The 144,179-nt window shown below is 39.5% G+C and overlaps 9 protein-coding genes and 1 non-coding gene across 22 annotated transcripts; 3 read left to right on the top strand and 7 right to left on the bottom strand.

Annotated features, from left to right (window-relative positions):
- Positions 1–8,369: 8,369 nt before the first annotated feature.
- LOC107769185 (uncharacterized) lies at positions 8,370–16,054 on the bottom strand. 2 transcript variants are annotated; one of them, XM_016588383.2, is made up of 4 exons: positions 15,898–16,054; positions 15,684–15,809; positions 15,326–15,610; positions 8,370–8,654 (listed from the first exon to the last, which is right to left on the bottom strand). In XM_016588383.2, the coding sequence occupies exons 2-4, from the start codon at positions 15,728–15,730 to the stop codon at positions 8,594–8,596; spliced, it is 393 nt and encodes a 130-aa protein (XP_016443869.1). In that variant the 5' UTR covers positions 15,731–15,809; positions 15,898–16,054; the 3' UTR covers positions 8,370–8,593. The 2 variants fall into 2 exon arrangements, with proteins under 2 accessions (XP_016443869.1, XP_016443868.1); XM_016588382.2 differs by having other exon boundaries at positions 15,694–15,809.
- A 62,111-nt stretch (positions 16,055–78,165) lies between these two features.
- LOC107769190 (uncharacterized) lies at positions 78,166–79,627 on the bottom strand. 2 transcript variants are annotated; one of them, XM_016588392.2, is made up of 4 exons: positions 79,488–79,627; positions 79,231–79,355; positions 78,547–78,837; positions 78,166–78,420 (listed from the first exon to the last, which is right to left on the bottom strand). In XM_016588392.2, the coding sequence occupies exons 1-4, from the start codon at positions 79,503–79,505 to the stop codon at positions 78,372–78,374; spliced, it is 483 nt and encodes a 160-aa protein (XP_016443878.1). In that variant the 5' UTR covers positions 79,506–79,627; the 3' UTR covers positions 78,166–78,371. The 2 variants fall into 2 exon arrangements, with proteins under 2 accessions (XP_016443878.1, XP_016443879.1); XM_016588393.2 differs by having other exon boundaries at positions 78,547–78,831.
- A 13,471-nt stretch (positions 79,628–93,098) lies between these two features.
- On the top strand, positions 93,099–99,838 carry LOC107769183 (sucrose nonfermenting 4-like protein). Of its 8 annotated transcripts, none has more exons than XR_001644345.2 (14): positions 93,099–93,422; positions 93,547–93,634; positions 94,435–94,617; positions 94,778–94,912; positions 95,013–95,072; positions 96,405–96,494; positions 97,305–97,442; positions 97,727–97,868; positions 97,976–98,152; positions 98,231–98,315; positions 98,408–98,477; positions 98,959–99,055; positions 99,137–99,252; positions 99,470–99,838. XR_001644345.2 is itself a non-coding variant. In XM_016588378.2 (14 exons), the coding sequence occupies exons 1-13, from the start codon at positions 93,355–93,357 to the stop codon at positions 99,226–99,228; spliced, it is 1,302 nt and encodes a 433-aa protein (XP_016443864.1). In that variant the 5' UTR covers positions 93,099–93,354; the 3' UTR covers positions 99,229–99,252; positions 99,470–99,838. The 8 variants fall into 8 exon arrangements, 7 of the variants coding, with proteins under 7 accessions (XP_016443864.1, XP_016443860.1, XP_016443861.1 ...); XM_016588378.2 differs by having other exon boundaries at positions 97,976–98,050; positions 98,231–98,294; XM_016588374.2 differs by having other exon boundaries at positions 98,231–98,294.
- Positions 99,779–101,608, bottom strand: LOC107769182 (pentatricopeptide repeat-containing protein At5g61800-like). Its single transcript, XM_016588373.2, has one exon. The coding sequence runs from the start codon at positions 101,566–101,568 to the stop codon at positions 99,784–99,786; it is 1,785 nt and encodes a 594-aa protein (XP_016443859.2). The 5' UTR covers positions 101,569–101,608; the 3' UTR covers positions 99,779–99,783.
- Positions 101,527–101,608, bottom strand: TRNAS-AGA (transfer RNA serine (anticodon AGA)). The gene has a single exon. It is a non-coding gene; the product is annotated as a tRNA-Ser (tRNA).
- Positions 101,609–104,435: 2,827 nt separating this feature from the next.
- On the bottom strand, positions 104,436–113,478 carry LOC107769181 (calcium-dependent mitochondrial ATP-magnesium/phosphate carrier protein 2-like). 4 transcript variants are annotated; one of them, XR_012708552.1, is made up of 8 exons: positions 112,606–113,478; positions 109,978–110,763; positions 109,800–109,890; positions 108,996–109,090; positions 105,694–105,738; positions 105,526–105,606; positions 105,357–105,425; positions 104,436–105,281 (listed from the first exon to the last, which is right to left on the bottom strand). XR_012708552.1 is itself a non-coding variant. In XM_016588369.2 (4 exons), exons 1-4 carry the CDS (start codon positions 112,943–112,945, stop codon positions 109,492–109,494), a joined length of 1,410 nt encoding a protein of 469 aa, XP_016443855.2. In that variant the 5' UTR covers positions 112,946–113,471; the 3' UTR covers positions 109,119–109,491. The 4 variants fall into 4 exon arrangements, 1 of the variants encoding a protein (XP_016443855.2); XR_012708550.1 differs by having other exon boundaries at positions 109,061–109,090; XR_012708551.1 differs by having other exon boundaries at positions 105,526–105,738.
- Positions 113,479–115,110: 1,632 nt separating this feature from the next.
- Positions 115,111–117,638, bottom strand: LOC107769189 (uncharacterized). The gene is made up of 4 exons (XM_016588391.2): positions 117,373–117,638; positions 116,570–116,828; positions 116,290–116,484; positions 115,111–115,877 (listed from the first exon to the last, which is right to left on the bottom strand). Exons 1-4 carry the CDS (start codon positions 117,462–117,464, stop codon positions 115,482–115,484), a joined length of 942 nt encoding a protein of 313 aa, XP_016443877.1. The 5' UTR covers positions 117,465–117,638; the 3' UTR covers positions 115,111–115,481.
- A 1,965-nt stretch (positions 117,639–119,603) lies between these two features.
- LOC107769180 (succinate dehydrogenase assembly factor 2, mitochondrial) lies at positions 119,604–124,292 on the top strand. Its single transcript, XM_075251461.1, has 5 exons — positions 119,604–119,820; positions 119,896–120,000; positions 120,097–120,223; positions 123,766–123,834; positions 123,923–124,292. Exons 1-5 carry the CDS (start codon positions 119,714–119,716, stop codon positions 124,067–124,069), a joined length of 555 nt encoding a protein of 184 aa, XP_075107562.1. The 5' UTR covers positions 119,604–119,713; the 3' UTR covers positions 124,070–124,292.
- Positions 124,293–124,663: 371 nt separating this feature from the next.
- Positions 124,664–126,176, top strand: LOC107805597 (uncharacterized protein At4g14100). The gene is made up of 2 exons (XM_016629663.2): positions 124,664–125,266; positions 125,882–126,176. The coding sequence occupies exons 1-2, from the start codon at positions 124,780–124,782 to the stop codon at positions 126,070–126,072; spliced, it is 678 nt and encodes a 225-aa protein (XP_016485149.1). The 5' UTR covers positions 124,664–124,779; the 3' UTR covers positions 126,073–126,176.
- A 533-nt stretch (positions 126,177–126,709) lies between these two features.
- LOC107805602 (uncharacterized) lies at positions 126,710–129,349 on the bottom strand. Its single transcript, XM_016629669.2, has 4 exons — positions 128,878–129,349; positions 128,471–128,532; positions 127,309–127,426; positions 126,710–127,007 (listed from the first exon to the last, which is right to left on the bottom strand). The coding sequence occupies exons 1-4, from the start codon at positions 129,105–129,107 to the stop codon at positions 126,929–126,931; spliced, it is 489 nt and encodes a 162-aa protein (XP_016485155.1). The 5' UTR covers positions 129,108–129,349; the 3' UTR covers positions 126,710–126,928.
- Positions 129,350–144,179: the final 14,830 nt, after the last annotated feature.

Raw genomic sequence — 144,179 nt, 5'->3', positions numbered from 1 at the left:
TTAACAATGAAGTTTTTGGTTTTGTTCTATAGAAGACTGAACATTGAGAAATAAGTAATACTCCGTTACTTACACTTGGAACTACATAGGTGGTCCAAGTTCTTTGCTTAAATCCCAGTTAAGTAATTGCTTTTGAGAATCCTAATATAAAAACACGTTTCTTTTTAAATTGCACAAACCCTTTTTAATGTATGTTTTTATGATCATAAATTATTTTCTTAATAATGGATTACTAATAAATAACCTTGGAATTGTTGTTATGGTTGCGCAAGCACTTGTCTTGTTATTTGAAATATAGGCATCTAAATTTATGCATTGTTCATTGTTGTTCTTATTTTCTTCTTCTTCTATTTGTCCATATAATAAATTGGCATTGTTAATTACATAGTAGCTCATATACTATCCAAAGGGGCGCCATAAACGATTATAAGCATCACAGACACACACATAGGTGGTTACAGAATGCCACACATTGAAACTAAAGTATGGATGGCAAGTCAGGATTTTTGGTAAAACTTTATCAAATAGTTATTAGAAAATGAAATATCAAAAGAAAACAAAGAAAGCTTTACCTGCCTAATATAATCAAACCAATTACTACAACCTGAATGACAATAGAATATTACGTTTCTTTCTTATTACAAAAGGAAGAATTCAAATGGAAACTTAGAATGTTAAATATGTCTATGTATATATATCTAAGGAAATTTTTTCCAGGAGCCAAAGAAGGTGAACAGAGAGAGAGAGGAGCCTTGTATACAGCATAAACACCACAAGAAAGGAGAAAAAAATATAAGGAGAAATGGAAAATGAAATAAGAGGAGAAGTTCGAAAGACTACCATTTTAACCAAATAAACCATATCCAATGATATATTAATGTTTCTTATGAATCCCATAAATAATCCACCACAATTTAGCAATTTTTTTTGTAGTGTTCATCGATCATATAAGATAATTTTTACAGTGTCAATACATATACATAATTCCTGTTTGAGTGTTGGTGCGATTTCATTCCTTCGTTCCATGCATGCGTGATAACTACTACTATTAGGGATCGAGCTAGAATCTGAAATATTGGATGCCTACCTTTGAGGGCTATTGAAATTATCTACCATCTTTTTTTCATTCTCATCACTGCTTGGCGAGGGCGGACGGGCGTGGCTCCCATGGACGACAAGATGCGGGAAGCGAGGCCTAGATGGTTCAGTTACGTGCGGAGGAGAAGCCTAAATGCCCCAAGATGTGAGCGGTTGGCTTTGGCAGGTATGAGAAGAGGTAGAGGGCGGCCTAAGAAGTATTGGGGCGAGGTGATCAGGTAGGACGTGGCGCGACTTCAGATTTCCGAGGGCATGTCTCTTGATAGGAAGATTTGGAGGTCGAGCATTAGGGTTGAAGGTTTGGGGGTAGTCGGACATTTTTCTACTTTGTACCGACTAGTCTGATAGTGTTTTGTTTAGGACTTTTAGCGGCTTATGTTGTGTTCATATATACCATTTTCCATTTTTCATAGTATTGTATTATTGCTCTTCCATCTATTTGTTGTCTCTTACAATGCTGATATTATATTTTTGGTTTCTGTTATGGATTTATTGTCTCTTTTCGTTTTCTAGAGCCGAAGGTCTTCCGAAAACAACCTCTCTTCCCCTTCGGGTAGGGGTAAGATCTGTGTACACTCTACCCTCCCAAACCCCACTAGTGAGATGTTATTAAACTGTATTTGTAAAATAATTCTAGAGAAGATAAAATAATAGAAATGTAAAAGAAACAGGATTTAATCTGAGCCCACTGAATTCACAGTGTTTCCTTAAGGAATTTAATCCCCTCCTAGTACCCAAGGTTGTGGATTATTTCCTTCCAGAATAGAACGAATTACACACTAGTGTAGCGGTACTTCAAACTCCAGTATTTCAGCAAATACAAAGATCGATAGCAAATCACACTTAGTGTTGCTTTCTTTGTAGTTAAAACAATACAGAAGAAAGGAGGAGAACTCAGAAATTCATATGAAAAATCTGAGAGAATGGAATCCCAAGCCCAAGAAGATCGGTAGCAAATCACACTTAATGTTGCTTTCTTTGTAATTAAAACAATACAGAAGAAAGGAGGAGAACTCAGAAATTCGTATGAAAAATCTGAGAGAATGGAATCCCGAGCCCGAGCCGAGCGAGCGACGACGACGACAGCGCGAGCCTTGCCTTCTTCTTAACTCTTTAAGAGCTAGAAGAAGAGCAATTGTATATATACTCATCAAAATATTTTTCTCTTCCAATATGAGACAATGTCCCTTTGTCAAGTAGGGAAACTCAAATATTTTTAATTTTTCTTCATTTTCCATTCATCTCTTTTAAGCTACATTTAAACTTAAAAAACCCAACATGAGATTCTACTGTATAGTTGTTATTGTTCACTGCTTGGCGCTGGGAAGAACCAGCCAAGAACTAGCTTGATTTATATATACAGCTAGGCCTATTGCAATAATTGACTTCAATTCGTCTAATACTCCGTGATCTAATTTACGTGACATCACAATGGATTACTTTATCTAGTAACTACTTTAATTTAATGACCACATAAAACAAATCACCCCTACGTTTCCCCATTATATTTGTTTTTATTTTTTTTATCCGGTGACTGCATTAGAGTCTGATATACTAAATTCAGGTTCGGATCGAGAAGTCTAATATTGAGAGTAAATTAATACTCTATAACAAAAGCGATTTTATACCCTAGGCCGGAACCTGTGACATTTAATTACGGATGAAGAAGTACGTTGTTTACTCGAAAAATGGATAGAGTTGAATTTGTACGTAGTTCTAAGGATATGTGATATAGCATGATACAAATCGTAGGAATAAATAGAAATATCAAATAAGGATTGCAAAAGAATGCAAAAATAAACAAGGTTGGAGAGAAGATGATTTTTAGGATTAAGCACAATGAATCAACCGATGAAGCTTAGAAGAATAATCCTTGGATATAGGAAAATATGGTGCTTGAATTACAATGTAAGTAAAAAAAACTGTCCTCTACAGAAATGTAGCCATCCTCTTTATAGTGGAAGATTCTACTTTAGATATAATTAAAAATACATAGTGGAGACTCCATGATAAATCAGCTTTTCCCTTATTCCCGCCGAGGTTTCTCTCCCTTAGTGTGTTTGCAACGGCTCTTATTTGTGGGCTCGAGCTCGATCGGCCTCGGTGCCGGTCGGTAGTGCTTCTAGAGATTCGGACTCGGTCCCGGTTGGCCTCTGTCCCTTAAGCTCGAAATCATCTCATCATAGTTCGATCCGGACCCGAGCTCGATGATGACTTCGAACTCGGTGTTTGACCTATACCTGGAATCCGAAGCTTGTTAGTACCATCTTCGGAACCCATCTCGATATTACAAAGTCTTTCTTCGATTCATTATGTTTCGACCTTGATCAATCGTACGAAGGCCGAAATCTATTTCGACCGTATACATATGTATTTATTTATCACTCTACCACAATCCTCGTTGGGCCCAATTATATTTGTTAGTTCTATATAAAGCTTAATTAATGCTATGCCCAACTTATTACGGGGAAAACGTGAAGTAAATCCATAAGGTGCTTATTCATCAACTGAAGAGTCAAACAATATGTTCTTAAATTTTCTTTTCCACTCAAAATCGTACTGTCTTAATTATCTACTACTTCTCCGTAAGTGAATTATACATATGCTAGACTAGATTAAAGAAGTTGGCCACTACCTTGTGTACAAGTCAATATCTATATTGGGCCTGGAATCCACTGATTTATACGTTTCTTGCATACGTATGTGCCACCATCTAAGAGCGCATATTTATTGTTACACCATTTTTGATCATATTCTCGATTCTGGACCACTTCTGATATTTTATACTCCTAGTCATATTCGAGTTTAGAAGTAAATTTGGATTTTTTTGGTCTATGCGACTATATTGTAGCAAACGTCTAAGCTAAGCTAAGCTGGATGCGCAATCAGGAGAGGGGGAAAATATAGAACGAAATTAGTGCGATATATACTTTCATGGATGGAAAGGTAAATGAAGGACAAATGTAAACGAATCAAGTACTCTATGGGTAAATTTGAAGGAAAAAAAAAGATTTGCAAAAATTACAAAGAGAAAAAGAGGATTTACAAATATTTTTTTGGGGTTACTAGTATTGTTCCAAATTGTTAACATTTCGTACTAAAGAAAGAAATTACGCAAAATAAATCAAGACCCCCTGAACTTTATTCAGTATATATTTGAACTTTACATTGGCCTAGTTGCCCAACTTGATAATTTGATAGCTTCGACTGCCCTGGATAAAAGTGCTTTGTAAACTGCCAACAAATTATCAGGATTAATTTCACTTATGGTCATTGAACTATCTTTCAATTTTACTAAAGTTATTAAACTATTTTTTGTCACTTAAAAGTAACTAAACTTTATCACTGTAACTTAAAAATCATTTTGCCTCAAACCCCTACCATAAATATGACATGGCATAAAATTTAATAAGAAAAATTCAAAAATAAATACCACATAAGCTTAAATGGGTCATACCCACTTTAGATCCATGTCTCCCTTAATATGATTTGACCCAAAACCCAAATGGGTTTCAATAGGTAAAAAAATGCACATCGAATAGCTCTTGCCAGTGTCAATCACATCCCTCTTTATATAATGCACATTCATAATTATTCTACATTAGTTTAAAATGATTATCATATATTACCAAGTTTTTGCCTTTTTTGTTACATAATGCACATTCATAATTATTCTATACTAAAATAATCTATGCTAGAATTTTTTTTTTTATTTGTATGCCCTATCTGAGTCATTTTATAATTCTACTGAAGCTAAAATACCGTTGTATCCAAAAAGGCAAAATAACCTGCTTAGTAAACAACACATGCAATTAAAGTGCATAATAAAACTTGTCAATAGACATGCAATTACAGACGGCCTATAGCAACTGTTTAGACAAAAGGACACAACATAATGTGTCATTAAGACTGTATCTGTATGATCAAAACCCAAAAAATAATTACAAGACCTAATTTTTCTTAAATTCCCTAGACTTCTTTTTTAGTTTTACTAGAGTTATAAAATGATTCGGATAGGGCATACAAACAAAATAAGAATTTTCTAGCATTAATTATTTTAGTATAGAATAATTATGAATGTGCATTATGTAACAGAAAAGACAAAAACTTTATAATATAGGATAATTATTTTAAACCAATGTAGAATAATTATGAATGTGCATTATCTAAACAGGGATGAGGTTGACACTTGCAGAGCTATTCTATGTGCTTTTTTTTTTACCTGTTGAAACCCATTTGGGTTTTCAGTCAAATCATATTAACGGAAACATGGATCTAAAGTGGATATGACCCATTTAAACTTATGTGGCATTTATTTTTAAAATTTTCTTATTAAATTTTATGTCATGTCATATTTATAGTAGGGGTTTGAGGCAAAATAATTTTTAAGTTATAATGATAAAGTTTAGTTACTTTTAAGTGACAAAAAATAGTTGAATGACTTTAGTAAAATTGAAAAATAGTTCAATGACCATCAGCGAAATTAACCCCAAATTTTCACCCACTCAAAATCAACTTTGTAAACTGAACTCTTCAAGAAATTGCAGAATATATCTTTAATTTGTCCAATATAGTCCTTAGCCATCCCCGTAACTGTCATCTATCCCTATGCAACCAATAACTATATTTCTTCAAGTCTGGTTTCAATCGCTGCTTGTTTTACAAAACAAGGAGAACTTCGTTCTTCGTACAATAACGCGAAGAGCCAATTACGAGAAGTATATAATCGAAGGATCCGGGTTAGAGTCAAATTCAATAAACTCACACATATATATATTCCATTAATTAAATTTGAATACCGTACCCTAGCTTATGTATAAGTGTCAGTTGTCAAAAGTAGGGATTAGCTAGGGAATAAATTCCTTATTTTAAAGATATTGGATTGGCCTCTTGAGTGTCATGAAAAGGTGAAAGGTTCGTTATATCAAGTATTTGTTTCATGCAGCTGAAAATCTGAAAAAGAAGCTCCAACTTTTATGGGATTGCCAACTATGAGACGAATCTATCTGTCTATCTAATTTTGAGGCAAGATATTATCTACAACCTTGTGATTCAATAAAATCTGAAAAAGTTAAAAACCCAACTTTTCCCCTCCATTATCACATTCCGAAAATGGAAAATAAGAAGAGGTGGAGAAAAAAAGAACCTTTTTATTTGTTGATGGAAGAATGATAAGAAAAACACTACCGCCTGTGTCGCAAAAAGAAATCTGCAATTAGCTGCGGTTTAAAATACAACCATTTTCCGGCGGTTTTGGACAATCACGGGGTGTAACCGCCGCTAATTAAGACAAATTAATTGTGGCGGTTCTAGTGGCAGTTTGTTTTGTGGCGATTTTGTGCAACTAGAGGCTTCCAAAAGATCAAATTTTTTGTCATTGTTTTATTTTAATGGTGGTCGAAAAATGTTTTAGAGGTGACCTGCTGAAATTTCAAAAAATAAAATAATAAATAAATGTAAGTCGCTTGTTGTACCAGCGACCTGCTGGAAAAAAAAAATTAATGCAGGTCGACCTGTTGGAATATCAAAATAATATTTCTTGAATAGTCTAAATGACACTTATACCTGTGTCACTTTATCATGTTGATCTCAAACTTATCATTTTGCTAATTGAACACTTACGCTCGTTCAAATCGTGTATAATAAGCGCTTATGACAGGAAATTACCAGTGCGTGTAATACAATCTCCTACACGTAGGACGCCACATCATTATTAGTGCCACATAGAAAAATAAACTATTGAAAAATAGGACTAGCCACCCTACACAAATACCGAACCCATATAAAATAGATGCAGTAGGTTCTTTCTTCTTTCGTTTATTAGGAACCATACCCATCCGATTTCACAAAAAAATAATTCTAAATCTGAATATACCCAGAAGCTTCAAGCGAGCTTTAATGGCGTCTCTGCTTGTCCCTCCGGTTTTGATCCTTAAACACAAATGTTTTATCGCATTTTCAAGCCTAAATTTCAATACCCAGCTGAGTTTTAGTACTAGGTAAGAAACAACTTGAGGTTTCAAACCACTAGATTCGTTATTCACAAGACCAGCAATGGAATTTCAAAAATTCTCAACAAACAAGCCTTTGAATCTCCTCTCCAAAATTCGAATAAAGATCCAAATAGCGAAACACAACAACAATAACCAAAATAGATCCGTTCGTCAACCTAAAGAGTCGTCGAAATCAGTGACGCTACTACCACGGCTAGGACACTGGGGCAGCGTCGTAGGAAGAACGAAACTCGTTGGAACCTTAATCAGTTGGGTTTTGATTAAATAGAAAAAGAAATAAAAATGTAAAAGATTCTTTTGTTAAAAAAATAGAGAAAAATAGTATATTTCTGCCATATTTTGTAATTTTGAAGGCTCATCCATTCTATACAATAGTGTGAAGAGGAAAAGAGGGAGGGAGAAAGAGGGATTGGGGACGAAAAGAAAGATGGGAGAAACTGAGCAAGAGAAGAAAATTGGGGGGCAGAGGATGGTAACTTCGATTAACTTATTAACTTTACTTTTTTTCTAGTTTAATTCATTCTTAATCTTTTTTTAGTTTAATTTATTTTTATAGTTTAATTCATTCTTAAATTTTTTTTTAGTTTAATTTATTTTTAATCAAAATCACTAGTATCACTCTTGCACATAATTTGTACACCCCAATCTATATCAATGTCATATAAGCTCTTTACACGCTTACACATAATTTGTCCACGCTTACACATAATTTGTATACCCCAATCTATGTCAATGCCATATAAGCTGCTTACACATAATTTATCCACCTCATCTATGTCAATGCCATATGTCAATGCCATATAAGCTCGGTCAATGGTAAGAAAAATTTAAAAAATTAATTTTGAACGAATGTATCAATTGACAAAATGATAAATTTATCGGCATGACAAAGCGGCACAAGTACATTCAAGCTATTATGCCTTTCTAAAATGTTCTTCTCTGCACGCTTCTTCCTTTAAGATCTAATCTCAAAGCAACCAAGAACCGTATTAGCATGGAGTTGAATTTTCAAGTCTGGTTTGAGTCGCTGAACTTCGTACAAAGCCGCGAGAAGTACAATTAAATCAGATAAGTATCCCATTAAATTTCAATGCTTTAGCTTATAAGAGTGTCAATTATCAAACAACACGGAGACTAGCGGGAATTGATTCCTTATTCTACAAATGTATTTGATTGACCTCCCACCCAGGGATGACACAGGCAGGAAATAAGAGTTAGGCACACTGTGACACTGCAGAGGCAACATTCATGCTATGGTTTAAAAAAGAAAGATCCATTTTTATTTAAAGCAAATATGTACAACATTCCTGAAAGGTAGAATATATTTGTTTTTCCCTCAAAAGTTTTATTTATGCAACTCTCTCTTCAAAAAGAGAGGAAAAACGTCGCCCCCATCTTCGACTCTCGAGTCTCGATATGAAAATCTCGCATCACAGGCTGGCGGATGCAACATCTACTTGAATCCAAAATGCATAAATAGCTCAGTGCAATTTTGGCTTCGGATTCACTCCCACAGATCTCAGCGTCTCAGAGTGAGGTTCCCTACCAATGGCACCAACAAAATCAGGAAATTAAAGCACATTTCACGCTATGTAACTGTTGAGGTTTTATTTTTAAGATGTAATATTCTTAAAATGAGGATGAATGGAAAATGGAGGGAAAATGAAATTTTGAGTAAAATTTTAAGTTTCCCCCTCTTAACAATGAGACATTGTCCCATATTGGAAGTGGAAGACATTTTTGGTGGGTATATATATAATTGCTCTTCTTGTAGCTCTTAAAGAGTTAAGAAGAAAGCAAGCCTCGCGCCGTCGTCGTCGCTCGCTCGCTCGCTCGGCTACGGCTACGGCTACGGCTTCGGCTTCGGCTTCGGCTTCGGCTTCGGCTTCGGCTTCGGCTTCGGATGATCGATCGATTGATTAATTTTTTGGACCAAATTTATTTGTTAATAGTAAATATTAACGTTGTAACGGATATTTTCCAATCCGTGTATTGATAATTTGGCAGCCGGATAATGGTCTTCCCACCATGAAGTGCTTGCTCCACAAACATGTAATGCTTGCTCCACCATGAAGGGTGGACGTTTGGTCTTGCACTCCTTCTTGGCTGCTATATATATGAGCAGCAAATGTTGAAGAAAGATACTCAACTAAACATACAATTCGCTCAACAAATTGGCTATACATTGCACTCCTTCCTCTCAGAACTTCCATACGTTTTTCTGAGTATATACTCCTTCGTTCTGCATTGTTTTTTAACTTCAAACAAAGCAACTGTACGTGTGATTTGCTACCGAACTTTGTGTTCGCCGAAACACTGGGGTTTGTAGTACCGCTACACCAGTGTGTTATTCGTTCTATCCTGGGAGGAAATAATCCATTACCTTGGGTACTAGGAGGGGATTAAATTCCTTAAGGAAACACTGTGAATTCAGTGGGCTCGAATTTATTATTATTGTTTCATTACGTTAACTTATATTTTGCAGAATTAATATTTACAAATACAGCAATATTGACCGGGAATAACAATCTTAAGGAAATTAATATTTATTTCTGTACTTGTGTTATTCTTATTATTCTGCAAACTAAAACCTTTGTGGTTTGTGTACTCCCGTTTTGGAGAGTTAAGCCTTCGTGGCGTTTTGTTGGATATTAAAATCTACGTGATTTTTACTCCAATTTGAAAACGTGTATTAAACGTTTGTTTGTGTCATTCTTTTACAGAAAAGATGATGACTGAAAACGAAAACCAAGCTGTTCCGATGGCGACTGCCAACGCAACGACAAGCCGAACACCGGCGTTGGCACCGGCAGAAAAACCCGAAAAATTTTCCGGGATTGATTTCAAACGCTGACAGCAGAAGATGTTCTTCTACTTAACTACGTTATGTCTACAGAAGTTCATCAAGGAAGATGTTCCTGATCTGCCGGATAAAACTCCAGATAATGAACGCTTTCTCGTGATTGAAGCGTGGAAGCATTCTGATTTTTTATGCAAGAATTATATTCTTAGCGGACTGGATGATAATCTGTATAATGTATACAGTAGCATGGAGACATCCAAAGAATTGTGGAATGCGTTTGAAAAGAAATATAAGACTGAAGATGCCGGGATGAAGAAATTCGTTGCCGCAAAATTTCTGGACTATAAAATGATAGATAGCAAGTCTGTTATTACTCAAGTCCAGGAATTGCAAGTGATTATTCATGATCTACTTGCTGAAGGTCTTGTAATCAACGAAGCATTCCAAGTAGCAGCAATGATTGAGAAGTTGCCTCCGTTGTGAAAGGACTTCAAAAATTATTTGAAACACAAACGAAAGGAAATGTCCCTTGAAGATCTCATTGTTCGGTTGAGAATCGAAGAGGACAATAAAGCTGCTGAAAGGAGAGGCCGTGGAAATTCAACAATAATGGGAGCAAATATTGTTGAAGCTAACAAAAAGAGGAAGAAGGCTTCTGGTCCGAAATACAACCCAAGCAAGAAGCGGTTCAGTGGAAACTGCTACAACTGTGGGAAAACCGGACACAAATCTACGGAGTGTCGTGCTCCGAAGAAAGACAAGAAAAGGGGTCAAGCAAACATGGTAGTAAACCATGATGATGTTGATAACTTGTGTGCCATGCTCTCTGAATGTAACTTGGTGGGAAATCCTAAACTGTGGTGGTTTGATTCAGGAGCCACTCGCCATGTTTGTGCAGTTAGAGAGGCTTTTGCTACCTATGCTCTTGCTGAACCCGGAGAGACAATTTATATGGGAAATGCTTCAACAGCAAAAGTTGAAGGATATGGGAAGGTATTTCTAAAAATGACTTCTGGCAAGGTCATGACTTTGAACAATGTCCTTCATGTTCCCGAAATGAGAAAGAATTTAGTCTCTACTGGACTTCTTGTTAAGCACGGTTTTAAGTGCGTTTTTGTATCCAACAAGGTTGTAATTAGTAATAATGGAATATTTGTGGGAAAATGTTACCTCACCGAGGGCCTTTTCAATCTAAATGTAATGGTTGTTGAAAATAATAATAATATTTCAGCTTCTTCTTACTTACTTGAGTCAAATGATTTATGGCATGTACGTTTGGGTCATGTCAATTATAAAACCTTGCGGAAAATGATTAACTTGGAAGTACTGCCCAAGTTTGAATGCAAAAAATTAAAATGTCAAATATGTGTGGAATGTAAGTATGTTAAACATCCTTATAAGTCAGTTGAAAGGAATTCAAATCCTTTAGACTTAATTCACACAGATATTTGTGACATGAAGTCAATACCATCTCGCGGTGGAAAGAAGTATTTCATAACTTTTATTGACGATGGTACTCGATATTGCTATGTTTACTTAATGAATAGTAAAGATGAAGCAATAGACGCATTCAGGCAATACAAAAATGAAGTTGAAACGCAACTTAACAAGAAAGTAAAAATGATAAGAAGTGATAGGGGTGGTGAATATGAATCTCCTTTTGAAGAAATATGTTTAGAATATGGAATTATTCATCAAACAACAGCCCCTTACACGCCCCAATCTAATGGGATTGCGGAAAGAAAGAATCGCACATTAAAGGAGATGATGAATGCGTTGTTGATAAGTTCTGGTTTGCCACAGAACTTGTGGGGGAAGTCATTCTTACGGCTAATCGAATATTAAATCGAGTGCCCCATAGCAAAACACAATCCATTCCTTATGAACAATGGAAAGGAAGGAAGCCCAACTTGAATTATTTTAAAGTGTGGGGGTGTTTGGCAAAAGTGCAAGTTCCTAAACCCAAAAGGGTAAAGATAGGACCGAAAACCGTTGATTGTGTTTTCATAGGATATGCGACAAATAGTAAAGCATATCGATTTCTGGTTCATAAATCAGAAAATCCCGACATTCATAATAATACGGTTATAGAATCAGATAATGCTGAGTTTTTTGAAAATATATATCCGTATAAAAAAGGAATGTTAGTCGTTTGGTGAAGGATCTAAACGACCTCGGGAAGAAACAAAAGAAAGTACATGTAATCAGGAGAATCCAAGACGTAGTAAACGTCAAAGAACGTCTACTTCATTTGGACCAGATTTTGTGACTTTCTTATTGGAGAATGAGCCTCAAACATTTAAAGAAGCTATGACTTCTTCGGAATCATTGTTTTGGAAAGAGGCAGTCAATAGTGAAATAGAATCCATATTGAACAACCATACATGAGAATTGATTGATCTTCCTCCTGGAAATAAACCTTTGGGTTCTAAATGGATTTTTAAGAGAAAAATCAAAGATGATGGCACTATTGATAAATTCAAGGCAAGGCTCGTAGTCAAAGGGTATAGACAACGAGAAGGTCTAGACTACTTTGATACATACTCTCCAGTTACAAGAATTACGTCCATACGGATGTTAGTAGCATTAGCTGCAGTGTATGGTCTTGAAATTCATCAAATGGATGTTAAGACGGCCTTCTTAAATGGAGAGTTGGAGGAAGAAATTTACATGGAACAACCTGAAGGGTTTGTGGTTCCAGGTAAAGAAAAGAAGGTATGTAGACTTGTTAAGTCTCTTTACGGACTAAAACAAGCACCCAAACAATGGCATGCGAAATTTGACCAAACAATGTTGTCAAATGGTTTTAAGATAAATGAATGTGATAAATGCGTGTACATTAAAAATGTTCCAAATCACATAGTCATTGTTTGCCTATATGTGAATGATATGTTGATAATGAGTAATGACATTGCCAACATAAATGCTACTAAGCGTATGCTCAATAGCAAGTTTGATATGAAAGACTTGGAGTTGCTGATTTAATTCTGGGAATTAAGATCAATAAGACTCCTCAAGGTCTGGCATTGTCACAATCTCATTATATTAAGACAGTACTTGAAAAATTCAAGCACTTGGGCTTTAAAGTTGCAAAGACTCCAATTGACGTGAATCTTGCATTAGCAAAGAACAAAGGCCAAAGCATATCACAATTGGATTATGCTCGTGTATTGGGATGCTTAATGTATATCATGAATTGTACACGACCAGACATAGCTTGTGCTATAAGTAAACTGAGTCGATATACGAGCAATCCAGGCCAATCTCATTGGATGGCAATGAAACGAGTTTTGGGATATTTAGAACATACCCAGAACTTTGAATTGCACTACAGTAATTTCCCTGCGGTGATTGAGGGATACTGTGATGCAAATTGGATCACCGGTTCAACTGATTCTAAGTCCACGAGTGGATATGTATTCACTATTGGTGGAGGAGCGGTATCTTGGAAGTCGTCCAAACAAACATGTATTGCCCGCTCTACAATGGAGGCTGAATTCATAGCCTTAGATAAAGCCGGTGAAGAAGCTGAATGGCTCCGGAATTTCTTGGAAGACATTCCATTTTGGCCCAAACCGTTGGCACCAATATGCATACATTGTGATAGTCAAGCGGCAATTGGAAGGGCTGGGAGCGTCATGTATAACGGTAAATCTCGTCATATACGACGAAGACATAAAACCGTTAGGCAATTACTCTCTAGAGGAATTATCACAATTGACTATGTAAAGTCAAGTGATAATGTGTCGGATCCACTTACAAAAGGCCTAACTAGAGAGGTAGTTGAGAAATCATCAAGGGGAATAGGGCTATGGCCGAGAACAAGTCATTGTGGCGGTAACTCTACCTAGAAGACTGGAGATCCCAAGATCTAGGTTCAAAGAGATCAAACAAAGTCATTAATGACGGTTCAACATTGTCAAATAAAATTTTAGTCCATTCTCGTGATGAGACAATGTTCAGTACCAAGGATAAAGCATTAAGGCTTTTTAATGATTTCTAAATTTGATACGGGGTATATCAAATAGTGTATCTACAGGATGACACGTTTAGGAATTACCTATTTAAGTGTGAAGTGTGAGCCGCTTCAAGGAGAACTTTGTAAGGCCAGTTCTCTACGCACTTATGAAACCAGGCGGTGTTCATGGCTGAAACGAACACAACAATGAGAACCAAAGACGGTTAAGGGTTGATTGTGTGACTTATGGTTGTCTAGGTATACACCAAAGATCGACGGTTCAAAGATATCAAATCTACCGATTGACCGAGTATATCCGACATAAGTTTACTACGGAAAGTTCAAAGGGAAACCTACTTATCCAGATGCAATTAATCCTTGCTTGTAAATCACACAGTTTTTCATGCATACTTCCGTGATATAGCCATTCCCCATTCATGTGGGGGATTGTTGAGGTATTTTTAAGATGTAATATTCTTAAAATGAGGGTGAATGGGAAATGGAGGAAAAATGAAATTTTGAGTAAAATTTTAAGTTTCCCCTCTTAACAATGAGACATTGTCCCATATTGGAAGTGGAAGACATTTTTGGTGGGTATATATATAATTGCTCTTCTTGTAGCTCTTAAAGAGTTAAGAAGAAAGCAAGCCTCGCGCCGTCGTCGTCGCTCGCTCGCTCGGCTTCGGCTTCGGCTTCGGCTTCGGCTTCGGCTTCGGCTTCGGCTTCGGCTTCGGATTCGGATTTGGTCAAATGATCGATTGATTGATTAATTTTTTGGACCAAATTTATTTGTTAATAGTAAATATTAACGTAAGATTATCCGTATTTGTAACGGATATTTTTCAATTCGTGTATTGATAATTTGGCAGCCGGATAATGGTCTTCCCACCATGAAGTGCTTGCTCCACAAACATGTAATGCTTGCTCCACCATGAAGGGTGGACGTTTGGTCTTGCACTCCTTCTTGGCTGCTATATATATGAACAGCAAATGTTGAAGAAAGATACTCAACTAAACATACAATTCGCTCAACAAATTGGCTATACATTGCACTCCTTCCTCTCAGAACTTCCATACGTTTTTCTGAGTATATACTCCTTCGTTCTGCATTGTTTTTTAACTTCAAACAAAGCAACTGTACGTGTGATTTGCTACCGAACTTTGTGTTCGCCGAAACACTGGGGTTTGTAGTACCGCTACACCAGTGTGTTATTCGTTCTATCCTGGGAGGAAATAATCCATTACCTTGGGTACTAGGAGGGGATTAAATTCCTTAAGGAAACACTGTGAATTCAGTGGGCTCGAATTTATTATTATTGTTTCATTACGTTAACTTATATTTTGCAGAATTAATATTTACAAATACAGCAATATTGACCGGGAATAACAGTAACCCAATTGCAAGAATATAGAAAAATATAGCAAAGTATTTGCTATAAACTATTGAAGTACCTAGGTAGAACATCCCCGCGCATAGGATCTGGCATGACAGATTGATTATCAAAATCCTGAACATGAGCCACCTTTCTGAAAAAAGATTTTTTTATGAATCTGTCGGAATCATTCAGCACATTGTCCGGTTCTGCTACCTCTGGTACAGTTTCCCTCCTTGATTTCTTCACAGATACATTAGGCGAACGCTTCAGCTGATGCGTGGCTGTGTGTACCCCAAAACCCACAGACATTGCTATTAGTCCCAGCGCCACATACACAGGAAAGAACTCTCCTTTCAGTCCCCTGTTTCAAATTAATTAAACATCAAGTTATTATTACACTAACTTCTAACGACAAAGGTGCTAATTATACTTACAAATATTCACCTTGGCTTAGCGTCTGGATGCTCAGCAGTAGTGGCATATGACCTCAGTTTGGTAAATTTAGATGTTGCAAATGTAGGATTTCCGCTAATACGAGTAGCCATAGATTTAAACAAACTCTGCAAGGGTTCAATAAAGATTGACAAGAGATCATGTCTATGTAACACACAATACGAACAATCAAATTTAACTCGAGAGTGGACTTACCGAAGACCTGAATGCCATGATATGCAAGATTGCAAAAACAAATGAAAAGCTATAGAAATAGCAGTGAGGGGGCGTTTGTGAAAGAGTCTGGTTCAACTTAGTGCGCACTAAGTTATGACTTATGACTACTATATATTTGCCGGAGACATCGATATATGGGATACAAACGGATAGGCATGCAGAAATATAAAGGACACTCGTCAAGAGCTAACAAGTCCACTTTGCGCTAGCGGTGACTCATGGAAATTAAATAGTACATGTGGTATTTTCCTAATCTCTTCCGGCTACTTCCGTATATTAAATTGTTGGAAGCGTTTTAACCGACTCCGAAAGAGCAATTTTTTTGAGACGAATTTGTTCAAGGTGTTGTAGATAGATAGTTTTTTTAATTAAATGTATACATATAAATTATTTTGTTTGTATGTTTATTCCTCTGATCGAAAAAATCTATGTATAGGAGCATTCAATGTTCCACGGAGAACACAAAAGTTTATAGATCCAAAGTTAGCCAACTTGAATGCAACAAAGATCCCAGCTACATCTAATTAATTTGGAAAAGAAGGTACACATTATTATGTGTATGCAAGGAAGCAATAACCTTTTTTTCTTTTTAAAAGGAAAAGTGTTATAAAAATAATTATAATGTGGATGTTCATTTATTATTTCGCTATAGATAATTTTTTTGAAGAAGATTACCTATTTGATACTCTATTGAAGTTTATCTACAAGTAACTGATGTATGCAGGTTGCAAGCAACTCAATGAAATGATTTGCGGCAGCTTCTTATTAAACAGACAGGTTGCAAGCAGCTCATGCAGATAGCTTACAAGCAGCTCAAGAATAGCCTCGCAGTTGCTACCTTTCTTCTATAAATAGAGGGATTTTCAGTTCATTATGTACATCAGTTTGAAGTTGAATAATATATCAGTTTCTCTCTATACTTGTCTTTACTTTACAATCTTTATTTTATAACACGTTATCAGCACAAGACTCTGGCATCTTGACTATTTTATTTGAATTTAATTTCTTGTGCATGAAGCAACTCATAGCCACAGAGAAGGCGAGAAAAACATTGGCTACTGTCAGTTAGTATCATTTCTTTATACTCACTCATGTTTCCTACTAGCTAAGTTTATAATCCGCATAATAACATATGTGCACATAAGATGATCGTTAGGTAACCATCTTGACATTTGTACTGTAATTATCACACGTGATCTTGAACAACTTGTAAATTTTAATGTACCGTAATTTGTATACTTGTATGTTCTGTTTTACACTAACATGATTTTGAATTAAGGTTCTAATTTTACTCACGAAGAGTAATATCGTAGAGGGGATTATAAAGTGGATAATATTGTTAGATCCGCTTAAACTCCAACAGAGTTTGCAAAAAATATACAACCACCAGAAGTGGTTATGTTTTGTATATCTCATTGTAACTAAATTTTGTTAACCACCAGAAGTGGTATATGCCTATAACCACCAGAAGTGATAATTTAGGTTGGCTATGGTTACAATAAAGATAATTTAGAGAAGAAAAAAAAATTCTCTATATTACATGCATACCTCGATTTGCTCCTGAAGTAGCAAGTATATTAGAAGAGGTTCGAAGCCATCACAATTTGATATGGTTAATGCACGTTCAGATAATTATATTCGATTTCCTGAAGGATGAGAATTTTTGATAAATATTAATCCATTCCCTCAAGTGAATGTGATAATATTAATAAAGTCGTAAATATAAACGTGCTCTTGATGTAAATTTATTACAATTCACCTCCAGAAGAGTTAATGTAAAGACCCGATCGGTCATTTTGCTTTCTAGAACCCCATTCCCCTAAATAAAACTCTCCATATGTGCTTGTACTGTTTTGAGACTTGCGGGGGTGGCTAGTTCGAGATTTGGAAGGGTTCGGGTTGAAATCGGAATGCTTGGTTCCTTAAGGTTGGCTAAAGAGGCTAAGTTTGACTTCGGTCAACGTTTTGAGTAGACGACCTCGGAATCGGGATTTGACGGTTCCAATAGGTTTGTATGATGATTTTGGATTTGGGAGTATGTTCGGATCGGATTTTGGATGACCCGAGAACATTTCAGTGCCTAACAGTGAAAGTTGGTTCTTTGAAGGTTTTTTAAGTTCTTTAAATTTGGTTTGAAGTAGGTTTTGGTGTTATCGGGTCCAAATAGAATTTCGAGACCGGGAATAGTTTCGTAATGTCATTTAAGACTTGCACGCAAAATTTGGTATTATTCCGAGTAGTTTAAGTACGTTTCGTCGCGTTGGGAGTAAATTGAAGAACTTGAAGTTCATATTTTGATTCAATTGGTGTCACGCCCCAACCTCGGGAGGCGCGACCAGCGCTCAGCCGAGTGAACCCGGCCAAGCAAGCCTGTTAGATACTTTCTACCCAACTCACCCATGATCAAGAAAAGATATGATTTTATTAATTAGATGGAAGGAAGTTCATACATACAACATTAAATCGTTTCTTTAGCTATTCAACCTTTTAGTCTCAAAATATATAGATTCTTATAGTTTGAGTGGAACAAGTGATCAAACACAACATATACTTGTTTGGCATTCCCAACACCCATATACAACCCACATAGCGTCTACGGAGCCTTTAAAGATACAAAAGAGAGTCAAGATGATGTCGGCAACAAGGCCTCGGCTATACCTCAAAAGTGACCACAATATAAACGAAAGGTATAATACATGACCCCAGAATGAAATGGGGCTCACCGAATCCGCTGAGAAGAGGATGCAGCACTATCTGTGATCAACACTGTCTGCTATGTAATCACCTGGATCCATTTAAAGATGCAGCGCCCCCGGCAAAAGGGACGTTAGTACCGTCGAATTGCACTAGTATGTAAATCTAAACACCAACTCAATAGAATGAATAATAATACAAGAGGAACAGTCAAGAATTCAATAAGGCTTCAAATAATATTAAAACAACAAGTTAAGGATCATATACGTTTTCAAGTCAATTTTCATATTATTAGGTTGGGTGATCTTTAGCACCAATATTCCATAATTCACAATACCTCTGTATTCTTACACGGAGTCCGATCTCGGCTCGATTGGCTAGGCCATCTCATTTGAGACATTATCACAATTTCATTATAATTTCCAGCATAGTACCACCATGTGTGCGGCATGGCATCCGATAACGGCCCGATCGGCTAGGCCATCTCATTTGAGACATTACCACAGTTTTATCCACAATACCACCGTGTTCTTACACGGAGTTCGATCTCGACTTGATCGGCTAGGCCATCTCATTTGAGACATTACCTTATTCAGTCAATCATCTCACATCATACTTCTTAACAATTACAAAGTCATTTTTGGCCCTTGGCCGTATTTCATAGTTCCAGTTCCCTTTTCCACGTTCAAATATTATTATCCTTATCAACATCAATAGGGCTTCCCATTCAAGACATTAATTTACATATGAGCAATTTAGGAAATCTTAGGCACAAAGAGACCTTTCATACAATTTGGCATAACGACCTTTATTTTAATCTTGACATGAAGTCTTAACATTCCTAATACATATTCCACATTTAACATATTCTCAAATGGCAAGATGGCATGATGAAGCATTTAGCATAAACATTGAACAAACATCCTTCAACACAACCACATTAGGAAAGGCCAATTCAATAATGATCAAGGAGTTACTCCAATTACATGAACATCGTGGGATTCGATTCTAAGAAGAATGGGGTTTAGCCAACATACCTCAATTGAGCTTCTCAAACTCTAAAATGACCCGTAATTCTTAGCAACTTCAATCTATTTAGAAATATAACAATTTGGACCAAAATTAAGAAGATGAACATGGTTTTAGCTCATTTGAGCATATTAACAAATACTAGGTATGCATCAATATTTTAAGGCCCTTTTTGTGGAAGATTCCATCATTCCCCAACCCATTCTCTATCATTTTTAGCTCACAGTCTTCCCACATACTACAAGGATACATGCATGCAGGGTAAGCACTCCCATCCCCATAAATTACCTTACTAATGGCCCATTTTAGTTACATTTTGAAATTAAGAGTTTGGGTGATAGAATCTTACCTCTTAAGAAGAAGACCTAGGTGCCTCTCTTGATAATCTTCAAGATTTTAAGTGAGAATTGAAGAGCAATGTGATGAAGATCACTTCTCCCTCTAGGACCCTCTCTCTTACTCTAAAAATATCGGAAAATATGATCAAAATGGTCTATGGGGTGTGTTTTAACGGAATTGGGTCGGGTTTAAAACCCCCAAAAATGAAGCTCCAGAACGGGTTCTGCGGTCGCATATGCGACCGCATAATTGTTATGCGGTCCGCGAAATGACCACAAAACTGGATGCCAAAATTGGAAAAAAAGCTGACCTAGTCTGCGGTCACTATGAGGCCTGCAGACCTGTTCTGCGATCGCATAATGCACCGCAGAATGGTTCTGTGGTCGCATAGTGCACCGCAGAACCTCCCTCCGAAAAATCCCTAGGCGGGATATGCGACAAGAATGTGGCCCGCAAAACGGTTATGCGGTCGCATAATGGCTGCGAAATTGGGCATAAAAAATACCCTAGAAATCTGCCCCACTCTCCGACCAGTCTGCGGTCCGTAGAGTGGTTCTGTGGCAGCAAAATGGGCCACAAAAATGTGTACTTCTGCCCAACATTTTTCTTCAACTCCCCAACGCACTGTTCAATCCAAAAAGTCCGAACCGTGGCTCGCAAGCTTGCCGCTAAGAATTTCTACTAATATAACCTCTACGCCTACTTTGGCATCACGAAAATCAGGTTTTTAGGAAAAATTTTACGGGGCCTTACATCCTCCCACACTTAAGATCATTCATCATCGAATGAGGATCATGGTCCATTATTAGCACGTTGTGCAACTCAATTATCATATCCGACACCAGCAACCCCAAATTTAACTAACTCCCTAAATTTCCAAAAATTTTGCCAGAGTTCCCTTTGTAACTAGGCCTGTCCACCTGCCAGAGAGCCCCAGAAACACATCTTACAAACATATGCACAACTCAACGACGTAACAAACTCATAACAATACCAACCGTGGTCTCATAAGCAACACATAATCAAAAGGAGCACCTTTACATTAATTGAACAAGTGATACTAAATTCATAGGCAACAAGTTCATAAAAAGAAAGGATTACACAACTATTCAAACAAGGATACTTCTTCTTCATTTCTTCCTCGGCCTCCCACGTGACCTCTTCAACCTGCTGGTTTCGCCATAATACTTTCACGGAGGCAATTTCTTTATTCCTCAACTTTCGGACTTGCCTATCAAGAATGGAAACCGAAATTTCTTCATATGACAATTCTTCATTAACCTCAATGGTCTCAACCGGCACAATAGCTGACGTATCTCTGACTACCTTCTTCAATATGGATACATGGAATACCGGGTGCACTAATGACATCTCGGGTGGTACCTCAAGCTTGTACTCCACCTGGCCAATTCTCTGAATGATTTTGTACGGCCGGACATACCTCAGACTCAATTTCCCCTTTTTCCCAAACCGCATAATACCCTTCATGGGGGAAACCTTCAAGAATACCCAATCATCTAAGTCTCTATGACAAACATCCGAATAGGATTTTTGATGACTCTGAGCAGTTTTCAACCGCTCCTTTATGATCTTAACTTTTTTCATAGCCTGATGTACAAGGTCTGGCCCTGTCAACTCTGCTTCCCCAATCTCGAACCACCCAATGGGATATCTACATCTCCTACCATACAATGCCTCAAATGGTGCCATCTGAATACTCGCATGAAAGCTGTTGTTATAAGCAACCTCTATGAGTGGCAAATGATCATCCCAGCTATCCTTGAAATCAAGAACACAAGCACGCAACATGTCCTCAAGCGTCTGAATAGTCCGCTTTGCTTGCCCGTTGGTCTGTGGATGGAAGGCTGTAATAAGATTTACCTGAGTACCAAAACCTTGCTAGAATTTCTTCCAAAAACTAGCCGTGAACTGAGCCCCTCGATCGGAAATGATAGAAACTGGAGTGCCATATAGCCTGACTATTTCCTTGATATATAACTGAGCATACTGTTCCGCTGTGTCTGTAGATTTAACTGGCAAGAAATGAGCTGATTTCGTGAGTCGGTCCACAATCACCCAAATTGAGTCAAACTTGCGCGGAGTGCGAGGTAATCCTGCCACAAAGTCCATATTAATCATTTCCCACTTCTATATTAGAATTTCTATGTTTTGTGCCAACCCACCAGGCCGTTGATGTTCGGCCTTCACTTGCTGACAATTCGGACACCTTGCCACAAAGTCCGCCTCATTCCTTTTCATGTCTTTCTACCAATAGACTTCATTGAGGCCATGATACATCTTTGTAGAACCTGGATGCATGGAATACCTAGAAGCGTGAGCTTCAGTCATGATTCTTTCCCGAAGACCATCTACATTCGGAACACATAGTCGCCCTTGGTACCTTAGTGCACTATCATCCATGCCAAGAGCAAAAGCCATAGTCTTATGTTTTTGAATCCCCTCCTTCAATTGCACCAAAGATGGATCGTTGTATTGCTTCTCTTTAACTTCCACAACAATCGATGATTCGGCCCCATTTTGCACAGTTACCCTTCCTTCACTAGAGTCCGCAAGACGAACTCCCAAACTAGCCAATCGATGGACTTCCTTGGCCAATGGCCTTTGATATACCTCCAAGTGTGCTAAACCACCCATAGATTTCCAGCTAAGAGCATCCGCTACAATATTGGCTTTCCCCGGGTGATATAGAATATCGATGTTGTAATCCTTGAGCAACTCAAGCCATCTTCTCTGCCTCAGATTCAGTTCCTTTTGTTTGAAAATATATTAAAGACTCTTGTGGTCCGTGAATACCTCCACATGGACCCCATACAAATAGTGACACCAAATTTTCAATACAAAAACCACCGCCGTAAGTTCTAAGTCATGTGTTGGATAATTCTTCTCATGATTCTTGAGTTGCCTAGAATCATATGCTATAACTTTGTCGTGTTGCATTAACACACACCCAAGCCCAATTCTTGAAGCATCACAATATATCACAAATTCATCTGTACCCTCTGGTAAGGTCAACACCGGCGCCGTAGTCAATTTTGATTTCAACTCCTGAGAGCTCCTTTCACAAGCATCAGACCATTGGAACTTAACTGCTTTCTGAGTCAATTTAGTCAACGGAGAGGCAAAAGTAGAGAACCCCTTCACAAACTTCCTGTAATACCCTGCTAAGCCCAAGAAACTGCGAATCTCGGTAGGCGTTGTAGGTCTAGGCCAATTCTTTACTGCTGAAATATTTTGAGGATCAACCTTGATTCCTTCTCTAGAGATAACATGACCCAAGAATGTGACAGATTCGAGCCAAAATTCACACTTTGAAAACTTCGCATATAATTGGTGCTGATGAAGAATCTGCAACACTGCCCTGAGATGATCGGCATGGTCCTCCCGACCTCGTGAATACACAAGAATATCGTCAATGAACACTATCACAAAGGAGTCGAGGAAAGGCTTGAAATCCCGATTCATAAGGTCCATGAAAGCTGCTGGGGGCATTTGTTAGCCCAAAGGACATCATCACAAATTCAAAATGCCCATAGCGGGTCCTAAAAGCTATTTTCGGAATATCCTGCTCCTTGATCTTCAGTTGGTGATACCCAGATCGTAAATCAATTTTGGAGAAGTATCTAGCACCTTGTAACTGTTCAAACAAATCATCTATTCTTGGTAGTGGGTATTTGTTTTTGATTGTGACTTTGTTAAGCTGCCGGTAGTCAATACACATCCTCAGTGACCCATCTTTCTTTCTCACAAAGAGGACCTGTACGCCCCATGGTGAAACACTCGGTCGGATGAAACCCTTTTCTAACAAATCCTTCAATTGTTCCTTTAGTTCCTTCAATTCTGTTGGTGCCATCCTGTATGGCAGAATAGATATAGGCTGCGTGCCTGGCATCACATCAATCCCAAAATCAATCTCCCTGTCTGGCGGAATCCCAGGGAGTTTATCAGGAAATTCATTCACAACTAGCACAGACTCGAGTGTAGGCGCCTCAGTGTCGGTGTCCGTAACCCAAACCAAATGATAGATACACCCCTTGTTAATCATCTTCGTAGCCTTAGGGTAAGAAATAAACCTGCCCTTCAGTACCACATTATCCCCCTTCCACTCAACAACTGGCTCGTTAGGAAATTCAAACCTCACAGTTCTAGTTCGGCAGTCCAGCTTAGCAAAACATGAATAAAGCCAATCCATTCCTATAATTACATCAAAATCAACCATCCCCAATTCAATGAGATCGGCCACGGTGTACCGACCACGCACCGTTATAACACAACCCATATAAATTCGTGCGGCCACAATAGACTCGCCAACTGGAGTAGATACAGAGAATGGCTCAGGAAGCTGTTCTAGTTCTATCCCAAATTCTATAGCAACAAAAGGGGTAACATAGGACAAGGTGGAATTGGGATCAATAAGAGCATATACATCATGAGTTTGGACAGTCAATATACATGTGACGACATATGGAGAAGCCTTTGCACTATGGCGACCACTCATAGCATAGAATCGGATGGGGTCCTCCTGAACTCTGCGCACCACCCCTAGCTACACCATGCCCTGCTGGTGCTAGAGGGCCTCGAGCTGGAGGGGGTGCTGAAGATATAGAAGCTACAGAACTGGATGGCTGTGCCGTGCCCTTGCCCGCACCCTGGCGGGATGAACGATAGTCCCTATGAATATGACCCTTTAATCCATACCCATAACATAGAGTTAAGTCCATATAGAAGATCCCCGAGTGCATCTTCCCACACCTGGGGCATGGGGGCCTCCGCTGCTGCGGGAATCTCCCTCCTGATCAACCCTGATTGTAGGGTCCCATGCTGCCCTGATTGGGCCTGAAGTGACTCCCCTGCTGCTGACTGTGCCCTGCTAGCGGTGCACTGGCCGACGACTGAGCCTAAGACTGGGATGGCCCTGATGACCCTCCCCTGAAAGCTGATCTTCCTCCACCAAATGACTCCCCAAAGTTGCCCGCGGATCGGGCCTTGTTGGTACCCTTTCGCTCCCTCCTGTTCTTCAACTTGCGGTCCTCTGTAGCTTGAGCAAATGCTACCATTTTCCCATAGTTCATATCTGAATTCAAGGCAGCTATAGCGGCCTCATTGATAACCAAGGGGCTAAGGCCTTGCACAAACTGGCGCACTCTAGCCTCCATAGTAGAAAATATTAGAATGGAATATTTTGACAGGCGCGCGAACTCCATGTGATACTCTCACACACTGCTACTCCCTTGCTTGAGATATTCTCAAACTCTGCGGCACGGTCTGCCCTAGTCTCGGCAGGCAAGAAATGGTCTACAAAGGCATTCGCAAACTCACTCCATCTCGCTGGAGGGCTCCCCTCCTCCTGAGAGTCCTCCCACAGCTCAAACCAAGAATATGCCACCCCTTTCAGGCGGTAGGCGGCCAACTCCACTCCCTCCGTCTCAGTAGCGCGCATAACCCGAAGAGTCTTATGCATCTCATCAATGAAGTCCTGTGGGTCCTCCTCGGGATTAGCACCCGTGAACATCGGAGGATCCAACTGAAGAAACCTGCTCACCCTAGAACCACTAGAATCCCCTTGTTGGCTAGATGAAGTGGGTGCAACATTTGATCTCTAGGCTTGAGAAGCCACTATTTGTGTTAGCATCTGAATAGCTACCCTAAGATCCCCATCAGAAATACCAGAACCGGAAGTTGGGGCTGGAGGTGGACTCGGAATATCGGTTGAAGGAACCACTGCGCCCTCATTAGGTGCAGGAACTGGTGTGGCCTGAACAAGTGTAGTAGAATCATGTAGTGTAGCAGTCGGGGGATTATCCTCACCCCTCGGGTATTCACCTGCCTATCCAAGTAAAGGGTCAAGTGCCACTCCTAAGGTGTCATTGGCTCCTTTGCCAGTTCTTGCTCTCTTATTAGGTGCCATATACTAAAAGTTAAAGGAATGCATGAGTTAGAGGAGGAACAATTGCATAATTAGTTTCATCGCACGATCCAGAATATCAAAGAAGGGTATTATTCTTAAATGTCCAAGTAGCCTCCAACTTATAGATGTGGTCGACAACACACCGATAAGAAGGACTCTACTGGACACGGCTCCAAGACATCCTAGGACACTTTACAACCTTAGGCTCTGATACCAATTTTGTCACGCCCCAACCTCAGGAGGCGCGACCGGCGCTCAATCGAGTGAACCCAGCCGAGCAAGCCTATTAGATACTTTCTACCCAACTCACCCATGATCAAGAAAAGACATGATTTCATTAATTAGACGGAAGGAAGTTCATATATACAACATTAAACCGTTTCATTAGCTATTCAGCCTTTTAGTCTCAAAATTCACAAATTCTTGTAGTCTGAGTGGAACAAGTGATCAAACACAACATATACTTGTTTAACATTCCCAACACCTATATACAACCCACATAGCATCTACGGAGCCTCTAAATATATAAAAGAGAGTCAAGATGGTGTCGGAAATAAGGTCCCGGCTATACCTCAAAAGTGACCACAATATAAACGAAAGGTACAATACATGACCCAGAATGAAATGGGGCTCACCGAGTCCGCTGAGAAGAGGATGTGGCACTATATGTGATCAACAATGTCTGCTATGTAACCACCTGCATCCATTTAAAGATGCAGTATCCCCGGCAAAAAGGGACGTTAGTACCGTCGAATAGCACTAGTATGTAAAGCTAAACACCAACTCAATAGAATGAATAATAATACAAGAGGAACAGTTAAAAATTCAATAAAGCTTCAAATAATATTAAAATAACAAGTTAAGGATCAAATACGTTTTCAAGTCAATTTTCATATTATTAGGTTGGGTGATCTTTAGCACCAATATTTCACAATTCACAATACCTCCGTATTCTTACACGGAGTCCGATCTCGGCCCGATCGACTAGGCCATCTGTCACGACCCAAAATCTAACTAGTCGTGATGACACCTAACCCAACCCGCTAGGTAAGCCAACTTTTAACTGTTCAATTCCAATAACAATTATTAAAGCAATTTAAGTAAATAAAGATCTTAATCTTATACATTTCCCAAGAATTGGTAGTACAAATCAAGAGCTTCTAAGAATAGAATTTACAAAGGTGATATGAAGTAAATACATCTTCTGTTTGAAAAGTACATAAATAGAGTTTTTATAATCTAAGGCTACCATGAACAAGAGGTAGCTACCATAAGAACGTAGGTACATCTTCAAATCCGGAAACTATCGAGCACAGCAACAACAACAGCCAACATCTGCACGCAATGTGCAGAAGTGTAGTATCAGTACAACCGACCCCATGTACTGAGTAAGTAACAAACCTAACCTTAGGTTGAAAGTAGTGACGAGCTTTTACCAAGGTCGGGTCCAAAACTAATAGTCCACAACAGTCCATAACAACGTAAACAAGTAAGATCAGAAGTAACTCAACAATCAAATGCTCAGCAAAAACATGATTTCTGAAAATAGTTCTGCCTTTCAAGTACATCAATGAAAACCCAAATCGTTTACCGAAGTTGCCAAAAATATGAATAAGTTTGAAAACAATTATTTTCCCAAAATCCTTTCAATAATAAATGAGATGTTTCATTTTCTTTTCAGATAACCCGTGTAAAACAAATGCATCACTATGCCCATCTGTCAGCATGTATGAGAATCATGAATGATGTGATACTGTATAGCATGAGGAAGATACATCTCTATGCCGGTATGTCATGTGTGCATGTCAATGCGATGCAACTCAGTGATAAAAATAATATGCATACTCTCAGAGTATCATTTCACCCAGCCCTCCCAATCACTCAATCCTCCAAGTCACTCAGTCCTCACAGTCACTTAGTCCTCACAGTCACTCATGCCTCACAGTCACTCAATCCTCCCAATCACTCGGCACTCGCGCTCGGCACTCGCACTCAGTAGTACCTGCGCTCACTGGGGGTGTGTACAGACTCCGGAGGGGCTCCTTCAGCCCAAACGCTATAATCTGTAAGGCACTCGGCCTATATTAAACATGTTGCGGCGTGCAGCCCGATTTCATAAATGTCCTAACAAATCAGGCCCTCGACCTCACTCAGCCATCAATCTCTCCAGTCTCTCGAGCTCACAATGTCATGAAAATAGACCGAAAATGATGATATGATGTATCAATAAATAACAACAGAGACTGAGATATGATATGCAATGAAATGAATATGACTAACTATGAATTTTCACTTTAAAACAAATAATTCATAGCAACATGACCTCTGTGGGTCCCTATAATACTGGCACATAGCCTCAACATGATTTTTAATATGTTTCTCAGCTCAATTTCTTTAACACATAAAACTGCATGGAAAATGCCAAGATTATTTGACTACAAAATTCTATGAAATAATTACGTCACAATTTCTATGGTGTACGCCCACACGCCCGTCACCTAGCATGTGCGTCACCTCCAAACAATTCAATTAATACGTATATTCAGGGTTCATACCCTCAGCTCCAAGATTATAAGAGTTACTTACCTCGAATAAGCTGAATCCAATATGGAGCAAGCTAAACAATGCTCCAGAAATTCCATTATGCGCGTAACAACTTCCGAACGGCTCGAATCTAGTCACAATTAATTTGATTCAGTCCACAAAATTTATAGGATTTAATTCCATATCAAAATACCAATATTTTTCACAAAAATTCGAAATTACGTCCCAAAAATCAACCATCGGGCCCATGTCTCAGAATCCGATGAAACTCACAAAATACGACAACCCATCCAATTACAAGTTCAACCATACTAATTTCACTCAAATCCGACTCCGAATCAGTATTCAAAACTCGAAAAATTCGTTTTGTGACATTAAGAAATTTCCTTCTATTTCTCTTGAAGATTCGATAATCTTACACCAAAAATGAAGAATAATTCATGAAATAATACTGCAAGGGAGTCAAGAACACATACCCCAAGTTGTGTGGAAATATTACACTCCAAAATCGCCCAAACCGAGCTCCAAAATGAGAAAAATCTCGGAAACCCTTGTTTTTAACACTGCCCAGGCATTTCTGCACTTGCGGTGCCTGGGCTCACACCTGCGCATCCTCTTTTGCGGAAAAATTGCGTGCCTGCGGACACAACCAACCTTCCAAAACCTCACATCTGCGGTGCCCTTCTCGCATCTGTGGGATCGCAGATGCGTATTACCCTTCGCACCGACGGCCTCGTAGATGCGGGCAAATTTCTCGCACCTACGAGCACTGCCCAGTTCCACTCTTGGCCGCTTCTGCGACTGATTGCGCGCACATGCGGCTTCGCACCTGCGATCAAAAGCTTCGCAGGTGCGATCACACCAGTAGGCAGCAGTTCCAACATTTTCTTAAGTCCGAATTTGATCCGTTAACCATCCGAAACTCACCCGAGGCCCCCGGGACCTCAACCAAATATACCAACAATTCCAATAACATAATACGGACCTATTTGAGGCCTCAAATCACATCAAACAACATCAAAATGATGAATCATACCCTATTTCAAAATCTATGAACTTTCAAACTTCAACTTCCACAACCGATGCCGAAACTATCAAATTACGTCCGATTGACCTTAAATTTTGCATACAAGTCACATTTCACATTACGGACCTATCCCAATTTCCAAATTCGGATTCCAACCCCGATATCAAAAAGTCAACCCCGGGTCAAACTTTCCAAAAATTCAACTTTTTCCATTTCAAGCCTAATTCCACTACGAACCTCCGAATAACTTTCCGGACATGTTCCTAATTCAAAATCAACATACGGAGCTACTGGAACCATCAGAATTCGAATCTGAGGTTGTTTACACATATATCAATATCTGGTCGACTTTTCCAACTTAAGCTTTCCATTTAAGAGACTAAGTGTCTCGTTTCACTCTACATTCTTTCTGGACCCGTACTAACTAACCCGATAAGTCATACAACAGTTATAAAATACAAATTGAGCAGTAAATGGGGAAACGGGGCTGTGATATTCAAAACGACCGACTGAGTCATTACATTCTCCCCCACTTAGACATACGTTCGTCCTCGAACGTGCCAAGAGTTGTTCTTAACCTTCAAATCTCTAATCCACCTCATCAGGCACATACCCGGGGGTGAACCCACGTCACCCTCTTCTATATAGGCTTGACAACACAATACAACTGAAAATCATTGATTTAACCTTAGCTCATAAACCTTGGAATTTAATTTCCAACCTTAAGAGTTTCTTTCAAGACACGAATCTTACATTTACACACTGTATGAGTCTGAACAAGCTGTATCTAGCCATAACCATAACCATAACCACGGACATAATCACTTATCATATTACACAACTCGCATGCTTGTAGCACCATTTCTGATCACAGTAACTATTCCAAAACCAACCAAATACTAGTATTAAACCCATATCGAACCAAACCTCATCCCAAAACCTTCGTACATTGTTGATAATAAAAGAAATATGCGAAATTTCATGACCACTTACCAGATCCACAAGCCATGGAGCTCTCTCGCCCCAACCAGAACCATAATCCTCTCCTAAGTTGACTTTCAATATTATCCTTCCGAACATACCGTAATCAAACCTGATAGTACCCATTCTAGGTCCAATGACCTTATATTACTAAATTCAACTATTCCACAGACATGCCGTACCAATATAACTCAGAGCCATAACTCGTGCCATCCATGCACCAATACGTAACAATTCAATGTACTCAGTAATGGAAAATGATTCAAATGAGAGAACTGCCCTGCCAGATTAATAAGTACCGCCACACAGAAATGCTAAAAATCCAGCACACATCGTAGAACCATCACACGACTCTAACACAAGGTTTATACCTTAACATAACTCTGCTGCAATGCGCGACCCCATCCAAACGCGGGTCCACATTATCTACCTCGAGTCACCCTGCTCAAAATCAATAGCGACGGAGAGGCAAATGACAAAAATGCCACACAAAACCTGAAAGAACATAACCATTACGCAATCGATCATGCAATACCCAAATACTCATCTCGCTTGAATTTCGCCATGAGGCCCCCAATAGAACCGCACCATCTGTGCACATAACCAATGAATCACAACTCCTCATAGCATAAAGGATTAACTCACAGATCATTTCAGAACACGAATAAGTTTAACATCAACTGAATGGCACATCCCTCAACAATAGCAGTATGGAGCCAACCATTCTAGCTCGGTGTAGAATACACATCTTAATTGGGCCTATCAATAGACCCCCAAATCAACTCTGGTCACCCACAAATAGACAAATAACCCTCCAAAAGTCCACAACAACTGAATCATAATACATACTATCATCTAGCTAGCTTCGTCCACGACTTCACAGTCCACCGCTATGAAACAATTTGCTCCTGACAACTCCCTGTCTCCAAATCCCTAGGACACGCGAATCACCATTTCTGGTCCCATCTCCACCGCCCGAATGTCTAGCACATTTCTCACACATGATCAATCCATGAGGAATATTTCTCCCATTCTTTCGTGCCACATAGTAGCGTCTTAAAATTAGCAATCGATCAACCAGGAGAGTACCGCAATACCTATGAAATACCCATAATTCAAAACATAGTGCGTCCTTTTGAAATGTATACTCTACTCACGCAATACCAAATAGTTATAGCATTCATCTAAACATCGAAAACTGTTCATGCCCTCTAAAAATTTATGACCTCCCTTTCAAAGCCAAACTGTGACCTTGCACACGCCAACCTTAATCTCACACAACACACTGCATCTATCATGCCATCATTTGAAAAATACGAGAACCTCATAATAATTTTGAGTCACAAGTAAAATACAAATCCGATTAGCCAGAAGTCTCCATTTGATTCCTTCTGGTAGAAAATCACAATACTTAACATGCTCCTCAGGCCGGTAGGAAAATACCCATCTCAAGTCGTGGTAGAAATCCTCGGGAATGCTTTGAAATCCATTTGCACATAATCAAGCCATCAGAGTTGAATCTCTCTAACTCAACCAAACCACGCAGTCGCCAAACCCAGGTGTATTGCCACAAGGCACCAGTAGAAAACCCCCCATATCATAAGCACCCAGAGAATCGATCATATTCATTACCATACTGATCCAACCTACTACCCGTTTGTCTTATTTTCTCCGAGTTTCTTCTGAATCTATCTTCAGATTAATACTTCTCCTTGCTAAAACGCCATGATCTTTAGCCACAGCTCACCCCACAAACCTAGCATAGAACCACAACGCCCTATGGCCCATAAGCAACTGTATTCTTCTTAAGCACCTTCAAAAATACCACAACTGTAATACTCACTCTGAGAATGCCTTATGTGAATTTGAAATTGTTCTTCTTACCTTCCTTATACTAAAATGTAGAATCCACAGTCATACAGAATTTCCGCAAGTCCAGGCACCACCAAACGGAAATATCAGATTTTATCCATACACAAGCCCGAAGAATTACTCAATTGCTATATATAAACCTCGAACCTATTGGAACTTTCTCGAGAGTCACCCACTTTGTTCAAATCCAAATTACACCACCCAAATGGGCCAAAAGATACGTGCCCCATTAGCACAACAACACTCAAAGAAGTAACTCTACTTTAGTACCACCTATCAAATTCATACTCCGTGTGCACTACATCATTCACCAATAATAACTTACTCATTCCACGATTTTTCATATACTCATACATGCAATATAATCCATAACCAGGAATTTTCTTATTCGAGTCATCCTTGATCTCAACTTCTACAAGTCATAACTAACCCAAAACTAAACCTTTACATATAACCATAAAATTGAATTATCAATAGCACGCTCCCCCACTTGGCTCGAAGCCATAGATTAAATCATTGCATAACTCACAATACCAATACTCGATTACTGCCATAATGCCATAGTCAGTTCAACAAAACTTTTTCTCAAACTCATGCAACGCCAACCATAAAAATACCCCAAATCGTCCGCTAAGCTCGCAATCATTCTCTTGACACTCAAGTCAACTTTCTCAGCCAGATTCATATTCAATTCTCCACACATACGCCCTGCTGACGGGAGAGAAACTCTCCACTCACATATAAGGAACATACCTACGTAGATTACTCTGCATGGGATAACCCATCTGCTTAGTCTCAAATTGGTATCTTATTATACCCTTTAGCAGTCACAATTACTACGCCATCACTTAATATTTCCAAGTCCAAACTTATTAACAAGACATGAGAATTTAGTTTGTTCCAAAATTTAACAACGTGAAAGATCTTTCAAAACATTCATACTCGAGACTGCACGTCACATCAAAATGAAAATCAAGCACCCAATGGTCTTTCCTTTACATTTCACAGAAAAACACTTCTCGTTACATTCAAATCGTCTTAACACATCTCGTAGTTACATTGTACTCATCACAAAGCCATTCCACCGCTCATCGAGCCACAAATTCCACTCGTAGGGGCATTACCGGACATGTGAGTCCAAAAGTACAGGTTACAACTGAAGCTACCGAGCCTAAGTTGCGGTCTAAACCTGGCCTCAAGTCCTCCAGACTGACCCATCACAAAAACACATAATACACATCTCGAACCTCGTTCATACAATCATAAGCCGGCGATGCACAACTGATACCGAGCGCTCATATGCGCATACGAATGCGTGGAAGGAATTCAAAGAATTATGTCTTAAGCTGAATCAATTCCGCATGATAAGGAAAGAAAGATGGGAAGTATATATCTTAAATGCCTTGTAGCCTCTTGAAGACAGGTATGAACGTCATCATACCGATCCAAAAGACTCTACTAGACACTCGCTCATGACTTGTAGAACCTATGAACCTAGAGCTCTGATACCACCTTGTCATGACCCAAAATCCAACTAGTCGTGATACCACTTAACCCAACCCGCTAGGTAAGCCAACTTTCAACTATCCAATTCCAATAACAATTATTAAAGCAATTTAAGTAAATAGAGATCTTAATCTTATACATTCCCCAAGAACTGGCAGTACAAATTATGAGCTTCTAAGAATAGAATTTACAAAGTTGATATGAAGTAAATACATCTTATATTTGAAAAGTACATAAACAGAGTTTTTATAATCTAAGGCTACCATGAACAAGAGGTAGCTACCATAAGAATGCAGGTACATCTTCAAATCCGGAAACTATCGAGCACAGCAACAACAACAGCCAACATCTGCACGCAATGTGCAGAAGTGTAGTATCAGTACAACCGACCCCATGTACTGAGTAAGTAACAAACCTAACCTTAGGTTGAAAGTAGTGACGAGCTTTTACCAAGGTCGGGTCCAAAACTAATAGTCCACAACAGTCCATAACAACGTAAACAAGTAATACCAGAAGTAACTCAACAATCAAATGCTCAGCAAAAACATGATTTCTGAAAATAGTTCTGCCTTTCAAGTACATCAATGAAAACCCAAATCGTTTACCGGAGTTGCCAAAAATATGAATAAGTTTGAAAACAATTATTTTCCCAAAATCCTTTCAATAATAAATGAGATGTTTCATTTTCTTTTCAGATAACCCGTGTAAAACAAATGCATCACTATGCCCATCTGTCAGCATGTGTGAGAATCATGAATGATGTGATACTATATAGTATGAGGAAGATACATCTCTATGCCGGTATGTCATGTGTGCATGTCAATGCGATGCAATCAGTGATAAAAATAATATGCATACTCTCAGAGTATCATTTCACCCAGCCCTCCCAATCACTCAATCCTCCAAGTCACTCAGTCCTCACAGTCATTCATGCCTCACAGTCACTCAATCCTCCTAATCACTCGGCACTCGCACTCAGTAGTACCTGCGCTCACTGGGGGTGTGTACAGACTCCGGAGGGGCTCCTTCAGCCCAAGCGCTATAATCTGTACGGACAACTCACGTGCTATAATAAAGCCTATAAGGCCTGCTGCAGGCGGGCTTCCCCGATCCACATAATAATTCTCACAATTAAGCCCTCGGCCTCACTCAGTCATCAATTTCTCCAGTCTCTCGGGCTCACAATGTCATGAAAATAGCCCGAAAATGATGATACGATGTATCAATGAATAACAACAGAGATTGAGATATGATATGTAATGAAATGAATATGACTGAGTATGAATTTTCAATTTAAAACAAATAATTCACAGCAATATGATCTCTGTGGGTCCCAATAATACTGGCACATAGCCTCAACATAATTTTTAATATGATTCTCAGCTGAATTTCTTTAACACATAAAACTGCATGAAAAATGGCAAGATTATTTGACTACAAAATTCCACGAAACAATTATGTCATAATTTCTATGGTGCATGCCCACACGCCTGTCACCTAGCATGTGCGTCACCTCCAAACAATTCACATAATACGTATATTCAGGGTCCAATGTCGAGCAAGCTAAACAATGCTCTACAAATTTCATTCTATGCGTAACAACTTCCGAACGGCTCGAATCTAGTCACAATTAATTTGATTCAGTCCACACAATTTATAGGAATTATTTCCATATCAAAATACCAATATTTTCCACAAAAATCCGAAATTATGCCCCAAAAATCACCCTTAGAGCCCATGTCTCAGAATCTGACAAAACTCACAAAATACGACAACCCATCCAATTACAAGTTCAACCATATTAATTTCACTCAAATCCGACTCCGAATCAGTATTCAAAACTCGAAAAATTCGTTTTGTGACATTAAGAAATTTCCTTCTATTTCTCTTGAAGATTCGATAATCTTACACCAAAAATGAAGAATAATTCATGAAATAATACTGCAAGGGAGTCAATAATACATACCCCAAGTTGTGTGGAAAAATTACTCTCCAAAATCGACCAAACCGAGCTCCAAAATGAGAAAAATCTCGGAAACCCTTGTTTTTAACACTGCCCAGGCATTTCTGCACCTGCGGTGCCTGGGCTCGCACCTGCGCATCCGCTTTTGCAGAAATATTGCGCGTCTGCAGACAGAGCCAGCCTTCCAAAACCTCGCATCTGCGGGATCGCAGATGTGTATTACCCTTGGCACCTGCGGCCTCGCAGATGCGGGCAAATTTCTAGCACCTGCGAGCACTGCCCAGTTCCACTCTTGGCCTCTTCTGCGACTGATTGCGCGCACATGCGGCTTCGCACTTGCGATCAAAAGCTTCGCAGGTGTGATCAAACCAGTAGGCAGCAGTTCCAGCATTTCCTTAAGTCTGAATTTGATCCGTTAATCATCTGAAACTCACCTGAGGCCCCCGGTACCTCAACCAAATATACCAACAGGTCCCATAACATAATACGGACCTACTCGAAGCCTCAAATCATATCAAACAACATTAAAATGACGAATCATACCCTAATTCAAAATCTATTAATTTTGAAACTTCAACTTCCACAACCGATACCGAAACCTATCAAATTACGTCCGATTGACTTCAAATTTTGTACGCAAGTCACATTTCATATTACGGACCTATCCCAATTTCCAGAATTGGATTCCGACCCCGATATCAAAAAGTCAACCCCCCAGCAAACTTCAAAAAATTCAACTTTCGCCATTTCAAGCCTAATTCCACTACGGACCTCCGAATAACTTTTTGGACATGCTCCTAAGTCCAAAATCAACCTACGGATCTACTGGAATCATCAGAATTCGAATCTGAGGTCGTTTACACATAGATCAATATCCGATCGATTTTTCCAACTTAAGCTTTCCATTTAAAAGACTAAGTGTCTCGTTTCACTCTAAATTCTCTCCGGACCCGAACTAACTAATTTGATAAGTCATACATGAGCTATTAATCACACATTGAGAAGTAAATGGGGAAACGGGACTGTGAAACTCAAAACGACCGGCCCTTGTCGTTACACCATCTCATTTGAGACATTACCACAATTTCATTATAATTTCCGGCACAGCACCACCATGTGTGCGGCATGACATCCGATCACGGCCCGATCATCTAGGCCATCTTATTTGAGATATTACCACAGTTTCATCCACAATACACCCTTGTTCTTACACGGAGTCCGATCTCGGTCCGATCGGCTAGGCCATCTTATTTGAGACATTACCTTCTTCGGTCAATCATCTCACATCGTACTTCTTAATTATTACAAAGTCATTCTTAGACCTTGGCCGTATTTCATAGTTCCAGTTCCCTTTTCCACGTTCAAATATTATTATCCTTATCAACATCAATAGGGCTTCTCATTCAAGATATTAATTTACATATGAGCAATTTAGGAAATCTTAGGCACATAGAGGCCTTTCATATAATTTGGCATAACTTTATTTCAATCTTGACATGAAGTCTTAACATTCCTAACACATATTCCACATTTTTGAACATATTCTCAAATGGCAAGATGACATGATGAAGCATTTAGCATAAACATTGAACAAACATCCTTCAACACAACTACATTAGAAAAGGCCAATTCAATAATGATCAAGGACTTACTCCAATTACATGAACACCGTGGGATTCGATTTTAAGAAGAATGGGTTTAGCCAACATACCTCAATTAAGCTTCTTAAACTCTAAAATGACCCAAAATTCTTAGCAACTTCAATCTATTTAGAAATAAAATAAGTTGGACCAAAACTAGGAAGATGAACATGGTTTTAGCTCATTTGAGCATATTAACAAACACTAGGTGTGCATCAAAATTTTAAGGCCCTTTTTGTGGAAGATTCCATCATTCCCCAACCCATTCTCTATCATTTTTAGCTCACAATCTTCCCACATACTACAAGGATACATTCATGCAAGGTAAGCACTCCCATCCCCATGAATTACCTTACTAATGGCTCATTCTAGTTACATTTTGAAATTAAGAGTTTGGGTGATAGAATCTTACCTCTTAGGAAGAAGACCTAGGTGCCTCTCTTGATAATCTTCAAGATTTTAAGTGAGAATTGAAGAGAAATGTGATGAAGATCACTTCTCCCTCTAGGAACCTCTCTCTTGCTCTAAAAATATCAGAAAATATGATCTAAATGGCCTATGGGGTGTGTTTTAACGGAATTAGGTCAGGTTTAAAAACCCCAAAAATGAAGTTCTGGAACGGGTTCTGCAGTCGCATATGCGACCGCATAATGGTTATGCGGTCCGCGAAATGACCGCGAAACTGGGTACCAAAACTGGAAAAAAAACTGACTTGGTCTGCGATCACTATGTGGCCCGCAGACCTGTTCTGCAATCGCATAATGCACCAAAGAACGGTTCTGCGGTCGCATAGTGCACCGTAGAACCTCCCTCCGAAAAATCCCAAGGCGGGATATGTGACAAGAATACGGCCCGTGAAACGGTTATGCGGTCGCATAATGGCCACGAAATTGGGCATCAAAAATGACCCAGAAATCTGCCCCTCTGCGACTAGTTTGCGGTCCTCAGAGTGGTTCTGCGGCCGCAGAATGGGCCGCAGAAATGCGTACTACTGCCCAAAGTTTTCCTTCAAATTCCCAACACACTGTTCAATCCAAAAAGTCCGAACCGCGGTGAGCTTGCGAGCCGCAGAGAATTTCTACTAATATAACCTCTACGACTACTTTGGCATCACGAAAATCGGGTTTTTAGGAAAACTTTTACGGGGCCTTACAATTGGTTTGGGGTGTGGTTCTTAGTTTTGTTGTTATTTTGTGTGTTTCAAGAGTTCGAGCGAGTCCATTTTATGATTTCAAACTTGTTGGTACGTTCGGGTGGGCCCCGGGGGGCCCCGGCCTTAAACTGACGAGTCTCGGATCAAGTTCGGACTTGAAAGCAAGTGCTGAAGCTTTCAGCTTCTGGTGTGATTGCACCTATGCTTGGCCGGCCACAGGTGCGAGTCCGCAGGTGTATTGGTTGTGTCACAGAAGCGGTCAGGGGACGGGTGGCAGTGGACCGCATGTGCGAGAATTGGTGCGCACCTGCGAACGCGCAGGTTCGAGATTGAAGAGTGCAGGAGCGTATCCCTCCGCAGGAGCGGCCCCATTGTCGCAGAAGCGGGACCGCAAGAGCGGTACTCCCCTCCCTAGAAGAGACCCTCACTGGCTTGAGAACTCCACAGAAGCGGCGTAAGCACCGCAGATGCGGTACCGCAAATGCGGCCAAGGCACCGAAGGTGATCGCTGAAGGCAGTGGGTGTTTTAAATTGGGGTTTGAGCATTTTTGCTCATTTCTTACACTTTTTGGGGTGATTTTGGAGCTGGTTAGAGAGGAATTTTTCATCAACTAATTGAGGTAAGTAATTCCTATCAAACATGAGTTAAATACATAGATTAGGGGTAGATTAACATGTAAAAATTGGTGAAACCAAGGGTTTAGATGAAAAACTTAGGTTTTGGATAAAAATGGGATTTGACCATGAAAATGGTTATGGAATTTGGTGAAAATCATATATTTGACTTCATGAGGTTATGGGTAACAATTGTCTTCGAAAATTTTCGGAATCCGAGCACGTGGGCCCGGGGGGTGAATTTTGGGAATTCTTCAATTGGGGTTGGATAATCGCTTTAATAGTCGGAATATGAACTTTTGAGCCTAAATTTACTATTTTATATAACAATTGACTAGTTTCGAGTCATTTTGGCACCAAATCGAGGGTTTGAGCACAAATCTTGGATCGGAAGTAGGCTTGAGACAAGGTAAGTCTCTTTTCTAACCTTGTAAGAGAGAATTAACCCCATAGGAGAACTTAATTCATATGTGCTTCTATTTGAGGGGGGCTACGTACGCACGAGGTGACAAGAGTCCGTACGTAGCTACTACTCATGCTTATGTCCGTGTAGTTTAGGTTTCACTATGTTTTGTTGACATCGTTATTTGATTATGCTTATTAATTGTCTTGAATAGAGTTGAGGTTGAGGATATCAAGATTTTAAGAGTTTCTAGTTGAATTTCTTATTTTGGACAGAATTGAGGGATATTATGATAACTTGAAAAAAGAAATCTATGTTCAACCACGTCGCAAGTATATTCCGTGAGCGGGGTAAATTTTCACTACTCTCATGGGAGCGGGTCATTCGCCTTGGCAGGTTAATAGATGTATCTATGGTTCGTGCCATTCGACCCTCGGCAGCGCACACAGTTTATATTTTTATATATTTGGATCGGGCCGTATGTCCTTGGCATAATTTGTGCGTGATAATACTGAAGCCCTCTTATATTTGATATTATTTCATTGACTTGAGAGGTTAATTAGTTAAATTGAGGGAAAAGATTTGGTTTTTACTACGGTAAAAGTATTGTTTAATTATTCTTGCTCTGAGTTCTATTGTCATTTATATATATCATATTTAATTATAATTTCACAGTATATTATATTGTTGGCTCAAAGTGTCGAAGTCGACCCCTCGTCACTACTTCTTCGAGGTTAGACTAGATACTTACTGGGTACATGTTGTTTATGTACTCACGCTATACTTCTGCACTAAATGTACAGGATTCGAGGCAGGTACATCTGGATATCAGTCCGGCGTGCATCCCTGATTACCGAGACTTCGTGGTGAGCTGCCCTTCTGAGCCCGTTCTGCAGTAGCCGGAATCTTTTTTTTGTTGAATTTTCTGTCTATTTCACTTGACAGTAGATTAGTATTCTTTTGTATATTCTACTATATGCTCAAATACTTGTGACACCAGGTCTTGGCACACACACACTAGTAGACTTGTGATTTTTGGTTCATTCCTATGGTTATGAATACATTCAGTTGCTTTCGCTTTATTTATTTTAAATTTCTTATTTCTTAAATCTTTGTAATTTAAACCTTCCTTAGTGGTTAGTTCACTGTTGGCTTGCCTAGCGGCGGCGCTGGGCGCCATCACGGCCTATCGTAGAATTGGGTCGTGACAACATGGTATCAGAGCACTAGGTTCACGTAGGTCTCACAAGTCATGAGCAGGCCTAATAGAGTCTTACGGATCGGTGCGGAGACGTCCGTACTTATCTTCGAGAGGCTATAGGGTGTTAGGAAACTACTCTTTATTCATCTCCTATCGTGCAGTTGATGGTGTACTAAGTTTCTTTCTCTTGTTCTCTCATAGATGGTGAGAACGCGCACGACAGACATTCCAGACCCGATAGGGGCTGCTCCCCCTATTGCTAGAGGCTGAGGCTGAGGCCGGGGGAGGGCACTGGCCCGAGGTAGGGGATGAGGACGTCCCAGAGTTGCCCCAATTGTACCGCTAACGGACCCAGTAGAGGATCCCATTGTTGAGGAGCAGGGTGAGGTGCCCGCAGTAGAGTCAGCCCCCGATCGATTTCATGTCAGCACCGGGTTTTCAGGAGGTTATGGGTCGTATGATACGGTTTATGGATACTATGACCCAGGTTGGTTTATTTCCAGCTGACTCAGCCACATCTCAAGTGGGAGGGGGAGCACAGACCCCTACTGCTCAGGCTCCAGGGCATGCGGCTGCAGTATATCAGACCCTGGATGCACTACCCGTGGGTGGCGCCCAGCCAGTTGTAGCAGCGGCACCTGAGCCTAGACCAGATGCGGCCGACGAGTCGTAGAAGCTATTGGACATATGGACTAGGCTACACCCTCTTGTCTTCAGAGGTGAGCGACATGAGTATCCCCAGGACTTCATTGATTGTGCAGGCACAGACTGCACAACATAAGGATATTGGAGTCCCATGGGGTGGATTTCACTACTTTCCAGCTTGAGGGCAGGGCCAGTAGGTGGTGGCAGTCTTATCTTCTTGGTAGACTAGTAGGTTCTCCTCCCATGATTTGGGACCAGTTTACATGTCTATTCTTGGACAGGTATATCCCACCCTCTTAGGGGGAAGAGTTGCGGTTCCAGTTTGAGCAGCTCCAGCAGGGTCAGATGTCAATGACCGATTATGAGGTGAGATTCTCTGAGTTGTCTCTTCATTCACTTATGATACTTCCTACTGAGGTGAAGCGAGTGTGGAGGTTTGTTGCGGGGATACACTCAGGTATCCAGGCTACTATGCCCCGAGAGGTTGAAATGGGGACTTCCTATCAGCTAGTAGTGGAGATTGCTCGGAGGATTGAGGGTTACCGTTAGAGGGGTAGAGAGCAGATACAGCGGGACAAGAGGTTCTGCTATTCTGAAGAGTTTAGAGGTGCCCTGGTTGGGGGTAGAGGTCAGTTCATGAGGGGTCAGCCCAACAGGCCCACATATTCAGCACCGCCTTGGGTTGCTCCAGCACGACCTTATTTCAGTGCTATGCCAGAGAGTTCTTATCGCCCACCAGCTATCCAGGATTCTTCCAGTGGGTACTCAGGCCCTCAGGGTTCTTCTAACGCCTATTTTAATGCCATGCCAGAGAGTTCATACAGCCCACCAGCTATTCAGGGTTCTTTCGGTGGGTATTCAAGCCATCAGGGTCAGACTTCAAGGCAACAGTCCATCACTCCGAGGGGTTGTTACGAGTGTGGAGATCCTGGTCACATGAAGATATTTGTCCCAAACTCCGAGGCAAGGCGGTGCAGCAGAGTTAGCAGCCCATAATTTCAGCACCAATAGCCGCACCAGCCGTCCGGCCGCCCAGAGGCGGAGGGAAAGTGGTTGGGGTCGTCCTAGAGGTGGAGGCCAGCCAGGTGGTGCTCCAGCTAGGTTCTATGCTTTCCCGTCCAGACCAGATGCAGTGGCCTCAGATGCCGTAATCACATATATTATTTCTGTTTGCGGTAGGGATGCTTTGGTATTATTTGATCCAGGGTCCACAAATTCATATGTGTCATCTCTGTTTGCTCTTTTCATGGATATTTCTCGTAAGTCCTTGGATACTCCTATTTATGTGTCCATTCCAGTGGGCGATTCTGTTATTGTGGATCGGATCTACCGGTCCTGTATTATTACATTATGTGGCTATGAGACTAGAGCGGATCTTCTACTACTCGATATGACTGATTTTCAGGTTATCCTGGGCATGGACTGGTTATCTACATATCACGCCATCCTTGATTTCCATGCCAAGACTGTTACCTTGGCGATACCAGAGCTGACTAGATTGGAGTGGAAGGGTTCGTCTATCAGCACATCTAGTCGGATCATCTCTTTTATGAAGGCTCGAAACATGGTCGAGAAGGGTTATTTGGCTTATCTAGCTTATGTTCGGGATACTACCGCATAGACTCCGGCGATTGATTCGGCACCAGTAGTCTGAGAGTTCTCTGATGTGTTTCCTTCTGATCTTCTAGGCATGCCACCAGGCTGTGATATCGATTTCTGTATTGATTTGGCTCTAGGTACCCAGCCTATATCTATCCCATCGTACCGTATGGCTCCGAAAGAGTTGAAGGAATAGCTTGAGGAGTTGCTAGCAAAGGGGTTCGTCAAACCTTGTGTATCACCTTGGGGTGCACCAGTGTTATATGTGAAGAATAAAGATGGGACTATGCGGATGTGCATTGATCACCGCCAGTTGAACAAAGTTACCATTAAGAACAAGTACCAGTTATCGCGTATTGATGATTTGTTTGACCATTTGCAGGGTGCTAGGGTGTTTTCTAAGATCGACTTGAGATCGGGCTACCATCAACTGAAGATTCGGTACTCGGATGTTCCGAAGATTGCTTTCAATACTAGATATGGCCATTATGAGTTTCTAGTGATGTCCTTCGGCTTGACTAGCGCCCTAGTGGCATTTATGGATTTGATGAATAGGGTGTTTAGGCCATACATTGATTCATTCGTCATTGTTTTCATTGATGATATTTTGATCTACTCGCGTAGCATGGAGGAGCAGGAGCACCATTTGAGAGTGGTGCTTCAGACCTTGCGGGAATAGAAGCTATATGCGAAGTTCTTCAAGTGTGAGTTTTGGCTAGATTCTGTAGCATTCTTGGGGCATGTCGTATCAGGCGAGGGTATTGAGGTGGATCCCAAGAAGATTGAGGCAGTTCGGAATTGGCCTCGTCCTACTTCGGTGACTGAGATTAGGAGCTTCTTGGGGTTAGAAGGTTATTATCGCCGATTTGTGAAGGGCTTCTCATTTATTGTAGCACCTTTGACTAGATTAACCCAGAAGGGTGCTCCGTTCCGTTGGTCCGATGATTGTGAGGTGAGCTTCCAGAAGCTCGAGACAGCTTTGACTACAGTACCGGTCCTAGTGTTGCCTTCTGTTCGGGGATGTATACTGTGTATTGCGATGCTTCATGCGTTGGTTTGGGTTGTGTATTGATGCAGGAGGGGCGAGTTATTGCATATGCTTGATGTCAGCTGAAGCCCCATGAGAAGAATTATCCTGTGCACGATTTAGTGTTGGCCGCGATTGTTCATGCTCTTAAGATCTGGAGGCATTATCTTTATGGAGTGTCCTGTGAGGTTTACACTGATCATCGCAGTTTGCAGCATTTGTTTAGATAAAGGGATCTCAATTTGAGGCAGCGCAGATGGCTTGAGTTATTGAAGGATTATGATATCACCATTCTTTATCATCCGGTCAAGGGGAATGTAGTCGCGGATGCCTTGAGCAGAAAGCAGAGAGTATGGGTAGCTTGGCATCCATTTCAGCAGAGGAGAGGGCACTAGCTTTGGACATTCAGTCCTTGGCTAATAGACTGGTGAGGTTGGATATTTGAGAGCCTAACCGAGTTCTTTCATATGTCGTTGCTCAATCTTCACTATTGGAGCATATTAGGGTCCGACAGTTTGATGATCCACACTTGATGGTTCTCAGAGAGACGGTACTATAGGGTGGTGCCAAGGAGGTTACTATCGGCGAGGATGGTGTTCTGCGACTCCAGGGTCATCTATGTGTTCCCAATGTCTATGGCTTGAGGGACAAGATTCTAGAGGAAGCACACAGCTCTCGGTATTCCATTCATCCAGGTGCTACGAAGATGTATCATGAACTGAGATAGCATTATTGGTGGCGGCGGATGAAGAAAGACATAGTCGAGTATGTAGCTAAATGCCTAAACTGCTAGGAGAGACCAGGTGGCCTACTTCACTAGATGACTATACCTGAGTGGAAGTGGGAGCGCATTACTATGGATTTCGTAGTTGGGTTGCCGCGGACCTTGCGAAAGTTCGATGCAGTTTGGGTCATTGTTGACAGACTGACCAAGTCGGCACACTTCATTCTAGTTGTGACTACATATACTTCCGAATGGTTGGCTCAGATTTATATTCAGGAGATAGTTCGGTTGCATGGTGTGCCTGTTTCCATCATATCAGACAGAGACCCTCAGTTCACCTTACATTTCTAGAGAGCAGTACAGAGTGAGTTGGGGACCCATGTAGAGCTCAACACAATATTTTATCCACAGACCGACGGGCAGTTGGAACGGACAGTTCAGATCTTGGAGGACATGCTCAGAGCATGTGTGATTCACTTTGGAGGGCAATGGGATCGATTCTTGCCCTTGGCCGAGTTTGCTTACAAAAACAATTATTAGTACAGCATCGAGATGGCTCCATTCGAGGCTTTATATGGTCGACGATGTCGTTCTCTCATCGGGTAATTTGATCCCGATGAGGCTAAGTTATATGGTACTGATTTGGTGAAGGATGCCTTGGAAAAGATAAAGTTGATTCAGGAGCGACTCTGCACAGCACAGTCCAGACAAAAGAGTTATGCGGATCAGAAGGCACGTGATTTATCATTTATGGTGGGTGAAAAAGTCCTCTTGAAGGTTTCGTCAATAAAGGGAATCATGAGATTCGGGAAGAAGGGCAAGTTGAGCCCAAGATTTATAGGCTCATTTGAGGTGTTGAAACGCGTTGGGGAGGTTGCTTACGAGCTTTCTTTTCTGCCCAGTATATCGGGAGTTCATCCGGTTTTCCATGTGTCCATGCTTCGGAAGTATCATGCCGACCTGTCACATGTGTTGGACTTCAGCACGATTCAGTTAGATGAGAGCCTGGGTTAAGAGGAGGAGCCAGTTGCCATTATTTATAGGCAGGTTAGCCAGTTGAGGTCCAAGAGGATTTCCGCGGTAAAGGTTCAGTGGAGGGGCCAACCAGTCGAGGAGGCGACTTGGGAGTCAAGGAGGACATGCGGAGCATATATCCACACTTATTCAGCACTCCATGTATGATTCTAGACCTGTTCGAGGACGAACATTTGTTTAAGAGGTGGAGAATGTAATGACCCAACCGGTTGTTTTGCTTTCCAGAACCCTGTTCCCCTAAATAAAACTCTTTGTATGTGCTTGTATTGTTTTGTGACTTGCGGGGGTGGTTAGTTCGAGATTTGGAAGGGTTCGGGTTGAAATCGGAACTCTTGGTTCCTTAAGGTTGGCTAAAGAGGCTAAGTTTGACTTCGGTCAACATTTTGAGTAAACAACCTCAGAATCAGGATTTAAAGGTTCCAATAGGTTCGTATGATGATTTTGGACTTGGGCGTATGTTGGATTGGGTTTTGGATGGCCTGGGAGCATTTCGGCACCTAATAGTGAAAGTTGGTTCTTAGTAGTTTTTTGAAGTTTTTTAAATTTGGTTTGAAGTAGGTTATGGTGTTATCGGGGTCCAAAGGAATTCCGAGACCGTTAATACTTCCGTAATGTCATTTAAGACTTGCATGCAAAATTTGGTATCATTCCGAGTAGTTTAAGTACGTTTCATCGCGTTGGGAGTAAATTGAAGAACTTGAAGTTCATATTTTGATTCAATTGGTTTGGGTGTGATTCTTAGTTTTGTTGTTGTTTTGTGTGTTCCGAGAGTTTGAGCGAGTCCGTTTTATGATTTCAAACTTGTTGATATGTTCGGGTGGGGCACCAGGGGCCCCGGGCATTAAACGGATGAGGCTCGGATCAAGTTCGGACTTGAAAGCAAGTGCTGAAGCTTTCAGCTTCTGGTGTAATCGCACCTGCGCTTGGCCGATCGCAGGTACGAGTCCGCATGTGCGTTGGTTATGTCGCAGAATCGGTCACGGGACGAGTGGTAGTGGACCGCGGGTGCGAGAATTGGTGCGCACCTGCTAACGCGCAGGTGCGAGATAGAAGAACGCAAGAGCGTATCCCTCCGCAGGAGCGGCCACATTGCCGCAGAAGCGGGACCGCAGGAGCGGCACTCCCCTCCGCAGAAGCAACCCTCGCTAGCTTGAGAACTCCGCAGAAGCGGCCTAAGCACCACAGATACGGTACCGCAAATACGGCCAAGGCACCGCAGGTGAGAAAAATTGTTGAAGGCAGTGGGTGTTTTAAACCGGGGTTTGAGCATTTTTTCCCATTTCTTACTCTTCTTGGGGGCGATTTTGGAGCTGGTTAGAGAGGGATTTTTCATTAACTGATTGAGTTAAGTAATTCCTATCAAACATGAGTTAAATACATAGATTAGGGATAGATTAATATGTAAAAATTGGTGAAATCAAGGATTTAGATGAAAAACCTAGGTTTTGGATAAAAATGGGATTTGACCACGAAAATGATTATGAAATTTGGTGAAAATCATATATTTGACTTCATGAGGTTATGGGTAACAATTTTCTTTCAAAATTTTCGGAATCCGGGCACGTGGACCCGGGGGTGAATTTTGGGAATTCTTTAATTGGGGTTGGGTAATCGCTTTAATAGTTAGAATATGAACTTTTGATCCTAAATTGACTATTTTATATAACATTTGACTAGTTGCGAGTCATTTTGGCACCAAATTGAGGGTTTGAGCACAAATCTTGGATCGGAAGTAGGCTTGAGACAAGGTAAGTTCGAGATTTGGAAGGGTTCGGGTTGAAATCGAAACTCTTGGTTCCTTAAGGTTGGCTAAAGAGTTTAAGTTTGACTTCGGTCAATATTTTGAGTAAACAACCTCAGAATCGAGATTTGACAGTTCCAATAGGTTCGTATGATGATTTTGGACTTGGGCGTATGTTCGAATCGGCGCCTAATAGTGAAAGTTGGTTCTTTGAAGGTTTTTAAAGTTTTATAAATTTGGTTTGAAGTAGGTTATGGTGTTATCAGGGTCCATATGGAATTCCGAGACCGGTAATACTTTAGTAATGTCATTTAAGACTTGCATGCAAAATTTGGTATCATTCCGAGTAGTTTAAGTACGTTTCGTCGCGTTGGGAGTAAATTGAAGAACTTGAAGTTCATATTTTGATTCAATTGGTTTGGGTATGATTCTTAGTTTTGTTGTTGTTTTGTATGTTCCGAGAGTTTGAACGAGTCCATTTTATGAATTCAAACTTGTTGGTACGTTCGGGTGGGGCCCCGAGAGTTAAACGGACGAGGTTCGAATCAAGTTTGGACTTGAAAGCAAGTGCTGAAGCTTTTAGCTTCTGGTGTAATCGCACCTGCGCTTGGCCGGCCGTAGGTGCGAGTCCGCATGTGCGTTGGTTGTGTCGCAGAAGCGGTCACGGGACGAGTGGCAGTGGATCGCGGGTGCGAGAATTGGTGCGCACCTGCGAACGCACAGGTGCGAGATTGAAGAACGCATGAGTGTATCCCTCCGCAGGAGCGGCCCCATTGCCGCAGAAGCGGGACCGCAGGAGCGGCACTCCCCTCCGCAGAAGCGACCCTCGCTGGCTTGAGTACTCCGCAGAAGCGGCTTAAGCACCGCAGATGCGGTACCGCAAATGCAGCCACGGCACCGCAGGTGCGAAAAATCGTTGAAGGCAGTGGGTGTTTTAAATCGGGGTTAGAGCATTTTTTCTCATTTCTTACTCTTCTTGGGGGCGATTTTGGAGCTAGTTAGAGAGGGATTTTTTATCAATTGATTGAGGTACGTAATTCCTATCAAACATGAGTTAAATACATAGATTAGGGGTACATTAACATGTAAAAATTGGTGAAATCAAGGGTTTAGATGAAAAACATAGGTTTTGGATAAAAATGGGATTTGACCACGAAAATAAGACTTCATGAGGCTATGGGTAACAATTTTATTTGAAAATTTTCGGAATCCGGGCACATGGGCCCGAGGGGTGAATTTTAGAAATTCTTTAATTGGGGTTGGGTAATCGCTTTAATAGTTAGAATATGAACTTTTGAGCCTAAATTGACTATTTTATATAACATTTGACTAGTTTCGAGTCATTTTGGCACCAAATCGAGGGTTTGAGCACAAATCTTGGATCGGAAGTAGGCTTGAGACAAGGTAAGTCTCTTTTCTAACCTTGTAAGAGGGAATTAATCCCATAGGTGAACTTAATTCATATGTGCTTCTATTTGTGGGGGGCTACGTACGCACGAGGTGACGAGAGTTCGTACATAGCTACTACTCATGCTTATGTCCGGGTAGTTTAGGTTTCACCATGTTTTGTTGACACTGTTATTTAATTATGCTTATTAAATATCTTGAATAGAGTTGAGGTTGAGGATATCAAGATTTTAAGAGTTTCTAGTTGAATTTCTTGTTTTGGAAAGAATTGAGGGATATTGCGTCGCAAGTATATTCTGTGAGTGGGGTAAATTTCCACTACTCTCATGGGAGCGGGCTATTCACCTCGGCAAGTTAATAGATGCATCTATGGTTCATGTCATTCGACCCTCGACAGTGCACACAATTTATATTTATATATATTTGGATCGGGCCGTACGTCCTCGGCATAATTCGTGCGTGATAATACTGAAGCCCTCTTATATTTGATATCGTTTCATTGACTTGAGGGGTTAAATAGTTAAATTGAGGGAAAAGATTTAGTTTTTACTACGGTAAAAGTATTGTTTAATTAGTCTTGCTCCGATTTCTATTGTCATTTATATATATCATGTTTAATTATAATTTCACAGTATATTATATTGTTGGCCCATAGTAAGTGTCGAAGTCGACCCCTCGTCACTACTTCTTCGAGGTTAGACTAGATACTTACTGGGTACATGTTATTTATGTACTCATGCTACACTTTTGCACTGAATGTGCAGGATCTGAGGCAGGTGCATCTGGATATCAGTCCGGCGCGCATCCCTGATTACCGAGACTTCGCGGTGAGTTGCCCTTCTGAGCCCGTTATGCAGCAGCTGGAGTCTTTCTTTTGTTGTATTTTCTGTCTATTTCACTTCATACAGTAGACTAGTATTCCTTTGTATATTCTACTAGATGCTCATATACTTGTGACACCAGGTCTTGAAACACACACACTAGTAGACTTGTGATTTTTGGTTTTTTCCTATTGTTATGAATGCATTCAGTTGCTTTCGCTTTATTTATTTTAAATTTCATATTTCTTAAATCTTTGTAATTTAAACCTTCCTTAGTGGTTAGTTCATGGTTGGCTTGCCTAGCGGCGGCGCTGGGCTCCATCACGGCCTATCATAGAATTGGGTCGTGACAGTTAATATGATTGAGAGAATATATACTCAATATTTCGTATTTTAAATTTTCTCTTGAAGAATTAACCCAATTGAAATTTCCTCTTGAAGTAGGAAAATATTTTGAAGCAGTGTCTTTCTGTTCTTAAATAAAAGAATGAGTTGTTCAAAGTTATTTTTGAAGCACATTTTTATTCTCTAGAGTGAATGAAAAAAATACCACAACTCACCTTCTGAAGAAGTAGAATAATAGAGGATATAAATATTATTTTTGTAGCATAAAGATCATTGCCGCACGTACCTATTGTACGTAAAACATCTTGGATAATTTTATTAAGTATCATTCTAAGGAAAAATCATTTTTGTAGAATGCTTTCTACTACAACCACATTGATATATTATGGTTAGTTATTATTAACTACCCCGAAGAAAATAACAACTCATATATATGTCCCTGAAGGATGTAATGACTATGTGGTTGCCGCTTTGATATAAAATATTCAGATGTTAATAGCGTTTCTTCCTGAAGGAGATATTTGTCACAAAGATGGTGGTAAAAATATTGAAATTCTTGATTTCTGATATTTATAAATTTAGAATTGTCTTTATATTATTTATTTGATTATGATTTTCTCTCATGATACCAGAAGTGTCTGAGCAATATTTGATAGTACAAAATATATCAAAAACTCCTGAAGAACTAACTGTTTGTCAAGAAGACACGTGACACCAGTAGTGTCCGAATAATATTAGATTGTGGATAGTAAATGAAGGCTCTCGAAGAGCTTATATATAAATATGTCATTCATATTATATGATTATGGTCAAAAATATGTTGTAGTAAAACCCGAAGTTTACTGATACAAATGGATATCATATTGCAACCACAAATGATTAGAAAATTAAAAATCTTCATGTTTCCACAATCCTAGGGGATAAAATAATATGTATGTGAGAAGTTACCCACCTTATTCTTCAATTTGTACTACATCATGTATCACAGTAAACCAGAAGTTTACTAATGCAAAAGCAGTCACAGTAAACCAGAAATTTACTGATACAAAAGTAGCCACAGTAAATCAGAAGTTTACTAATGCAAAAGTTTATGCTATAGTAAGCCAGAAGTTTACTTAGAGATAGCACATGCCATGATAAAATTGAAGTTTTTATTTTCCATTTTTAAATGAGCTATTTGAAAATTCAAATAAGCATATACTGATGAACTAGAAGATTTTTCAAGAATTCTCTCGTGTTGCTTCTTCTCATAATAAATTGATTATACCAGCTAAAGTTGGGACTAAAACCCCTGAATTCTGGAATATATAAAAGGTGAATATGGGCTCATTCACCTATCATGTGAACTACTTATAGATGCATATATATGAGATGGTTACATGTGTGTTTATTGTCAACATGCAGTTTGGCATTTGAAATTGCATTTCTCAATTAAGAGCATAATTTTCAGGTTACGAAATCATGATAGTTCATCTTGATGATGCTGGTTTATATCCAAGCTAGTTTGGCATTGAATACCTCCTATTAATGACTAAACTGTTGCTTATGAGAATAAAGTCTCATGTGTTGGTCTAAGATTTTCTATATTCCATACAGCAGCACTTGTATGCATCATACCAACAAAATATGATAAGTCCTCCCCTCACAATTGGTTTAGGATCATAAACCAAATATTTTTACTATCAAATAACTTTTGATGTACGGTATATGATTAATTTCTCTACCACAATGCACAGAGATAGGTTTTCCAAAGAAGATTGAGGATATGTGTTAGTTTTTCAAACATTTGGGGGGTGTAATAAACAGCTGAAAAATATGCTATATGAATCGAATTATCATTAATATGAGCCTCCCTTAGAAGATAATTCAAGTCAAATGCCAGAAATATTTGTTGATCCAAAATTAAATATCATATTTCAGCTGCAAATGTTCCTATTAAAATTAAAGTCCCTGAAGGATAAAGTTCACTGCACGCATGAAGCGTAGTAAACCGATCGGTTCCAAAGGTAACAATCCTTGAAAAATGAAAGGAGCAAATGATCAAAATGATCATAATGAGGAGAAAATGAGCTCTAGAAGAGCTCACGACATAACATTTCATGAAACTCCAGAAGAAGTTCAGGTACCTGAAAATAAAGAAAGTGATGAGATCTCAACAAGTTATGTCGCTTAGGAACCGATACAAAATGAACGTCGGCAATATATTTGATACAATATAATACACAATATTATAAATGATTGTGAGGATCGGACATGTAGTCCATACACCTGAAGATGTCATGCCATCTAAATGCAAGTCATAACCTATACGACTCATATGATTAAGTCTATATGAAGATCCCTGAAGGATTTAAAATGCCTGAATTATATAGTTCAAAGTATCGTGAAATGTACTCAATCAGATTACAAAGATCTTTGTATGGTTTAAATCAATATGGGCGCATGTGATATAATCGCCTTAGTGAATATTTGTTGAAAGAGGGTTATATAAATGATGTTATTTGTCCATGTATTTTTATAAAGAAAATGGCATCAGAATTTGTTATACTTGTTGTTTATGTTGATGACATAAATCTTGTTGGAACTCCAGAAGAGCTCCAAAAGGCAATTGAATATCTTAAGAAAGAATTTGAGATGAAAGATCTTGGAAAGAAAAAACTTTGTCTTGGACTACAAATTGAACATTTAGCAGATGGAATCTTTATACATCAATCTGCATATACAGAAAGGGTCTTAAAATGCTTTTATATGGACAAAGTGTACCCATTGAGTACACGAATGGTTATTCGATCACTTGAAGTGAATAAGGACCCGTTCTGACCTCCAGAAGAGGATGAGAAACTCCTTGGTCCTAAAACACCCTATCTCAGTGCAATTGGTACACTTATATATCGTGCTAATGCTATAAGGCCTGACATAGCATTTTCTGTTAATTTACTAGCAAGATATATCTCTTCTCCTACACGGAGACATTGGAATGTGATTAAGCATATTTTGCGATATTTAAAGGGAACTCTTGATATGAGTTTGTTTTATGCTAACAAAGGTAATGCAGATCTTGTTGGTTATGCAGATGCAGGTTATTTATCTGATCCTCATAAAGCTCGATCTCAAATCGGATACTATCACGACCCAAAATCCAACTTGTCGTGATAGCACCTATCCCAACCCGCTAGGTAAGCCAACTTTCAACTATCCAATTCCAATAACAGTTATTAAAGCAATTTAAGTAAATAAAGATCTTAATCTTATACATTCCCCAAGAACTGGCAGTACAAATCATGAGCTTCTAAGAATAGAATTTACAAAGCTGATATGAAGTAAATACATCTTCTGTTTGAAAAGTACATAAACAGAGTTTTTATAATCTAAGGCTACCATGAACAAGAGGCAGCTACCAAAACAATGCAAGTACATCTTCAAATCCGGCAACCATTGAGCACAGCAACAACAACAACCAACATCTGCACGCAATATGCAGAAGTGTAGTATCAGTACAACCGACCCCATGTACTGAGTAAGTAACAAACCTAACCTTAGGTTGAAAGTAGTGACGAGCTTTTACCAAAGTCGGGTCCAAAACCAATAGTCCACAACAGTCCATAACAATTGTCACGCCCCAACTTGGGGAGGCGTGGCTGGCACCCGGTGCAGTACTAGCCCGAGCGAACCACTCTATAACTCATTTGTTTTTTTCTTCTGTAACTATCAAGGGCCAACATGGCCACAACTCATAATGTATAACTATAAGTGGGCAAACGGTGTATCAATGAACTATCTTTCATAAAATATGAATACATATGGGCCGTCAAGGCTCTGACATACTGTACAAAATGATTCTCTGTCTACAAAGCCTCTAGGATTATTTGACATCAAATGGGATAGGGTACTGGCCTACTCATAAGTCTGTAGCAAAATTTGACACGATGACTCATAGACTCGGCTGCACTCCGAATGAGGTGGAGTCTTACCGATCTTTCGCTGAAGCGAATCTCGTCTACTATGAGGGCTCGTCAAACTGATTGTCTATACCTGCAGGCATGAACGCAGCGTCCCCAACAAAAAGACATCAGTACGGATAATGTACTGAGTATGTAAGGCAGAACTGAAACATAATAGTAAGTCAACATTAATTAAAGACATATAAGAATCAAGATGAATCTCTGAAGTGCCACCGTATATGCATACTTATTATACTTATATATATATAGAATGCTTCTCTTGAGACTATTATCCATATCGCATGATAAATGACTGCCCAACTGATCAGTGGTAACTGCCCGACCGAACGTAACTCGGTGGTAAATGCATAACTGCCCAACCGGTGGTAAATAATAATACATAACTGCCCAACCGGTAGTAACTACCCGACCGGCCGTAACTCGGTGTTAAATATGTAACTGCCCAACCGGCCGTAACTCGGTGGTAAATGCATGACTGTCTGACCGACCGCAGCTCGGTGGTAAATGAATATGCATGTCTACCCAACCGGTGGTAAATTATGATACATAACTGCCCAACCGGTGGTAACTGCCCGACCGTCCGTAGTACGGTAGTAAATGAATATGCATGAAGATGCGTGTATCACTATATTATAAACATTAACATCTTTATCAAATACTTTAATAGGGAACTAGATACATACTTAGACATGCTTGAATATCATTTTACATGAATGAATAATGTAGACCTTCTTAGTCACTAAGAGTAGAACTATTTATGAAATAACATTACGTTTACATCTCATTATTTAGATCATGCCAAAAGAAAGAAGTATTAGCCTTAACATACCTGGAGTAGGGATAAATTCGTATGATATTCTTGAAAAAGATTAAACCGTACTCCCTTAATATTGCAAAATCTCACGTTAGTTAAGAATGGAGATATGATTCTCATGTTCTTTAGGCATATAATGCTTCTCTTTTACTAAAATGATGTGCGGCTCAAGCTAGACTTCTGCAACAGCCTATCCAATTCCAATAAAGATGTATGGTAGTAAATCGAAAACATACAAAAAGTAGAGGTAATAATTCATACAAATGATCTTGAGTTGAGAGATATACTTTTGTCTAATGATTTGTATTGAACTATAAATATAGAGATCTCCAGATAAAACTCACGTTATGTGAATGAATATGATTCTTATATCTTTAAGACATATAAAGATTCTCTTTTTAAAAGTCCAATTGATCATGCCACAAAAATCCCTTAAATTTTGCCACCTAATTCCATGAAATAATGAGTCATACTTTGGCTTTGATGAAGATTCATTGTGCTGCCACGTTTTGGCTCATTACCCTTATCCAAAAGACTTAAATTACTCAACCATTAATTATTAATTAACTAGCTAGTTTTCTCATTACCCACTAATTCACATAATTAAGGATTATTTTAAAATACTACTCATTTTTAACACACTTTATTCATCTTACAATCACGTTCATAGGTACCTTGTATGGTACTAGTCCATAAATATCGAGTATTATAGCTCGGACCGTATTTTATCCCAAAATAAAAAACTTCGGCGATACTCGATTTCATCGATTCGTTAATCCTCCGACCTTTATAACACTTACTTATCACTTGTTACAAATAGCATAAATGCTTATGGTCTCAAAATAATCTCATATAAAGAGTACAAATTTTCGTACGCTTAATTCTTAAAATGGTAAAAAGATAACCTTCTTTTCTTGTGAGAAAATAATTTCTATCTTTACAATAAAGAAAATCTCATAAACTTTCTCATATTATGTATATAATTGAAAGTAGTAATATTAATAACTATAATAAATCATATTATTATTATTTTTCAAACTATTTTTTAAAAAGCTGATATGAAGTAAATATATATATATAACGGTATCAAGGTTGTTAAACTTACGGGGTCTTACAATGACATAGTCACAAATCCTTTATAACCTCATGAATAGTCTTAATCCCTTCAAGCTCATATGGATTACTACGACTTATCCGAATATTAAAGTACGGGATGTAACAACAATGTAAACAAGTAAGACCAGAAGTAACTCAACAATCAAATGCTCAGCAAAAACATGATTTCTAAAAATAGTTCTGTCTTTCACGGAACATCAATGAAAACCCAAATCGTTTACCGGAGTTGCCAAAAATATGAATAAGTTTGAAAATAATTATTTTTCCAAAATCCTTTCAATAATAAATGAGATGTTTCATTTTCTTTTCAGATAACTCATGTAAAACAAATGCATCACTATGCCCATCTGTCAACATGTGTGAGAAACATGAATGATGTGATACTGTATAGCATGAGGATGATACATCTCTATGCCGGTATGTCATGTGTGCATGTCAATGCGATGCAACTCAGTGATAAAAATAATATGCATACTCTCAGAGTATCATTTCACTCAGTTCTCCCAGTCACTCAGTCCTCACAGTCACTGATGCCTTACAGTCACTCAATCCTCCCAATCACTCGGCACTCGCACTCAGTAGGTACCTGCGCTCACAGGGGGTGTGTACAGACTCCAGAGGGGCTCCTTTAGCCCAAGCACTATAATCTGCACAAACAACTCACGTGCTATAATAAAGCCTATAAGGCCTGCTGCAGGCGGGAAGCCCCGATCCACATAATAATCCTCACAATCAGGCCCTCGGCCTCACTCAGTCATCCATCTCTCCAGTCTCTCGGGCTTACAATGTCATAAAAATAGCCCGAAAATGATGATATGATGTATCAATGAATAACAACAAATACTGAGATATGATATGCAATGAAATGAATATGACTGAGTATAAATTTTCATTTTAAAACAAATTATTCACAGCAATATGACCTCTGCGGGTCCCAATAATACTGGCACATAGCCTCAACATGATTTATAATATGATTCTCAGCTCAATTTCTTTAACACATAAAACTGCATGAAAAATGCCAAGATTATTTGACTACAAAATTCCACGAAATAATTACGTCATAATTTCTATGGTGCACGCCCACACGCCCGTCACCTAGCATGTGCGTCACCTCAAAACAATTCACATAATACGTATATTCAGGGTTCATACCCTCAGCTCCAAGATTAGAAGAGTTACTTACCTCGAATAAGCCGAATCCAATGTCGAGCAAGCTAAACAATGCTCCAGAAATTCCATTCTGCGTAACAACTTCCGAACGGCTCGAATCTAGTCACAATTAATTTGATTCAGTCCACACCATTTATAGGAATTAATTCCATATCAAAATACCAATATTTTTTACAAAAATCCGAAATTACGCCCCAACCGAGCTCCAAAATGTCCAAAATGAGAAAAATCTCGAAAACCCTCATTTTTAACACTGCCCAGGCATTCCGCACCTGCGGTGCCTGGGTTCACACTTGCGCATCCGCTTTTGCGGAAAAATTGCGTGCCTGCAAACACAGCCAGCCTTCCAAAACCTCACATCTGCAGTGCCCTTCTCGCATCTGCGGGATCGTAGATGCATATTACCCTTCGCCCCTGCGGCCTCGTAGATGCGGGCAAATTTCTTGCACCTGCGAGCACTGCCCAGTTCCACTCTTGGCCGCTTATGCAACTGATTGCGCGCACATGCTGCTTCGCACCTGCGATCAAAAGTTTTGTAGGTGTGATCACACCAGTAGGCAGCAGTTCTAGCATTTCCTTAAGTCCGAATTTGATCCGTTAACCATCTGAAACTCACCCGAGGCCCCCCAGGACCTCAACCAAATATATCAACAAGTCCCATAATATAATACGGACCTATTCGGGACCTCAAATCACATCAAACAATATCAAAATGATGAATCATACCCTAATTCAAAATCTATGAACTTTGAAACTTCAACTTCCACAACCGATGCCGAAACCTATCAACTTACGTCCGATTGACCACAAATTTTGCATGCAAGTCACATTTCACATTACGGACCTATCTCAATTTTCAGAATCGGATTCCGACCCCGATATCAAAAAGTCAACCCCCCGGTCAAACTTCCCAAAAATTCAACTTTCGCCATTTCAAGCCTAATTCCACTACGGACCTCCGAATAACTTTTCGGACACGCTCCTAAGTCCAAAATCAACATACGGAGCTACTGGAATCATCAGAATTCGAATCCGAGGTCGTTTACGCATAGATCAATATCCGATCGACTTTTCCAGCTTAAGCTTTCCATTTAAGAGACTAAGTGTCTCGTTTCACTCTAAATTCTCTCCGGACCCAAACTAACTAACCCGATAAGTCATACAACAGCTATAAAGCACAAATTGAGCGGTAAATGGGAAAACATGGTTGTGATACTCAAAACGATCGGCCGGGTCGTTACATTCTCTCCCACTTAAACATACGTTCGTACTCGAACGTGCCAAGAGTTGTTCTTAACCTTAAAGTCTCTAATCCACCTCACCACGCACATACTCGGGGGTGAACCCATGTCACCCTATTCCATATAGGCTTGACAACACAATACAACTGAAAATCATTGATTTAACCTTAGCCCATAAACCTTGGAATTTAATTTCCAACCTTAAGAATTTTTTTCAAGACACGAATCTTACATTTACACACTGTATGATTCTTAACAAGTTGTATCTAGCCATAACCATAACCATAACCACGGACATAATCACCTAGCATATTACACAACTCGCATGTTCGTAGCACCATTCCTGATCACAGTGACTACTCCAAAACCAACCAAATACTAGTATTAAACCCATATGGAACCAAACCTCATCCCAAAACCTTCATACACTGTTGATAATAAAAGAAACACGCGAAATTTCATGACCACTTACCAGATCCACAAGCCATGGAGCTCTCTCGCCCCAACCAGAACCATAATCCTATCCTAAGCTGACTTTCAATATTATACTTCCAAACATACCGTAATCAAACCTGATAGTACCCATTCTAGGTCCAATAACCTTATATTACTAAACACAACTATTCCACAGACATGCCGCACTAATATAACTTAGAGCCACAACCCGTGCCATCCGTGTACCAATACGCAACAATTCAATGTACTCAATCATGGAAAATGACTCAAATGAGAGAACTGCCCCGCCAGATTAATAAGTACCGCCACACAGAAATGCTAAAAATCCAGCGCACATTGTAGAACCATCACACGATTCTAGCACAAGGTTCATACCTTAACATAACTCCGCTGCAATGCGCGACCCCATCCAAACACTGGTCCATATTATCTACCTCGAGTCACCCTGCTCAAAATCAATAATGATGGAGAGGCAAATGACAAAAATGCCACACGAAACCTGAAAGAACATAACTATTACGCAATCGATCATGCAATATCCAAATATTCATCTCGCTTGAATTCCGCCATGAGCCCCCCAATAGAACCGCACCATCTATGCACATAACCAATGAATCACAACTCCTCATAGCATAAAGGAGTAACTCATTGATCATTTCAGAACACGAATAAGTTCAACATCAACCGAATGGCACATCCCTCAACAATAGCAGTATGGAGCCAACCATTCCGGTTCGGTATAGAATACACATCTTAATTGGGCCAATCAATGGACTCCCAAATCAACTTTGGTCACCCACAAATAGACAAATAACCCTCCGAAAGTCCACAACGACTGAATCATAATACATACTATCATCTAGCTAGCTTCGGCCACGACTTTACAGTCCACCGCCATGAAACAATCTGCTCCCGCCAACTCCCAGTCTCCAAATCCCTAGGACACGCGAACCACCATTTCTGGTCCCATCTCCACCGCTTGAATATCTAACACATTTCTCGTACACAATCAATCCACGAGGAATAATTCTCCCATTCTTTCGTGCCACATAGCCGCGTCTTAAAATCAGCAGTCGATCAACCAGGAGAGTGTTGCACTACCTATGAAATACCCATAATTGAAAACATAGTGCGCCCTTTTGAAATGTACACTCTACTCACGCAATACCAAATAGTTATAGCATTCATCTAAACATCAAAAATTGTTCATGCCCTCTAAAAATTTATGACCTCCCTTTCAAAGCCAAACCGTGACCTTGCACACGCCAACCTTAATCCCACACAACACACCGCATCTATCATGCCATCATTTGAAAAATACGAGAACCTAAAAATCATTCTGAGTCACAAGTAAAATACAAATCCGATCAGCCATAAGCTTTCCATTTGATTCCATCCGGTAGAAAATCACAATACTCAACATGCTCCTCAGGCCGGTAGGAAAATACCCATCTCAAGCCGTGGTAGAAATCCTCGAGAATGCTTTGGAATCCATTTGCACATAATCAAGCCATCAGAGTTGAATCTCTAACTCAACCAAGCCACGCAGGTCGCCAAACCCAAGTGTATTGCAACAAGGCACCTGTAGAAAAACCCCACATCATAAGCACCTAGAGAATCGATCATATCCATTACCATACTGATCCAACCTACTACCCGTTTGGCTTATTTTCTCCGAGTTTCTTCCGAATCTGTCTTCAGATTGATACTTCTCCTTGCTAAAAAGCCACGATCTTTAGCCACAGCTCACCCCACAAACCTAGCATAGAACCACAACGCCCTACGGCCCATAAGCAATTGTATTCTTCTTAATCACCTTCAAAAATACAACAACTGTAACACTCACTCTGAAAATACCTTATGTGAATTTGAAATTGTTCTTCTTTACCTTCCTTATACTAAAATGTAGAATCCATAGTCATACAGAATTTCCGCAAGTCCAAGCACCACCAAACGCAAATCTTAGATTTTATCCATACACAAGCCCGGAGAATTTCTCAATAGCTATATATAAACCTCGAACCTATTGGAACTTTCTCGAGAGTCACCCACTTTGTTCAAATCCAAATTACACCACCCAAATGGGCCAAAAGACACGTGCCCCATTAGCACAACAACACTCAAAGAAGTAACTCTACTTTAACACCACCTATCAAATTCATACTTCGTGCGCACTACATCATTCACCAATAACAACTTACTTATCCCACGATTTTTCATATACTCGTACGTGCAATATAATCCGTAACCAGGAATTTCCTTATTCGAGTCATCCTCGATCTCAACTTCTACAAGTCATAACTAACCAAAACTAAACCTTTACATATAACCATGAAATTGAATTATCAATAGCAGGCTCCCCCAATTGGCTCAAAGCCATAGATTAAATCATTCCATAATTCACAATACCAATACTCGATTACTGCCATAATGCCACAGTTAGTTTAACGAAACTTCTTCTCAAACTCATGCAACGCCAACCATAAAAATACCCCAAATCATCCGCTAAGCTCGCAATCATTCTCTTGACACTCAAGTCAACTTTCTCAGCCAGATTCATATTCAATTCTCCACCCATACGCCCTGCTGACGGGAGAGAAACTCTCCACTCACATATAAGGAACATACCTACGTAGATTACTCCGCAGGGGATAACCCACCTGCTTAGCCTCAAATTGATATCTTATTAAACCCTTTTGCAGTCACAATTACTATGCCATCACTTAATCTTTCCAAGTCCAAACTTATTAACAAGACATGAGAATTTAGTTTGTTCCAAAATTTAACAACGTGAAAGATCCTTCAAAACATTCATACTCGAGACTGCACGTCACATCAAAATGAAAATCAAGCACCCAATGGTCTTTCCTTTACATTTCACAGAAATATTTCTCGTTACATTCAAATCGTCTTAACACATCCCGCATTTACATCGTACTCATCACAAAGCCATTCCACCGCTCATCGAGCCACAAATTCCACTCATAGGGGCATTACCAAACATATGAGTCTAAATGTACAGGTTACAATTGAAGCTACCGAGCCTAAGTTGCGGTCTAAACCTGGCCTCAAGTCCTCCAGACTGACCCATCACAAAAACACATAATACACATCCCGAATCTCGTTCATACAATCACAAGCCGGGGATGCACAGCTGATACCGAGCACTCGTGTTCACATACGAATGCGTGGAAGGAATTCAAAGAGTTATGTCTCAAGCTGAATCAATTTCGCACGATAAGGAAAGAAAGATGGGAAGTATATATCCTAAATGCTATGTAGCCTCTCGAAGATAGGTATGGACGTCATCATACCGATCCGCAAGATTCTACTAGACACTCGCTCATGACTTATAGAACCTATGAACCTAGAGCTCTGATACCACCTTGTCACGACCCAAAATCCAACTAGTCGTGATGGCACCTAACACAACTCGCTAGGTAAGCCAACTTTCAACTATCCAATTCCAATAACAATTATTAAAACAATTTAAGTAAATAAAGATCTTAATCTTATACATTCCCCAAGAACTGGCAATACAAATCACGAGCTTCTAAGATTAGAATTTAAAAAGCTGATATGAAGTAAATATATATATATAACGGTATCAAGGTTGTTAAACTTACGGGGTCTTACAATGACATAGTCACAAATCCTTTATAACCTCATGAATAGTCTTAATCCCTTCAAGCTCATATGGATTACTACGTCTTATCCTAATATTAAAGTACGGGATGTAACAACAATGTAAACAAGTAAGACCAGAAGTAACTCAACAATCAAATGCTCAGCAAAAACATGATTTATGAAAATAGTTCTGCCTTTCAAGTACATCAATGAAAACCCAAATCGTTTACCGGAGTTGCCAAAAATATGAATAAGTTTGAAAACAATTATTTTTCCAAAATCCTTTCAATAATAAATGAGATGTTTCATTTTATTTTCAGATAACCCGTGTAAAACAAATGCATCGCTATGCCCATCTGTCACCCTATGTGAGAATCATGAATGATGTGATACTGTATAGCATGAGGAAGATACATCTCTATGCCGGTATGTCATGTGTGCATGTCAATGCGTTGCAACTCAGTGATAAAAATCATATGCATACTCTCAGAGTATCATTTCACTCAGTTCTCCCAATCACTCAATCCTCCCAGTCACTCAGTCCTCACAGTCACTCATGCCTCACAGTCACTCAATCCTTCCAATCACTCAGCACTCGCACTCAGTAGGTACCTGTACTCACAGGGGGTGTGTACAGACTCCGGAGGGGCTCCTTCAGCCCAAGCGCTATATTCTGCACGGATAACGCACGTGTTGCACGGACAACTCACGTGCTATAATAAAGCCTATAAGGCCTGCTGCAGGCGGGAAGCCCCGATTCACATAATAATCCTCACAATCAAGCCCTCGGCATCACTCAGTCATCAATTTCTCCAGTCTCTCGGGCTCACAATAACTAGCCCGAAAATGATGATATGATGTATTAATGAATAACAACAGAGACTGAGATATGATATTCAATGAAATAAATATGACGGAGTATGAATTTTCAATTTAAAACAAATAATTCACAGCAATATGACCTCTGTGGGTCCCAATAATACTGGCACATAGCCTCAACATGATTTTTAATATGATTCTCAGCTCAATTTCTTTAACACATAAAACTACATGGAAAATGCCAAGATTATTTGACTACAAAATTCCACAAAATAATAACGTCACAATTTCTATGGTGCACGCCCACACGCCTGTCACCTAACATGTGTGTCACCTCAAGACAATTCACATAATACGTATATTCAGGGTTCATACCCTCAGCTCCAAGATTAGAAGAGTTACTTACCTCGAACAAGCTGAATCCAATGTCGAGCAAGCTAAACAATGCTCCAGAAATTTCATTCTGTGTAATAACTTCCGAACGACTCGAATCTAGTCACAATTAATTTCATTCAGTCCACACAATTTATAGGAATTAATTTCATATCAAAATACCAATATTTTTCACAAAATCCGAAATTAAGCCCCCAAAATCACCCATGGGGCCCATGTCTCAGAATCTGACGAAACTCACAAAATACGACAACCCATCCAATTACAAGTTCAACCATACTAATTTCACTCAAATCCGACTCTGAATCTGTATTCAAAACTCGAAAAATTTGTTTTGTGACAATAAAGAAATTTCCTTTTATTTCTATTGAAGATTCAATAATCTTACACCAAAAATGAAGATTAATTCATGAAATATAACCACAAGGGAGTCAAGAACACATACCCCAAGTTGTGTGAAAAAATTACTCTCCAAAATCGCCCAAACCGAGCTCCAAAATGTCCAAAATGAGAAATATCTCATAAACCCTCGTTTTTAACATTGCCCAGACATTTCCGCACCTGCGGTGCCTGGGCTCACACCTACGCATCCGCTTTTACGGAAACATTGCGCGCCTGCGGACACAACCAGCCTTCCAAAACCTCGCATCTGCAGGATCGCAGATGCGTATTACCCTTCGTATCTGCGAGCACTACCCAGTTCCACTCTTAGCCACTTCTGCAATTGATTGCGCGCACATGCGGCTTCGCACCTGCAATCAAAAGCTTCGCAGGTGCGATCACACCAGTAGGCCGCAATTCCAACATTTCCTTAAGTCCGAATTTGATCCATTAACAATCCGAAATTCACCCTAGGCCCCCGGCCTCAACCAAATATACCAAAAAGTTCCATAACATAATACGGACCTACTCGAGGCCTCAAATCACATCAAACAACACTAAAATGACGAATCATACCCTAATTCAAAATCTATGAACTTTGAAACTTAAACTTCCACAACCGATGCCGAAACCTATCAAATTACGTCCTTGACCTCAAATTTTGCACGCAAGTCACATTTCACATTACGAACCTATCGCAATTTCCATAATCGGATTTCGACTCCGATATTAAAAAGTCAACCCCCGGTCAAACTTCCCAAAAATTCAACTTTCGCCATTTCAAGCCTAATTCTACTACGGATCTTCGAATAACTTTCCGGACACGCTCCTAAGTTCAAAATTAACATACGGAGCTACTGGAATCATCAAAATTCTAATCCGAGGTAGTTTACATATAGATCAACATCCGGTCGACTTTTTCAATTTAAGCTTTCCATTTAAGAGACTAAGTGTCTCGTTTTACTTTAAATTCTCCCCGGACCCGAACTAACTAACTCGATAAGTCATATAATAGCTATAAAGAACAAATTGAGTAGCAAATGGAGAAACGAGGTTGTGATACTCAAAACGACCGGCTGAGTCGTTACAGATACGTGTTTACATGTGGAGGTACTATCATATTATGGCACTCCACAAAGCAATTAATTGTTGCTACTTCTTCAAATCATGGTGAGATAATAGTTATTCATGAAGCAAGTAGGGAATGCGTATGGTTGAGATCAGTGATTCATTTTATTCAAGAAAAATATAGTTTGGAATGTGATAAAAGATCCACAATTTTATACGAATACAATGTTGCATGCATAGCCCAATTAAAGGGAGGATTTATAAAAGGAGAAAGAGCGAAGCACATTTCACCAAAATTATTCTACACACATGATCTTCAGAAAAATGGTGATATCAATGTGCAACAAATCCGTTCAAGTGACAATCCAACAGATTTGTTCACTAAATCTTTGCCAACTTCAACTTTTGAGCAGATGGTATACAAGATTGGAATGTGGAGACTCAAATATTTGAAACAAAGTTTTCATCAGGGGGAGTAAAATACGCGTTGTACTCTTTTTCTCTTACTAAGATTTTTCCCACAGGGTTTTTCTTATAAGGTTTTTAATGAGGCAGCTAGAAATGCGCATTACTAAATATGTGTACTCTTTTTCCTTCACTAGAATTTTTCCCACTGGGTTTTTCCTTGTAAGGTTTTAACGAGGTACAATATCTTTTAATGAACATCCAAGGGTGAGTGTTATGAAAATAATTATAACGTGGATGTCCATTTATTACTCCGCTATAGATAATCTTTTTGAAGAAGATTACCCATTTGGTACTCTATTGAAGTTTATCTACAAGCAGCTGATGCATGCAGGTTGCCAGCAACTCAAGAAAAGCTTCTTATTAAACAGGCGGGTTGCAAGCAGCTCATGCATATAGCTTACAAGCAGCTCACGAAAAGCCTCGCAGCTGCTTCCTTTCTTCTATAAATAGAGGAATTTTCAGTTCATTATGTACATCAGTTTGAAGTTGAATAATATATCAGTTTCTCTCTATACTTGTCTTTACTTTACAGTCTTTATTTTATAGCAAAAAGGACTTTTTTACTTCTTAAAATAAATAGGGTCCATCAATTTTTAGCCGTGATGCCGTGAGAAGTCTCAGTTTATCCATTTATTAACCTTCTTTTGAGAAGGTATAGGCACTCCTTTTATCTTGCTCTTCTACTTGCTTTCAATGAACGGACATATATTTGTATGAGGCAAAATCTGTCTTTAGAGTATCCATGCCAAGGTAATGTAATGTGAAGGATTCTCAGAGTCGACGTTAGTCGCAGCGACCCAAGAAGCAGAAAAGTCCTTGGGCGAAGTGTCAACATGAGCCGTAGTCGAGATGTCGACAAGAGCCGTAGTCAATATGTCGACAAGAGCCGTAGTCGAGATGTCAACAAGGGTCGAGGTCGAGGTTGAATATCGATGACAGGAACTATAACGGCTAGTTTGTCAAGATAGGATATTAAAAGGGAATATTCTAGTGGATATTCTCTTTACTTGTACTATTAGGGTTTTTTAGGAAAATGTCTCATATATATAGAAAAAAGAGACAATAATAGGGGTATGTAATATTCATTTGCAAGAACATACTTTGACAGAAAAGATTCTCTCTCTCTTTCTAAGATACAAACACCACATTTTCACTAAGATTCTTGTCTATATTATTCCATATGTTTCCATCACATCCAAGAATAATTCGAACATTCAAGGATTTGTCGGTCACTCATCATTGTCAGGAGGAACAACCATCTAGCTCATCCTTTATTGGGTGAATCATTCCTCTAATTTACTTAAATGCCATTTATTGCTTCTCATTGCTATTAAATGCTACATTATTACTCATGCTTTTTGGAATAGTTATTGCATACTGTTATCATTATTCGACCAGATCTGTTTAACGTTTATCACACTCTCGAAAGTTACATCCAGAAATATTATTATTAACTAAGTTTAACCCATGATCACATAAATTTAATTATTTGAACCAAGAATCATATTTATGGTCAAACAATTTGGCTCCGTTTGTGGGGATTTCTTAGTTAAAGCTTTTAGTTTCTTCTAGATCTACAACTAGCACGGGTTACTAACATAAAAAAAAAAGTAAGCAAAAATAAGATCTCATTTCTTTGTGTACACAAATCCCAACATGGCAGGTAACCGAGAAGAAAGGACGAGAATCATAAGTGACCTCCCGACCAACCTCATGAACGTCATCAACAAAAGCTGTGAAATAGCAGACGAAGGCGTGACGCCCAGTGCCTCCCCTAGACGAGATGGGTCACCGCCCCCTCATTACAGTATCACAAAATCTCATAGTATGGGAGTCTTCACGTCTGTGGTGGATGAGACACCCCTGCTATAAAAAGGCTCCTTGAAGCGTGGCTAACTGACACGCTAACCAGCGTCCTCAATAAGCCCGCCGGGGACATGACTACAGAAAACTCAAGGGCTTGCACTATACAACCAGCGAACGAGTAGTGTGACCAACCTCCTCCTCCAACGACAGGTATTACTCACAATGTCACTGATAGTGCATGTGACAACGCCTCTGCAACCATTCTGAAAAGGATGGAGGAAATGGCGAATGAAAACAAGGCACTCCGAGATCAAATAAAAGAACACCAGGAAAGAGTTGACAAGATATCGGGCGCTCCTAAGCTGCTGCCGAAAAGGGACGCTGGCTGGTTCGTCGAGAAACCTTACAATGATGATGCAGCACCGCATGCCATACATAAAACCTTTAAAATGCCACCCTATCTCAGGATATATGACGGCACAACTGACCCTGAAGATCATGTGACTCATTACGTCATTGCCGTAAAAGGCAACGACCTTGCCAAAGCACATGTGTCTTCCATCTTGCTGAAGAATTTCGGCGAAACCCTCGCAGGAGGGGAATTAAACTGGTATTCATTCACATCTACCAGTACGCTCCATAGAAACCTTTGAAAAAATGGCCGACAAGTTCGTAATGGCCCACGCCGGAGCCAAGAAAGCCGAGGCGAGAGTGAACGGCATATTTGCTATTAAACAATCTCTAGGAAAGGGGATGAGGGACTTCCTCGCCCGATTCAACCAAGTAAGGATGACTTTGCCAAACGTGTCCGAAGGGATGACGGTCGCAACTTTTCAAAACGGGCTGAGTAGGGACGGTTTAAGAGCTACGAGGAAGCTCTTGAGCCGGTTGATGAAGTACCCCCAACCACTTGGGACGAAATCCATAATGCTTACTGTGTCGAGGTCCGTGCAGATGAGGACGACCTCAACGGGCCAACCTACCGACTAACCTAGGTACAAGCAGAATCAAAAAAGGATCGAAGAGAGAATACCATAAGAGATCATCCAATTCGGCGACCTAACAGGGAATGGCATCAACCATATATCAGAACGGTTGCCGCCTCCTCCCCCCGCTATAAAGAAGGCCCATATCTATCAAGACCAAGGACGGGAACTCATCGGAATGACAGAGGTATGCCCCTATTTTCTGCTCACAATTTGTGTGTCACCTACAGAGATAGTCTATGCCCTGGAGAAGCTCAGGCCAAAAGTGAAGTGGCCACCAAAGATGCGATCGGACCCTAATACCAGAAAATCTGATGCCCTCTATGAGTTCCACCAGGAACGAGGGCACAAGACGGAAGACTGCATCGCCCTAAGGCAGGAAGTTGTGAATATGCTACGACAAGGACATCTTAAAGAGCTGCTAAGCGATAAGGGAAGAACTAATTTCGCTAGAGGACGCGAACATCAAGGACCGCCCAAACCACCCTCACCAACTCGTACCATCAACATGATTATCGGAGACGATGCCTCTATCAACAGCGTAAAGTTCACCACTACCCACAAACTCAAGCAATCCATCACCCATGAACGGTACGACGAACTCGAAGAAAGTATCATCTTCGACAAGTCGGATGCCGATGGTTTGGTTTTTCCTCATAATGACACCCTCGTTATTACTCTATGAATTTTAGATACTAATGTTAAACGTATTATGATAGATGAAGGGAGCAGCGTGTGCATTATTCATCCCCGAGTACTTACCCAGATGAAACTCGAGGATAAGATAGTGTCGCACTGCATCACGCTAGCTGGTTTTAACAATGCAGTTGAACGGACGTCCAGGAAAATTACTCTCCCTGTTTTGGCCGACGGCATAACTCTGGAAACAATATTCCACATCATGAACCAAGACATCGTGTACAATGCCATAGTGGGACGACCGTGGATACACCACATGAAGGTCGTCCCCTCCAGCTTATACCAAGTCGTCAAATTCCCAACTCCATGGGGAATATTCAGCATGCGAGGAGAGAAGCGTACATCCCGGGAATGCTATCGCATTGCTTTAGACAACATGGCGTCCCAATAAAGGAAGGACAAAGAAAAAGAGGCATAGAAATCAGCACGGTCGAGGTCGGGGCATGACGAGATTGGGGAAGGCATCAAAGATCCCGACATGGTCGAAGCTGCAGGATCGACCATAGAAGACCTCGACCCTGTTCAATTAGACCCCAATGACCATAGCGAGAAGGCCTATATCGGTTGCAAACTTCAGGACCCAGGTAAATTTAGTCAATTCTTAAAAACTAGCGCGGATTTGTTTGCTTTCAGCTATGCAGATATGTCGGGTATACCAAAGGAGACCGCCAAGCACAAATTAAATGTCGACCCCTTCCACCCCCCGGTAAGTAAGGTCAGGTGTAAATTCAACTCTGCAATCCATGACGCAGTGCGCGAGGAAGTGGAAAAACTGTTATAAAATGGTTCCATCGGGGAATCGAAGTACCCCAAATGGGTCGCCAACGTGGTAATGGTTAAAAAGAAGAATGGGAAATGGCGGATGTACGTAGACTTCACAGACTTGAACAAAGCATTCCCAAAATATTCGTTCCTGCTGCCTCGCATCGACCAACTCATTGATGCAACGGCCGGACATGAGCTACTAAGCTTCTTGGATGCTTACTCAGGCTATAATCAGATCCTCATGGAAGAAGAAGATCAGGATAAAACCATGTTTATCACCCACTAAGGAACGTACTGCTACAGGGTCATGCCCTTCAGATTAAAGAACGCGAGGACGACTTATCAAAGGTTGGTGACAAGGATGTTCAAGGATCAGCTTGGAAAGACAATAAAAGTATATATAGACGACATGTTGGTCAAGTCTAAAAGGGGAGAAAATCACATCGACCATCTGAACGAAACTTTAGGCATACTCAGACAGTACGGAATGAAACTCAACCCGGAGAAGTGTGCGTTCGGCATAACCTCAGGAAACTTCCTAGGTTTCCTCGTATTACAGCGAGGGATCGAGGACAACCCTGACCAAATTAAATCCATCGAGGGGGATACCCGAACACTTGACCAGTAAAAAATAGGCCCAAAGGTTGACTGGCCATATCGCCGCCCTATCAAGGTTCATCTTATGGTCGTCGGATAGGTGCCATAAATTATTTGGTGTACTTAAGAAAGATAATGGCCTACAATGGACTTCGGAATGCGTCCAGGCTCTTAGGGAACTAAAGGCATACCTGTCGTCGCCGCCCTTGCTTTCAAAACCAGAGTCGGGGGAGCGTCTCCTCGTCTATCTAGCTGTATCCGAGGTAGCTGTAAGCGCAGTCCTAATTCGAGAAAACAAAGGTACGCAATCTCCCATCTATTACATTAACAAAACACTAGTCGATGCCGAGACGAGGTACCTACACCTCGAGAAACTAGCTTTGGCCTTAGTCGTACCTTCACAGAAGCTTAGACCGTATTTCTAATGTCACCCCATCTCGGTCGTCACAACTTCCCCCCTAAGAAGCATTTTGCATAAACCCAAGCTATTGGGAAGGCTGGCCAAATGGGCTATCAAGCTAAGCGAGAACGATATCACGTACCAGCCACGAACGGTGATAAAGTCACAAGTGCTCGCTGATTTCGTCTCTGACTTCAGTGCAAAAATAACGTATGAAGTTGAAAGGGAAGCCGTCCAAACTTCCCCTGAAACACAAGACCTCTGGTTCTTATACACCAACGGTGCATCCAATGCGTTGGGGTTCAGACTGGGACTCGTACTCGAAGTCCCAACAGGCGAAGTAATTCACCAATCCATAAGGAGCCCAGACATGACTAACAACGAGGCCGAGTATGAGGTTGTCATTGCAGATTTAAGACTAGTGCTATAGTATGGGGCGAAACGGTTAAAACTACGCTCTGATTCTCAGCTCGTAGTCAACCAAGTCACAGGGACTTTCCAAAATACCAGACCGAAATCTACAAGCTGCTGCCCGAGTTCGACGAATGTCAGCTCGACCAAATTCCACGAGCACAGAACGCCGAGGAAGATGGCCTCGCTAAACTAGTCGCAACCACCAAAAGCATCACAACAGGAGATAAAAACGTGGTCCATCTCCTCAACTCATTGCTATACCAAGTCGAGGTAAGAACCATTAACTTAACTTGGGACTGGCACAATCGTATTATCGCATACTTGCAGGACGTCACACTCCCACGCTATAAAAAAGAGGCCAGGAAACTGAGAATACAAGCAGCCAAATACAGTATCCTCCGTAACGACATGTACAAGAGAACCTACGGCGGCCCTTTAGCGAACTGCCTGGGCCCAAACCAGACTCGGTGCATCCTTGAAGAGATCCACGAAGGCCATTGCGGGGCTCATTCCGGCAACTGACCACTGGTCAGATGTCTCATACGAGCGGGATATTACTGGCCCACCATGAAAAAAGAGGCCGCAGACTTTGAAAAAAAAGATGCGAGCAATGCCAGAAGTACGCCCCAGTGATTCACCAAGCGGGCGAACACCTCCACTCGGTCACCTCACCTTGGCTGTTCATAAAATGGGGGAATGGACATCGTGGGCCCCCTCCCAGCAAGACGAGGTAACGTACGATTCCTTTTAGTTTTAACTAACTATTTCTCTAAGTGGGTGGAAGCAAGAGCATTCGCCCAATTACGGGAACAAGAGGTAATCACTTTTATATAGAGAAATATCATATGTCGGTTTGGCCTTCCCAAAAAAATCAGCTGCGACAATGGACCCCAATTCACGAGGAAAGAAAATCGCAGAATTTTTCGAGAAATGGCAAATCAAAAGAATACTCTCAACCCCGTACCACCCCACGGGCAACGGGCAAGCAGAGTCCTCCGACAAATTAATACTAAACATCATAAAGGAGAAGCTTGAGGACACCAAGGGACTGTGGCCGGAAGTACTACCAGAAGTATTGTGGGCATACCGAACAACTCTGAAAACGAGCACAGGATAGACTCCCTACTCTTTGGTCTATGGGACCGAGGTGGTAATACCAGTCAAGGTCGGAGAGCCCAGTCTAAGGTACTCCCACGAGAGCGGCACAAGCAACGACGAGGGTAGAAGGTAGGAACTTGACGAAGTCGACGAACGAAGAGATATGGCCTATATAAGAATGATCGCCCAAAAACAGCAAGCAGAACGCTATTATAACAAGAAAGCAAAGGTCAGGTCACTAAAACCCAAGTGAGCAAAAATCTCAGGGAAGGCAAGCTGGGAATAAATTGGGACGGTCCGTAAAAAATCACAACAAAAGCAAATAAAGAATCATTTCAACTAGAAACAATGGAAGGAAAGCTACTACCAAACAACTGGAATATCAGCCACCTCAAATACTTCAACTTCTAAGAGAAAAAGTGTCCCCCAAGTCGTACTCTTTTTTCCCTAACTTAAGTTTTGTCCCAGCTGGGTTTTCTCAAGAAGGTTTTTAACGAGGCGACGAAGGGAACACTTAAAGTTGAAGTACGCGAAGGCAAGTCCTGGTTAATATTTCATTGATCGACCTCTCACTACTCTCCAGATCGACCAATGAAGGGACTAGATAGACTGGGACTGGGACTGGGACTGAAATGCCAGCCAACACCCAAAATCTGTAAATTTCTCCAAGTATGTAACAAATGCAACAATGTCAAGGCAATAAACTTTACACTTACCAGCATATTTATCTCAAATTCAGGTTAAGTTTGACCTTGCTCGAACTAACATATGTCGGCCCTAGGACATAATTAAATATAGGTTATGTTCGACCTTGTTCCAACTAACACCTGCCGACCCTCGGCCATGAGTAAATAAAAGTTATGATCGACCTTGTTCGAACTACCACCTATCGGCCCTCGACCATAATTAAGTTCAGGTTGTGGTCGACCTCGCTCGAACTAACAACCGGCCCTCGGCCGCAACTTAAACGAAAAGTTATGATCAAACTCGTTCGAATAAATACCTATCGGCCCTTGACCGTAACCTAACGAAAGGTCACAACCAAAAAAGTTGACGAGCTCGGCCATGTTCCAATGCACAAGCAACAGAAGCAAAAACATATAAGTACAGAAAACAAAAGCAAATGCAGAGACCAAATTTGGCATTTCATACTTAAAATATTTTTTACAAAGGCTCATGAAGATGCCGCCAAAAATATACAAAAGTTTACAAAAAAGAGAAGAAGAAAAGACTACTGATCACCACCATCGCAATCTTCTGCTCTGTCACCGCATTTGGCCACCAGTACCCTCGTCACATTGGTCCCCCAATCAATCGCAATTTTTTGCGTACAAACACAGAAAATAATGGACCAACAATTTACCCAATTTATATAATTTTTACGCAGCAACGATTCCGAAAATTTGAAAGCAAAACTCATCTTATAACTATACAACCAAGCACATAAATTGAGTAGGAAGAGAGAAGACAAGAAGGAAAAAAGAAAACTGGAAGAGGAGTTGAACAATTATGAGAATGTGGAGGAAGAAGCTAAAACGGAAAGTTAAAGAAAATACATACAATTTGCATTACTATCATACTATTGATATAAACGATATAAGCGCCTGACTTTGTAGATTAACGCAGTACTACTCATATTTTTAAGAAAGGTTTAACCTTAGAGGCCGTTTGGTAGCCGGTTAGAGAGGAGTTATCCATGTATTAAAACTAGGATAGCTTTATACATTGTTTGGTTAAAAGAAGGGAAACAAATAATCTCCACATAGAAGCTAGCATAAGTTATACAATGTTTGGTTGTTTTTTTAAATGTAGCATTGCTAATACAATATTTGGTTCATGTTTTTCTTTTCCGTATAACTAATACATGTATAAGTTATGAAGGAATCTATGTATTATGGGACTCCGCCTTATTCAGATCCTCTGACCGCGCCGCCTCAACCTTCTCCAACTATTCCACTTTCTCAGCAACTTCGCCATTAAGGACCTCCATCTGGAGCCGGCATTCCTCCAATTGTCTGCGCAGCTCGACCACTTGTGCCTGAAGGTCGCCGCACTGGGCCTCTATGACTCTGCTGACCTCAAGCTTTTTTTCCCTACTCCTTAACTTTCCCTCAAGACGCTACACTTCTTGATGACTCTTACCAACTCGTCATCCTTCTCCTTCAATTCATCTGGAAAGGCCTGCAAATTGCCGCCCTCACCAAACCGCATGCGAAACTCACGGTACTTGCCACGGTACTCGAAATATTTATTTTTCAACCTCTCAAATATTTTCATACGCTTCTCCTCCCTTCGGGCACTTTTAATATCCAAAATAATGGTCTGTACTCACAAAAAGAAAAGGAAGGGAGGCAAAAATGAAAATGCCCCTGCTAACAAAGGCAAAACACTTTTAAAAAAAACACAAAAGGACGAAGCCCAAAAATACTCACCTTAAAGCAAGGCCGACTATGCTCCTCAACAAGGTGACATCGTTCAGTTCTTTGAGGGTTTCACCCTCTATTTCAGAGAAAAGAGGGCCGAGGGCAGGAACTACGTTCTCCGTATTCTTTAGCATATCACGATCCATGGGGATCGCAATGGTCCTCGTAGACCCCTCTAGCCTTACCTCGAGCTGGGTAAACCCTTCCTCCATCATCCTCAAGTCACTAGCATCACTGAACCCGTATCACAGCCTTCTTCGTCAACGTCTTTGCCTCTCCCATCGGCCGACAAAAAAGTATCATCAACTGGCCGCGAAGTCGACGACTCGACTTGCCGCGAAGTGTCAAAAGCTCTAGTAGTCAGCCCTTCGGCCTCCGTCATCATAGAAGGGAGAGATACCCTCGTCGGCCTCCGCCGATCTCGGAATCTCAGACATCGGCCTGACATCATCTTTAATGACAATAGTCGTTGTCTCGCGCAGTGTAAAATCACTCGCCATTGAGCCAACAACCTAGGCGATCCTATCGCCGACGTCCACTGATCTCCCTTTACGAGGCATCAAGTCCCCATCACCTCACAATGACTCCTCTTCCTCATTTATGAGAAAGTACAAAGGAGAAGTCGTAGGCTCTGCGGACTAAACCTTCGCAGCTAAAGAAGGAACAGATACTGGAGCAGCAACGGGCAAGACCTAGGAGTGAGCAGAATCAGTCTCGTTCATAGAAGAGGCGGGAGCCGAAGAGGCAACAACTTTCCTCTTACGGAACGCGGGTGTGGGAGCTTTCGACCTCCTCGAGGACCCCCTAGCTGAAATTAAGGGAAGTACAAAGGGAAAAGAAAGTCAGTCAAAGTAAGCCACAAAAGATAAATAACTAAGAGACCAAAGACGAGAATAACTTACCAGTCGAAGGGAGATGGGGGCCAAACCTTTTGAAGAAGCCCGACCATTCACATATCCCCATGATGTGAGGAAGGAGCCGACCCATCTAGTTGGAAATATCATCGACCAATGGCGGAGGCAAACACGTAGCTGCACAAGAAGGGGCAGAAGGTTAGCATCACAGCCAAACACAAAAGAAAATTTGGATACCTACAAATAAGGAGGCGCATACTTACAAGTACAATTCCAAGCCTTAGGGAAACCATCGGCATTGGCCACCACGTCCTCAATTCTAACAAAGAAAACGTTGATCCATAATTGGTGGTTAACCTTGTCGTCCATCTTCACCACCAAAGATTTACCTCCTCGGTGGCGAAGATTCAGCATCGTCCCTCTATAAAAGCTGGAGGTGAATAGGTGTGTCAAGTGTTGAAGTGTGAGCTCGACCCCCGCCAACTCCGCAAATTTGGTGAGCATCCTTATAAGTTTGTAGACATACGGCACGAGCTAAGCCGGGCAAACGCCGTAGAAGTGACAAAACTCCTCCACTAGCGGAAGAAGAGGAAGAGTGTAGCCGACATGAAAAGGGTAGGCTGAGAAAGCGCAGTTCCCTGGACGGCGGACCTGCATCGCATCCCACCCGGCAGGGATCAATTCGACGTGATTAGGGAGGCCGTATTTAGCCTTAAGCTCTAACAAATCGGCCTCCTTCATCGCCGATTTGAAGGTTCTGGGCTCGGCTTTAGGTAATTTCGAGAAATCAGACCTGGTATCGGGGTTACGAGGAACTATTTCCTCCACCATGGGAAAGCTTCCGTCCTTGGCGGCAGTAGAAACGTTCTCCTCATGAGGAGGGATCACCATCGCTAAAGGCACCGGCTCACTTCCCTCACCAGATTCAGAAGGTGCGGTAGTCATATTTTTATCGGAAGAAAAAAAAGTATCAAGCAATAAAGGATCGAAAACAACAAAGCCCCTGAAACAGAAAGTGCTAAGTCACAGAGAAGAAAGAAAGAGATATGGAGTTTTGGAGTAGAAGGTCTATTACTTCAAAAATACACCCAAGCACATCTATCTATAAGAACCTGGACACCAAAATCAAAAAGGGTTCATCATTACTGGCGTCGTAACCGAAGCGGCAGGTTCAATCAAAGGGCTCACGAGAAACGAAGCAACGCCTTGGGAAAATGCGTCATTATGACGCAAGACGTCATCCTAATCTGTGGACAGACTAATTCCAACAAACCGATCGGGAAAATCGAGATGTTTCGAAATAGGTGGTCCGCATAGGGCCAAGTTGTCGACTCACCGTGACCACCACAACCTGAATTGCTCGCTCAATTGTTTCTACCGTGATGAGCAGATCCGCTCATCGACCCCGCCTGAAGTCGATCTCAATAAGTGGAGGGACTAACTGTATGAGGCAAAATCTGTCTTTAGAGTATCCATGCCAAGGTAATGTAATGGGAAGGATTCTCGGAGTCGACGTTAGTCGAAGCGACCCAGGATGCAGCAAAGTCCTTGGCCGAAGTGTCGACATGAGCCTTAGTCGAGATGTCAACAAGAGCCGTAGTCGAGATGTCAACAAGAGCCGTAGTCAAGATGTCAACAAGAGTCGAGATCGAAGTTGAATATCAATGACATGAGCTGTAACGGCTAGTTTGTCAGGATATGATATTAAAAGGAAATATTCTAGTAGATATTTTCTTTACTTGTACTATTAAAAGAAAAAAGAGGCAATGATAGGGGTATGTAATATTCATTTGCAAGAACACACTTTGATAAAAAAAGATTCTCACTCTTACTAATATACAAATATCATCTTTTCACTAAGATTCTTGTCTATATTATTCCATACTTTTTCATCATATCCGAAAATAATTCGAGCATTCAAGGATTTGTCTGTCACTCATCATTGTCAGGAGAAACAACTATCTAGCTCATCCTTTATTGGGTGAATCATTCCTCCTATTTACTTAAATGTCATTTATTGCTTCTCATTGCTATTAAATGCTACATTATTACTCATACTTTTTGGAATAGTTATTGCATACTGTTATTATTATTCGACCAGATCTGTCTGACGTTTATCACACTCTCGAAAGTTATATCTAGAAATATTATTATTAACTAAGTTTAATTCATAATCACATAAATTTAATTATTTGAACCAAGAATTATATTTTTGGTCAAACAATATCAAAGCTCAACGCCTTAAACCCCACAAACTTAGTAAGATACAAATTAGAAAGAAAATAAGAAGAAGACAGTTTGTCCCTTTGCACTATATTATATAGTAGAAGTAGCTAGGTGGCCAATATATAATTTTGCAACGTGTAGCAGAGTCGAAAGTCGTCCATCGAGATAGGCAAAAAAACATCACATGGCATTGGAAAGTAGCCCAATTGCATCAGTCATTGCCATAGTATTCACAAAGCTGTACTACATATTTATAGTACTCTCATTCATAAACATGCACAATATCAAGAGTAACACCATCACGTAATCTTAAACATCTACTGATCTACTATATGAGTTCTATCATATTTTCGTACAGTGTTATATAATTACAGATTAAACTCTAAAATACAACCAAAGTACTCCACAAAACCTACATATAATTTACAGCTTAATTTGGATCCACTCCTACAGTCTTCAAGGTCACTACACCCGGCTTCCTGCAATAATAAAATTGCTAGATAAGTACCAATACTATCCCATATTTGTGCTAATCGAAAAGAGAAACAAAATTGAAAAGCAAGTAATAGAAGTAATTAAATAGTTGTATTAGCTTTACTACTAACTTGGTATAAACGTCGCCATGAGCTGGATCAGGAATGACACGGCTAGTAGAAAAATCCTGAATGTGAGCCACCTTTCGGAATAAAGATTTGTTAATGAACTTATCTGCATCTTCTGCAACATGTTCTGGCTCCACTATCTCAGGCAGAGTTTCCCTCCTTGATTTTTTTACATGCACATTAGGGGCTCGCCTCAGCTGATGCATCGCCGTGTGCAGCCCGAAACTCGCCGATAGTCCGATCATTCCTAGCGCCACACACACTGGCACAAAGTCTCCCTTCTTTGACCTGTAACTATCAGAGGCGAATTTAGGAATATTAAATTGAATCCATTTCTGGAGTATGCATACGTCTTAAAAATTAAAATGCAAACATATAATAAGACCGCTCTTATTTTTTTTATTTCACTTGATACTAAATTCTGAATTAGGCCATCATCCGCATACAACAACAACAAACTCAGTGGCTAGTGGGTAGCCACATACATTTAAGGGTTGTCAACAAAAAATTATATTGTATATCTAGAAACTTATATTATGTATATAGGCCAAAAATAATATTTTATAAGTGTATATTAAATTTTGAACACCCTCCGTAAAATTCTCGGCTTCGCGGCCAGTGGCATACATAAACCGTAAAATCCTTTACGTAAAAGGAGTAGATTATGGAGTAGAACGATAATCTTACTTGGGCACAGTCGCTTTAAGTTGGACGGGTGGTGACGCTCCCTTAAATCTTGAAGTGGCTGCTGTTGCATAATTTACTGAGGAACTTCCCTTTAATAAGTGACTAACAATGGATTTTAGATAAGTCTGCAACATCGGGGAAAAAAAAAACCTTTTATCTTACTTTAATCTAGCATCAAGATGAATAATGAGCGAAAGAGCAACAATCATCACACCAAGTTGGCAAGTTATATAATAATAGAAGTAATTGGAACTTACCGCTGATCTAAAAGCCATAGGAGTAAACAATTGCTGTAGATCGAACTAAGTTAAGAATTTTGATATTATATGATTCTAAGCTTAGTGTATCTGCTCAAAATCGAATTGTTTGCGGATGATCACTTTTGCGTTTGTGATCCATTTAATAATAGGAGAACAGAGGGTTCCGGAGACACCTAGGATATAATAGGACAAGACCCCTATGATTTTACCAAATGGGAGTTTGACACATGCCGAATAGAAATGAGTCCACGTCACTGCCACATGGACGTAGAAGTCTCCTGAAGCCACCAAGTGATGTTTATCTGATATTTGATCACTTAATTAAGCATAGTATCCAGAACTGAAAATACTGGCCCTATTTAAATCATGGGCTTGAATAGCAGGATACAATAACGTGAAAATAATATGGTTAGATAGTTTTGGGACTGATAATTAAAAAATAATTTGTATTTATAAAATTATTAAAAAATAGTTACTACTATTTTAGCTGAAATATGGAAGTTTTCAGTATAATATGCTGGATTTTGGAGTTCTGCATATAAATTTCGAGCATATTATGTTGGAACTCCAGCACATTATGAAATTCTAGCATATTATACTGGAATCTCATATGTAAATGTTCGAACTACAGCATATTATGCTGGAATTTTTTTAAATTTTTAAAGGTATTTGTTTAGATTTTATCTTTACATGAAAAAAATGACTAAATTTTAATTACTTTAGAAACTGTGGCTATTTTTCAATCATTAATCGTAAATTAGACTATTTCTAAATATTTTTCCTACAACAAATGCTAAGTATGGGTTATTGGGTTGATCATATGGTGTGGAACGATGTAGGTGATTGTGGTTTATGGGTTGTAGTCCAGCCAGGGGCGGCAAGACCCTAAAGCAAGTGAAGCACTTGCTTCCTAACTTTAAGCCTCAAGAATTTAAGGGTCTCAAAATTACTATTTTTTTATATATAGCATATTATTTATATAATTATTTCTTTATTGTCATATTAATTTTAATAACTCAATTTCTTCCTCTAATTAATATAATCAAAATAGTTTTCTGTCAATCTTATTTTACATTTTTACTAAATTATATTTCTCTCTCATTAGTTAGTCACGTAACTATATCTAATAATCTAACTTATTATTTATTTTTCTCACATAAATTATACTCTCTCTGTCTCAATCTATATGAAAGTGTTTGACTAGACATGGAGTTATGAAATAAAGAAAAATTTTAAAACTTGTGATCTAAAATAAATCATAGAAACTTTTGTGGCTAGAAATCATCTCATTAAGGGTAAAAAAGAAAATATAAAGTTGGATTATTACCAAATATAGAAAGAGGGCTGACTAAAAATAAAGGATTCACATAAGTTGGGACGGAGGAAGTATGTTTTCTCGGTTCTCTCATTTCAGTTGTAATGCAATCAACGTAAAATTCATAATTTTTTTGTACTTTATAAAATCAAGTTCTCATTTTTTTTCATTTCACATACTCACTTGTCTAATTTTTCAAAAAATGATGCTCATTAAATTTTATATATATATATAATGACTTTTATTAAGACTTTGCTTTAGGCCTCGAATACTGATGAGTCGCCCCTAAGTCCGGCCTCATCGGGTTGAAACCCAACAAATTCCAATTCAACATGTGAAAGTTCCAATGAACGCGTCATTAGCACGTTACATCTGTCTATGTTGTTAGTGTAATTTAACATATTATAGTAAGGTTACTTAATATTTATTAATAGATTATCCATGAATACTTACTAAATAGAGTTAAGTGTAATTACCTTTGAAATAATTCAATCGTTTAAATATTTCAAACATTGTGTATATGGTCATAATCGAGTTTGCCCTTCGTGTGACTAATCAAGACTGGAGCATGATGGACCGAGGTTTGTCATTATAATATCGAGATGTGATGTGAAGTTGGAAGGTCGAGCTCGAGACCTAGAGACCGATCAATACCGAGATCGAGTCAAGGTCGAGCTCGAGACCTAGAGACCGATCAATACCGAGATCGAGTCAAGGTCGAGTTCGAGACCCAGAGACCGATCAAATACCGAGATCGAATCAAAGTCGAGCTCGAAATCCAGAGACCGATCAAATACTGAGATCAAGTCAAGGTCGAGCTCGAGACCCAGAGACCGAGCCAAGGAATAACAAAGTCGTTATAGCTGCATTTGGGGAGAAAATCTCGGCTGAAATTACGGCTGAAATCACGGCTTGAGTTAAGAAAAAGTCAATTAATTAATCTATCATGGGATCCCCACTATATATTTTTAATTATATCCGAAGTACGATTCCTCCACTATATTAGGAGTGGCTAATATTTGTAAAAGAGGAGATTGATATACGTTCACACATTCTCACATTCAGAGATTATGAAGATTTACATAACATCTAGCAAATATTATTCTTTTTTGGGCTTTTGATATTGATTCATCTTGTTCATTTATCAATCATTCTCTACTCAATTAAGGTTTATATTCATTCTTTTTTACAGTCAATTATTTTTCTAATTTTTGCCGAGTTATACCACGTATCCTTAGAACTATGTATAAATTCAACTCTATCCGTTTTTCGAGTAAATAGTTTGGCGCCCACCGTGGGGCTAAGGATAACAGTGGTTATTTGGTACGAATCTCGCAAAACACACCATTTTACACTTGCTCTTGGAAGTGTCTTTGATTTCAGGTTAAAAACGACGAACTCTCAATTAATGGCCCTACCTATTGACAACGAAGCTGGCCTTTAAGATGAGAACAACAACCTGGCGACGGGGGATGAAAGGCCACTCGTCGATCCAGTTGGAGCTCGGGTCGTAGATCTAATTGACTTTAATTCACATATGGCCATCGAGGCGAACCAACGTTCCGACCCCGAAAATAACATTCATGGTGGAACTCGATCTACAATTTGAAATACCCAAAATGTTGGAGAAGACGGGATCAGCCTGCGTATGATTTTTGAAATGTTGCAAGCTCAACAGGTAGTAATAGCTCAGTTGCAGAGCCAAACCAAGGCACCGAGCAGGGCCGAGCCCCGTCCACCTTGAGAAGTCACCCACAAAACGGGGCCAGCTGTAGTAAGATCAAGTGAACAAGAATTGGGGACTAATCCCGAAATTATTAGGATGCTCGAGGAACTGACAAAATGAATTAAGTCAGGAGAAAAGAGGATTGAAGCAAACGACGAAAAAGTATAAACTTATAACTCCAGGGTTGATCAGATCCCGGGGGCACCACCGGTATTGAAGGGCTTGGATTCCAAAATATTTGTACAAAAGCTTCCCCCCCCCCGAGCGCGGCTCCCAAACCGATCCCTAAGAGGTTTCGCATGCCCGAAATTCCTAAATATAATAAGACGATCGACCCCAACGAACATGTCACCTCTTACACATGTGCCATTAAAGGGAACGATCTAGAAGACGACGAGATCGAATCCGTATTATTGAAGAAGTTCAGGGAAACCCTGTCAAAGGGGACAATGATATAATATCATAATTTACCGCATAACTATATCGATTCTTTTGCTATTCTTGAAGATTCTTTCGTAAAAGCACATGCCGGAGCTATAAAGGTCGAGACCAAGAAGTCGGACCTTTTCAAGGTATGGCAAAAAGATAACGAGATGCTAAGAGAGTTCGTATCTCATTTTCAAATAGAACGAATGGATCTACCACCGGTCACGGATGATTGGGATGTTCAAGCTTTCACTCAAGGACTGAACGAACGAAGCTCGATGGCTTCACGATAGTTGAAGCAGAATTTGATCGAGTGCCCGGCTGTTACTTGGGCCGATGTACATAATCGATATCAATCGAAGATTAGAGTCGAAGATGACCAGTTGGGTTCTGGGTCCGTTATTAAAAGGGACATCGACCGAGAACCAAGGTCGAGCAAGGACCGATATCGGTCATATAACGGAGATAGTAGGGGTAGCGAACCTGCACGCAACTCCGTACGAGGCGAAAGGAGAAATGATCGAGGCCAAGGGTCTCGGGGTTTGATGAACAAGAATAGGTTCGACATGCATACCGGACCTAAGGAAGCACCGCAGTTATCAGAATATAACTTCAACATTAATGCATCCGCCATCGTGTCGGCTATCGGACGCATCAAAGATACTAAGTGGCCTCGACCTCTGCAGTCCGATCCAGCCCAGAGAAATCCCAATCAAATGTGCAAGTATCATGGCACCCATGGCCATAGAACTGAAGACTGCAGGCAGTTGAGAGAGGAGGTAACCCGGTTATTCAATGAAGGGCACCTTCGAGAGTTTTTAAGTGACCGGGCCAAAAACCATTTCAAAAACAAAGATTTCAATAGACAAAACGAACAAAAAGAGCCACAACACATCATCCACACGATCATCGGAGGGATCGATATCCCCCAGGGGCCGGTGCTTAAATGCACTAAGATGTCGATTGTCTCAGGTTCAGGATTACACACCAAAAGGAACCTTGTCCTTTAGTGACGAAGACGCGGAAGGAATCATGCAACCCCATAACGATGTACTGGTAATATCTACACTTATGAATAAAACTCAAGTTAAGCGTGTGTTAATTGGTCTAGGTAGTTCGGTCAACATCATTCGATCAAGGGTCGTAGAGAAACTCGGTCTACAGGACCAGGTCGTGCCCGCACCCCTGGTACTAAACGGATTCAATATGGCGTGTGAAACTACTAAGGGCGAGATAATTTTGCCAGTAAACGTGGCTGGGACCATCCAAGAAACGAAGTTCCACTTGATCGAGGGCGATATGAGATATAACGCCCTGTTCGGGAGGCCAAGGATCCAAAACATGAGAGTAGTGCCCTTGACCCTTCACCAAGTTCTGAAATTCCCAACATCGGAGGGAATTAAAATGGTCTACGGGGAGCAACCGGCCGCAAAGAAAATGTTTGTCGTCGATGAAGTGATTCCGATATCTTCACTATCATCGACAAAGGGATCATACTCAAAGAGGAACGGGATACCAAATATCAATCACAAACGTCAGCCTCAACCCAACTAGAGAATCAGAAGACTGACAAAGATGATGACTATGGGATCCATCGATCCTTCGTGGTCCCTAATGATTCCGACGCTACCAAATCAACGGTCGAAGAACCGGAGCAAATCACGCTAATCGAACATCTGCCCGAGCGAAAGGTATACCTGGGCACGGGGTTAGATCCCGAGCTCAGGAAAAAGCTTATTCAATTTCTTATAGCTAACATGAACTGTTTCGCTTGGTCCCATCTTGACATGACAGGGATCCCACCAGAAATAACCACTCATAGACTGAGCTTGGATCCGAAATTTCATCCGGTAAAGCAAAAAAAAGGCCCTAGTCCAAGGTCAAACATGTTTTCATCAATGACGAGGTAACCAAATTTCTAAAAATAGGATCCATTCGAGAAGTAAAATACCTTGAATGGCTAGAAAATGTGGTGGCAGTCCCTAAGAAGGGAAACAAACTTAGAATGTGTATAGATTATAAAGACATGCACAAAGCATGCCCTAAGGATTCTTTTCCTTTGCCTAATATCGATCGTATGATCGATGCCACGGGCCGGCCACGAGACTCTCAATTTTCTCGATGCCTACTCCGGATACAACCAGATACAGATGAACCCGGAGGATCAGGAAAAGACCTCGTTTATCACTAAGTACGGTACCTACTGTTATAACGTAATGCCATTCGGTCTAAAAATGCTGGTGCAACTTATCAACGCCTAGTAAATCGAATGTTTGAAAACCAAATAAGAAAATCAATGGAAGTTTATATTGATGACATGTTAGTTAAGTCCCTGCGAGCAGAGGACCATTTAAAGCATTTGCAGAAAACTTTCGACATACTGAGGGAGTACAATATGAAGCTCAACCCTGAAAAATGTGCATCCGGGGGTGGCTCGGGCAAGTTTCTTGGTTTTATGGTGTCCAATCGAGTAATCGAGATCAATCCCGATAAAATAAAAGCTATTGAGAACATCGCGGTAGTAAATAATGTAAAGGTCGTGCAGAGGCTAACGCGACGGATAGCCGCCCTAGGACGATTCATTTCGATATCCTCATATATGAGCCACCGATTTTTCTCACTGCTTAAGAAGAAAAGCAACTTTGCATGGACTCCGGAATGCCAACCGGCTTTGGAAGAACTAAAGCGGTATTTATCGAGCCCGCCGTTGCTTCATACCCCAAAAGTGGACGAACAACTTTACCTGTACTTAGTTGTCTCAGAGATAGCGGTAAGTGGAGTTCTGGTTCGAGAAAAATGAGGTACGCAATTTCGTATTTATTATGTCAATCGGACTTTAGGCGAGGCCGATGCTCTTGCAAACTTAGGTTCATCGGTCGAAGATGACGAACTCAACTCGGGGACTGTCGTACAACTCATGAGATCGGTAATCGAAGAAGGTCACGCTGAGATAAACTCCACAAGTTTAACCTGGGATTGGAGAAACAAATATATAGAGTACTTCAAAAATGGGAAGCTTCCATCAGATCCAAAGGAATCGAGAGCTCTACGCATGAAGGCAGCACGGTTCACCTTGTCGAAGATGGAACGCTATTTAGAAGGACGTTCGATGGACCATTGGCAATATGTTTGGGACCAAGAGATATCGATTACATTCTACGGGAAATTCACGAGGGCATTTGTGGAAACCATTTCGGTGCCGATTCGCTAGTCCACAAAGTAATCAGAGCGGGGTATTATTGGACCGATATGGGCAAGGATGCAAGGGAGTTCGTTCGAAAATGCTACAAATGCCAAAGACATGCGCCCATGATTTATCAACCCGGGGAGCTACTCCACTCGGTCCTATCTCCATGGACTTTCATGAAATGGGGAATGGACATCGTTGGCCCCCTTCCATCGGCCCCAGGTAAGGCTCAGTTTATTTTGTTTATGACTGATTATTTCTCTAAATGGGTTGAAGCACAGGCTTTCGAGAAAGTCAGAGAAAAAGAAGTGATAGACTTTATTTGGGACCACATCATATGTCGATTCGAGATGCCATCCGAGATTGTATGTGATAATGGAAAATAATTCATCGACAGCAAAATAACTAAATTTCTCGAGGATCACAAGATCAAAAGGATCATATCAACACCGTATCATCCCAGCGGGAACGGACAAGCCGAATCGACCAACAAAACCATAATCCAAAATTTTAAGAAGAGATTGACCGACGCCAAATAAAAATGGAGAGAAATACTACCCGAGGTCCTATGGGCATACCGCATAACATCGAAATCCAGTACAGGAGCAACACCATTCTCGTTGGTTTATGGCGTCGAAGCCCTGATCCCGGCCAAGGTCGGAGAACCTAGCATCAGGTTTCGATATGCAACAGAGGAGTCGAATAACTAGACCATGAGTACTAGCCTAGAATTGTTGGACGAAAGATAAGAAGCCGCTCTCGTCCGACTGGCAGCCCAAAAACAGCGAATTGAGTGGTACTACAATCGAAGAACCAATCTTCGACATTTAAAATCGGGGATTTGGTGCTAAGAAAAGTCACCCCCAACACTCGAAATCCGAATGAAGGGAAACTGTGTCCGAACTGGGAAGGACTGTATCAGGTTCTCGGAATCGTCAGAAAAGAATCCTACAAGCTCGGTATGATAAACGGCAAATGACTACCGAGCAATTGGAACGTATCATACCTAAAACGATACTACTACTAAGGTACGACCCTCCCATGTTCATTTGTATTTCGAAACTAACCCTTGTAGGTGTTCGATCAGAAATAGGGATGGATTCTTCAACACGAAGCCTTTAGATCTGAAAGCACGCGTTGCACTCTTTTTTTCTTGGACCGGTTTTGTCCCAAATGGGTTTTCCGATGAGGTTTTTAATGAGGCAACCATTGATCGTGCTAACTTAGAACAATTCAACAGTATCCGAGGCCTCTTTACAATCAACCGCGAATACTGGGGGGCATTGCCCTAGAATATATCAAGTTCGATGCAAGGAAATTACTTTATGGCAATAGGGTCTCGATAGGAAAAATTTGTAAGGGACAAATGGTCAAAACGAACCATGCCCGCATAGTTTGCTCGAGCCCTGACTCAAAACATGTACGCATGTATAATGATGTATAAAGAGAAATTCCTTCTTTACCGATATCTCATACCTTAGAAAGGTTCTTCTACTTGTGTTATGCAAACAGCTTAAGGGCCGACCATGATCGGAGTTCGAATGATTAACCCCACAAATCGGGGACTGCCGTCCAAAAAACCGACGAGATCAAATTATATAAACTCCGAAGATTATAAGCCTAAGAAGCAAATCCCGAACTAAATAAGGATTTTTATAAGCCACGCCACCCCATTCGGGGACTGATACTTTGGGCAAGCTTGAAGTAAAACGGGAAAATAAGCTCAAGACGCAAATCTCGGACTAAAGAGGCTACGGCTGAATTAACACGAATCGGAGACATCCGAATTCCGTTACATAACAGGGTCAGAAAGGCTATCCCCCAGAAAAATCATAAAAGGCTTCGATAATATCAAGCCTCGAAAACTCTAATGAGTACAAAAATTGTTCGAACTCTCGAATAAGTCCCTATTTCATGCTAAGGCATTACAAGTTTCGCAAATACGAATGATAAGAAACTCGTTTAAGACGGAAAGGGGACAAGGCCATAAACAATCCTTTTTACAAAAACCTAAGGGTTACTTTACTTCGAGTTCGAGCAAACACTCACTCGACCATAAGGCCTAAGGGCTGTTTTTTACTTTGAATTCGAGCAAAAACTCACTCGACCATAAGGCCTAAGGGCTATTTTTTACTTTGAGTTCGAGCAAACACTCACTCGACCATAAGGCCTAAGGACTATTTTTTTACTTTGGGTTCAAGAAAACACTCACTCGACCATAAGGCCTGAGGGCTGCTTTTTACTCGAGTTCGAGCAAACACTCTCTCGACCATAAAGCCTAAAGTTTGTTTTTTACTTCGAGTTCGAGCAAACACTCACTCAATCATAAAACCTAAGGGTTGTTTTCTGCTTTGAGTTCGAGAGACCGTCCTCGCTCAACTAAAAAACCAAGGATTACTTTACTTCGAGTTCGAGCAAGTACTCACTCGATCAAAAGGTCTAAGGGTTACACTAGTTCCATTTTGATCAAATTATCTAAACCCCGGCGTTAGAAAATAACTTCACAATTTTATAAGGCAGAAAGGAAGAAAGTTTTTTTTATACATGTCAAAAATCATTTACAAGGGCAGCATGGCCCGATAAAATTTCTCTACAAAAGACCAAAACCGGTCTTATAAGAAACACAAAAAATACTAAAGGACTTAGTCCTCTCCGGGAGCAGCATCTTCACCCTCGAGGCCCCCTTCACTTTCAGATCCGCTCGTACTCCCGGTATCATCATCATCGGGAAAGGCCAACACTCTGGTTTCGGCTTCAAGCTCCTTAGTTTTCTCGATCTCGGCTGTAAGATCAAAGCCGCGAGCATGGATCTCTTCGAGAGTCTCCCTTCAAGACTGGCATTTAGCATGCTCGGCAACCCAGTTTGCTTGAGCCTGAGCAGCCTCAGCAACCTCCTTTGCTCGAACCTAAGCAACTTCGGCATCAGATCGATAAACGGACACCATTGCATCAGTATTGGCCATGGTTTTCTCGACCTCCGATTTGGCTGCTGCAAGTTCTATGGCCGGTCTCTCTCGATTAGAATTTGTTGAGCTCAACCGAGACTGGAACTTCGATTTTCTTGGCTTGCACCAAGGCTTTCTCTTTCAAGCTTCGGAGTTGGGCCTCAGCCGAAGCCAGTTGAGTTGGGGCAGTCTCCTTTTCTGAGGCGAGGCAGCCCATGTTCTTCTTCCGTTCCTCGACCTCCGATTTCACTACGTCCACTTCAACACGAAGCTGCCTGATCACATCGAACTTTTGCTCGACCTGCGGGACCGAACTGTTAGCCATCACTCTTGAGTCAATATCATTAAATTCAAAGATTCTTTTTACCTGCGAAGGCCAGCTCAGCTTGTTCTTTTCGAGATGCTTCTAGCTCAGCCCGGAGTCCTTTTACTTCTCTTTCTCTCTACTCACTGAGAAGCTTGAAGGCATCTCTCTCCTCAGTAAGCCTTCGAACTTCAGCTTCGTACTGGCTCAGCTCCCTTCGGGATTGGAAAAATGCCTCGTGATGAAACACAAAAGCCTACAAAAATAAAAAGAAGGGATTATACAAGGAAAGAAAACACAAGTATGAAAATTGGCAAAGAAAGTATGAACTTACCCGATTCAGGGCCTGTTGGGCTTTGTTGAAAAGGCAAGGCACTCCTACCTCGCTCGAGCTCTTCTTCGGAGCCTCCAAGTCACTCGGACCGGTGACATCTTCTACCCCGATAAAATAACCACGGAAAGGGTCCTCCTCTCTATGGGCTCCTTCTCCGTGACAAGTCTCCACAGCTTGAGCATCATGTATCATCGACTGGGAAAATGAAGGGAAAGAGGGGGAATTCCCAATCTCTATTGTCCCGAGTAGGTATTTTTGGGCGTCGCCTCCGTCTTGGGGAGCCTCAAGCTCGGTTTGCACACCGGCATCCACAGTTTCTTCGACGGTCTCTTTGCCTCGAGGTAAAATATCCTCGGTCCCCCTCGGCTTGGGAACTTGGGTCAAAGTCTCCTCCTCGACCTCATCAAGCCTGGACGGAGCAGTATCAACTCCCACCGATACCGAAGTATTTTGAATATCGAGGCCAGACCGTGCAGGGCCACCAGCCCGAAATCACTTTCTTCTTCTTCTTCATCCCTTAGACTCAGGACCGATTCCATATTCAAAGGGATTATGTTCACCTTGGGTTTACGAGCTGCTCTCTTCTTGGGTTTTTGACCCTCGGAGTCCGAGGCCTTTTTTCTCTTAATCACCTTCTCCGGTTTTGAGATAGGCGGTAAAGCTTCTTCATCACCTAATGGGGGTCTCATAACCGCATCTTTTTCGAGACCTACAAAGAAAGAAAAGTAAGTAAAACTTATGCCTGAAAAAAATGCTTGAACAGTAAGAAAATCGATGAGCCAAGAAGAAGGTTTACCATGAGTACGAGCCTCCCACCTGCCCTTTGACAAATCTCGCCATGTGCGCTCGGCGTATGTTGACGTCGAAACCAGGCTCCTGACCTAGTTCTCGAGATAGGGAACCGCACCCGGCATCCAAGAAACGGTTGCGTCAAGAAAAATATTGATAATGAAGGATGAAGAAGTAAAACAACAAAACTTAAAAACGGGATCACACTTACGGTTCATATTCCATTTCTCGGAAAATGGCATACTCTCAGCCGGGATTAGGTCTGAGATCTTCACTCGAACGAACCGGCCCATCCAACATCGATCTTTGTCTTCATCTATGCTCGAGGCGAACGCCTTGGTGGCCCGGCATTGAAGCTTTATCAGCCCACCTCGGTAAAGTCAAGGGTTATATAATCTTACGAGGTGGTCGCAGGTGAAGGGAAGCTCATCGATTTTCTCATAAAAAAACGAAGCAGTATCACAATCCTCCAGTAAGAAGGGTGAATTTGACGGAGGGTCACCTGGTATTTCTTGCAAAAATCGACGGTGACTGAATCGAGGGGACCCAGCGTGAAAGGATAAGTGTAAACACTCAGGTACCCTTCCACGTGGGTAGTGATCGCCTCCTCCGGTGCCGGTATCACAACCTCTTTATTTTCCCAATGACAGTCTTTTTTCACCAGGTCAAGAAGGCTTTTTGGTATCGAGCATATATATCTCGATACTGGCTCGCATCGACCAGTAACCGACGAGGGTTTCTCGACCTTAAAATTAGAATCAATAACGCACCCCCCGGGAAAAAGCTCTTCAAGGCGTGGCTCCACCACTATTTCTCGCCGGCCGGCCGAGATGAGGAAGCAACCTCTTTCTGCGGAATAATTTTAGATATTTTTGCCATCTAAATTTTTATGAACAAAAAAGAAGGAAGAGTGAAGTATTTGGTGTTTTGAGAAGAACAAGCGAAAAAATTGCAAAACTTGAAAATAGAGAGCTTTGGGGAAGGCGAAGAACTTTGAAGATTGGAATGGAAAGAGATTTGAAGGTAAAAGTTTGAAATAATGAATAAGAGGGCTATTTATAAATTTCACAGTGACGATTCAAAATTGACATTGGCCGACCATCGACTGACGCACATTTAATGCCTTAGTAACTGGACCGACGTGACATTTGTCACATACGTCACAATCGGGCTCGTCGTAGACGTCAGTATGTATCTAGTCAGAGGTTGAAATATCATATCGTTTCTCGCCACCTTCTTTCCGAGAAACGAGGGGACTATCTGTATACAGTCAAAACCGAGTTTGCCTTTCGTACGACTAATCCAGATTGGAGCATGACGGACCGAGGTTCGTCATTATAATATCGAGCTGTGATGTGAAGTTGGAAGGTCGAGCTCGAGACCCAAAGACCGATCAAATATCGAGATCGAGTCAAGGTCGAGCTTGAGATCCAGAGACCGATCAAATACCGAGATCAAGTCAAGATCGAGCTCGAGACCCAGAGACCGACCAAGATCGAGACCGAGCCAAGGAACAACAAAGCCGTTATAGCCGCATTTGGGGAGAAAATCTCGGCTGAAATCACGGCTTGAATCAAGAAAAAGTCAATTAATTAATCTATCATGGGATCCCCACTATATATTTTTAATTATATCCAAAGTAGGATTCCTCCACTATATTAGGAGTGACTAACATTTGTAAAAGAGGAGATTGATATACATTCACACATTCTCACATTCAGAGATTATAGAGATTTACATAACACATAGCAAATATTATCCTTTTTTGGGCTTTTGATATTGATTCATCTTGTTCATTTATCAATCATTCTCTACTCAATTAGGGTTTGTATTCATTCCTTTTTACAGTCAATATTCAATATATCCCTACTTATTTTTTTAATTTGTGTCGAGTTATACCGCGTATCCTTAAAACTACGTATAAATTTAACTCTATCCGTTTTTCGGATAAACACATTGTTAATGCATTAAAATTAGAACTCCTAAATATTAGTGGTTATATGTTATGTGACAAACTAGTCTTTCTTTTAGCGACTTGTTTGAGGTAGAGACAGTTAAGACAATCACTTTTATCCGTTCTGTAAACTCGAACACATAGTATCTGATTTGTGGAAAAGTAAGAATAATGGAGTATATTATACTTATATATCATATAGAAACAAATAGACATCTATGTTTGAAGTTCATAGGAAATATATTTCATCAAGACTGAACATAATTTTCACACACCATCTTAGGGTCGTTTGATTGGGAAATCAGTTATCCCACCTTCCCATAAGGATAAAAATAATACTACAATCTCAATAGTTATATTATAATTTTATCCTAATCAAACGTAAGATAAATTTATATCAAATTTAATTTTAAAATTAATTATGACTTATTTCTGGAGACCATACACCTCAAAAGACAAACACAGGAAATATGAAAGAGAAACTAAATGCAAATGTCATTCTTGCTATATAAAGCCAAACAACCTAAATGACAAAACGTAAAAAACGTTGAAAAAGGAAAAGAAATAGAAACCAATAGAAAGCCTCTGCAACTATTTCAAATATTAAATACACAAACATCATAGTAGTATTTCCATGTCGTATACATTGTTACATTTTCATTTTCCACTCTTTGCTTACTCTAGTCATTTTTCTTTAAATATAATTTCCGCTCTTCGCTGGCTTCTTGTCATTCGGGTATACCGATGCTCTTTGCTTGCCCATTTCCCCTCTTTTCTCTGGAATTTCCACTGATTTTTTCTGTCTGATTTGCTGATTGTGTCTTTCCGTAAAACCATGTATATATACGAAATTACAAAAGGGAAGTTTTGGGTCTGAAGAGGAAATGGTACTAATAACTTTTACATGGCGATATGGTGGTAGTCAAGTTTTCCTCTATGGTTCCTTCAATGGGTACTTTTAATTTCTCATTAACAACTACTCTTTTTTTTTTTAAACCCCTTATTTTATGATTCAACAAAGTGCATGTTACATGCTTTTTATATGGCCTAAGTGCCTGTGATTTCGGGTGGTGCAGCTGGACTGATCAGCTACTGATGAATTTGGTGGAGGGTTCGGCCGCCGTTTTTCAGAGGATCATTGATCTTCCACCAGGTTATCATCAGGTATTCCCTAGATTCTATGTGATGATTGTGTAACGAGCTAATGAATTTGTACCAAGTAGACCTAAAATCAAAAGAAAAGGCTGCTCGATGTCAATTTTGTCTTAGGTGCTGTATGCGAAAAATAGTTTCATCTTTTTCATACAGAATATCTGCAAGGGTCTTACCAAGTTCACAGAGCTAGAAGTTTTGATAAAGTAAAGAAATAGATAACCTGGGTTGGTCATATGAATTGGAGGGATTATAACTCAAAGTTAGTTAACTAAATTGAGATTGAGGGAATACTCCGGGAGATATGCTATTGCTCACTGTGATCCATCTTACCGTCTAAGTCCCTGTACACTTTTTGTGTTTCTGCACTTTAACTGCCTCTAAGAAGATGCATCGATATGCTTATTAGCGTCTAAGTATCTGCAAATACTTAGGCATGTAAATATATTTCCCAGATTTAGTATTACTGTACAGGCACATGTTTTTCTCTTGATAATGATTTTTCGTGTCTAGTTCCCTAGGATTACGGTATTTTTCGCTTTTGATGCTTTGGCTGTTGTGTAAACTGATCCTATTTTGTGTCTAATATGGCTATTCTGGTAAATAATTTGATTTTCAGGAACATCCTTGCTTTCTTAACAAGTTAACCATTAGCAAATGTTACCTCTTCACAAGATATGGAGTATCGTAAAGTTTTACATATTATAGCTGTTACTGATATGTTACACATGCACAGTAACACCTGCTTAAAATAAAGGAAAGTGCACATTTTGTATGGAGTTGAATTTACTGGCTCCAAATGAACTATGCAGTACAAATTCTTGATTGATGGAACCTGGCAAGTCGACCAGGAACAGCTTTGTGTTCAGGATGAATATGGTGCAATCAATAACTTAATATTTGTTAAGGAATCAGATTCCACACCTTCTGCCTTACTAAGAGAGGATACTCAGTCGAAGTTGGTCTCGGGTTTTGCTAGAAGCATGCATCTTGAGGTCAGTGCTGACCAGAAAAGAATTTCTTACTTGATATGGTTAAAGACCATACCTCAGTTTCCTTTTCCGTCCCTCATTCTGACAACGACTCATAATGATTTCATCCAACCACTTTCCTTAACATTTTAATTCCGTATAATTTCTTTGTCATACCAACCAGGCTTCATCTTCACGTGGACTACAGCTTGAACCAGTCATGCAGTTGTCAGCCAATGAAATAGATGTTTCCCGCCGTCGTCTATTCATGTTGTTGTCATCTTCCCGAGCAGATGGGCTGATTCCAAATTCAGGAAAGGTTTGGAAGTCTTTATCTATGCTTTCCCCTTGTATTGTGCCATTACTTAATAATATCTCTATTTAAATTTACTGACTACCTATCTGGTGATTCTTCATAGGTCTTTGCATTAGATTCTGAAGTGGCTGTTAAACAGGCTTTTCATATCATGTATGAACAGGTTCGGTTTTCTATGCACACTATTGACCATCTTCTTGGTTCCTCTTGGGTGTCACAGACACCTTTGTCCTCAAGCTCAAGGTTGTAGCTAATAAGTGCTCAAGCAAATTCTGGAAGTTGTAATTTGTCTTGGAGATTTGCATATGAGTTAACTCGAGTAAATATCCAAATTATACATTTCAATTATGGACTTGATTAATAAATCTACAACCAAAATGTCTGCACTTTATTAAGACTAGTTTATTCTTGATTTCGGAATGGTTTGCCATCTGAGATGAATCTATCATTTTGCTTTGTTATTTGTTATTGAATTGCATGGATCGGCAAATAATAGTCGGATATAGTTACTCACCTCGTAGCCCAATTTCCTTTGTGGATTGTATACCAGCGGGAGTTGCTGCCTGAAGGACCAAACCTGACTGTTGGGACATATAAAATTGACCTAGAATTACATGGAGGGATATTGTCTCAAAGTCATTCAATTTTCCAGAATCTATGTGGACTTGGTGAAGAACATAACATTATGGAAATAAGAAGATCCATATACTCTATATAGACTAGTTGGGGTTAAGACTTTGTCGTGTTTCCACATTTACACTATTGTTTGGTGTTTTCCACGAGTCCTTTTAGTTTTTAGAGATTTGTATGTAATAGAAAATACAGAGAACCTCTTCAGCTAGTGAACACTAGTTTTCCTTAAATGATAAATTATTGAGTATTGGGAATGGGTCCAAACAGAACATAATGGATATTGAGAATTAATATAGACGACCCGACTAGTTTGCGAAAGAAGCATAGTTGTTTCTATTACATGAAACCACTTTGTTTTACCCTTTGGATTCTTGCTTATATGGCCTATTCCAAAAAGTGACTTGTGGAGACCTTCTTCGTGTACAGGGTAGGAAGATCTATAGTATGGCACCTTATCCATTTATGTTTCAGATGTTCCTATATTTTAGGTTGTGGAATATAGCTGTGTAATATTAATTTGTCAACTTTCTCTGTGATGGGGAAGAGAGTGTCTTTCCTTTAATCTGCAGTGCTTTAGAAAATCTATTTCTTGGGTTGGTTTCATTGAAGAAAACATAGGATAGGAAAAACATTATTCAGTGCAGGTGAATCCTGCCAAAAGTATGGCTCTTCCCTGGATATAGGTTGGGCATCAATGCAACTGTGATGGTTGAAAAATTCTAGTTTCCGGTAATAGTTCATGCAATCTTACTATGTCTTTAATGTTTTGTTGTACACTATTTTTCTCCATTCAATTTACATGTTGATTTTTGTTTTATGCTTGGAATATATTTTGAAGTTCACTAGTTGAGCATATGTTTAGGGACTTGCTGTGATGCCTCTTTGGGATGAGCGGAATGCAAAGATATCGGGAATGCTTACTGCTTCTGATTTCATTTTGATATTGTTGAAGGTACTATTTAGTAGTTGTTAAGCACAACTGGCAACTGGTTTTAAATTTTTTATTTTTCCAAATATTTTTGAGGCCCTAGGGCTTTGATATAATAGTTAGAGTGGAGCACAAGATGTGTGAGTTAGGCACATGTCACCAGTTTGAATGTTGCGGTAGACAAAAGCCTGGTCTTTAAGTGGAGAAGGGTAGAGGGACGGGTCCATTGTCCACTGAGTTTTGAACCTTTTTTAGCTTTGAATTTAAGTGCTGAAAATGAGCTGGAGAATAATATTTTCTTGAGGAAGATTTTCTGGCTTGGTTTCTCATTATCTTAATAATCAAAATCCATGTTTTTAGTAATAACTCAGAAACTCCATTTCTATATGGCTAATAAGTTGCTTGTCCATGGAGGAATACCCCCGTCCACCTTATGTCAAAGCATTTGGTCTTTCTAATGCAGCAAATAGTGAAGAGTGAATCCTATGTCGTTTGAGCGATTTTTCATTTATATTTGAAATAAGTGACTTTTCTATGTTCAATTGAGGATCATAAACCTGCAGATGAATGTTCCTTGCATTGTATTTTATGGGGAGAATTGATATAGTAAGGTTTAATCACAAGAAGATAGTGCCTTTCTTCTGAATTCCATCTACTATGTATAATTTTTATGCAGTTGAATTCTCCTATTGGATGCCTTTGAGGCTGTCTTTTGATCATTAATGATAAATTTTATTACTACTATTAGATTTGTATATAACTAGTGCATTGTCGTCATGTTTCATCTATGCTTCATTCCTATATATCATGCCCAAGGTAAACTACTTTTTGCAGCTCCATGGAAGTCATTCAATGCTGAGCAACGATGAGCTTGAAAGGCACACTGTTTCAGCTTGGAAATACGAAAAATTCCAACTGCATGCAGAAGTGTCAGGGCCTATGATACCTCCAAACAGAAGGGTGTTACTGCAAGTATGTAATTTTATGCTTAGTGGAGTATTCACAAACTATTCTTGGCTCTTCTAATTGTTATATGGAATAACATGGTTTTTGCTTTTGTTTGACATGTCTCTCCCTGGAGGTACGGGTTTTCTTTTTTTGGCTTGGGGTTGGGGTTTGTGGGGGGGGGGGGGGGGGGGTTACGTATTTGCAGGTTATCTAACCATGAGAAATTTTTCTTTCTTTTCTCTCAGAGTAGCTTTTATCTAGAATCTTATTCTTTCTATTCATTCCTCCTATTTTCTCTTCAATCACAGGCTGGACCTGATGACTCACTGAAAGATGTGGCCCTATTATTATTACACAATAAGATCTCTGCAGTTCCACTTTTACATTCACCAGAAGACGAGTCATGTGTGCAGTTGTTGCATACTGCATGCCTTGCAGGAATATCAAAGCGTGCGTTTTCTCTATAATTTGCTTTCCAATTCTGCAGTTTTTTTCCTCATAATGTTTTTTGCAAAGGCTTATGTTTGGTTTTATTTCTCTTCCTTGGAAAATCTTAGACATATGCAGGCATTTTAGGCACTCTCTTGAGTATCTGCCTCTTCTGCAGCAACCAGTGGGTAATCTTCCATTAGGTACATGGGCAAGAGAAGTTGGTGGAAGGGCAAGCAGCCGTGATTTGTTAACATTATACAGCAGAGATCCCCTTAGTTCTGCTCTTAAATTACTAATAGAAGGTTCACAATATTATATGAGTAGAACAAAATTGTTTAACTAAGACGTGTACTAAGCACGTCTTTCTCTTGCTCTGACAGGTCAGATAAGTTCAATACCTATCCTTGATGATAATGGAGCCCTTATAAATGTGTACTCTCGGAGGTAATTCATGCGCTTCTGATGGTAAATGCTTGAAATTTTTCATTTTCAGCATCATTGAAGTTGCTTTGTTATTTTAAGCCTTACAAACTTGAGATTTTGCTGTCTTTACATAGTGATGTTACCTCTTTGGCGAGAAGCAATGTGTATGCTCGCTTTCGGCTTGACCAGATGATAATGGCTCAAGTAAGTGCATTTCAAACCACCGTCCCTCGTCTCCTCAAGATTATCATGCTTGCTAATATAAGCAAGGTGCTAGTATGCAAAAGAACTCTATGGGCTACAAAAGTTGGTGAATTTGTCTTTTAAAACATTTTTCTCGACTAGTTAGTTTTTGGCATACAAAATTACTCTGTGAAGGCTTAAATGGAGCGTCATACTTGTATGGTCATATGAAGCTGCTTAAACTTATTAGTTACCATTTAGTTTTTGCTCTCTTCTTGGAACGCTTTCATCTTGATTAACTCGAGATATTATGGGTAAAAGTACTGAGAAATCTTTTTGGTAAACAGTCTGGCATTGTTGATGAACCTTTTAGGGCATGAGGGCATTCTATCACTGTGTGCATAAATCCCCGTAGCGTGTAATTTGTTGAAGTTGTAATCCTGTTGTTACCTAAGGTTTTTTCTACTTTTTCTGCATATAATGCACTAATTTTTGAGCACAGGTCCTGGAGGTCTTAGATGAAGCATCTTGTGATCGTTGTAGGACATGCACACGTTTTGATTCATTGTATAAGATAATGGAGCTCCTTTCAGATCCAAGTTTGTACCTCTTTTTTTTCTTTTTCTTCTCTTTGTGACCTCATTATCTTGTAATTTGAGTGCCCTCTCTTTTTGTTTCAGTCACAAGGCGCATTGTGGTCATTGATCCCAATACCCGGCATGTAAAAGGCATAATCACATTGAGAGACGTGTTTAATCTTCTTTTAAGCTGAAATATCTCTTGAACGATGTCGCGGGTAATTAGATTTTACTTCCTGAAATGGCCACAATCAGTTTGCATATTATATTTTGCAATTTTGCTGATTATGAGCTTTTGTGTGAAGTATTGACTAACTAAAAGAACATAAAAGTTACTTTGAAGAGAAGTAGTAAACTGGATCCAATTATCTGTTTTTTCATTATTACTAAAGGTTTTATGCTAATGGCAATTGCAGTTCATTGTTTCTTTGGCAGGTGGGAGTAAACTAGTATGATGGCTTGGTAATGGCTGCTCATTTGCTCGAAGAGAATTTGTGTCACTATGCGTTAGGCTGAGGGGGAAGGATGAATACAAATTATTCATACAATTATGCAATAAAGCATAACCCAGCGGTATTGCCTTCAGTAGCTCTTGGAAGAGAAATGCTATGTAAGAATTGTTTATAACAGACGAAGTTTGTGTAGTCAAGGAAAAAAAAACACAGTTGAGATGTTACTTTAAGAACTATTTTACTAGTCAAATGACAGTAGTATAGTAGTATCAGTGAAAAGAATGTATTGTTAGTTCATCAAAATCTACTGGCTATAGAATGCTTCAAATTGAGTTGCAGACAATTTAAGACAGAATATATCTCGTTGCTTTGAGGATGCAAGTCATCCCATGAAATAAATTCATGTATCATCCCATTCAACTGAATCAAACTACAACCAGCACTCTTCTTGATCTGTGCACAATCTCTTCTTCTCCTTACATTGACCAAGTCATCCCAACGGCCAGCATCTGCAAACACATTTGCCAAGATTGAATAAACCCCACCATCTTCCGGTTTCACCTCCATCACATTTTCAGCAGCTTTAACAGCAAGCTCAACGTGCCCATGTATCCTACACCCACCAAGCAAACCACCCCACACAAACACATCACCAGCCATTGGCATTGCCTCTATCATCTCCATAGCTTCTTTAATCAACCCTGCACGTGCCAGCAAATCCGCCATACACCCATAATGTTTTAGTTCTCGACGAACACCATAAACCTCTTCCATTTCTCCAAAGAACCTTCTAGCTTCCTGAACAAGACCTGCATGATTACATCCTACCAACAGTGCCAAAAACGTTACCCCATCAGGCCTAACACCACCTTCCACCATTCTTGAGAAGTAATCAAACAATAACTGGCCATGACCATGCATGGCTAATCCAACTAGCATAGCATTCCATGTAAACATTTTCTTCTCCCAACTTGTCTCAAATATCTCCCTAGCAATCTCAATGCAGCCGCATTTGGCATATAGATCTACCAATCCAGTACACAAATATGAATCTATGTGAATCCCCTTCTTTTTAATATAATCATGTATGGTCTTTCCCTTTTCTAGTTCCCCCAGTTGTGCACAAGCTGAGAGAACAGAAACCAACGCAACGTTATCAAATTTTACATTTAGCGAAACCATTTGATCGAACAGCTCAATAGCCTCTTTACACTGGTTCAATTTTGCATATCCAGCCAAAAGGGTGCCCCAAGAAACTGCATCTCTTTCAGGCATTTCGTCGAACACTACCCTCGCTTTGTCCATCTCACCCGCTTTAACATACCCATCAATGATTAAATTATAAGTAACAACATCTCTACAACAACTTTCATCAAACACCTTATGGGCGTCACTAGTATTACCACTGACGGTATACACACGAACAAGATTATTACACACGAAAACGTCAGCTAAAAACCCAAATTTCAAGGCTTGAGAATGAAGGGTCTTGCCTAGGGACAGAGAATTCAGTAAAGCACAAGCTTTGAGAACAAAAGGGAAAGTATGGGAATCTGGTGGGACCGAATTTCGGTGCATTTTGAGGAAATATAAAAAAGAGGTATTTGGGGAAAAGAGAAGGGTGTGGGCTCGAATGATAGTATTGTAACAGAAAGTTGATGGGTTTTCAATGCGGCTGAAAATGGAGGTGAAATAACGAGTGGCATAGTGATGTGTGTTGGGTTGTAAAGGAAGAGAAGAGAGAAGGGAAGTGAAAGAATGAAGGATTTGAGTGAGGATAAGAGTAGAGTGAAAAGAAGAGAGGTGGTCATTGGTAATGGCTTGAGCATGGACTTGTTGAATTTGTGAAATGGTCTTGCATTGTTGCTTTAGTGTAAATATCAACAACGATGATTGCCTTACTTGAACCTTACCATAGGAGTTGTTGTTGTTCATTGTGGAAACCAAAACCATAACTAGCAAAGTGGCAGTTCTTTGTGGAATGGGAATGCTGGCACAAAGAATGGTAATTGGGAAGGAAAAGAATAAAAAAGAAAAAAACGTGGACGGCAGGATTCGAACCTGCGCGGGCAGAGCCCACATGATTTCTAGTCATGCCCGATAACCACTCCGGCACGTCCACCGAGGCTTTCTTTTGTAAGTGTAAAAGTTTCTATTTATAATATTTGTTTTACAATTTTTCCTTTACTATTCCGACATACTTGGCAAAGAAGATTTGGTTAAAAGAGAGAAAACGAGCACATAATAGTTGGATAATAGAGCAAAGATAGAATTTGCTCGAGATCTACGGATACAGTATTATTTTGGCTACCGATAACGAAAGTATCAACTATATCTGACGCAGGTGCTTATTACTTGCTAATGCAGCAACTTGTCATATGATGATTCAGTAGCTTATTACCTTGTCAATATTAGCACACCTCCGACATTTAAGGTCAATATCGATAATGTCTTAATTTTTAACGGAGACTGTACTGCTAGCGATTATGGAAGAAAAATCAAAGATAGAAAGGAGTCATATTATTCGGTTTGTTCTTTTGCTTTAAGTGCATAATAATTGAAACTTGTAGTAATTCATTTGAAAAGGTAACATGTTGTCATGTTCTCATAGTTGTTTCGCGGATTTGTAGATCTTGACCATTACCAATTATTTAGTCGTAGTCAAGTATCATTTTCTTGCCTCTGAAACCAAAGCAACTAGAATAATAACCACAATGTCATTGTCGATGGTAATTTGAAGTATTTGTCCAAAGGCAGTAATCAAAATAGTTACGTGAACTTAATTCAAACAAGAGGAAGCAAATATTTGAAATTTATGGTACGAAATGCCGCTAAACTCAAGGACTATTTGAGTTGTTGAGTTCGAAATTTAATATTTGTACATATTTAATAAATCTTTTAATGTGTACTATAATATCTTAATAAAAAATTACTAGTTCAACTAAATGCTACCAGTGGTCCAAGAATTCCACTTTCAAAAGGAATATAATGGAAAATGACAAATATTGTACACTTTCCACATTTAGATCCTTTTTTGCTGGGATAATGCCTCCTCCCCACTTAATGGATTAGTGGCTTTCAGCTTCCACAAGATTCCTTAGAACCATTTGAAATTTTTTAATGAGTATTAAAAACGAACGATGCAAAGTAATTGTACTCTATTAAGAGAAAGCCAATCTGCATCATATTCCACTTTTAGTAGGTTGGAGGGTCCTCTGTTTCTTCTTTTAGCATCCTTTACTTATTTTTTTTAATGTTTAATGGCCTTCGTTAAATGCTTTTTAAGTTTTAACCCAACACTTTCCACTTACTTATCCATCTGAGTTGCATCTTATGATGAAACGCATTCCACTTGTCAGTTAACTTTACCTCTTCTCTATTCCCCCGGAATCAATTTGTTTATCCTTTTCTTTTTTTGCTTTTCTCCACATGGAGAGTGCATAGATTTCCTCGCCTTTATTAATCTAAATCTATTATCGGATTGAGATGAACTTAAATAGAGCGACATAACACCAAAAAGTTGAATAGTTGACTTCAACTTATTTGGAATTGTGACATAATCGTTGTTGTACAATAACAATAACAACATACCTAGTATTATTCACATTGTGGGGTTTGAAGAGGGTAGCGTGTACGCAGATCTTACCCCTACCTTATAAGAATAGAGATATTGTTTCCAATAAACTCTCGACTCATGAAAGTATAAGCACCAATTTAATAAAAATATAGACAAGAAGGGACCACCAAAAAGCCATATAAAAGCAGAATAAAAACAAACAAGATAATAAGATGACCAACAATGAAAGAAAACAACGGTTAGTCATAAAAAACTACTACCAACAGAATGCGAGAGTGCGTACCAATACTACCGGTATGAACAATCTAGACCGCCTACCATACTACCCTAATCCTCGACCTTTTCACGTTCCTATCAAAGGGTCATGTCCTCAGCCAGCTGAAGTTGCGCCATGTCTTGCCTAATCACCTATCCCCACTTTTTATTCGGCCTACCTCTAACTCTCGGTAGGCCCTCCAATAACCTCTCACACCTCCTTATCGGGGCGTTGTGCTCCTCCTCACATGTCCAAACCACCTAAGACTCGTTTCCCGCATTTTGTCCTCAATAGGGGCCACACCTACCTTATCGCAAATAACCTCATTCCTAATCCTATCTAACCTGATATTCCCGTACATCCATCTCAACATCATCGTCTTTGTTACCTTCATCTTCTAGACATGAGCGATTTTGACTGGCCAATACTCACTCACATACAACATAGTCGGTCTGACCAACACTTTGTAGAACTTACCTTTAAGTTTCGGTGGGACCTTCTTATCGCACGAAATACCGGAAATGAGTCTCCATTTCATCCTTCGTTGTTGTTGTATTAATTTAAATCTTTTGAAAGAAAGAATATAAATATTCTTAGTGGTGTGGTGGATAAGCAGGATGGCCTAATACAAAAAGAATATAGCTACGAGGGGGACCATAAAAATTTACCATTTCTTTATGTTTCTAGCCCTTGGCTATAGTCTACAGATAATATGGTGGACAAATTCTTGGCTTTCAAGATTGTTACTCCTATATAATAGGACATGTAGAGACAAGAGAAAACAGAAACTCAGCTCCTATAATTAGTTGCACTATAAGGCTATGAAGCATAAGAAGATGTGGAGAAAGAAGAAAAAGAAGGATTTTGATGGAGTACTCGAGGATGGAAATGGCGATCTCTACAACTTTTATGTGAACACTAGGTCACACCCTTTGGTGCATCTGATGTGAATCGGATACCAAGGGTTAACAGGCAAGTCATAGCGGCAAAGGGAAGGCAACGCCTTTCTTCCAGATTTTTACCTTTTTCTTCTTGTATTTTCATATTACTTCTCCATCATATCATGGATCAGCCTGGCTTTTGAGTTTGTTGCTTTGCTATTATTAGTCTTTTAGCTTTTGATTAAACTACTGTTCAACCAATGTCCTTGTTGAGTTTGTTGCTTTGCTATTAATGGTGTTGGAGGCAATGCCTTCTTTTTAAGAAATACAGTCTTGTTCTTACCTTTCTAGTCCACTAAGTATAATGGTGTTTATCTTCCCTTTTCTCCCAACTTTTCTAGCATGCATATCAAGGATTTAATCTATATGTAGTGACAATATGAAAGAAATTTTACACTATAAATGCAACTTAACTAGCTATAACAAATAATTACTCTATTTTTCTCTGTACCAGTTAACATCCATAGAAAACATCACGCTTGGATTTGCTTAGTGCAATCACAACGCTATTCAGAGTCTGCTCCTCCGGGTAGGGGTAAGGTTTGCGTACCCATTATCACTTCCCAGACCCCGGATTTGTTGTTGTATTGAGAGTCAACGGAAAGCCCTATCCCCCAGCATTATATATATGAATGACCAAAGAAGTTGACGCCCATATATGGACTATTCTTTTCACAAGAATAAAATCGAAAGCTAAGAAGATTAATCGCTTCAAATTGCAGTAGACTAATACGACAGCCAAATTATTCATAGTACGAATGTTTTCACAAAAAGAAGCTGAGTAAACGGAAAACTTATCTGTTGACTAACACATCCTTTAAGTACTTATATATATGTCACCTTGGTAGTTCAACTAACTATAGCTAAATATCAGGCAAACGATCATCTTAGCATTCTTTTTTAACCCTAAAGGAGCAGCAGCCCTTCTGTAAGCTTCGATCTCATAGGTGATGGTGTACATGTCTCTTGTTGGCAGCTGGAGCATAGAACAAGCGATTGTGCACGACCAAAATCCGTAGCCCTGTAAGAATTTTAAAGAAGTTAGTAGTAGTACCTTATTAAATCAGTAACTAATAGTTAATTATCAAAAGAATACCTATACAAACAAGAATATAGACCAAGTTCTTGTTACTTGCGTATTGAAGAAGCATTGACATTTCACAACCTGCAACAGTTGATTAGAGTTAAAAGAAGAGAAGGCAAAAAACAAAGGACGTGACAACGGATCAAACAATATGTGTAGAATATCAGTGGTTATACATTACCACAGAACAAGTAGGTACTTGGAGTAGAGACTTTAGTTATGTGTTTTTGTCCCAAGCTTAATCAATATCATTCGGAAGAACCTGAGGAGAACAAATGATATATGGTTCAAAGTCAAAGGGCAATGGGTAATAAGAGGATGAGGTTCAATTACTCAAACGGTCACTCACCATTTTGTGCAGGAGTTTTTGTAAGATATCAGGTGTAACGAGTTGCTGACAGTTAACCAAAGATATTAGAAATTTAACAAGTATGACCAATAACACATATTATCAAACACATTGGCAGAGACAGCCTCTGATAAGAGGTGTTTTTCGACACAGCTTCACAGAAACCTTCCCTATATGTGCGTGTAAATAATGTCGTTCCAAATAACAATATGTGTATATGCAATTCATAGGCCAACACCATTTGATAAAAATGCAGAATATAATGAATAGTAGTTTGTTAAAGGAAACCAATAGTCTTAGACCTAAACACTAGTGACACACCTAAGAAAAACTTATCAACACCTAAAATAATAGGGATAAAAGGCATAGGATCATATGGCTTCCAAGAAACAAAACATCAGGTGAAAAAAGATCAAAAGCTATTAGAACAAATTCCTGTCTATTGGTATTTTAGCTCCAGGGAAAGACAAGGTGATGGTTTCAGTGGTTGGAACCTAAGTCCTAAACCTAGGATTAAAATCCTAGATCCGGAATTGTGAATAATACATAATGAGAGATAAGCAGGTTATTGAAATATCAGTAACATCTACGCAAGAAAATACAGTATTTGTATAAATCAAGAGCGCATGAGTAACACTATCTATATCTATCTATCTATATTTATATTATTATAATAGCATGAATACAATGTCGGTTTACAAAAATTACCTTATAACATTAAGCATAATAACTCATAATAAAAAGACATAACCGGAATTCTAAATATTGGCCTTATAATCCTATTAGTTTTAGGACATAATATTATACGTTAGGAATCCTACATTATTCATCTTCCCCGATAAGTATAATTAGTATCACAAAGGCCATTCCAACTAGCAAAGTACGCTAATTAACTTGAATATGAATGAATATACCAGAATGATGGCACCTAAAATCTGTTTAAGCTCCATAAACCGAAAGATATTTGCTTTCCTTCAATCATATATATACGACATAGTTTTAACGAGGCGAAAAAAATTCAAAAAAAAAAACGAAACAAGTTAATTAGCCCGTGGCATGCATGTGAAAAATAACTTTGCTTCTTTCCCACTCCATACCTCATATATAGGTAGATGTGGGTGCGTTTCTATATTAGCGCTATATATTTATATCTATCTATATTATTATAAAAGCACGAGTGTTAAAACGCTAAATATTGAACGATAAAAATATCATTGAAATATTAATCGACTTTTTTTCCCTTTATGAAATTGAATTATTTGTGCAAATAAATAACTCCATGATGGATAAAATTGTAACACCCAAAACTTTACCTAATATTTAGTACTCTAATATCTAGGATTTGAAGTCAAAAAGAAACCGATTGAATGATAAGAAAACTATTCGGTAAAGGAGTACTCTCAATTTGAAAAGGAATGACTTGTGTTAACTAATTTGTATAACTTGTAGCTTGGTATTATCAGACCTCCGTGCATTCATCTTAACAAACTTAATCGGAATTCAAGACACTTGGTGTTTTCAATTGCTACACTGATGTTGTAACAACCGATTGGTTATTTTTTTTCTATGGATGTGTTGAAATGTAGGAGTACTCCTTTAAGCTCTATTGTGTGTACCTATTTTATTTGGTTATTGCTATTTCGACTAAATTTATTTATTTCTTAAAAGTTCCATTAATTAGCAAAGTGGTTCTTTGGGAGAACATTAATAATCCCCAGGAAAAAGGTTTAAGAAAAACATTAAAGATTTAAATATTGATTTTTTAATCTAAAGGAAACATTATTTACTCTCGTGTACTATATATTTTCATGGATGAATAAGTCATGTAAACAAACACTAAAAATTATATGACTGATCTTGGTAATATCTACACCATAACCCATGTTTGTACTATCGGAAAAATCGACAACAAAAGAAGGATATATTTTGGATGCTTAAAATCACTTCGAACCACCTAGATTGTCTTAATGACCGTTGTGTTCGAACCGTCTGACATATATATTGACGAATTAATTTGATAGCATGCTATACAAAGGCGAATCTAAGATTTAAATTTTATAAGTTCAACCTTCAAGTTTTTTAGCATTTAATGCGTTATAATTTTAAAGTTATAAATTCATATCTACTATTACCATCTCATATCTTAATTTCACAGTTGGAAGGGAAAAAAGAAAGAAGAAAGAGCAAAAATAATGTAGTGGTCAATTAATTATATGAGAGTATGAATAATAACAATTCTAGATAAATTGTAAGTCCATGTTTAACATATTCAAAAACCAAAAAAAAATTTCTTCCTTATATCGTAAAAGATACGATACGAAGCAAGTTCTTATGGTTCAATCTCTCAAGTCTTCTTATATGCACGAAAATCTTTCTTGCCCATTTTATATGTTTTTTGCCCATTTTTTCATATAAGTAACTAAAAAACTAATAGTGATAAAGAAAATGAATTAGCTACAAGTAAATCTTTAATATCATGAGTTTCATATTAACACTTTTTTGGTGACAAGTATATTCATATTATTAACTATTAGGTGCGCCTTTTATTATACGTGCGAGGCACGTATATAAAAACTAGTAATGTTGAAATACACACGTAGATGATTCGAGAGAAACGGCGAGTTACCTCAGATCTCAGCAGAAAACGGCACCCTCTCACTCGCTTAATAAAAAAACATTATTTATAGTGATTTTTCTCCCAGACCTCGGCTAACCAAGAAATACTGACAGCAGTATTGAAAATTTTACGGCCCAAAATTAAATAATTTATTTTTGGGGTTTTGTTTAGCGTGTAAATATTAAATATAGAAAAAACTGAAAGTTTAAAACTTTTGAGCTTCTGACGCCATATTAAGGAAATAATCTAACATTATTTGCTAACGAGTAGATTAGAAAGAAAAAAAATACTTCTTGCTTCCCTGTCGGATAGAGAAAGGGCAAAAAAAATTAAAAGAATGACATCGTACCCTTCTCGCAACCTTAGAAAAATATATTATACTATGACAATAAATATTTTTTTCCAACTCTCATATTATACTATCATAATAAATTTTGTTTTTCAACTCTCATATTATACTAGTGCAACAATAATTTTTTGTTATTCAACTCTCATATTTACCTTTGATTTCGTTTAACTTTATACTTACTTCTACATACATACATCCACGTGAACGTTCTTTCTTCTTTTGCGTATACTTTGGTTAGTTTTACTTAATACAGAGGCAGATTGAGTATGCCGGGATTTCAATTTTCAGTGCTGTTTGATTAACTCAAGTATTTGAGCACAATAACAGATTACTTACCATCCCACTTTACGAGTATAAGAAATCTAATGTCGAACCATGAATTCTGGTTACACAGTAAGCACCTGGTTATTTTGGTAATACAACGGTCTCGTCTGCACCAAGGAAAATGGAGCAAAATGAGTTAGATCATCCACGCAAATTATCCATATAGCAAAAATGGTAAGATCTACACCTTACAGTATTACATTGTGTATGTAAAAATTAGCATTAGTTTACAGAGGACGTGCCTATAGAACTCAGACAGAAATCACCAAAAGAAGACTTCTCTGTCAGGAGAAGAAAAAAACTCCCGTTAAAATTTCTTCAACATGCAATGGCGCATCAATCATGTGTATGTTATTTTTATTTTTATTTTTGTTAAGTTAAAGTCAAGTGCATTATTTTGACGATCAAAGCACCAATGAGCCTAAAATCTTAATTCATTTTCATCATCATCCTCCGCATCAGCTGTTTTTACCCCCAAATGTGGAGCAGTCAATCAAGAATATATCACCTAATCGAGTTCTAGACTCTTTTTCATGGATTCATAAACGAGATAAGTAATGCTTGCTGCTGGAACTACTTTTAGAAGATTTGGAAAAAGTCCTTTGTAGAAGCCTCTGAGACCTTCATGCTGAAGTGTTCTCCGGAACACATCAGACATTCCTTTGTAAGCAGCATCAGCATTTGTAGGTTGAGCTTGCATTCTAGCAAAAATTGAAGTTTGTGTGTGAAAAGAAAGGCAAATTGCATGATAACACATGAAGTACATTCAAATGCAAATATTTATGGTAGCAGCATCAGTTAGACATAGAGAGTTACCTCGTCCGAACGACCTGTAAAGGATAAACACAAGTTGCTCCAAGCGCTCCGGAAATTGTCCCACAACCCAGTTGCACAAGAGGGCCAGGTTCTGTATATCAAACACAATTGTTAGAAAAATTTGCATTTCATTTTGTCGGACAAAAGTTAGTAGCAGTTGAACAGTTAGAAGCTATACCGCTATCATGAAGAATATATATCTTGGACAAATCCTTCAATGTCTCATAGGCAGCCAAATCAATGCCTGCATAAGGTATAATTCCAAGAAGAGATGGTATCAGTCCTCTATAAAAGGCCCGAGATCCCTCCTTAACCCATATATCTTTTGATAGTTTTCCCAGGTTGGGAACCTTTCCACCTTCACATGAATGAGTTTGTAACCGAGTCTTAACGAGATCCATGGGATAGATAGCAGTCTGTGCTACTGCACCAGCCAAGCCCCCCGCCACAAGACGCCCAGAAGCTCCAATGTCACCCTGTTCCTCCCCCTTCGTACGAGCAATTACATTTTTCAACATTTCGTAAGTGTAAAACTTGATTGCACTTTCAGGTGCAACCTTCATCACATTTAATCCATTGCCCCTAAAAAAACTCAATAAACCACCCTCCTTCCATATGTTTTTGACAGCAGGACCAATAGAAGCACGGGTAGTCTGAACTTGTAAAACCACCTTAAGCCGATCAAGGGGAGCTGTAGCGGTACGAGAAGCAGCTCCTGCAACTCCCCCAGCAATCAAATACTTAGCTGCATGAACATGCTTACTGATGCCTTCTGGAATTACAGCCTGCTCACCAATATCTACAAGACATACCCTCTCCCAGTATCGGTATATATTCTCCATCGTGGCCTCATGTGGATAAAGTAGAAGAAAATTTCTCCATTCTTCAAAAGTGATAATCCCATTATTATCCTTATCGACATGTTCCACAAAACGTGCAAGTTCATCATCATCTATTTCTATCCCTGCAAAAAGGAAACTGCCCTAACTTATAAGAGGAAGACAACTAATGAAATGAAATGAGGCTTGGGAACAATTATGACCCAGAAACATATATCCAGAAGAGATGAATATTTGTAATAGCAACATAATTCACGAATAAAGATGGAATTTTTGTTCAGTACATTCAGAAAGTATAATCCAATTAATCAACCCAGACCCATTTAGGCATCTTATTTAATGTAGATGAAACTAAAGGAGATATTTACCCGACAAACCATGTAGCAAAAGTGAAAAGGCAGACAAAGAGTACGGGTGTAGAGCATTTACATAATAGGTGAAACTTCACAATTAAGTAAAAACCTCTATACTATGAGTCAGAAAATTTCACAAGGCCAACTAGCACTGTAACAAGGAGTACAGATATTTTCTATCACTAAGAGAAGGCAAACATCAATTACTAGACAGAGCATCTTAAGAAGACACAACTGATTCCTTATCTGGAAAAAAAGAAACACACACACACACACAAAAAAAAAAAAAAACTGATCATAATAAAGAAAATTCTGAATCTGCTAGAAATCGGTAGAGTGCAGAGAATGCCATGAATAGAAGACTGTTTGAGAAGCTTCATTTTTCTTGGAACTGGCTGTTTGAGAAGCTTCACTGATAAGCACCTTAACCTGCTTCTTGTACAAGATCAGTCTCATTCTCCAAAATTAGCCCGGACATTCAGAAACAGCAAGCAAGGTATCCCACAAATAATACTTAGTTCTACCCTACATATATAAGGCTAAAGTATCCAGCTCAACGCTGGAACTAAGCCTAAACCTAATTTTGCTGGCCTCAGTTTCAATACTACAGCAAATTTAAATACCTAGAGACTTAAACCTCATCTAAACTCAATTCCTTCACCAGAGCACGGAAGAAAAATAACCGGTCGACAAAATTTGCCCCCTCCGGCACGTCCCAAACACCAGCAATCCCTTACAATTCATCACCACGTTTCCTCCAATTCTCCATCATTCCATGCTACCTTTTGCTTCCTGTCTTTCCCTCCTTGATTACATTAGCCATTGAGGCTTCAATGCCAACTCAAAAGACTGGGAAGGGAACTAGGAAAAGCAGATGTAGGAATGCAATAAAGGGAAAGGATGGTCCTCCTTTTGACTCCTTTTCTCTTTTAAACTCAGAAAGAGTTATAGGAGTACCAAATTCTACCATTAGTTCAGAATTCAGATGGTTCTATTAATAACTGAACTAGGACACCATTTGTATCTAACTTGAACAGAAAATATAGGACTGAAATCAGAGTTTAGCACTATGATAGGGAAGGAAACCTTCAGAACTCCAAGCAATACAACTCTTCAAAAAAGCACCTCGTCTACTCTCACTGCTATGGATCAGACAAAAATTACCTACTTGAAGTTCTAAAATAGTACAAAGTGTCAACCTACTTGATGTTCTAAAACAGTACAAAGCCTCGTACTTCTGATGTAGAGATTAAAAACACATGCAGGCAACACATGAATCATCCTATACATTTGTTTTCTCTTCAACAATATGAAAGGATCAGTACAGATCTTTACGCTGTTTAACCATGTCTAAATATAAGAATTAAAGAATAAACACATACAAAAAGACAATAAGAACTTAATGAAGCAAAAAAAAAAAAAAAAACTAAATGCAAGATAAAGATAAATAATAGCATCAGTCAATATTGCAAATTGTTAAAAGTCACCCCAGTGGTATAGACATAGTTTCCTTGCACAAACCAGTATAAGTAATTACACCAGTAAACAAGAGAGCAATATTAACATTTACGATTAATCTCAGAGAACGAAATTAAAGAGGGAAATGATAAGTACCAGCTTTAACAAGGGCATCCCAAAGCTCCTCAGGCAAGATGCAGCCATTATGCTCCACATCAATAGCCTGAAAAATCCTATACAGCTCCAGCTCCTTATCATCCATGTACTTTTTGAACTCCTGATAATCCACCCTCCCATCCTTATCTTTATCACACACCGTCAACAATTCTTTAGCAAACTTATAATCAGCTGGAATTTGCATAGCAAATAATCCTTTCTCGATTTTCGTGTAATCCAAGTAACCCGCATTGTCCGAATCGAAAAAACTGAATAGGCTTCTGATTCTAATGTCCCTCTCCTCTTTAGTCTCCCTTAGTGCTGATAAAACATGGTCCATTGAGACCGGGCCGGGCTTCTACACCGGGTTGCAGCAGCCAGGCCGGTCCTTAGTTGCCATTGCTGGGTTTCTCACCGCATGGAAATTTAAAAATAATTTCAGATCTAACAGAACAAACGCAACAGTGCTTTTGTGTAGTAATTCTGTAGAGGCGAATTAATTCCAAAAAAAAAAAGAGAATAATTGTGAAGGATCCGAGGAATAAACCCGGTTTAAGACGCGGGTTTTGTTGTTAACGGGTCAAAAAAGGAAGGGAAGAGTCAAAGTTTACCAAAGTTGAAGAAACTGATTAATTTATCGGGTACTGTACTACTGTTTAAACAATGCTTAAAGAAAACGTCAATGGCCGGTTTCGGACAGACATGGACAAAGAACCCAATTACCTAATTTCTTATTTCCAGTTAGGAGGGTCCAATGGGCGTCTGAATAAATTGTTAGGGGGCGGTGGGGGAGTCGGCGGAGCTGAAGCGGTAGCTACCGGTGATGTCTAATTCAGTGCGTGTGTGTGAGAAAAAATTCGGAAGGACTTTATGGAATAGTCAATTTATATTGATGGGAACATGATTCCGCACGTTCAACCCCCGCCCCCCCGGGGTAGGGGTGGGTATGCCGTATGAGCCTGGTGTCATGTTCACGCTTTCGTTTTCATACTCATGTTTCTTGCGCCTTTATTCCAAAAATTTAGAGCCAAAATTTAAAAAGAAAAAGGAAAACAGAATATAGCGCATTGCACTCATGAATTTTAACTAAAAATTTCATGTTTAAGCCTTGAAAGTTAAAAAGTTTTATGTGTAGGATGTTATATCTCTTTAATGATATCTTATGCAACGAAAATTCAAATAAATCAAATAAGTAAATTTCATATATTATGTGTCTAAAACAAAACAAAAAATATAACTAAACTGAGATGCCTTTTTGATTCACTAAGTAAATATTACAATTAGCCTCTAAGAAAGTCAAATGGTAAAATGTTATAACTCAAAATTTTTTAACTAAAATTATCATGAATATAATGAGATCTTTCTTTTCACTTATTACTCAGTACTTATGTAAATAAAAAGAAAAGTATAGACATTAAAATTTAAGGTGTGACGTATTTAGATAAATTAACAATAGCAAGTAAACTGGATTTTCATCCTTCAACTTAATTTAATATTTGTAATAATCAATTCTGGCCCGTTTTACACTACAAAAATAAAAAATTCGGAGTATATGGATACTCTATGGATCATTTGGTTTGAAGACAAATTATATATAGATTAGTAATGCAAAGATTAGCAATGCAGAGATTACTAATGCAAAGATTAATAATACGTGGATAAATAGTACATAAATTATTTTGTGTTGGGTGTTTGGTTCATTGCATTAAAACTACGCATACAAAGTATCATAAAAAATTATTTACTTACTTTTTAAAGTAAAAATAATATATTTACAATTATACCTCAGGATATTTGGTTTTCACAGGCTTCTTGTCAAAAAAAGAAGAAGAAGATAGTTTTGTCCTTTTGGTGTTTTATCCATGTATAGCTTATTATACATTGATTAGTTACTCAATGTTAGTGATAGAACAAGATAATACACCAATTATGAATTAGTTATTCTATATTTGAAATCACAATCAAACAATGTATTAACTTAATACAATTCTTACACCATGATTAATTATCTTATACACCATATATACCAAACGACCCTAAAGGTTGTATCTAATTTTTGGTAAGTTGAACTTTGTTGCTCCACCTCCATTCGGGAACAAATTGTACCAAACAATGACATATCCTAATTCAAGTGCTTCGAAGTTCGTACCATGCAGGTATGGGAAGTTGGCTGGGACCAATTCAATTGGGATCTTTACACAAAATAACCCGGTCGAATTCATTGTTAACTTTTTCTAGCCAGTATATTATACACATATTATGCATACGCCGGCTATTTTAAATTTAAGTGCTTGAATGAGCGGTTATTTAAGTTAATTCTTCAAAATGGGGATGTGGGAAAATGATCAGGAGGAGAAGTAGATTCCATCGGACTACGGCTGATCAATATTGAATACATACTCGACTTGCTCTCTTTTCTCCTTTTTGCCCTCGTAGAATTCCTTTTTATGTGTAGTATACTTGTATCCAAAACAGTACATATCTATAGGCTATAAAACTGAAACGTGACAAGAACATAATGCATAGTACTATTTATTAAATCCATTACAGAGGTCAAAAGCAAGCTTCCCTGCAACCTGTTAAAAACAACTATAAGTACAAACAAATTGCTCTTCATCAATATCTGCGGCTGTTACTTGTTACTGAGTTACCAGCGTTGCAAGATACCTCGGGCAAAAAAACCCAAAAATACAAAAAGCAGGTCACCCCTTCATCTCTAGGCAATCAATTGTGTGCATTTTAGTTAGCAAATGCAGATTAATAACATAAATTTCTGTGAAGCAATCTTCTCTCTTGAATCTGAACTCTTTCACATTCTTGTTCATAAAAGCAAAAGAAACTCCTCGCTAATTCTGGAATCAGTATACACTGACAGTTTAAAAGTTAATCTCACGCCTCTCTGCGAAAAACTTACCACTCACAAACTGATCAGGGAGCAAAGCAAGCCAGACTGCAGTATCAGCAGCTTCTTCAGGAGAAACATGCCCAGCCCAACCAGTCAGAGCAGTTTTCACCCAACCCGGACAATAGCAATTGATATATATCTTATGACCCTCTGGCCTTTCCTCGAGTATCCTTGCCATTAATCTGGTGTAAGCATTAACTGCTAGCTTTGACAATGAGTAATCTGTGAACACATGTGGCCATCCCTCTGATTCCCAAGTCCCATCTTTTACTTGTTCCAAAAATTTGTTCATAGTATTATCGATCACTTCCTCGGATAGCGTGTCCACGTCTTCCAGTTGTTGTCTCACACTGACATTTGAAATTCCCTGGTAACATCAAGCAAAAATAGATCATTCTCAGATATTGTTGGAAAAAATTGTTTTTTGGGGCCTAGTACACGCATAAGGGGTGCTAGCTAGCTAATTAGCCGGTCTATTAGGCTGTCTAACCCCAACCCTAAGTGCAGTCTATATAAACCGTTATGGGTGTTTGGAGGCCGACAAATACATACAACAAACGGGGCTAGGGTTAGTAGTTTTCTGTATCAAACAAGAGGGTGTGAAAATAGGGGATCAATCCACCATGTGAGGATTTCTGAGGACCGGTAATTTGAGTCGCGGTTGCTACGGATGATCCGCTTCTGCCAAGAGTAAACCCGCAAGTCTCCTATACTCCTTAACTATTACAGACGCTTATTCCAAGAACAAGAATGAAATAAACAAAGCTCTGATAACTTACATTTCGTTTGCTATTAAGTCTTCCCAATCGTGAGGTCACACTAACAATTCGGGCACCAGCTGGAGAAGGCCTCATTAACGGGATCAGAGCATTAATCATATTTTTGGTGCCAAAATAGTTGGTCTGGATAACAGTTTCAGCAAATTCCACAGAATTTTCTTTGCCATAATTGAAATTGACTCCTGCATTGTTGATCTACAAGTGCCATATCTCATTAGCTGGACATATTTCTCAATAATAATAAAAGACAAAGTGGCAATCAGAGTAGATTAATTAATACCAGTATGTCTAGGCCACCATATGTTTCTTTAATCCAATCACAAAAAACTTGGACTGATTCAAGATCCACAATATCCAATTGATGAAATGCAACATTTAGACCTCCTTCTTGCAATACTTTCACTGCTTCTTCCCCAACGGCAGTCTCTCGCGACGTAAGAACTACAGTTACGCCATGTGATGCAAGTTGATGAGCAATCTCAAATCCAATTCCTCTATTTGCACCCGTCACTACAGCAATTGTGTCAGATGACCACCATCTGAAAACCATGCAGCATGAGATCAATGTTCTTCTCAAATTAAGGAACCTAAGGGAGAATATTCTGATATGTTATGCTGATAAAAAGAAGTCGCCACCAAATTTAACCATGCTTGACAAATCTTGGGCGCGTTCTATGGATTCAATTGAAACCATTGTTTCTGATTCGAACTATGCATACATATGCAAAACAAGTTTTAAAATGTATTAATATAATAAAATCAAACACATTCTGAATTCACTAACTCTAAATCGTAGATTTGTCTCTGCTCGAGAAGCTAAGACAAAGATGCATGGTCTTACGCATGGTTTTCCTTCTCTTTATTACCGTATTTAATTGGAAACTCTATTTTGAATCTTTGATTATTGAAGGGTCGGCCTAGGCAACAGAGTAAATTAAGCTCTCCTAATAAAATGCAAAATGATCAATACATTCATGTGTGTGGCAAATTATGAATGTTGCCCTTTTGATTGGATGATGGATCTAGCCCAAAATGTAAAGAGAGAATGTAAAATAAAAACTGTAGAAATTGGAAAAATCAGACCTTTGATGATCAGAATAGGGAATAGTACGGAGAAGAGAGATCTCTTGGCGTCTTTGCTCCTTTCTTTCCTTTGCCTTTTCCTTTTTATCCATTATTATTATTACTATCGTCGGCGATTGTTCTTCAAATCATCTCCTGATTTGGCTTAGGTCCGAATAATTGTTAGATAGAATGGTAGGAGAGTTGATTGATGTAACAGAAACGCGTACTTCTTCCGATATATTTGGAGCAATCCTTGTACTCCGCCAGTGTTTGTTTGAACAACCTTCAATTAAAAACTTCACCCATATAAACCTGAATAAATAAAACAAAGGAAAAATAATTAAACAAGGGTTCCTAGTATCTTACCAATTTCCATGGGAATTTTTTTTATAACTGGAGGTCCATTTTAATGTTCTTTTTCCTCATGTATTGATATACTTTTTGAAAAAAATTGAATCCACAATAATATAACTAATTTAAAAATAAAAAAAGAACTCATAATTTAAGTTTATAGTTGAATTCACATACTATTAGACACTAAATTGGAACACAATAAAATTAAGTTTAAAACATAAAATTGAGAATTTTAAAGACAAAAAAAATTGTCCTAAACTAAACTTCACTTATAATTTGAATTCTTAATTTAAAACTATAACATGTCACTGTAAATCAGCTTAGGGTTTGTTTGGAAAGCCACCCGATAATTGAAATTAGTATAATTACTAGAGTAGTAATTACACAACCTAGTAATTACACAATATAGTAATGCATCGATTGATTTGTTTGTCATGACTTAATTACAGTGTAATTACAAGCGAACTATTTGGTTGCACAAGTATAATTATACAGTTAGATTAAATTTTAAATGAAATAATTATCAAAATTTAAAAGTTAATCTAATCGATTTGCCTATAGATAATTTTGATATAAGTATAAATGATATTAGATTTGGTATTTAAGATGCATATTTTTTCTTGAATATACACTAATTAGTAATCATATATTTATAACTAATATTGTAAAAATAATTGATATATATATTTCAAATTAATAATATTTAGTTTAATTAATTATAAAAACTAAAAATATACGTTTTGTAAGAACATCATGGAATGGAATGCATGTTTGACAAAAAAAATTAATATTTATAAATATAATGTCATAACATTTTTCAAATGTTTGACAAAACTAATCTATCAATTCTAACTAAAAAATGAACAACATGCAATGTGAAATGACAAAGCCAATACTACTAAAACAAGTAAATTGGAACCATAAATAAATAAAATTTCAAAATCCAAAAAAAAAATAGTTTAACATATGTCAAACTCCAATATAATAAAAATAAGTTCTAATACAACTTAAGATTAGAAAATATAATAAGTATATAACCTCATTCAACAACGAAATTCTACTTTAATGACATCACTCGTTCTATACCAAGGTTGCTAGTGACTCATTATTTCTAATATTAGGAGATGTAGCTTCAAAAACTAGAATAATAATTCAGTTATGCTAAATGGAGAAAATAAAACGAATAAGAAATAAAATATACGATCAATTACATGGAATCACACGTAAAGGTAGAGAAAAAAAATGTACAAAGAAAAATATATTTTAAAATTAAAAAAGAAATTAAAAATTAAAAATTAAATAAACAAATTAAAATAAAAAGAAATTGAAATAAAAAGTTAGTATAAAAAGTAAATTAAAATAAAAACAAAAAGGAAAGAAATTAAAAATTAATCTTGTAATTTCACAGTGTAATTACCACCAATTCTTACCTCCCCTTAAAAATTGGAGAGTAATTATACTTCTCCAATTATACCATATTGATTAAGTAATTACTTGGCATGACAAATATGCCAAACTGGGTAATTATACTCAATTACACCCAAATCAATTTCTAGGGGGCTTTCCAAACATACTCTAAGTTAAAATTTGATTAAATATTTAATTATTTCTCACGAAGAAGGACGCAATTATAAATTTTATCACAGTAATTATCATTACGATAAAAGTAATTTTTTATATGCAATTATCTTATTTAGTTAGTTACAAAATATTCTATTTAGTACTAGAGTTTAAGGGAAGCACTGATCAAACTTGAATTATGCCTAGTCAAATCGACTCAACGGACCGAGCCGGACCTTAAATAGCGATTACCGAATAAAGCGTCCAGCCCAAGTTGAGTGTTCCCAAGCGGGTTCCAAGTGGACGTCAAAAGGCCACGCACCGCATTAGGCAGACCGCCTTCCAACTTAAATTCCAAACCGAATAACATCTTCTCCTCAACAAAAGTCTGATTTGAGTTTTGATCCTCAAAATAACATAGTTGTGGGACTAAAACTCTAAAAGAATGGCGAATTTAAGAAGGGCACTCCTCTTCACCATTCCTCGGATCCTCAATTCCTCTAACGGGACATCTGTTGCAACCTCCACGCTCCCCTCTCATAATCTTTACAGGTTTCAAAAATCCAACATTCTTACTCTCTTTACCTGTTATCTGTAAAAAAAAATTAATTATATTTGCTTGTTTAGGCCTTTGACTGGAACATTTTCGCGTTTCATTACTTCCAACGAGGCTTCGTCGCCAAATAATATTGATCTCTCCAACGAAGAGAGCAAAAGACGTTTATTTAACAGGTGACTTTAAGCTTTTACTATTTAATATGATGGGTTATAAGTTCCTCCAGCGGGTTCATGATATGTTGTTGGTGGTTTTATTTTGTATGGATATAGGCTTATTTATCGTAGTAAACAAAGAGGGTATTTGGAGCTGGACCTTGTTCTGGGCAAATGGGTGGAGGAACATATACAATCCATGGACGAAAATGGAATTAAGTCCCTTGTTCATGTCCTTGACCTGGTAATTTTCTTTGTTTTTCATTATAATTCTTTTTTCTTATTTCCTTTGGACTTCTCCTTTTTGTATGCCGATAATTAGAGATCATGCTTTTGCTGCTCTAGCTCGTAATAGGATCTTGTTATGTTGTTTTTTCTTTTTCTTTTGGGGTTTTAGTATGTTTCAAGTATCCAAGGTGAATGATCTAGTGAAAATGAAAAAACAGATACACAAATTTGCTTAAGTCGTGTCCTAAAAAACTATTCCAGTAGTGTGAAAGTTTTTCAAGAGTGAATAAGCCTACCTCTTATTATTAGAGGGAGCAGGAACGACAAAATTAATTAATAAACCTACAAGTTTGGAACAATAAAGAGAAAAATAGGAATCTTGTAGAGGACAAGTGTCTTTACATCTAAATGTGGACTTTGAATAAGTGGCAAACAAGGTTAGCCACGCTGCTAACAAGCACAAGAATGGAGGCGATCATGGCTATAAATAGCCATCATTACTTCATCAATAGACATCAAGAAAATTAGCCTTCACTGTCCTAAGAATCTTTTTCAGCAGTGTGAATGTTTCGCAAGTTTGAACAAGCCTTTCTCTTGTTAGAGGGAATAGGAATAGCAAAATTTGAATAATAAACTAGCAAGTTAGGAACAATAAAGGAAACAATTAGGAATCTATAGAAAAGGGAACAATGATGGAAATTGGACGACAGAATTATAGTAGCTTAGGCTTGTAATGACAACTTATGATCAAGGCTAATTTTCTTGGTATCCAGTGCTGAGGTAATGATGGCTATTTATAGCCATGATTGTGTGCGTGCATTCTTGTTCTTGTCATCAACATGGCGCCTTGTTCGTCACTTCTTCAAAGGCTTTTGCCACTTCTTTAAATCTATAAATGAATGAGCACATTTAGATGCAAAGACACTTACACATGCTAAGACATTTGTAAAATTTCCTTTGTACATGAATGACAATTCTACTAAATCTTTTGAAATACAATATTATTTTGCCAACAATTCCTAGCCCATTACATTTATATGACATCTGCCAATGAACATTTACCCCCAAGTTCCACTAAGATGATAGGATTGTCAGCTTAATACCAACAAAAAGAGAAAAAGGCATGAAAAGTCACCCCCTAGATCCTCAATAGCATCAATTTGCCATTGCTCAATTTGAACTCAAAGAATAAACCACATGTTAACCGAGACTTATTGCCTAGTGGTACTAGTGGAAGTTTACCCTCAATAAGTGTGGGTTCAATTGCAATTGTACCCCTTTCCCTTTTCCAGCCCCCCGTATGTAATATTTATTAACAAAATCCCATGTTGACCCCCAACAACTTGTTAACACAAATCTCAACTTCTGCCTCGAACTTTTTTTTTTTCCGTCTCTTCTTTTATGGTTTCATATTATATGGGGAAAATAGGATGATTGATAAGCATAGTGAGGTCTATGATTATCTTAGCATTTGTTACAGAAAGGTCTTCGCGGAAACTTACAACATGCAAGATAATTTCATGAAAGCACTGAGAGACAACTGACTAGTGATTCAATTCATAAGCAAATCACTGAGGAATCTGCAACAATCTAGTAGAGGATACTGGTAATATCTAATACCAGCTGCAGCTGCTCTATGCTGGCATTGGTGGTTACAATTGTCCAGGTCTCAGGGTCATGATTTTTACTGTGCTTGAGGGATATACACTGACTAGCATATCTGTAGTTCCCATCTTTTCTTTGACTAGCTGTTATATTATAGGCGATTTTCCAGGTTGTGCATCTACTTTTGTTCCTATGGGTACCTACTTCTCCCTTTTCATTTTTCTTTTGAGTGGGTTTTGGGGGGGGGGGGGGGGGGTTAAGCTTGGCTTCGGGGATTAAGAGGAGCATGGTTATGCGAGGGCCTTTAAATCCTTGACTATTGAGCTAATGCCTTGGGCTAACATTGGGTGTCTTGCTTCTTGGTGCTTTAATTTGACAGCCAGCTCTGCACTGTATAAATCTATTATGCCGTGTACAGATGTACTTCATATATATGAATATATTCAGTACTGGGAGTTGATGTTTTAAGCCAGACCTAGAGACCAGTGTTTAATTTGATCTGAACTTGTCCATGGTAACTCATCTAAATGACATTCAATGCTATGAGCCCAATATTCTGGTACTTTTGGTGCTAGGTCAGTATTGGGCTTAATATTTTTAATTACTGTTACTTACGAAGGAAAATAATGCACCATCTGAGTATTCCCCTCTTTTGTGTTCGTACTCAGATTGCTCAGATATTGGGAGGGCGGTCTGAGTATGAATTTGGGAGGGCACTGAGAGACAACTGCTCTATGTTGGCATTGGTGGTTACAATTGTCCAGGCCGCAGGGTGATGATTTTTACTGTGCTTGAGGGATATACATTGACTAGCATTTGTGTAGTTCCCATCGTTTCTTTGATTAGCTGTTATAGCATATGTTCAGTAGTTTCATGAAGTGTAGTATAGGCGATTTTCCAGGTGCATCTACTTTTGTTCCTACGGGTACCTACTCCTTGGCTTCGGGGATTAAGAGGAGCATTGTTATGCTGAGGGACTTTAAATCCTTGACTATTGAGCTAATGCCTTGGGCTAACATTGGGTGTCTTGCTTCTTGGTGCTTTAATTTGACAGCCAGCTCTGCACTGTATAAATCTATTATGCCGTGTACAGATGTACTTCATATATATGAATATATTCAGTACTGGGAGTTGATGTTTTAAGCCAGACCTAGAGACCAGTGTTTAATTTGGTCTGAACTGATTCAGGATAACTCATATAAATGACAGTCAATGCTATGAGCCCAATATTCTGGTACTTTTGGTGCTAGGTCAGTGTGTCAGTATTGGGCTTAATATTTTTAATTACTATTACTTACGAAGGAAAATAATGTACCATAGGCGTATTCCCCTCTTTTGTGTTCATACTCAGACCACCCTCCCAAATTCAGATTGCCTCTCCCGGAGAACTCGCAAATATGCTAGGAAAAGGGAAAACAAAAGTTATGGAGTGTAAAATTAAGGCGTACAAAGGGGAAGAAGGGAAAAAAGCATATAGGAAGAAGTTGGAAGGTTGGATGGGGACCACATTGAGTTAGTAGTGGGTCTACAACTCAAAGATCAAATAATGTGAGCAGTGCTGTGAAGTTCTGCTGGTTTCCTGTATGTTATTCAGGGAGCATAGAATATATGCACCACATTGACTCGAGTTAGCGATCATCAGGAAGTATAGTTACTCAAACTTGGTTCAAAACTACTCTTTGCAATGTTCACATTGTTTTCTCTCTGTGATTCTGCCAAATATGGTCGTCTGATCCTTTGCCATGAACTAACATCTCTCATACCTCCTCACCGTGCCCCCTTCCCCCCCCCCCCCCAAATCACCCCCCCCCCCCATCCCCCTTAAAAGAATGAAGGAAAAAGAAAGACAGGTAACCCGTTTAGATGCAGTAGAATGGTCGTAGCAATCAAATTTCTCCTTTGTGATGATGAACTTGAGCTGTCTTATTCAGTTTATTCTATTTATGCCTGTAGGAGAATCCGGATTTGTGGAAGTGGCTGACTGGTCAGGAGCAACCGCCAGATGCAATAATCACTAATCCTGTGAGCCATGAACCAATATAGAATTGCTGCTTTATCTGATTGGTTTTGTTTGGATGTTTATTTAATCTGATCGGTACTTGGGCTGTAGGTGTTTTCTGCTGTGCGTGAAAAGGTTATGAACAACCTTGACAAACATGCTTCTCCTGAGACTCGGGCTGTTCCAGGAAAACCTTGGGTTAGAGGATGGGATGATATCAAGAGAGGTCGAGATGCGCCTATTGCTGGAAATCAGTAGATCCCTTTTTCTGCTGGGAGGTGTCAAAGAACATCTAATCTATAGTTTTGTAAAGGAACTTGATTAATTTCTATGCATGTGTATGAATAAATATAGCATCTTATATATGTTGCAATAAGGCCTCAGTAATGTGCTGATAGATGCTGTGTGTTATCCTCGATTACTTTTTTATTTTATTTTTTTATGTTCCAATAAAAGAAATTGGAGAGCATTCTTCTTCTTCTGGGCCGATGTTCGTTTGTGTTCTTTTGGAATGGTTTTCGATGTGATTTGGTCGTTGGTTTTTGAAAAGATTGTACGAGCTGAATAATCTTTAAAAATTTGGAGGATACGCCCTAGGATTATTCCATTTTTGCCTGCCTGTTATTTTAGTGCTCATTATCCCAATTTTTTTAGAATAACTAATAAACAGATGTGGACAAAGATGGGATTATAAAAGTCTTAAACGTTATTATTTTGAACTATGATAGAGGTAGACACAGAGAAATGGAGTAAACGGCTACATAATTATAATTGTGATTTTCCTTTTTTTACCCTAGTTATTATTGCTACCTTATCTATGTATTGCTCTCCTTTACTCAACAGAAACCTCTCCACGTGTTCTGCTTTTTCTGTCCTTTACCCTTTCTTGATATGGGTTAAAGGCAACCAAAAGGGAAAATTTCTTTTATCACTATATCAGTGCCTTTCCAGTAAGAGAAAGAAAAAAAATGTTGATTTCAGGCAAACCCATTACAATTTCCGCTCTCCTCCTCCTTCTAACGGCATCTTCTCTTTGCTTCACTTTAATCAATGCTTCAAAATCCAGCGACCCAATTCCTACCCCATGGCCAAAACAATTCCACTCGATTCTCTTTATGAATAACACCAAAGGGAATCTCCAGGTTGTGGATTTGTGGTACGATTATCCCAATGGCAGGAACTTCAACATAATCCAAAACCAATTGGGAAAGCTTCTTTACGATTTGGAATGGGATAATGGCACTTCTTATTACTACACTTTGGACGCTAACAAGGAATGTAGGGTCATGCATTTTCCAGTGGGAATTCTTAGGCCTAATTGGCTACAAGGCGGAAAGTTTTTGGGACAGAGATATATGGATGGGTTTCTCTGCAATGTATGGGAAAAAGTTGATTTCATTTGGTACTATGAGGATGTTGTTACTAAGAGACCCGTTTACTGGGCTTTCTTCACGGGTAATGCTTAAATTACAAGTCTTTTAAGGTAGCATTTTCTGGTTTGATTTCTTAATTCAATTATTAATTATTGCTGTGTTGTTTTGGAGTTTAGGTTATAGAGCAGAATGTGAACTGACTGTGTTCGAATGGTCTAGTTAATTTCACGTTTTGGTCACTGAATTGTATACTAACACTAAAGTTAATAGCTTTTGCCATGTCAAAATAATTGAATTGAAGTCAAAAAACTGTACTTGCTATATCAGTAAGGTCATCTTAATGGGAAGATTTTATCATTATAGTAGGTGAAATTTAGTAACTTTCCTGTTATATAAGTAAAATTCAATTATTTTAGCGTGACAAAAAAGTAGTCTTAAGACTTCACTTAGGTACTTTAATTAAAAAAGTAATTGTGTGACGTTACTAAAAAAAGAAAAAAGACAGTCTGGTGCATAAAACATTTTGCATTTATGTAAGGTTCGGCAAAGAGTCGCACCACAAGGGGTCTGATGTAAACAACCTACTTTCTACATCTCCAACCCGTGATTCATAAGTCACACAGAAATAACTTTATTGTTGCTCCAAAGCTCCCTTCTAATAAATTAAATTTAGTATCATAAATTTGGGTTGGTGCAGGTATGATCGCGCATGTAATGACTTTCGAAGTAGGAAAAGTGCTAGAGGATCCGAATTGGCAAGCCCCTGTTTACTGTTTCAAAGAGTCCAAGGAACAAGAAATATCTCCTGTAATTGATAGTTTTGTTAGTAATGATGTTTCGATTGGCAGACTCATGGGAGCAGCTATGGATGTTTCTTTGCTGCGCTGATTCTTGTTGCATTTTCATGTATCTAATAATTCATTCTTGAGTTGTTCTTAGACACCATAAATTGGTCAACTTTTCATGTATTTACTTATTTTTGCTTTCTCTTTAATCTTACTTTTAGTTGACCTACCATTGTTGACATAGGGGTGTTTAAATTGGTTTAAAAGCTGGTCAAACCAGCTTAAAAGTATGTCCCAGCCAATGCGAAAAACAATTGCTAAGTATTTGGTAGCACCAAGTGTTTGGTACAATAGAAAATGTTCTTCCTAAAGAAAATGTTGGTCCTCTTAAAATCTAGCCAATTGGTAGGCGAAAATCATTTTTCTTCACAAATAACAAAAATTCTTATTCCATCTCATATAATTCAATCAACATTAAGATGTCCTCATACCATGTTTTACATCTTATGTAATTATCATGTCATTCAATTTCATTACTCTTTAAAACTCTAGAAAATGATAAGGAAATGTTTTTGTTATATATTCCCACCATGTATACATCTTGTCTTATTTAACATTATGTGAAGAATAATTTGCTCTCTTTGGATTTTCAGCTATTGCCCGCAAAAATTTTCATCTTTGGCCATGAAAATGCGTTAGAATTTGATCAAAGGGTTTTTTGAAAGCTGAGATTGAAAATGTTGTGAAAATAATAGAGGAATTGGCCTTTCCCATTTACGATTAATGGTGGAATTCTGTATGTAGGTCGACGAATTAGAAATTACATAGTTCCATCTCTATAGGAGTGGAATTTAGAGAATGAATGGATAGAATAAACAATTGTATATATAACTTCAATACAATTAACAATCTCCTAGATCTCTGGTAATCTGAAGACGACATTTTTGCTCCAATTCAATCTAGGAACTGTTGTTGATGTAGAAGTATAAAGCAGCAAGTGCAGCAACTCCAACTCCAATGGCAATAGGCAGAGCATTCCTACAACGCGAAAAATCATCAAGGATTATGTTGATTAGTGTTCAAATGAGGAACGAAAATTGATAAAAGAGAAGGGCTGAGAAAGGCAGCCTGGAGCACAAGCTATCCCGCATTACGCAAGGTCTGGGGAAGGACTGCATCCAAGGACAGTCTAACCTAATGCAAGCATTAATGGCTACTTCCACGGCTCGAACCTGTGACCTATAGGTCATACGGAAACAACTTTACCGTTGCTCCAAGACTCCCCCTTCAAGAACTGATAAAAAAGAGAAAAGGTGAAATTTGAAGGAAAAGAAGTTACCCAATAGCCTCATCTCTTTTTAACTGTTCTTTCCTGGCCTTACGAACCTCTGTGGAATTAGCATCTTTGGTTACTTTAGGTTCATATGGCCTGAATCTTCTTTTAGGAGCTCCACACACTGCAAATCACAAATGAACCCAGGGAATTCAGGTACGGTTATTACTGTACAGTTGTAACTTGTAACACATACAGAAGCCCTATAAGAGGAACTACAAGATTGAAAAAAGTAAATTGGTGAACTTTTAAAAGTTTGCATCTGGATAATGGATAGGTCACAAAGTGTTGAGCTAACAGGTATTCCTTCCCATTTGGACTTTTTTCTTTTTCCTTTTTCTAGTTTCCACTATCAGTATTTTCATTTTGTCTTTTTGAACTTTTCATTTTATCTATTTCCTATTTAAAAAACTATTAAGACGTTTCCCCAAATTTTTTTTTAGAAGGATTGTTTCCGCAACTTTTTTTTTCATATTTAGTTCTATCTTTAGATAATAGTTTTTGAATATTCAACTCATTATAGTAATTAGTAAAACATAAACTTCGCAGTGTTAGAGTCGTATATCGGTTGTGGAAGGGTCTGGAGGTTTCCTTATATGATTTTGAATAATTCTCATCCGATCAGCTAACTTTTGAATTTGAATTCTGAAGTGTATTCTACCATGGTAGCCGTGGGAATTTTTCTTGTAGCTCGGCTTCTTCCTCTTTTAAGAGTTATACCTTTAATAATATATTTGATCCGGTAATTATAGGAATAATAACTAGGCCCAAGGTCCCCTTCTTTGTATTGTATCACACCTAGACTGATCAAATTCTTAGTTTATCGATGTTGAACCTTCATATTATGGTGTCTATACTCCAGATAAATACTACTCCTATCTTATTTAAGTATGAGCTCATCTTTCATAGAAAATTTCGTTGGCCACAAAGCCAAATTAGTGTAGTAACATATTTTCTGTGGTATCGCTAATTATTCAAGAGGAAAAGATTCCACTTTGATTTCAATCCAAAGAAAACATAAGATATTGTTAGCTAATTGTGACCATAGACACTGCTTCCCAAGTATTTTGCACAATCACAAATAACGATAATGGCAGGAGATGCTGGTCTTTTTACAACTAAGTTACTAGTATAAGGTTAGATGCAATGATTATAAAAGGGTATTTACCAGGACAGAGGTATTTGTCAGGTAATTGTTTCTCGAAAGGAGTCCTGTCATTGTAAATGTACCTGCACCACATTCATCCCAAGACATAGATTAGTACTACTACTATGCCATGAAAAGCATAAAGCAGAATTCTTTTGAGCAGTTTTTTGAGTTTAACTGAAATCCAATATTTTTGCTTTAACATCAAATTCACTCGGGTCAGAGTTACAATGCCAGCTACTAGTTCAGACAAATCCAGTAATTAAACTCGGTATGAGTTCAATGGTAGTTTTAAAACCCATAAATTTCAAATCCTGATTACGCCTTTGAAATTCAAACTCTAAATCCTAATTTCATCGCTATTGGCAACAACAACTCAAGACTAAGTAGAAACAAGACAGAGGGGTTAATATTAATTAGTAGATTACCCGCAATCCCGGCAAATATAAGCTTGCTTGGAGGCAACACGCATAGAAAACTTAGGGGCAGTAGCAGGAGCAGCACGAGACGATGGTGGAGGTGGGAGCAATAGATGAACAGATGGAGAAAAGAATGAAGATTTCAGAGCTAAACTATTTGGTGGCTGCCGAAGACCACTGTTGCCACCATTTGGAGCTAAAGGAGTAGCTGGAATTCTAGTGGGTGTTTGCAGGGCCATTTTCTTTATAATTTTGGCCTTTAAATTTTGTTATTCCTTTGCAGTTTCCTTTTCTTTGCTCGCTAGCTGTTTGATGAACTGATGAAACGAAGAAAGAAGAAGTAGAAGAGGAGGAGGAGGAGATTGGAAATAAGTGGGTGATGTTTCAGTGGTAAATTTGTGTTTGCGTTGAGGTAATTGGTTTGATGCCTATAGTATCTACAAGTAGTACGTCGAACGCGTGGCTGTCATGCTCCCCATACAAACCCACTTTTTGGACACTTTTTCTTATCTTCTCTATGCTTCGATATTTTCGCTAGTAATTTCTCTTGAGACATTAAACTTTCATACTTGACTGCGTAAATATTCACTTTAAATTAGTTTATACAGTTATAAATAATTTATAATTCGTGACCCTTAATAAGATGTTCTAAATATATTAGTAAAATTCATACATATTTTTACTTGAAGTGAGAGTTTAGAGAAAAATTTAAGAAAGAATGGGCAAAATCAAAATATTCGATGAACCTTGTGTTTCACCAAAAAAATACTGATTTTGGCTCAACCAATTAGATTTGTTTGAAGAAGAGTTAATCTCAGTTAAAAATAATATCCATAGATAGAGCTACGCATGTCAAACCAAATATATAATGTATCCTATCCGGATGATAATAAATATGAGCGGAAATAGTAATATTTAGTGATCTAAAAGATGAAGTATGACATTAAATAGTAATGAATAGCAATAAATGTCATTTATGTAAATAAAACGGGTGAGTCACCCCAAGAAAGGATAAAATCACTGGATGTTCTCTTAGACAATGATGGATGATTGATAAGCCGTTGAATATTCGAGTTATTCTCGGATCCAGTGAAAAAGTGTAGACAAGAATCTTAGTAAAAAGGTTATTTGTGTATGCTTGTAATAAGACCAGATTCTATTCTATAAAGTCAAAGTATTCTTTACAAAAATGAATGTCCCCTTCTATCATTGTGTCTCTTTCTATTTATAGGGAACATGTTCCTAGAATCCCTATTAATACAAGTGCAGAGAATATCCACTAAAATATTCTCTTTAATGTCTTATCTTGAAACTAGCCGTTTAAACTCTGTCGAGGGTATTCGACTTCGACCTCGATCCTTGATGACTCCTCGACCTCAGTCCTAGCTGACTCTTCGACCGCGGCCTTCATTATTCCTTAAACCACTTCGACATGTGGCGGCCTTGGAATTTTTTTCTAATGCCATCCTTACTTAAGTATTCTAGAGATAGATTTTGACCCATACAGTTAGTCCCTCCGCTTATTGAGGCCAACTTCGCGGACGGGTTCGATGAGCGGATCATGTTATTGGTGGTCGAGCTAATCAAGCGGACTACACGGGTCATGGTTATTGCAACGAGCATGCGACGTGGCCCTATGTGAGCTGCATATTTTAAATGCTTCGAATTTTTCGTGTGATTTATTTGATTTAAGTTGTCCACGGGTTAGGATGACGTCATGATGTCATGCGTCATTATGATGCACATTCCCGATGCATCGCTTCGTTTCATGCATGACCTTTGATTAGACCTGCGCTTCGATTCTGGTGCCAATCATGATGAACCGTTTTCGGTTTTGGTGCCATGGTTTTTATAAATAGAGATCCTTGAACCTAATTTTGGAGTTTACACTTTCTAACGTTTCGAAACACCATACCTTTCTATTGCTCTCTTCTTCTCCGAATTTTTTTCTTTGTTTCGTTGACTTATATTGTTCTTCATTCCTCTTTGCTTGTTATTCTCTCCATTACGTTGAATCATGTCAAACGTGTCTTATGATTTTGGTGAAGGGAGTCGTGTTACTCCCCTGGCGGTGGTGTTCCCCCCATGGGGAGGGCGTTTCCTCCATTGTTTAGGATGAAGCTTTCCTGTTGGTGGAGGAGATAATCCCATGCAACTCTAACTCTAGATCTGATTTGACCAAAGCACCAGAGGTTGCGCCTGGAGATTTTCAATCAACAATGATGATAAATAAGTTAGCGGAGCTCAAAGCCAAACTCGGCCTTCCCAATCATATCGAGTTGATCCCGGCCGAGGGGGACACGGTACAGGTTTACCGTCCTTGGTATTGCGCCCTCTACGCCTACCCCTTTCAAATCGGCTATTCTTTTTCCTTCCTTCCGCTGGTGGAGGAGTTCTGTCGCTACTACGATATTTGTCATGCTCAGCTCGCACCGTTCGTTTATAAAATTATAAAGATGCTCACTAAGTTTGCCGAGCTGGCCGTGGTCGAACTGACGCTGAGACACTTATTACATTTATTCACCCCTAGCTTTTATAGGGGAACAATGCTGAACCTTCGCTACCGAGGGGCAAAAGCTTGGTGGTGAAAATGGATGACAAGGCCAGTCGTCAATTATGGTTTAACTTCTTTTTTGTCAGAACCGAGGACATTGTGTCCAACATCAACGGCTTTCTTGAATCTTGGAACTATACTCGTAAGTACCTATTTTTTCCTTTATGTTTGTTCGATCCCGAATTCTGACTTCTCGCCTTCTTTTTCTGTAGCCAAGAGCTCGCCTCCTCCTTTGGTCGCTCATATCTCTGACTGGGTCGAACGACTCCTCCCCCATATCGTGGGAATCCGTGATTAGTCGTGTTTCTTCAAGAAGTTTAAACTTGTTCTTCCTTCGACAGGTGGTTTCGTTTCTTTGACTGTGATCTCTTCCCATTAAGTGTAGATTCATTTTGCTAACTTGAGGCCTTTTTCTCAGGCAAGGGATCTTCTCAAACGAGTCGGGCACCGGTACCCTCTTTTCGGAGGAAGGCTACTGTGCCTTCAGCTTCTATCCCGGTCGCGACTCCCGCATTTTTCGTACATGTCTCTTCTTCGGCTACCGCAGTTCGAGAGCCTGTTTTCGTTCCACCTGCTACTTCGACCCCTCAACTTTTTTCACTAGTCGATGAGGACGACGTCTCTCCTGACGATGGTGGTTTAGTGCCTCGCAAGAGGAGAGTCGTGGATGCGGGGGGGGGGGGGGGAGGTCAATAGCCGTAGATTTGGGGGATTGTGGCTTTGTTCTTCGAGAGACGGCCACAGTGCATATTGGAGAGAGCCCCGATGAGGGTCCCGAGGCTCCGCGCTTGGAGGAGACGAGCACGCGTCTTGCGGAGGACACAGTCGAGGGCGAGGTACACAATGACGACCCTATTCTTCCCAGACAACAGGGGGCCTCGTCTTCTAGGGTTGCGGCAGAAGTTTCTTCTACGACCGAAGGCAGAGGGAAAGCTGTCATAGAAGAGGATATCAGATCTGACTCTGACATGGACACAAACGAGTTAAGAATGATCGATAGGGGGCTCACTCAACTCGAGGTAAGGTTGGAAGGGGCTCCAGGACTATTGTGATCCCAATGGATCGTAATCTTCTTATGAACACCGATGAGATAGTTCCCTCCCTCGGTCCTCTTTATTCTGAAATTGAGGGTACGACCCTCAAGACTATAAATAATAGCACCCTATCAAATAACATTGTTGGTGTCGCCCTTCGGGTAAGTACATTTGTTATCCGTTCTTTTCCTTATATTTTCTCTCTTTCGTAGGTTCTATTTCCTTTCGTTCGTTTTTCAGGCGATCGTTTTGGAGATCGAGAGTGCTCTCGGGAGCAGAAACGTAAAGACATTTATGCAAAGTTAAAGTATCGGGAGATTCGGTGTCGGCTCCACGAAAGCGGCGATGTGCGCCAGCTAAGGGATGACTTGAAAGAAAGGGACGAAGAGTCGGTGCAGGTCGTGGGGAAATGTAGCGTCCTCGAAGAGATATTGAGGAGCAAAGAGGAAGAGCTTGAGCTTAGCAGGGGGTAAAAGCCAGTGCAGTGATCTCCAAGCCCAAGTGGTCCTGCTGCGGGGCCAACTTGAGGAGTGTCAATACAGGGAGGAGGCTCTTAGTGGCGAGGTTGCCGAGAAGATGGAGGAGCTAGAGAAGGTGGAATCTGCTCGGTCAGCGGCTCAGATGAGGGGGAATCTCTTAAAGTGGCAAACCGAACTCTTTGATCTGAACGAGAAAATTAGTTGTCGAAAGCGAATCTTAAAGAATAGCGTCTTGATGAAAGGATTGGGGAGTTGGAGAAAGAGACTTTTGAGCTCTATGATTGGGTTGTCGCTCTGGAGGCTGAGAAGGTCAAATTACTTACGCGACCTTCTTCATCTTCAGCTTCTGGCTTCCCCAATGCTCCTTGCGAGTTATATGAAGAGTGGATTCATGCCGAGGCCCGACTAGATGTGCTGCATGAGTTACACATGGAAGTTCTGTTCCTACCGCGGATTTTGAGGATGCTTGGGTCAAGGCCCGTGAGATTCGGGTCGCTTGTGGCTATGACCCAACTACGCCTCGTCCTGGTGAAGAAGATGGGGATGACGAGGAAGCTATAGATCGTCTTTAGGACGAGGCCTGGTATGATTCCATATACCTTCCAGGCGAGGACGGGGAAGATATTGGAGGTCAGGCCGACGAGGGTGTCACAGATCGTGATGGTTGTGGCCAGTAGCAGTTTTTTGTATTTTTGATATTTTTGTGTATTTTTGTTCTCGTCTTCATAAGCCTTTTGTAAGAAACTTTTATTTATAAATATCGGAGTTGGTTTTGCTTTCATCTGCACCTTTTTATTTATTGTGGTTTATTTCTGTATTTTTCATGTTTTGCTCCTTCGTACTTTTGTTGTTATTCTTGTATATGTCAAAGCTTGTCGAAATACGGCTGAGGGTCGATGGGTGTTATTCAGACGGTTGATTTTTCTCCCTTTTTAACTTGCGGCCGAGGGCTAGTGGGCATTCTTCGAACTAGGTCGAACTTGGCCTTTTGTGTTAAGTCGCGGCTGAGCGCCGATAGGTGTTGTTCAAACTGGATCGAACTTAACCTTTTATTTAGATCGCGGCTGGGGGGCGATAGGTATTGTTCGAACTGGGTCGAACTTAACTTTTTATTAAATTACGGTCAAGGGCCGATAGGTGTTGTTCGAACTAGGTCGAAATTAACCTTTTATTTAGATCGTGGTCGGCGGCCTATAGGTGTTTTTCGAATTGGATCAAACTTAATCTTTTATTAAATTGCGATCGAGGGCCGATAGGTGTCGTTCGAGCGGAGTTGAACATAACCTTTTCATAGTCGTGGCCGAGAGCCGATAGGTGTTGTTTGAGCGGGGTCGAACATAACCTTTTCGTTGTCCTGGCCGAGGGCCGATAGGTGTTTCTCGAACTGGATGAAACTTAACCTTTTATTTATATCGTGGTCGGGGGCCGATAGGTGTTCTTCGAGTGTGGTCGAACATACCCTTAACACAAAAAGGTGTCCCTTATAAACGTACTTATTACTTCGATGTTGTTGCTTTGAGTATATACTTTGAGAGAGTTATAAATTTTGGGTGTTGGTTGGCGTTCCAGTCCTAGTCCCAGTCTACCTAGTCTCTTCATTGTTTGACTTGGAGAGTATAGAGGAGTCTGGCAATAAAAGAGTAAAAATAGTCCCTCCCTCGCGTACTTCGATTCTAAGTGTTCCCTTTGTCGCCTCATTAAAAAACCTCTTTGAGAAAACCCAATTGGGACAAAACTCAAGATAAAACCCAAATGGGACAAAGAGTACGACTTGGGGGACACATGTTCTCTTAGAAGTTGAAGTATTTGAGGTGGCTAATGTTCCAATTATTTGATAATTGCTTTCCTTCCATTGTCTCTAATTGGAATGAACCCTTGTTTTCTTTGGCTGTAATTTTGTACGGACCGTCCCAGTTTGTTCCCAGCTTGCCTTCCCATGAGTTTTTGCTCGCTTGAGTTTTGGCTTTGAGCATGTAGTACCCGACTTTACCTTTGCTTTCTTGTTGTAATAGCGTTCTGCTTATTGTTTTTGGGCGACCATTCTTATGTATGCCATATCTCTTCGATCATCGATTTCGTCGTGTTCCTGCCTTCTACTCTCATCATTACTCGTAACGCTTTCGTGGGAGTACCTTAGATTGGGTTCTCCGACTTCGACCGATATTACTGCCTCGGTCCCATAGACCAAAGAGTAGAGCGTCTCTCCTATGCTCGTCTTCGGAGTTGTTCGGTACGCCCATAATACATCTGGCAGTACTTCTGGCCACAGTCCCTTGGCGTCTTCGAGCTTTTTCTTCATGATGTTTAGTATGGACTTGTTGGAGCACTCTATTTGTCCATTACCCGTTGGGTGATATGGGGTTAAATGTATCCTCTTGATATGTTATTTCTCGAAGAATTCGGCGGTTTTCTTTTCCGTGAACTGGGGTGTCACAGCTGATCTCCTTTGGTAGGCCGAATCGGTAGATGATGTTCCTCCACATAAAAGTGATTACCTTTTGTTCCCGTATTTGTGCGAACACTCCTGCTTCCACCCATTTATAGAAATATTCAGTTAAAACTAAAAGGAATCGTACATTACCTCGCCCTGTTGGGAGGGGACCCACGATGTCCATTCCTCATTTGATGAACGGCCACGGGGAGGTGACCGAGTAGAGGTGTTCGCCTACTTGGTGAATCATAGGGGCGTACTTTTGGCATTTTTCGCATTTCCTCACGAAGTCTGATACGTCCTTTTTCATGGTGGCCCAATAGTATCCCGCCCATATGGGGCATCTGACGAGTGCTCGATTGCCGGAGTGAGCACCAAAATGGCCTTCATGGACTTTTTCCAGGACACGCTGGGTCTGGTTTGGGCCCAAGCATTTTTCTAGAGGGTCGTTATAAGTCCTCTTTTGTATAGGTCGCTATGGAGGAGACTGTATCTGGCTGCTTGGCTTCTTTTTTGTCATTTGGGAGTGTGTCATCCTGTAAATAGGCGATAATACAATTGCGACAATCCCAAGTTAAGCTTACGGTTCTTACCTCAATTTGGTCTAGTGATGAGGTGGACTACACTTTTATCCCCGATTGTGATGCTTTTGGTATCTGTGACCAGTTTGGCGAGGCCGTTCGCTTTAGCATTCTCTGTTCATGGGATATGGTCGAGCTGACATTCATCGAACTCAGGCAGTAGCTTGTAAATCTTGGTCTGATATTTTTGCAACCTTTGTTCCTTGATTTGGAAAGTCCCTGTGACTTGTTTGACTATGAGCTGGGAATCACAGCGGAGTTTCAACCGCTTCTCCCCATATTTGAGTGCTAGCTTCAACCGTGCAATTACGGCCTCATTGTTAGTCATATCCAGGCACCTTATGGATTAGCGAATCACTTTACCTATAGGGACCACAAGTACGAGTCCCAGTCTGGATCATGACGTGTTGGATGTGTCATCGGTGTATAGGACCCAGAGGTCTCATATTTGGAGGGAAGCTTGGGCGGCTTCCTTTTCAACTTCATGCATTATCTTTGCACTGAAGTCTGCGAGCACCTGTGACTTTATTGCCGTGTGCAGCTGGTATGTGATATCGTGCTCGCTTAGCTCGATGGTCCACTTGACCAGCCTCCCCGATAGCTCGAGTTTATGAAAAATGCTCATCAGGGGAAAGGTTATAACGACCGAGATAGGGTGGCACTAGAAATAGGGTCTAAGCTTTCGTGAAGCTACGACCAATGCCAGAGCTAGTTTTTCGAGGTGCGGGTACCTCGTCTCGACATCAACGAGTGTCTTGCTAAAGTAATAGATGGGAGATTGCGTACATTTGTTTTCACGGATCAGGACTACACTTACCGCTACTTCGGAGATGGCTAGATAAATGAGTAGGTGCTCCCCAGCTTCGGGATTTGAAAGCAGAGGTGGTGATGATAGGTATGCCTTCAGTTCTCGCAGATCTTGGACATACTCGGGAGTCCATTCGAGACCGTTGTCCTTTTTAAGCACACCAAAAAATTTATGACATCTATTAGACGACCGCGAGATGAATCTCGATAGGGTGGCGATTCGACCAGTCAATATTTAGACTTGCTTCTTGGTGGTCAAGAGTTTTGGTATCCCCTTGATAGCTTTGTTTTTTTCTGGGTTGACCTCGATCCCCCGTTGTGATACCAAAAGACCCAAGAACTTTCCAGAGGCTACGCCAAACGCACATTTCTCTGGATTTAGTTTCATTCTGTACCGTCTTAATATGTCGAAAGCTTCCTTCAAATGACCGATAAGATCCTCTACCTTTACGGACTTGACCAGCATGTCATCTAAATATACTTTAATGGTTTTACCGAGCTGGTCTCTGAACATCTTCGTGACCAATATTTTATATGTAGCTCATGTGTTCTTCAGCTTAAATGGTATGACCCTATAACAGTATGTTCCTTGGTAGGTGATGAAAGTTGTTTTCTCCTAGTCTTCTTCCTCCATAAGTATTTGGTTATAGCCTGAGTAAGCGTCTAAGAAACTCAATAACTCGTGCCCGTTCGTTGCTTCGATGAGTTGGTCGATGTGTGGTAATGGGAACGAATCCTTCAGACATGCTTTGTTCAAGTCTATGAAATCCATACACATCCACCATTTCTCATTCTTCTTCTTGACCATCACTATGTTGGCGATCCACTTGGGGTACTTTGACTCCCTGATGGAGCCATTCTCTAATAGTTTCTCCACCTCATCGCGGACATCGTCGTTGATGGCTGGGTTGAATTTATGCCTGACCCGCCTTACTAGGGAGGGGGTAGATTGGGTTGACATTTAATTTGTGTGTGGCAATATCCCTGGGGATGTCCGGCATATTTGCATGGCTGAAGGCAAGCAAATCTGCATTAGTCATTAAGAATTACGGAATTTACCTGGCTCTCGGAGTTTGTAGTCGATGTAGGCCTTTTTGCTATAGTGATTGGGGTCTAATTGGATGGGTCGAGGTCTTCTATGGTCGAGTCAGCAACCTCGACCATTTCGGGATCTATGATGACGTCCCTGGTCTCATCTTGTGTCGACCTCGACCCTGTTGGTTGCTATGTCTCTTTTTCTTTGTCTTTTTTATGTTGGGTGATCATAATGTCTAAGGCAATGTGGTAACACTCCCAGGATGTACGTTGTTCTCCGCGTATGCTGAATATTCCCCAAGGTGTTGGGAATTTGATTACTTGGTATAGGCTGGAGGGTATGGCTCTCATGGGATGTATCTATGGTCGTCCCACTATGGCATTGTACGCGGTGGCCTGGTCCATGATTTGGAATGTCGTCCGCGGCGTCATGCCACTGGTCAAGACGGGGAGAGTAATTTCTCCTGATGTCTGCTCAACTGCATTATTAAATCGGTTAGTGTGATGCAGCGTGGCACTATCTTGTCCTCGAGTCTCATTTGGGTAAGCACTCGGGGATGGATAATGCACGCTCCACTTCCATCGTCCACCATGATACATTTGACATCAGTATCAAAATTGCGTAAAGTAACGACGAGGGCATCATTATGAGGGAAAGTCAAACTGTCGGCATCCAACTCATCAAAAATGATACTTTCTTCGAGTTCGTCATACCGTTCGCGGGTGATAGATCGCTTGAGCTTGTGAGTGTTGGTGAATTTCACATCGTTGGTAGAGGCATCGTCGCTGCCGCCGATGATCATGTTGATAGTACGAGCTGGTGATGGCGACTTAGGTGGTCATTGGTGTTCACGTCCTCTAGCGAAGTTGTTTCTCCCCTTATCGCTTAGTAGCTCTTTGAGGTGTCCCTGCCGTAACATGTTCATAATTTCTTGCCTGAGGGTGATGCAATTTTCTATCTTGTGCCATCGTTCTTGGTGAAACTCGCAGAGGGCATCGAATTTTCTGTTGCTATGGTCGGATTCCATCTTTGACGGCCACTTTACCTTCGTTCCGAGCTTCCCCAGGGCGTAGATAATTTCTATAGGTGATACGCAAAAATTGTGAGCATATAATAATGGGGCATCCTCATAGTGGAGAGAATGTGGGGTGTGGGCCCTAACATATGGCTGGGTTCGTTCTCTGTTGGATTGTGAGACTGGGTGATCTCTCCTAATGTTGTCTCTTCGTTATTTTCTGGACTCGGCTTGTACCGAGACGAACCGATAGGTTGGTCCGTTAAGGTCGTTCTCATCTGCTTGTACTTCAGCACCAATAAGCATTATGGATCTTGTCCCAAGTAGTTAGAGGATATTTCATCAATCAGCTCAACAATTTTCTAGTTGCTCTCGAACAATCTCTACTTAACCCGTTCTGAAAGGCCGCGATCGCCATCCCCTCGGACACGTTTGGTAAAGTCATCCTTACCTTGTTGAATTGGGCGAGGAAGTCCCTCAGTCCTTCTCCCAAGGATTGCTTGATGGCGAATATATTGTTTACCATTGTTTCGGCCTTCCTGGCTCCGGCATGGGTCGTTACAAACTTATCGGTCATTTCCTCAAAAGTTTCTATGGAGCGGGCTGGTAGCTATGAGTACCATGTCAATGCCCCTCCTATGAGGGTTTCACCAAATTTCTTCAGCAAAATAAAGGATACTTGTTCCTTGGTGAGGTCATTGCCTTTCACGGAGGTGACATAATGAGTCACATGATCTTCGGGATCGGTCGTTCCGTCGTATATTCTGAGATAGGGTGGCATTTTGAAGGTCTTTGGTATGGCATAGGGGGTTGCTTCTTCGATGTACGACTGTTTTACGAACCTGCCTGCGTCCCTCTTTGGCAATAGCTTAGGGGCGCCTGGTATCTTGTTGACTCGTTCTTGGTGTTCTTTTATTTAGTCTCTGGGTGCTTTATTTTCATTCTCCATTTCCTCCATCCTCTTTAGAACAACGATGATGGATCTATCACCTGCACTGTTAGTAGAATTATGAGTTATACCTAGTGTCGTAGGGTCTGGTCTTTGTTCGTCTGCTCTTTGTACTATGCAGGTTCTTGCGATTTCTACAGTTGTCCATGGAACATGCTTGTTGAATACGTTTACTAGCATATGAGTCAGCCATGCTTAGAGGAGCTTTTTCACGGCTAGTGGTGTCCCTTCTTCTGTGGACGTGGAAGCCCCTTTTCCGTTGGGTTTTGTTATGCTACAATGGGGAGGAGGTGACCTCTCGCAACTAAGAGAGGCAGTGGGCATCACATCTTCGCCTAGGGTTTCACAGCTTTCGTTGATAGCATTCATGAGGTTGGTCATCTCTCCTTGGTTACCTGCCATGTAGGTTTTTGTACGTGCAAAGAAAGATCTTGGGGTATGTGAGGTTTAGCGACTCACGTTAGCTGCAGATTAAAGGAAGCTAAAAATTTAACTAAGAAATCTCCACAGACGGCGCCAAACCGTTTGACCAAAATATATTGATTTTGGCTCAACCAATTAGATTTGTTCAAAGAAAGAGTTAATCTTAGTTAAAAATAATATCCATAGATAGAGCTACGTGTGTTAAACCAAATAAATAATGTATCCTATCCGGATGGTAATAAATATGAGCGAAAATAGTGATATTCAGTGATCTAAAAGATGGAGTATGACATTAAATAGTAATAAATAACAATAAATAGCATTTATGTAAATAAAACGGATGAGTCACCCAAGAAAGAATGAAATCAGTAGATGTTCTCTTGGACAATGATGGATGATTGATAAGCCGTTGAATATTCGAGTTATTCTCGGATCTAGTGAAAAAGTGTAGACAAGAATCTTAGTAAAAAGGTTATTTTTGTATGCTTGTAATTAGACCAAATTCTCTTCTATAAAGTCAAAGTGTTCTTTACAAAAATAAATGTCCCCTTCTATCATTGTATCTCTTTCTATTTATAAGGAACATGTTCCTAGAATCCTTAATAGTACAAGTGCAGAGAATATCCACTAGAATATTCTCTTTAATGTCTTATCTTGAAATTAACCGTTTAAACTCTATCGAGGGTATTCGACCTCGGCCTAGATCCTTGCTGACTCCTCGACCTCAGTCCTAGCTGACTCTTCGACCGCGACCTTTATTGTTCCTTAAACCACTTCGACACGTGGCGGCCTGGGAATGTTTTGCTAATACCATCCGTACTTAAGTATTCTAGAGATAGATTTTGACTCATACACCTTGACGTTTTACCGAATAGATAGATGAATATAAGAAACTGAAATAGGGGAATGAGAACTTGATTTTATAAAATACAAAAAATTGAATGAGTTGGACGTTGCAAACTTTGTCACTTGCATCCTGGACAGCCTTCCAACGACGATGTCTTGTGGTGGCTCATGAAAAATGTAGTCTATGTAAAGAAAAACAAATGAGAGTAAGTTGAATTATTAGATTTACATAAGCGATTAAACGAATAAAGAGAATTTAGTAGGAATTAAGTTATAGCAATACTGCGCGAGAGGAAATTTTTTATGAAACTTTAATATGAGAATAAATTGGTACATCAACTAATAACAAAAAAATAATTATAAATTTTATTCTTTATACCAACTTGTCACGACCCAATTTCCCCTCTGTTGGGTATCGTGATGGCACCTAGTCATAGGGACTAAGTAAGCCTAACATTTATGAAATAACAATAATAATAAATAACATCTAACAACTTTTGAAATAGAAATCTCTATAAAATTTATAATTTTCAAAATCGGTAGTATAAGTCATAAGCTCTACGGAGTTTATTACAATTTTTTAAATGCAACTGTTTTAAATAAAGTAAACAGTGTGAATACAAATCAGAAGGTAACTCCGAAGCCTGCGAACGCAGTAGCAGGTTTACCTTGAGTTTCCATAGTAACAATCTGCACAACTAGCTAATGATCAACAGACTTCGAAAATACCTAGATCTGCACAAAAATGTACAGAAGTGTAGTATGAGTACACCACGGCAGTACCCAACAAGTATCAAGACTAACCTCAATGGAGTAGTGACAAGGTACAGTCAAGACACCTACTGGACTAAATAACCTGAACAAGTATAAGTATAAAAACAATAGAGTATGATATCTACATAAAGACTACGCGAAGTGGCAATTAATACGGTAATTGCAATAAGGAAGGAAAACAACAACTATCAGCGGAACACCATAATAATGACATAGAAGAATGAACGGAAACACAGCCTAAGTCCGATAATCACAGATAAAGAAACGACAAGTAACAACTCAACAATATGACAACTTTCACACCGGGTTTTAGTCAATAAACTCCACGAGGTATCGAACCTCACATTATTCATAACTCACGGGTTCCAATACCTAAACCCTAACACTTGGCACCCTGTGCCCTCATTACACTTCATAACCGCACTGACGACTCACGTGCCAAATAGAGCCATTCTCACATAGAAGGCAAGTAAGCAAGGGTGTGCATTTATACTCAACAATATCAAGAAAACCTTTTATCCGATAAGAGTGCTTAACTACGTGTATACTTGTGCAAGTGTCCTAACATAGTTCATACCAGCTAGTGAGCATAAGGAAAAGAACAGACATCACGTAGAATGTTTTCTCACAACTTTCATAAGATAAAGCTCACACAGGTAAGTGTACCACTACACAAATATCAACAACAAGAATGTCCCAAGGCCATCACAAATCATCACAAATCAATCCCTGACATAGCCCACCTTGTCTCGTCATGTGTGCAATAGTAAAGTGAATGCCCGCCTTGTCTCGCCACACATACATAATAATGTTCCCACCTTGTCTCGCCACATGCACAACCTACATATATATCTCGCCTTGTCACACCGCATGTGCAAATATCAATAGTAACAATAGCACAGCAGAAACCTCGTGCAACCCCATAACAAGGAGATGTCAACAAAGGGCACTCCCAAGGTACCGTCTTGTAGTCCCAAAAGTAAATGCTCAACAGGGGATCTCCCGAGGTACCGTCTCGTAGTCCCAAAAGTAAATATGCAAGATAGGAGGATCTCCCAAGGTACCGCCTTGTAGTCCCAAAGTAAATATGCAAGATATGAGGATCTCTCGAGGTACCGCCTCGTAGTCCCAAAGTAAATATGCAAGAACAACAAGTACAACAACAACAATAATACTAATACAAGGGTATGACAAATAAATCAACTCAGAAATTTCAGAACTCAAAGGAACGGAGGAATTAATTCACAAGGAGTGGCCACAATAGATAATGCTAGTCATAATAAGAACAACTCAACAAGAAAGGAAATATTATGCAACAACGGTCCATAATATACAGTTCGACAACAAGGGAGCTAACACAAGGCGAATAATTCCAAATAAGGACAAGTCAACTAAAATATAGAATATCTAACTTCTTTTGAGGTTGGACATTAAGAAAGAGATACAACAATTTCAATTAGGGATAAGCAGCAGAAAGATAATCATAGCCTTAATTAAGGATGAACAATTACAAAAGAGATAATTATAACTTCAAATAAAGATAAGCAGTTAGGGGAAAGATAACACGGCAATAGAAGAGATAACAATTTCAGTTAAGGCACAAATGACTCAAATAAGCATCAAGGGTGGATCGTGAAGAAATTACTTCTAATATAACTGTGATAAAATTATTAAGAACACACAATAATAAGAAGGAAAAGCACAACTATGGTGCAATAAGCAAATCAACATCACGAAGGCCATCTCGCCCATAGCGCCATGAGGCCTAAACTGAATTACAATATGCGTACGAAGAACCATGTAACCCTCACAACCCGTCACGGCATAAGAGAGGAACACATAACACAGACCAAGGCACGAATAGCATCTATTCCGCCTGACGATATACCTGTGGTAACAGCTGCGCATGAGCAATTAAATTCAATCCGATATAGAATACACATCCTCATTGGGCCTACCAATGGGCCCTCAAATCAACTCTGGTTATCCCCGAACGGACAAATAGCCCTCCAAAAGTCTGCAAGGACATAACCATAACACACACTCTGGCTAGCTTTGGACATATTTCACAGTCCACAACCACGAAACAATCTGCTTTTGAGAACTCCCAATCTCCAAATCCATAGAACACACGAATTACCCTACCTGATCCTAACTTCACCGCCCAAATATCTAACACATATCTCGTATACGATCATCCCACGAGTAATACTTCTATAATTCTCTCGTGCCACATAACAAAATCTGAATCTCAGCAGTCGACTAACCAGGCGAGCACCGCAATATCAATGATGCATCCGTAAGTCAAAACACAATGTGCCCTATGAAATGCACACCCTTCTCAGGCAATACCAAGTAGTAATAGCATCCATCTAGACATAT

This window comes from Nicotiana tabacum, chromosome 4, assembly GCF_000715075.1.
Source record: "Nicotiana tabacum cultivar K326 chromosome 4, ASM71507v2, whole genome shotgun sequence".
In the NCBI taxonomy this organism is placed as follows: Eukaryota; Viridiplantae; Streptophyta; class Magnoliopsida; order Solanales; family Solanaceae; genus Nicotiana; species Nicotiana tabacum.
The sequence above is the reverse complement of the archived record's forward strand: the minus strand, read 5'-3'. Positions and strand labels throughout refer to the sequence as shown.

Bases quoted from the DNA above. Each gene is read 5' to 3' on its own strand.
- LOC107769185 (XM_016588382.2), bottom strand. The intron at 15,611-15,693 runs GTGAATATTTGT...AATTTGAAACAG, and splicing joins CATCCAGACGCTAAGCCAAG to GGGACTGAAAGGAGAGTTCT. The intron at 8,655-15,325 runs GTACTTCAATAG...TGCCATTGGTAG, and splicing joins CGCGGGGATGTTCTACCTAG to GGAACCTCACTCTGAGACGC.
- LOC107769190 (XM_016588392.2), bottom strand. The intron at 78,838-79,230 runs GTAAGATTATCG...CGCCTCTGATAG, and splicing joins CTTAAAGCGACTGTGCCCAA to TTACAGGTCAAAGAAGGGAG. The intron at 78,421-78,546 runs GTTAGTAGTAAA...TTATTATTGCAG, and splicing joins CATGGCGACGTTTATACCAA to GAAGCCGGGTGTAGTGACCT.
- LOC107769183 (XM_016588374.2), top strand. From the start codon at position 93,355: ATGGTACTAATAACTTTTACATGGCGATATGGTGGTAGTCAAGTTTTC. The intron at 93,635-94,434 runs GTATTCCCTAGA...TGAACTATGCAG, and splicing joins TTCCACCAGGTTATCATCAG to TACAAATTCTTGATTGATGG. The intron at 96,495-97,304 runs GTACTATTTAGT...TACTTTTTGCAG, and splicing joins TCATTTTGATATTGTTGAAG to CTCCATGGAAGTCATTCAAT.
- LOC107769182 (XM_016588373.2), bottom strand. From the start codon at position 101,568: ATGTGGGCTCTGCCCGCGCAGGTTCGAATCCTGCCGTCCACGTTTTTT.
- LOC107769181 (XM_016588369.2), bottom strand. From the start codon at position 112,945: ATGGACCATGTTTTATCAGCACTAAGGGAGACTAAAGAGGAGAGGGAC. The intron at 110,764-112,605 runs GTACTTATCATT...TCCTTTTTGCAG, and splicing joins GGATGCCCTTGTTAAAGCTG to GGATAGAAATAGATGATGAT. The intron at 109,685-109,799 runs GTAACTCTCTAT...AATTTTTGCTAG, and splicing joins TTACAGGTCGTTCGGACGAG to AATGCAAGCTCAACCTACAA.
- LOC107769189 (XM_016588391.2), bottom strand. From the start codon at position 117,464: ATGGATAAAAAGGAAAAGGCAAAGGAAAGAAAGGAGCAAAGACGCCAA. The intron at 116,829-117,372 runs GTCTGATTTTTC...CATGGTTTTCAG, and splicing joins CCCTATTCTGATCATCAAAG to ATGGTGGTCATCTGACACAA. The intron at 116,485-116,569 runs GTATTAATTAAT...TGGCACTTGTAG, and splicing joins ATGGTGGCCTAGACATACTG to ATCAACAATGCAGGAGTCAA.
- LOC107769180 (XM_075251461.1), top strand. From the start codon at position 119,714: ATGGCGAATTTAAGAAGGGCACTCCTCTTCACCATTCCTCGGATCCTC. The intron at 119,821-119,895 runs GTTTCAAAAATC...TTGCTTGTTTAG, and splicing joins CCCTCTCATAATCTTTACAG to GCCTTTGACTGGAACATTTT. The intron at 123,835-123,922 runs GTGAGCCATGAA...CTTGGGCTGTAG, and splicing joins ATGCAATAATCACTAATCCT to GTGTTTTCTGCTGTGCGTGA.
- LOC107805597 (XM_016629663.2), top strand. From the start codon at position 124,780: ATGTTGATTTCAGGCAAACCCATTACAATTTCCGCTCTCCTCCTCCTT. The intron at 125,267-125,881 runs GTAATGCTTAAA...GGGTTGGTGCAG, and splicing joins TTACTGGGCTTTCTTCACGG to GTATGATCGCGCATGTAATG.
- LOC107805602 (XM_016629669.2), bottom strand. From the start codon at position 129,107: ATGGCCCTGCAAACACCCACTAGAATTCCAGCTACTCCTTTAGCTCCA. The intron at 128,533-128,877 runs GTAATCTACTAA...AATGTGGTGCAG, and splicing joins TATATTTGCCGGGATTGCGG to GTACATTTACAATGACAGGA. The intron at 127,427-128,470 runs GTAAATACCCTT...TGTGATTTGCAG, and splicing joins TGACAAATACCTCTGTCCTG to TGTGTGGAGCTCCTAAAAGA.